General features: G+C 46.5%; 1 protein-coding gene across 4 annotated transcripts; it reads right to left on the bottom strand.

Annotated features, from left to right (window-relative positions):
• Positions 1–9,748: 9,748 nt before the first annotated feature.
• pdzrn3b (PDZ domain containing RING finger 3b) lies at positions 9,749–97,259 on the bottom strand. Of its 4 annotated transcripts, XM_068594984.1 has the most exons (10): positions 96,414–97,259; positions 90,900–90,986; positions 88,842–88,949; positions 17,005–17,258; positions 15,436–15,520; positions 13,272–13,370; positions 13,123–13,185; positions 12,794–12,895; positions 12,496–12,612; positions 9,749–12,086 (listed from the first exon to the last, which is right to left on the bottom strand). In XM_068594984.1, the coding sequence occupies exons 1-10, from the start codon at positions 97,125–97,127 to the stop codon at positions 10,608–10,610; spliced, it is 3,108 nt and encodes a 1,035-aa protein (XP_068451085.1). In that variant the 5' UTR covers positions 97,128–97,259; the 3' UTR covers positions 9,749–10,607. The 4 variants fall into 4 exon arrangements, with proteins under 4 accessions (XP_068451085.1, XP_068451086.1, XP_068451088.1 ...); XM_068594985.1 differs by lacking the exon at positions 90,900–90,986; XM_068594987.1 differs by lacking the exons at positions 88,842–88,949; positions 90,900–90,986; positions 96,414–97,259 and adding an exon at positions 52,836–52,849.
• Positions 97,260–119,528: the final 22,269 nt, after the last annotated feature.

Raw genomic sequence — 119,528 nt, 5'->3', positions numbered from 1 at the left:
CTAATGTTCTGAAATGGTCAGTGACAAAAAATGCAGAGGTAGAGACTCGGTCGTTCTAGCGTCGAGGCTCCTGCGGCTTGGAGGAGTGGATTCCTAATGTGGCTCAGCGTGGGGGCGGCACGCTCAGCGGGCACTAAATCTCAGGAGGCCGCCGTTTGAATTTCCACTTCTCTGTCAGAATGGCATCATCACACAGACAGAGAAACTGCGACGACTGCTTTGATTCAGACGGCCTATTTTCTTCTGTCGCCGCCTATTGGCGTCCTCTCTCAGTTCGACTTCGTGTCCCGTCAGAAATGCCAAGACGATATCACAGGATACACAAGGTGTACGATTGGTTTGCAGGAAGAAAAAAAAGAAGAAAAAAGCCTAGCTGTGAGCGTGGCTGGGGGCAATGATGGCAGTGTTAAAAGAACTGGCAAAGCAAAAGAGTGGGAGTTTGACTCCTCCAGAGGCACTTATACCTGTTTCAAAGACACGCAACTCGGTGTCGCAGACACATAAAAAAAATACAGTTCATGAAAAACACATCCAGGATAATCTTCAAGGCATTCTGGCAACCAGGAGCTTCACCAACGTTTGTTTTAACCCACAAGGCCCGAGTCAGGTGACCTGAGATGTCTCATTTTGGATAGTGGAGAGGGTACTGTGGAGCCAGGTCATGTGGGATTAGCGGGCATTACTTGGAAGCCCATGTAGATATCTGAGGAGGTGAAATCAGGTTACATAGGGCTTATTAGGATACTCACGCTGTGTTGAGGTGTTCTGAATGAAACTGTCGACGGCCCACAGCCAGTTTAAGTAGAAGAGTAAGAAAAGCCACAAACCTCATCAATTATCACACTGAGAAGCTTTGTAGAGAGATATTCGTAGTTCCTGGATGATGTCTCAGCAACTATTGGATCAGTTGTCATGGAATTTGTTTCGGACATTTCTGTCACCCCAGGGTGTACCTGTAATAATTCCTGTGAACCTTTTCTTTTTTTCCTTTCTTTGTTGTTTTTTTTGCGCCATTGTCAGGTCAAGATTAAAATGTTAACTTTAATGTTGAACTTCAAACCCGATGACGTTCATTGTCCTCAGCTCCTTTTGGAATTTCGTGCAAAGTAGCAAACCGCTAACACGCTAAACTGCGATGTCCACCCATCCATCCGTCAGCTTCAGTCCGCTTACCAGGAGGGATGCCGGAGCGAATCCTGACTGAGGTCTGAACACGGTTAGCATTTTAGCTGCTGCACATCAGGATGTTATGTTTGCCATTGTGAGGGTGTCAGCATCCTGACGAAAGCATTTAGCTTAAAGCACTGCAGGGCCTCAGTTTGGTGCTGATTAACATCACCTTGACGGCACAGCTCATGAGAATGAGGGCGCATTCAACCATAATTACCTGTGAGAGAGCGGCTAAATGAGAACATATTTCCTGTCACAGGAGAGGAGCACAATAACAACATTTTGCGTTTTGTCTTTGTTGAGATGCAGGAAAGTCTTTAGTACGTTCAGCTGGCTAAATGATGGTGCGTTTTTGCCGTAGTGTTTCATACTACCACATCTCAACCAACCCACCTCCAGCTCTTTGCGATGGTACAAGGTGTCCCACAGAATATACAAATTCTGATGCTCAAGTAGCGTAAAAAATGTAAATGTTGTCCATCGCATGCTTCAATATTCCCCTAAAATAAGGAACATTACCAGTATTCCTCCGGTTCTGGCCTGTCTTTTATTACACCCTAATGAAGTACACTAATTGATTTTACTCGACATGTTGGTAGCATAGGGCCTGTCTGCCCTCCTTACCCCCCCACCCCCCCAACCCCCCTGCCACTCTATCTAATGGCACTGAAGGGTCTTGTTCATAACAGCCCCATGCTTTTAGAGGCCATTTTCACAGATGCAAACTGCTCTTTGCGCCGGGTTGTAAAGAGTGTGAATGGGAGACTAATAAAGGTGCAATTACAGCAATTGAGTGTGTGTGTGTGTGTGTGTGTGTGTGTGTGTGTGTGTGTGTGTGTGTGTGTGTGTGTGTGTTAATACCGCTGTGGCAGGCTGTGGCAGGCTATATGTATGCCTCCATGAGCTGAGGAGGTGGGTTGTTTGGATGCTTTATGATGATGATAATGGCTTATTAGGCCACACCGAAGAGGCTCGGTCTGAGCCGCTATCTGTCCAAGCAAACACTGACTGACACGCGGGTTGGTCAGGCCGGTGGTTCAAGTGTGTCTGACAGTAAATAAATAGGAAAGTGACTGGACAGCAGACTTTTTTACACAACACGCAATTATTTATTTAAACTCCTCCAAATGCAGCGAAATGGAAATGGACTTTTCGGACCATGGACCGAGTAAAAAATTAAGTTAAAAATGTAGCTTGTGAGAACATGCCATGGACGTCTTAGAGGGAAAAAAAAACAAAAGAAACGTGTGTCACGAGCACAGTCCAGCCATAAAGCCAACCCGTTGGTCCCGTTTAGAGCTGCTTGTCGTACGCTAAATCGATAGGCAGGAAGTAAGATTTACTCACCGAGCCTGTCACACAGCTGAGGGTTCTAGGGACAGCAGCCTTTTATGTGCACAGCACTTGAATTGTGTGTGATACGTCATGGCACATACATTATAAATGAACTTGGGAAAGGGGGATAATAAATATTAAAAGGCTGACATTTAAATTGTAAGAATCAAGTGTTGCTAAATATGTGAACTTCCGCCTTACCTCATGCTCTCCAGGGATCATAATAAGTGCTAATGGTCAATAATAGCTCAACCGAACTACACACATACACAATAACTACAAATACGCTCTGTCCTGCTAATATACTGCAGCAATAATGTGCACTTAAAAAATCTGAATCTCTGATGGTTTTTGAAATAAACGAACTAGTGTGAGCACAGGTTTTTCTTTCAGCAACTGAAAAAATGATGTCTTTGAGAAGTCTCTCAATTACGGCCCGTATCACGCTGAGATTGTAATTTCTTACTCCAGTGGTTCTCAAAGTGGAGCCCTTGGCGGGGATGCTTTACAACCGAGGAGCAGTTTAATTTTACCATAGTTTAATTTAGCAATTACATCGTTAGCTTGTCGAGCTCTCGGAGGGGCGGACTAAAAGTCGAAAGCCAATATAATCCGTAGATTAACTGAAATGTTTGACACGGTCAGATTAAGCTTCTGGGGCTCCGAAAGGTTAACGGTTGTATTTCTGTGGGTTTTAAACCTAACCTTGGGCTCAGAAGTAGATACCCAACAGCCAAACATATTTTTGGCCGAAGTCAAATGATTACATCCAAGGCCTAACACTGTACCTAACACTCAATGACGTCGGCGGTATCAAGCGACGCACTCCCCTTTGAAGGCCAGCGCCGACCCCTCCGCACCGGGCGAGCTAAATCATTTGGATCCGCTGGGAAATGTGGCGGCACAGAGGAATGACAGCGCGTCCTTCCCTTTCTCTCTCTCCTTGTCTCCTTCCTTGTTCAGTTGCCGCCATCCTGCTGACTGAAGCCTATAATTTGGGATAATACATAAATTAGCTGTCAACCAATAAATCCGCAGAGCGGGAGACACAGAGGCTCATGCGATCTGACCCGGGGAACTGCGGCGTGAGAATAGTTGAGCGGGAGAGGGGACGAGCTGTGGGAGGACGGCCGGCGGTGAGTTACGAGTCCGCGAGGCCATAAAAAACACAAGCAGCGGGCCCTTTGAAGCTAACAAGACAATGCAAGGGTCAAATACGGAGTGAGAGACATGTATGTGTCGTTGGCATTCAAAGACTTGGCTTGCATTCCGCCGCTTGCACGTGTTGGAAAACATGTTAGGAGACAAAAAAACATTTTCAAAATGAGGCTGAAAAAACGTGGAGAGACAGAATGTGGACCGTGCGGTGCGCAGGTCCAGCACAATCTTCCCTTACGAAAACAATCCAAAGACAAATGTCTGGATTCGTTTGTAACCACTCGTGATTTGTCATTTTGAAAGCCCATTTCCTCCAGTAAAAGAAACGAATTATGAGAGAGAAAGTCATAATTCTGTGATAGAAAGTTGAAATTCTGAGATACTGAGTGCGCATGCACATTTCTTTCTCTTCCTGTTATCTGCTGGAGAAGGAAAAAGAGCATGCACACTTTCTATCTGATCATTTCGACTTTTTTTATCTTATGATTTCAACTTTTTAATCTCATAATTATTTTTCTTTTACTGGAGGAAATGGGCGTCCATACCTTCCTGTCCAATCTGAAAACTAACATAATGAAACAAGTCCACATCGGGCTGATGACCAGGACCTCGAAGAGCAACTTTCAAAATGTCCTGTTCACTAATGTGTCATATAATTCAAATCCATATCTGTCATTCAATTTCCATGTTTGTTTTACTTTGTATTTTCGGTAATGGAGGCTACATGTTGAACAGTCATTTTGAGGGCGGCTACGTCCAAGAGATTGTTGTAAAAGTCTTGAGTAAGATGATATTGGCTGTAAAGACTGAACAAGCTGCGGTTGTCAACACATTACCATTTATCAGTTTACTCTCACAAAAACCTTTGAATGTGGAGAGACCTGCTCTACCATAAATCAAATGAAATGGAGTCAGGTATTCACGCTCACAATAATCAGATTCAGTCTTCATCAGATAACATTTTATTTCAAGGTGCAGCAAATCTTAGAAAAGGTATTCGGTAGCTTCTGAATAAACAAAGAAATGAAAGCAAGCAGAACCTTCTTCCTGAAGTTCACATAACCACTAGATGGCAGCACACATAAGACAACCTTCTCTTTCTATTGTGGAGTTTGAAGAAGCAACACGTTGCCTGTTAACCCCAGCTAGCTCCAGGCTGCTTTTATTGTGAAACACTCGAAATAGGAAGCTGTTCCTGATTAAATCTACTGCTGATTTATTCTGTTCTTTCAGTTGTCTGTGCTGTTATCCTTGTATAAAACATATTTTGCAAACCCTTCAGATAAAAATGAACATAAATTACTAAAGAATACACCTTTGGATGTAAAGGCAACTACTTCACAGAGCAAAAGTAAAGAGGAGTGACACTGGAGCTGAATATGAGCAAGGAATCCAACTATTTACACTTTGAGATGTATAAGAAGTGCAATCCCATAAGCTAATATTTCAATGACATTACTCACTTGTAACTATTCTTTGTGGACAACGTTTCTTAATCAGTGTGATGGAACTGGCTGATGAAATGGCTTTAAAGAAGACGAAGACGAACAAAACCCCACAAAGACATTTCAAGGGTCAGAGAATTAAAGTCCCGCGACAGAAAACACGCACAAACTGAAACACTAAACACAAGTGAACAAGCATATATCTCAAACGTCACAGGTTTTGCAGCTCATATAAATGTCACCGCACATATACTGACTCTAGGAAATCTCATACTGGGAGTGGAGAAATTCAGCTTGACGACGATCCAGTGATTGACGATCATGTCAGCCTCAGATGAACTGGATTAGGATTTTTAATGTTATTAAAATGGCTTGACGTGCATCAACGAATCAACTCCGTTTTGTTTCAGCAGTCCAAATCATTAAAAACTGCGCATCCTGCACCCATATCCTGGCTCCAGATGTTTTAACATTGAGCAACCAAGAATCAATATCATCCAAATGATCACACGGTCAATGTTTTGACTCCGTCGTCCGGGCTCGTATCTCCCGCTCGGCCTCGTTTTCCTCTCCGCTTCATCAATCACCGTAATGTCTCAGTGTTGTTCCCTCTTGTACTTGTGATGAATCAGGGCGGCCCCTGGGTTTTATTATTCATTTTATGTCTGTAATATATTTCGTGACGCTTGGAGAGTTGCTCGTCCATCCCGGCTGTCACGAGCAACTTCACAGCGAACGTGTTGCTCTGGATTGAAACAGCAATGATAAAAATGCTGTAAAATACAATGAAGTTGTCACAAACAATCCCCGGCTGATCAAACGCTTGTATTTCACCGCCGCCATGTTTGACATCGCTGCAGGCAGCGTGAAAGATGAGGTCGGCCGAGACACAGATAAAGGCAATTTACGCTTCTTCAGAGTTGTGTATAAATACACAGCAACTGCATTTCCCCAGTCCGTAGCTCACTTAGAGCAGATTGTATTTCTATATGTCTTCTTTATAAAGTCTAATTGTGTCTTGGAAAAAAAAAAACATCTTAGGTAAATTTCTATTCTACATCTAATAGTCAAGTTTTTGTTGGATTTTTATTCACAGGTCAGAGGGAAAGCCACATTGTTTAAGGTGATCACAGTAGTTCTTCATACAATGGACTTCAAACCATCACTCAAGCATCTCTGCTATTTTATTGTAGATATTGAGTATTTTTCTTAATATTTGTATCCATCCATCCCAACAGAATGATTGCTCTCAACACACACATATCTATTAGTTAAAATATTGGGGGAATAAAACTATGAAATCACTGTTACGTTAAGTTTTGGGCATAATCTACATTAGGAATGCCGGGAACATAAGGCCTAAAGTTCAACTAACTATTCCCATTTTCCATGCAGAACTGCAGTTTTACTTCAGCAATATTCCTCCGTGAAGCGCTTTGAATCGCCTTGTTGCTGAAATGTGCTCTGCAAATAAACTTGCCTTGCCTTCCCTTGCTGCCGGCTTTACGTTTTATTGTGAATATCACACTTTTTGGAACAAAACTCTTTAAACATTTAGAGGTCAGAGCCCGTAAAGGTCCGAGGACACACATGTAAGTTCAATCTTTCTGGCTGACGTTCAGACAGGGCGGTGAGAGCGGGAACGTGGGGTTCAGCACTTCTTTCTGTTTATCCAGCAGCCTGCTCCCTTTAATCCACGATGTGCAAACACAGTCTCAATGCTTTTCTTTTTTTTTACTTGCTGGAGCGATGCTTTGCCTCAGGGGTTTCCTATAATTTAGGTCATGCAACAAAACATTAAAAAAAAAAAAAAATCACACACTACAAGTTGCCACAAACGTTCCCATGGATCGAGTTTGTCCGTCAAAGGGAACGTCTTGTAAATATGTCGAGGGATAATATCCGGCTTGTCGAGCAGCCCTCGAGCGCTCACGGCGAAGCGGCATCAGAATCAGCAGAGGGGCCGCCTCCTTATCAGTTAATGGATGAGTTCACTGGAGTGCTTCTTCTGGACCGACGAGTCCCACTCCCCGAACATGGGGCGAACACTTTCATGATTTATAGAAATAAAAGGTATCAAGATCAATCAAGATGATACAAATACATGGGGGTAGTGAAGCCAGGTATGTGAGCGGACTAGTGTAACAGCGTTCTGTGGGGGAGGGGATCCCAGAATGGATCGCCAGAGCTTTTTTGTTTGCCTTGCACGCCATATTGTTATCTCCCATTAAAAGAGCGTGTTCAGAGACCTGGACCCAGCCATAAATCACAAGGCTTGGATTTGGTCAGGCTTAAGGAGGAGTAATCAATTACATTCTACCAGGCAAAGGGGAGGAGACTGGGCGTGCACCCTGCGCTGCTTCATTATCATAACACACGCCCCCCTTTCAGTGATGCCAAACCAAAAATGCAGAGAATCAGGTCTGACAATAACTACAAACACCTTTTTTTTTAAAAAGCAAAATTACCGTCCTTTAAATTAATAATAATATGTTGTTTTACATAAGTCAATTGACTAATACGAGTTGCATTAGGAAAGGGACATTATGTGGTGAGGGTGGAGTTGGAAGATGTAACGTCAGTGACCGTGCAAGCGAGACGACAGATTTCTTTATTATACCAGTTAACCTGATGATAATAAATCAATCCCAATCAAACTTTAAAACAGCCACCCCGCTCCTGTTACATGTCAACATCACATTACCAGCTTTGGGCAAAATCATATCTGGCGGAAAGACCGACAAAGTAACACATTTTTCCTCTTCTACTTTAAACTAGCATTACATATTTGAGGCCAGCAGTTTAAAAGCTGTGGGCAATCGCAGTGCCAGGCAGGAAGGTCTCATGAAAGACGCCTTTATGAGAAGTGAACTGTTTTCAGAGACTAAGAGATTAGTTATTAGGGATATGTCCTTCAATCTTCTTGCAATTCGTCCAGTTTAATGACAGTGAAATACTACATTGCTGAAGTTCCCTTCTGAATAGCATACCCAGAAGCTCGAGACTAATGTGGTCCAACAATTTAAAGCAGTATTTATTGATTTTTCTTGGCGTCTGTAGAGGCAGCAGAACAAGCGCATAACATCGATGGATCATTGCGTTACTATAAGTACAGATCCAGCAGACAAGCATTCATTTGGTGGTTCTGCCGGTCCAATCTTGATTCTCTTTTTAGCTCTATTTTTTGGTCTCCACCGACCTGAGAAACATATCCTGCTTTTAGCATTAAAAAGCCTCAATACATTCACATTTGATGCTGGCCAGATGGCATTTGGTAGGTTTATCAGAGCCCACAGCTGCATGTATGCCGTGACACGCGAGCTTGATGAGAACAGTGAGAACCAAATCAATAAAGATGCGGTTTGCAAATCCAAAATAATGAACTGAAAGTCACTAAAATGCTCCATGGCGCTGAGAGAAACAGGTGGTAGTTCTATGCGGTTACACAGCACACAATCGATTAACATATTGTGGATATGAACATATTGAGTGGTGCAGCTGTAAGCTCAATCAAACCTTAATTAAAAAAGCATTACATTATAATCTGAGTGCCATACATTTGAAAAAGATTTGTAAACAACACAGATCAAAGTACTGAATTTGCAAATGCACTTGAGCATGTCTAAACACGCTATGGATCATGCCCTAATCTTTGTTGCCTCATCAAGAAAACCACACAAAAGGTGTGTTTGATGGAGGCGCGTTGACATCAGGAGTGTATCAGCAGAGTCTGAGCCGCCTTTGTCCTCAGTAATGAGGCACTGAGCTGCTAATTGCAGGCTCACATGGGACTGAGGGTACCAGGTCCCTCTAACAGATGGTGAAAGTCTCGAGTCAGATAAATAAATAAACCATTAGCCCGGCAGGGAGACATCCCCATGCGGGGGCGCTTCATGCCAGCGTCCCGGACAACTTGGTCCCAACACAAAACAAAAATGCTGCTTCAGAACCGATGAACACACTTGTGTGTAAGCAATAACAGCGGATGGAGGGCAGCCACCACAGAGGGAAGGGCCGTCACAACGACAAAAGAAAACCAAAAGTTGTTAGCCTGCAGCCATTTAGATCTGGACAGCGGGGATCTGTGCCGATTGGATCGTTTAATGTCGACGCCAGTCGGACATGCTGTTGCTTTACTTGGGCTCCGGCATGAAACGGAGACAGCCGATAGACTTGTCTTTGCCCTCCAGGAATCCTGGAATCAGTACCACAAGTTGGCGAACGTAATCCAGCGGAGCGTCTGATTGTGCGAGTCCAGGCATATCCGTTATTTAAAAATGTGTTAAATAAGAGCGCAATGGGAGCTTCTATTACCCAGCGTTAAACAGTAATGTTGAGCAAGTACCAGAAGGAAAGTTGGAACGGAAGCAAATCGAATCCTGTGTCAGCGTTTGTTCTCAAACCCGTGGGATTTCCTCGTGGGTATCCAGTCACATGGACCACCCTCTGACGGATTATTGGACCCTGCACACTCAATACAGCTCAATACAGCTCATACCTACTGGGAATTTGAAAATAATATATTCTTATTTCCCTCGTGTGGTCACATTCATGGCGGTCCAACAGCTCGCACAAACAACAAATTCCAACAAGATTTGAAAGCTCGTCATATATAAAACAATAATTTATTATTTCTCTCATTTTACAAGACATCAAATTGTGAGGCTAACTAAGGATTTGTTATGCTGTTATTCCGTCCAATACATGAAACCCTAAGAAAGCAAAAGCGACTACGACGTGTGCCTTAAACATGTCAATTCCAATGCGAGGACACATCTTTGTCTAAAAGTAGGTTACATGCACAATGATATCGCGTTATGACGTCCTCTACATGACGTAACAGATGGTACATCGCGGGTGGTATTAACTTTGGGAAATCAGCACCGTTAGAGAGAAATTTGAACTAAAAATGTGGATTTGTTAAAAAGATTTTTATTTTTTTGAATTTACAAAAGTCCTTTTGAAAAGGAGTACGTGTTCTACCTTGCAGGAAAATAGCATTGTTTCCATAAAAAGCATTAAGTATGCATAACAGTAAAATACTGATAAGAGATATATAGTACAAACAAAGTAATGTAAAATAGTGTAAATGCTGACTGTTTATGTATGGCACCTTTACACACCTTCAAAAAAAACAACAAAAAAAAAACTTCCAAAAAATCTCATATTGTGTTTCTGATTCCAAAAAAAAAAGTATTCAAAAGAGCAAGCACAAAAAGGTAGAAAATGTTATTGAAAGAATTTGAAAAACAAGAAAAAAGCTTTTCAAAATCATCCTCAAAGCTGCAACCCAAGTCGTGTCAAATCCAACCATCGTTATAAAGACCTTCTTTTTGTTCGTCCGGGGAAGGCTCTCCTTATTTCCTATTTACAAAATGTTGCCACATTGAACGAGGCAGGAATCTCTACCCCCAACTGGTAGCGTCCTATGTACAGTCCGTTACTCCCCAGTCCGACCCCCGTCTGCCTCGGCCCGCCCACCTGAACTCCGAACAGGACTCACACTGTGGTCACCGACAGGAGTGAGTTGTAAACCCTCGTGCCGTCTGGGGACTTGGTACCGTGGGTCAGCAGTTCCTGGATGGTCATCCAGTTGTCAAATATTTTCTTATTTCTCTTTTTATTCATCTTTTTGTGGCTGAGTTCGATGATGTTGGGCTCCTTCCTGTCCTCCGGGCCCGACTGCTCCTTCAGACAGTCCGCCCGGCTCTGCTTCATGAACTCGCGGCGCTGCCTCTGCTCTTTGGAGCGAACGGCGTGCTGCTTCCTCTCCTCCTTGCTCCAGTAGCGGCCCATCTTCAGCTCGCTGATGGCGTCGTCGTCGGTGGTCATGCCGCTGCGCTCCGCGTGGATGCGCAGGGCGCGCTCCCTCAGCAGCTTGTCCCGCACCGGCCGCTTGGTGATGTAGCGCGTGCCGTCGCTGCGGATCTTCACCTTCCACTCCATCTTGGGCTCCAGCTCGCCGCCGGGGTCTCGGCACATGCTGACCAGGCTCATCTGGCTCTGGGCGTACTCCACGGCGGACTTCTGCTGGATCAGCTGCATGTAGCTCTGGTAGTGCTGGGCGTGGGCGGGGATGTGGGCGTGCTTGTACGGCGAATGCGGCTTCCGCTCCTTGCCCTCTGGCTGCAGCGCTCCCTCCGCCTCCTTGGCGGAGCCTCGGCTCCGGCTGGGGACACGGGCTTCCTGGACGGGGGACAGGAGAGGTTTGAGGACCCTGCCGTTGGAGCCGTTGGCGCCCGCCGCTCCGGCCGGACCCTGGTGCTCCGCTCCCCGCCGGAGCGAGTTGTCCGGAGACAGCTCCAGCGTGAGCGGCGTGCTGCGGCAGCTCTCGCCCGTGTTGTACGCGCTGGAGCTGTCTTTGTCCGATTTCTCCGGCAGCTCCGTGATGTCGGAGAGCTCGTGGCGGCCCGCGTCGCTGCTGGTGTTGTAGTTGCGGAAGCCGCCGTCGTGGAGCATCCAGGACTCGCGGCACTGCTCCCTCAGCTGCTGCATCTTGTGCGCGCGCACGATGTTCAAGCACTCCAGCTCGATGGTGCGCAGCTCCTCGTTCAGCATCTCCAGCTCCTTGTCCACGCCCTCTTGGTCCTGACCCCCGGCCCCGCCGCCCTGGTAGTAGAGACCCTGGTTAGAGACGCTGTTCCGCATCTGGCACTTCAGCTCCAGGAGTTCCCGGAAGCGCTCGCACTCGTCGGCCGGGATGCCAAGGAAGTCGGCGTCCGCGTAGTCCACGGAGGTGAACGACTCGCCGCCAAAGGGCAGGTCGGCGCTGCCGAGGGTGTCCTGGCTGTAGGTGAGCTTTCGGCAGCTGCCCAGCGTGTTGGAGGCCGTGGTCTGGTCGTCGCCGAGGTTCTCCTGCTCCGAGCTCTCGTCGTTCCGCGTGCTCTCGTCCGTGCGACCGACGCCGCTGTCCTTCTCGTGGTGGTTGGACAGCAGCGTGGCCGTGTCCGTGGTGCCCCCGTCCTCCTCGTGCTTCTTCTGGTAAAAAAAAAGAAAGAAAAGAAGACAAAATGATTTAGAAACAGGGTTACACGTCGCGAATCATCAGCGCCATTGGATTTTGCGTGAAAGATACAGGTACACAACATGCATGACATAATTTGGGTCACGGATGATACTAATGTGAAGTCAATCTACTACGAGTAACTGCCAAGAAAAACGCTGCTTCATTGACACCAACTCAGAGAAACTTTCAAACTGTTTTTGTGGACGACCATGTGCTTTTCTGCGCGACAGCCTCCAGAAAAAGCGTTGCCAAAAGAGATGCCGACAACAGCAGCTGCTCGTCTCGGCAGAGACGGGCTCGGCCAAAAGAATCTATGGATGAACATATGCGCGCGCGCAGACTGGCGGTGCCCGTTTGCCTCTGCGCGCTGTGCGCGTGTACCTGCTGCAGCATGCTGGCGGTGAACTGCATGGCCTGATGGTGCTGCTGCTCCAGCATGTCCATGTGGAGGTCATCCAGGAAGTCGTTCCTGTCATCATCCATCCAGCCCTCGTCCAGCTGAGACGCAGTTGGGGGGGGGGGGAGAAGAGAGGCCTCATTAGATGCAAGTTCGGCGCAGAAGCTCGACAGACACTCTGCCGTTGAAAGTCTTTCTATATTTGGTTCCAAAAGTGACCAGATGAAGATTTAAAAGCCTTGTTGTCATCAACCGTTACTTTTTTTAGTACATTCCCAGTACCTGGATCTCTGGTCTGGCCACCAGCAGAGAGATGTTCTGGTTCCCCTCGCTGGTCAGCAGCGCTACAGCATCCTCCCGGTTCTGGATCTCAATGCCATTGATCTTTGGGGGCAGAGAAGGAAAAACATTCAAATAAAATGATAACAAGGGCTTTTATTTTAGTCTTTTTTACATTTATGCTCCCACTTGTTAAAGAAACCTAACATAGGTCAAATATTAGTTTTCCATATTTGTGAATAAATTACAAGCAAGCAGCGGGGTCCTAGAAATATACATACACTGCATATTGAGGACACAAGTACAACTGCTGAAACTGTCAGTGATCTTACCTGAATGATTTTGTCCCCTTCTCTGATTCTGCCGTCCTTCGCGGCAATGCTGTTGGGATCAATCTGAAGGAAAGAGAATGAAGAATGACTCACAGTCGCTGCTGACCGTCCTGGCCGGCACCATCTACCAGCTGAAGTTGGCCACGCACCTCACTAATGTAGATCCCAGCCTCGTCCTCATCATCAGTCCTGTAACAGATCGTCAGGCCGAGCTTGTCTTGGATGTTGGCTCGGTATAAATCCACTTCCTGGTACCAAACACACACACACACAAAATAATCTCATATCCATCTGAAATTATTAGCTTTTTAAGATGACTACAGATACATTTTCAGATTGAGTGGAAAACGTGTTTTCTCATGTTTGTTTTTTATTTTTTTTTCAGAAATCGACTGACTACGAAATGGGTTTGTGGGGCAACAGTGATCCATCAATCACTGTAATGAATCTTTCAGCTGGACGCTGGGCAGCCATTGGCGTTCTGAGAGAGCCCCGCTGACAGGATGAGAGACGAGGCGGCGGGCCGCAGACGGGCAGAGTGCCGTTACTCACTTGTCAGCGCCTGTAATCTCTCAGATACAGATAAAGATACGAGCGGTGAGTGTTCTTCGAGGGCAGAGGGCCGACTCCGAGAGGGTTAAGCTCCCCCACGCCCTCCAAAAAAAAAAACCCCAGCGTCTCCGCTGAATGTCGAAGCTGATCTTACAGGAATAGTTTGACATTGTGGGGAATACGTTTACTGCTTTCTGTCCCTCTCAACAAGGGATAGATGAGAACTGGTTTTTACGGCGAAACCCTGAGGTCACATGGTAGAAAAACTGTGCTGAACAGCATGAGCTCAGGGTGGCCATGTTGAGCCTGCAGGTGCTCTGCAGTGGGCTCAGACGTCCTGCCACAGTGTCTCTATAACATCTTTTATCATCACTTATCGTATGTTTATCGCACTCAGTAAATCTTATATGACCTCGTTGTACTTTTGGGCTTTTTTTTTATCTACTATGGTGTCAATTTAATACGGTACTGTAATATTCCTATCGGGAGTTATATCACATCATGCAGTATAGTGAGTTTACAGTTTATAGTCACCATAATATTCACATACAGACGAGTGCATTTTCTTTTCCCTACCATGTTTATTGATTGAGTAATCTCTATTGCTGTAATATTTATTGAATCAATCGTTTGTATGTTTATTATGTAGTTGAATAATATGGGTTGATGTCCTGGACAATGTTAGTACAATACTAATATACTATGTTTTGCTTTGAACGGAACGGTATGACGGTACCGTGATGAAACGCATTAAGGTGCCAGACAAGAACGCAAAAAAATGTAATTCTCACAATGTCAAACTATTCGTTTCACCTGCAACATTTTTTCCTACAAAAAAAAACAACACACACTGCGTTCACAACAACAGCTTTACTCACGTGGGTTTACTCGCTCGACTACATGTAGTTTATTCATGTTGTCCGCTTCATTTGCGGCGGAAAGGGGGCGCGGCTTATCTCTGTATCTCCATAAACGCAGAATTACGCTAACAAAGCCAAATTTTATAATATGACTAACTTACTGGTAGTCACAGCACAGACATCCTGTCATTTCTAATCTATTTCTACATCCATTCTCGTGCGAATTAGAAACCTTACAGTGTACACAAAGTGACAAAGCACGAAATAAAAACTGATCCGAGGCAAGCGGAGCATCACTGGATGGATGAGCCGTTCTTCTCCAGGGTGGAGAGGCGGTCTGCGAGGCCGCCGGGGTTACTTAATGTTAAGTCTGCCTTAAAGCCACCCGGAGCCTCACCTTCCTGGTCTCAGCCTTTGAGCTCCTCTTTGGACATTATTAATACCAAGCAGTGGGTGGCTGGGGTTCTTCATGGGAGTGGGAGTCAGGAGTCAGCGGAGGTCACCGAAGGAGCACAGCGGACGCCTGATCATGGCCTCATTCAGACGTTGTTAGCGTGCATCGTCAGATTCATCCCCGCAGACCTATTATCTGTGCCATCTAATTATCCTCCAGCCCAGGAAGACATATTAGGCCCTGTCACTAATAAGTAATGATGTCAGCGCTGCGCATCTGTTGGAGCAAACGGGCAACTCGATCCCCGTCTGGCCTACATCTCAGTGTCTGTACAGAGGGAGAGTGCCCCATCAATAACTGGGATATATCAGTACTCGTGACCGCCGGCGAGGCCGTTGGACTGGAGACACGGAGGCGACCTCGGCCTTGCTCGTGGTGCAAATGATGCGCGGCCGTCTGAGTGCAGGCCGCCGCCGAGACGGGAGCCGAGACGGATCTGGTGTTTACCTCATATTCCAGCTCCTCGCGCTCAATGTCCTGCTGCATGACCTCCAGGAAGTCGTTGGGGTCAAAGTATGCATGTGGAGGATGCCTGAGAAAAGGCAAAAGGAATGTAAGACAAACTGGAAAAGAGTAAATGCTAGTTTGGCCGAGACGCCTAAAACAAATTAACAGAAATAAAAGAACACCACATTTTAGCAATCTGGATTAAATGATTAGATGCCCCCGGATTTGAAAATGTAATGAGGGGAGAGGAAGTAAGACGAACTCAATGCAGGAATCACTCTTGAATCAGATATGTTGAAGCTTCACCCAGAGGCTAATCACAAATTAACATGCCTTGTTATTAATTTGACTCAGAAATCAATTAAAGGAATCACACTCATTCATTAAAAAGCAACTGCTGCTGCCATGGGGTTTGAAAGGCAGCCAAACTCTTTGAGCCCCGGGGGGGGGTAACGCACGCACACACACACACACACACACACACACACATACAATAGATGCAATTTGTGAATATGCAAATCCGGCTGAACTGAACCATCGCTTTAAAGTGGCTCTGTGCCCCGGAGAAGCTGTCACCTCCCGTAAGTGACGGGGACGTTTCCCTTTCAAACTTCAGACGCGTCCCGGGTGTTCACAGCTGTGTAGTCTGGAGCAGAAGATAAGGTGTCGCTCTCTTAATTAACTGTTAAAGTAAAAGGTCCGCCTGTCTCTCTCAGTGAGGTGACCTTTTTCTGAAACCAAAGCGTTCCCGTACCGTCAAAGTGCAAGCGAAGTGGGCTTTCCGGTAGTCTGTTTAATAATATTTCCGTTCGTGCGGCGGTACTGCAAATAAACGCTGCTTTTAAAAGTCAGTTTCAGCATGATTAGAATCCGGTATAAAAAACTTTATTCATTTTCTACTGAGCAGGCTTCATCCTGGCACTGGGGGACCACACACGACCCGGATTAGGTTGGAGTTTGTGGAGGCGTGTCGCTTCAGGTACGGGTCAGGTGATGGCAAACCAGACGCTGAACGACGAGGGGGGTTTCAACACTCGGGGCCACGTCGACAATCATGTCAGCGTTTGCTACAAAAGCTGAGCAGGATACAACTGTTCTGCATCAGCACCATTTTTTTCAGGCATCACCGATGTCCTTATGCTTCATCCATCCCTGGTCTGATCTCCAAGACATCTGTATTTCCCTTGGAAATCCTGTTTGATTGATTTGATTGTTTGGGTCAGATTCAGGCCGCTGAGGAGCCATTTTGGCAACCAGGTCAATCACGAATTTCTACACTGACAAAAGAATATTTCTGAATTCTTTATTAAATTATCCAGGAGGAGGGCCTGCTTTGGCAGGAGCTTTGTCCCTTCTGCCACGGAAAGAAAAGAAGAACCGGTTGATCTTAATGTATGTACATGGGTTTCTACAGGGGCATAGACAGCATGTAGGGGCAGGAATGTGTATATTATTGTATGTATTATGCAGACAATAAATAACTATGCTAGTGCTTCAAGTTTTTTAGCCGCCTACTCATCCTCGCGGGGCTTTCTCTCTTCTTCTTCTTCTTCTTCTTCATGTACTTACTCCTCCGGGAGCAGATACTCCTCCAGCTCCGTCATGGTGGGTGAGGAGGGGGACAGCTTCGTCAGGGCCATGATGTGCTGGAGGGTGATGTCGGTCTGCGTGCTGATGTCCGAGACATGGGCGTCCCCTGCCGGGCCGACCCCTTTGGGATGCGGGGCGCGGCGCAGAACCTGGACCACGATGGGCTCCTTGGCGGTGCGGAAGGCCTCCACCGCCTGGTCGTGGGTGGCCTTGGAGAGGTCCTTGCCATTGACCTGCAAGAAGATGAAGAAAAGGACAAATCAGCAAATTTTGTTTCGATTTTGTATGGGTTTTTTTTGTGGACACACACAATATGACAGGTTTGATTCCATTTGCTATTGCGGTCCGTGAGACTGAAGATGATGGTAATTGCGCCGCACCGATGTCATCATCACCCGAGACGATTAAGGCCTCACATGAAGCACTGCGCCCACACAAACGACTCAGCACGGCCTCGGCTTGTTTTACAGGGTCACTGTCGGGCCGAGCAGAATAAGACCGTAATTAGGATGAGTCTCTCTTTAATTAATCAAGCTCATTAGCCGGGGAGCCCTCATCAAGCCGAGTCATTTCGCAGAAGGAGATAAATGTGATCTGCCGGCGGCGGCGGCGGAGTGGGTGCCGCGAGATTAACTAGGGCGAAAAAAAAAAAAGAGTCGCGGCACGTCGCGGTGGAGAGGCTAATTCACACGGTTTTCACCAGAGATATGAAGAGTTTCAAAAAAATCAAGCTTCAATTTGTTTTTTTTTTACTTTAGGGCCATATTATCTCTTTACACTTGAGCCTGAGGACGATGGTGCCTCATTATACATAGAGCGCTGAGGTTGTTCTGAATATCTTGATATATACAACACATGAGTATGTACGAGTATGAGCTCTATCATATGCTCCTCCTTTTAAAAAATGAATGAATTTAGGAAATGATGTGAAATCGAGGAAATGACATTAGACTTCAGAGGGTTTTGAGGCCTCCGTGTGCTGGTGGAAGATGAGCACGGACCCGTTGGCGCTCTCAATGGAGTGTGTTTCCGGGATCCAATGAGACTTAGTGGTAAATAGAGAACACTCAAGTCTGCACACAGATCTGTCCAAACACGTCAGACGAACCATGCGGATTAAATCTAGATTCGGCCCAAGTGTCACAGTAAGATCCCTAAAACATCGACTGTGGGAGACGTAAAACCGCCCAAACAAGCTTTAACCCGGTGAACTTAAGATGCTAAAGAGCCCCGCAACCCCTGCATGCGCATAGCACATCCCACTGGCCCTCCGATTATCAGGGCTCCCCCAGAGTCACTGTCCTCGCTGTAAATCACCACATCACGCAGACTTTGTGGGTTTGCGAGTCCTGGATGTGCCGAAAGCGCCGATAGGATCTCAGGCCCGGGGGCTCATCTCATTTCCCCCGGCTCAATGCTCCCTTCCTCCTGCTTCTCATCACTCCCAGGCTCAAAGTACCCTTGGAGTCGAGTTACTTTCTGGCGTTTGGAGTTGCAGGTCATAGATCTTCGCCGTTCCTTTTCACTCCACCCGACATCTAACATACATGCAAGTCCGCGTTCAAGGATTCATTTTCTGATAAAACTCGAGGGCCCGGTTGGTGCGTCTGCCTTCCGGCCACGAGTGTCTCATTGGCATTCGCGGCACATTTTTGCAGACTTAGCTGCGGCGCTGCGCTTCAAATCGGCAGCAATATTAAATCTGCTCCGGGGAATGAATGCTTTGTGTATACACACAACCTGCCTTTGACCCGGACAATGTAAAAGCTGAGGACATATTTCTATAAAGGAGTACTTATAGAAACCACAGGCAGTGGGCTTGTGTGTGTGTGTGTGTGTGTGTGTGTGGACAAAGAAGGCAAGAAAAGGAAGGAAACTTAATGCAGAAGTCAGAGGAAGCTATGTGCCCACTAATAACCAGAGCTGATTAATGCTAATCCCGGGTCTGCGGGATAATTGGATCATTTCAGCGGACTTAAACTTCTACCTTTCCTCCATCAAAACTTAATAGCTCATCTATTCACGGTTTGCTGCGAATAAATCGGCTCGAGCGTGTTATCGTATCACAGAATGCAAATGTAAGAAAACCTTCAGAAAAGAAACAACAAAAACCACAAAGCGACCTTGAGATGTAAAACGCGCTCTTCTCAAAGCCCAAAAGACGCCAACAGAAAGACAAACCGGCCTTGGCGTGAAAAAAAAACAACCAAACCAAGTAACACCAGCACATGAAAGAAGAATCCTGTGTGCTGTTGCTGCTGGTATCAGAAATAAATAAATCCTTAAAAACCACACAGGACCTCACACCCGCGGCCATCTTTGTTTCCCACAGCGAGCCGTGATGTTGTACGTCAGCTGAGGAATACGAGCGCCTTTGTGTCCCCGCCTCTCCGCATGCGGTCTTCAACAATCAAACCTGGTTGCCAGGAATCCCGGGGGCTACTTGGAGGCAGTGAACCAGAGACAAAGCCTTTAGCCCCCCCTCCTCCCACGTCTTGTTGAGCCTGTAGTATTCTGCCTCAGTGCTCTCAATGTTGGGGAGAGGTGGAGGAGGGGGCGGGGGGGTCCCCACGACCTCCATTCACTACACTCACCTCTGACACGGAGCGGCCCTTCGCGGCACACTGTTGGGGTTTGTGGGGAGCGAGGACCCGGAGCTGATGAGCCAAAGAAACCAGCCTCTCGAGTGCCTCCCTGACTGCACCTGAAGGTCAGAGTTACCTTCGCGAGGACCGACCGCTCGAGCCGTTCTTCACTTTATCCCCCCCCCCCCAAAAAAAAAGAAGAAAAAAAAACGGTGGCTGACACTCGGCAGGAATGACGCCGGTGCATCCTCCAAGAAGGGGATCTGCCCTAAACCCGTTTTAATGACAGGAGGGCGGCCAGGCCCGACTTAAAGGAATACTGATGAGGTCTAAATCACATGTCTGCCGTGGCGCTGTTTGGTGAGGAATGTACACAGCTGTGGCTTTGTTACTCACGGCCTATTTTTTTCTGTCATTAAAATATCACATCAGTTGAGTTGAGATGCCGATGTGGGAAATATCAATGTGTGTGTGTGTGTGTTTTTGTTCAGCGATTGCTAACCTGCTGCCAAAGATGCTTATCTGCCAGGCGGCCAGCACCGTCTCTTTCATCATTGTCTTTGTCATTTTTTTTAATTCTTTTTTTAACAAGACAGGAAAAAAACTTCCTAGGACCAGTTTCCACACAGTGTGGCTGTGCTAATGTCAACTAGGCTCTTTCTTCTTCTTCTATGTAACCTGTAAACCATCAAAATAATGCCGGATGACATGCTCATTAGCCTCGGAGGAGAAGACAATGTTAGCAGTGAGCTCGTGGGCTAAGCTTGCTGACGTGCCATGTCTCTTTCTCTTTTTTTTTGTGGTTCGCGGCCGTAAAATAAAAGGGTCATGCGGGTCAGAGAATTAAAGTCCCCCTACATCTCAAGCATCACGGGTAAGCTGTATGATTGGGTTCAGAAAACAGGCATTTACATGGGCACAACAGTAATGAAATAAAATATTTGCATACACAAACTAAAAAATGTGTCAGTCTGCAAAAGAAGCAATCCCCCCCCGCCGCCCAATGGTCTTCTCTTTATCACATATTAAATCATGGGATATTTCATCCATTCACTGACTCATTGTGTCACATTTGGCTGCGGTCGTTTGAATCGCCGCCTGATCCTTTAGTAACAAAGAGGAGAGCGTCATTAAGGAGCCGGCGTTTCTGGTCCTCGGGATGATCAGAGAGGAACGTCTGGGGCCGGGCGAGCGGGCCGGCAGATCTATTCGAGGCCGAGGAGAACCCTGGGAGCTTTGCTCTGTACGCACGCTTTTTTTAATTTTTTTTTTTTTTTCCTATTTCTGCTCGGATACACTTCTGAGACGGATTCATCAAAGTCTGCGTTTTAGAACGGAGAGAAGCGTTGACGTGATGGAGAGCGTTGAGACTTGTAGGCTTTTTTTTTCGGGGAGGCGAGAGGGGAGGAGGGGGGCTATGTAGCGTTTGAGTGGCAGTTTGAATGTGGGTCGTTCGGAATGAAAAACACAGTTAATCCCTCTTTTATTTCACTTGTAACAATTTTCAAATAAAAGAAAGAAGATTTAAGGACCAGCCAGGGATTTTCTCAACGTGTGCGTGTGTGCGCGTGTGTGTGTGTGGTGTGCACACTTTCAAGTGTGTCTTGAAATCGGCAACATGTTTTCTTTAAACACAAAACCGAGTGGACAGAAAAACGCTCCGTGCTTTGAGGCTCGGAAACACAGCGGCCTTTATTTGCCACAGTGTGCGAGCTTATTGAGGATTACGGAACAAGCAGCCAAAAAAAAAAAAAAAAACAGAAATGCGGACTGAAAGAGACACCACTGTTTATTGCTAATCTCATTAAAGCAAGGGGGCATTGTGTTATCAGCCGTAGATCAATTAAGAACCCAAATCACTTGCAGTGAGCTTACTGCTGCCTCTTTCTCCCACACTCTCTCTCTCTCTCGTCTAATTGAAGCCAAATTGAAGTTTGCAACTAAATCTGCTGAAATTCACTTGAAATGAAATACATTTTATTTCACTTTAGAGCTCTTTAACAATCACCTGTTCCACCCATTTAGTCAGATCTCGATTAAAATGGACATTTTTTTCTCTCTCAAGAGGGATTTCTTCATGAAATACACCAGCAGAAACCTTCCATCATTCTGTGAACCATGAATTGTGAGCGGGCAATAATCTTCTCACCGAAAACTACTCCAGTGAAAGTGTTTCATTTTGGCAGAGAAAACTAACAACATCGTTCTGAGTCATTGGTCTTCCAACTTATGGCATCTCAAGGCTGGAGGACTTCTCTCTCTGCCCCTCAGCACGGACACGGTAACGCTGTATGGAGTCTAATGAAGCCGCAGTTCAGTTTACGGGGGAAATCAGCAAAACAGGACCCAGCCCTCGGGGCCCCAACTGTCGGCCCGTGTCGCCCTTCATCAGCGCTGTTATCTCACTCCGCTACACCGCCGGGGTTCCCCTCTCTGTCCAGCGTCTCTCACACACACAGACACACACACACGCTACTCAGTGAGGAATCCCATGGAGCTCTATATGCCAAAGCCAAGTTGGTTTGCTCAAGAAGGGCAGCAGAGCAAACAAAATCAGCTATTTGGGTCCGTATATCAGCCCCGATTACAGACGTCAGGGGGGTGTTGGTGCTGTAATGTTATCATCAGCCGCTCTTGCAAAACAACAGCCACTTAAACCTTAAACCTCCTGCGTCTGTACAAAGTGGAACTCATCCCACCTCAAGCCTCCTTGTAACATCCGACAGGGATTTTAAGTTGAGCGGACTTTGGACTTCACCAATGAGTCTGCCTTGGACACAGCACATGTAACAATCTCCGTCACTTAACCGGAGTCCTTTTGCCTGTTTGTGGAGGACCTGAGTCATGAAGAGCTTTAGTTCACCTGCATGGGACTCAAAACAGACACCTCTGGGTACAGTGACCTGGAGCCATCTGTCATAACTTTGTCCGCCACATCTACATGCATAGTGAGGGATAAGTGCCGGGCATTTCTAAATCTCTGTTTGGTTTTGATATGCTCCCTGAGAGCTTGGTTTGATCCCCATTGTCATTTGCTTTGGGCTGACTGGTAAGTACACACAGGCTCCCGCTACTGGTCCCCTGTGGCCGCCGGCCACCTGCTCCAGTGTTTAACAGATGTGGCGGCCAACGATCTGAGCCGTTATTAAAAAACACACAGTTCAGGCTCCGGTGGCGCTGGTCTCCGTACGCCGCCTGTGTCAGGCCTCATTATCGGGGGGCCGAACGGGGACAAGCTACATCTTTGCAAGGTCCTTCTGATGACCGGGGTCTCTGACAGTGGGGCGGGGGAGGGAGGGGCAGAGGATTGAAGGGAACGGCGGCCCTGTCTTGTACAAGTATTTTCATCTAATTTCTCTGTCGGTCTGGGCCGAGACATGTCACACTGAGACCATCTGGCGTTGTGACAACTTGGCTTCTCGAGCTGAGCGGGACATCTTGGACCAGGAATCGAGTTAATTAGGCCGCTGCTCTCGCTTCCAGAGGGCTCATTTGTAAACTCCTATTGCCCAGCAGATCAATTGAGGGTTGTTGTTTTTTTTCTCCGGTTGAGGATGCTGCTCCTCTGCTGGGGAACGGGGAGAGGCGTGGACGACGAGAGACTGAGACGCCTCAAAAAAAGGCAACAATAGTCTGGATCAGTTCAGCATGGACCCCCGCGACCCAGTAGCCGGCTTGTGCCGAGGCTCTCATTAAAGCTCGGGGTCCCGTAAGAGCCGCCGCACGGCGCCACAGCCATTACAGAGTGCTTCTGGAGAGATTAACAGCCCCGGGACTGTCAAACAGAGTTTCCAAGGCCTGCGCCTGAAAGTCCCTGACAAAAGCGGCGGAGCTTACGTCTCCACATGGCGCTTACCTTCAGCTTTGAAGAAAGGACCGAGGGGTCCGCCGCTGTCAGAGGGGTCAAGTTTGAAAGGGAGCGCTGAGCCCCGTCGCAGCTCGGGCCCTTAATGATCATAACAAGAAATGGGGAGGACGCTTATCTAGAACGCCACGTTGGCTGCCTTTAATAGAGCCGAACAACGTTTGATCTCCAGCGTGGCTCCGTTGACTCTCAGCAAATTGATAGGAGCAATTCCTTTCGAGGAAATAACGTACACCAAAGCTCTTAATTCGTTCTATCCAAGCAGACTGCTAAAGTTTTATGTAAAAAAATAAAATCAAGCGAGCATTTCTAATCCTGCCAGGATGGATAAGAATGCCTCCAGGTGCCGTCTGTTGACTTTCATAAAAAACCTGTGCAAAAAGCATATTTTTCCACGCTTCAGACACAGGAGCCGGAGCTGAGGTGTTTAATGAACTGGAAAGATTTCAAGTGTTGGCGGATTATTAAGTCCTCAGAGAGATGAAGGGGGGATGAGTGTGTGTGTGTGTGTGTGTGTGTGTGTGTGTGTGTGTGTGTGTGGTGGGGGGAGCGAGGCGTGGGCGCTGTGCCAGGCTCACCGAACAAGAGGATCCGCCTGTATTCCATCAAGAGGGAGAAACAAGACCTCCCAGAATCGAAGTTAAGGTTTGTCTAAGTCAAGTAACACAGCAGCCTTTTCCCTGCCGCTGACTACAAAATCGCAGCACTAGATAGAGGAGACGCTGAACCCTTCACCTGTCAAAGTGTCTCGTGCGCATACATCTGAGACCAATCGCTTGAATGCAGTTTGGAAAAACACAAACAAGAGGAAGAAAAAAAAACAGACAGAGAACGTACTGGTCGCGCTGTCGAAGGCTTGACGGTAACCTGCGCGGTGAAGGCGGGCGTGGCCAATGATTACACATTGTGTGTCAGACGGTCACTGGTTGAGTCTGCTCTGTAATGTAGATTGGTCATTGTGGTGTAATGGGTCAAAACCCATGGACAAACTTACTGTTTCTCATAGTTCTGGTGTGAACAGAACCACTATTAAGCTAAGCTGCCTAAACTATCAAGCAAATAGCGAGATGAGGTCGAAGAACCACACAAGGCCAAAACGGATTGAGATTTTGCTTTTGAAACTCAAGAGAGTCCCACAGCATGGAGTCCACGCTGTGCTGCTGCTCTCCTCCTGACTGGCAAGAGGACGAGCTTCCAGTTTCATGGTTAGTTACGCTTCAGGAAACGATGGCGTCACATGGTCGGCCGATTCCATCAGGAAAATGTTTAGACGGAAAAATGTGGAGCTGCAATGATTGGTCGATTAATCCATCACTAGAAGTCCCAACTATTTTGACAATCCACTCAAACTTTAAAATAAAAAAAAACATTTCACAGCCTAAATGATTACACGAGGACTCCAGCACACGATCCGCAGATCACTGGATGACGAAGAAAACAGCCGCGGCCCAAAATAAAAAAGCAAAAAAGGGTTCACAACATGGCCACCGTCAAAAACAACCGGGGGAAAAAAAAAGGAAAAACATGAAAAGAAACAGAGTCACTAACTCCTTCCTCGACTCTTCTGACAGCGTCGCCATTATTAACCGCTTCAGAACGAAGCAAGTGTCAGAAATCATCCGTTATCTCTGCTGTCACTAGTGGGCAGAGGAAGGAGGGGTGAGGGGGGAGGGGGGGGGCAACATGACAAATGACTTGTCGTGTTAAGACTCAGCACGCCGACTTTCCCTGCGGAGCTCCGGCGGCAGACGGAGCATCCTGACAGAAAGGAAGAGACCGCTGAGAGATAGACGGGAGGAGGAGGAACGGCCTGCCGGAGAACTGACAGGAGGAACAAAAGAAGTGACAGCCCTTTTCCATTAACCGTGTTTTTTCCGTTATTAGTGGTCTGATGGAGGGTGTGGGTGGGGGTTTTGTCTGTCTGACCCCAATATCAGCACCCATGATCCATTTATTACGCCGCCGCACAACATCCTTTCCTCGAGACACACGAACACCGTCTTTTTTTGTTGTTGTGAATCATGAACAGACCAGATAGATCAAAGCAGAACTATTTGCAGGCACACACACAATGTCAGCCCCCCCTCCTTCACCCGCATTATCTTCGCCGTGACGGAAGGGAGAATAATGAGCGAGATCCGCAGCAGAGAGCTCGATCATTACGTTCATTTAAACCAGCCACTGGCCACCCGGCGGCCCTGTGCGGCAAATGGAGATGTAATTCGGTGTGATTGGAGGATAACACTTGGCCGGCGCTCCATTATGGATGAAAAGAAGGAGAAAGAACATCTGAAAAGATGTGCAACACAGTGTGTCAGACTCTTCTGCTGTGAGATGTTCTCACTCATTAGACCGGACTGCCACTTGAATCCAAACGCTCTCTCGGGTGAAGAGGCCGGCGGTCGGAGAGAGGCAACATGCTGGAGGGTTGTTCTTTGTTTTTTGTTTGAGGCACCACGAACAAAAAAACCGTGACAGAAACGCAGCCACCAGTCTCGTTACGACTTTCTTACAGGACCAATCTACAACCCGACGCTTCTTTAAAGAGCAGGATTGGAAAAGGTGGTTCATGCCGGCGCGGAAGATCCAGACGTAAAGGCTTCAGATGGAAACGATGTCGGAGGGAAAAAAAGAACGAAACCGAGAGCGTTTGATCATTTTTAACACGAGTCCATCAACAAACATGAAAACACTACAGGGTGATCTTCTCCAAATACATGTATTTGACATTTTCAGGATTTGGGCAACTAAATCGTCCATTTATCCGATAACATTATAAAAGAAAAAGGTCCACGATGATGTCGTGAGGTTGTTTGTATTGGCGGACCAACAGTCCAAAGACACTACATTTCCAACAATATAAAACAACGGCGAGTAGTTAGTTGGAATCTCGGACTAGAAAGATGTTTGCCATCTTTGCTTTTACTGAACCGATCGAATCCAATAGTTTGCACCACAGTGCGGTTCCAGTGACCTGTCCCCTGGCTCTCTTAAAACATCCTCCCTCTCTGGTAACGCTGCGTCTACAACGACGGCTCTGCTTCGTTTTTCTTGGACGGAAAAAAAAAAGGAGAAAAAAAGTGCAACCCAAGCACGGCGCTGTTAAATATAAACTTTTCTTCTTTTTTTTTTTTTTTTGGAGTGTGTGAAAGTCAAACAGGGGTTAAAGCCGGAGAGCTCCGAGTCAGCATTCAGCCGACAATGAGGAGGTGGGCAGCGAATCGCCACACACACTAGCAAACACATTGAGAGAGCTGTCACCTCTTCATCACCCCCCTCTCAGCCGCCCTCCTCCTTTAAACGCAGCGCGCCACCTCTCGCTGACCCCGGCGGCCAGAGTTCAGGCTGCTCAGCTGCAGGAGCTCTCAGCCGGCAACAACTCCACTTCACTCCACTCTCCCACTCAGCCAGTTGACCCCACAGTCACAAGAAGAATCATAAAAAAAAAGCCGAAAAACTGACAGTCTTTTGCCGAAAAACAGGAATACAAAAAAAAAAAAATACAATAATACAAAGAGTTTCTGAGCCCCCCCCCCCACCCCTTTTGCTCCCCAGAGGCTCGGGTGACAGTACCTGGCAGACTTCATAGAGTAGTTTATAATGCTCCTGAGGCTTCTGCAGGGTACAGAGGCTGCATCCCATGGTGGAGGAGATCACACCATCCAGGCTCTCCCTCTGGCCACTCCAGACAGTGGAAGCTGATCTCTTCTCCTTCGCGGTCTCCACTGACTGCCTCCGTCCGCTCGCAGACACACGCCAACTCTGAGGGGACCCGGGATTGACTTGCCACCCCCGGCTTCGCTCCCTCTCTCTCTCGCTCTCGCTCTCCCTCTCTCTCTCTCTCTCTCTCTTTCTCTCTCTCTCTCTCTCTCACACTCTTCTTACTCCCCACCTCACCCTCCCTCTCTCTCCGACGTCCCTCCAGCTCTCTGCCTGAGCTTCACTGGGTCCCGGCGCCAGAGCTCGGCCTAGCACACGCCCCCCTCACCCTCTCATGTTTATTAAGTGGACGCTCATTGATTATTCATGAGAGGGAGGGCGCGCAACTCATGAACCAGACAACGTAGTCCCCCTTATGAGCAGCGGTTGTAGACTTTTAGTGTGACAAGAAGGCGTTCAGCCAAGGTTTGAGGATCAGGCGGCAAGACATTTGTGACTCGTGCGTTCTTATTGCGCCATACCTTTTTTGCCGAGCCCCAGTTATAAAGAGCGAGACACTGGGCATTCCTTCCAGTCTGTCCAAACACACAGGCCCAAAGCCAGGGGAAACAAATAAACCAGCTCCGTACGTATGCCGGCCCTCTCCGGCGCAGGCCAAAGGCCTCACCGGCGGAGACCCGCGTGCAGACTGCGGGTACGTCTCTGCAAGCCAGAGCTGGCATCCGCCCGCTGTTTGCTCCGGTGGACGACGCGCAGCCAACCAAAAGACAAAACGTCAATTTCCGGGCAGTGAATTCCATTGCCTCGGTTTTGCGAGGGTCAGAGACGGAAAACTTTACTTTTCTACGCAAGAACTTTCCCCCAAAGGCTGGAAACCTTTTAAAAGAAGTGCATTTTCCACCGCAAAGACCAGGGTCGGACTCAACCCCCTCCCCCCCACACACACTAAAAAAAGACTCTGTTAGGGGGACGGCACTTGCTGAAAGAACTTTCAGGGGTTAGTTTTGAAGTTACGATTGTCCCTGGTTGGTCAAACAAACAGCGTTGCTGCTTCAACTCGTGCACCGCTTCATTCATGAAACCAACCAGATGTTGGACCACTTTAAGACAACGAGGGAGCATTTCGTTCTCTCTTTTTTTTACATTTTTACAAAATAAACATTAGTTGGGCTTTGTTGTCGGCTGTAGGACGGCGTGGCGGTGGTTGTGACTCACAACTGAGGACACCTTGTAGTTCCTTATGAACTTAGTCTCGGGATTAAAATCTCTAGGAACCCCCTGGCGGGTTAGGATTCATGCAGGACAGATCTCATGGCAGGAGGGGGGTGGTCATGTGGGAGCAACGCCCGGCTGCTGGTGATTTCCTCCTGCCAGATGTGTCCACTGATCCCTATCTATCAGCACTTGCTGCGTCTCTCCAAGCCCGTCGCGTTAGTGAGGCTCAAAGCTCTCCAGTCAAATGTCAAGCAAATTGTATGTAAATCTTTTCAAATGCCACAGAAGACAAATCAGAGACGCCGGGCCAACGGAGTTCTCATATTGTACACTGGTGTGATGGTAAAGTATGTTCAGCATTTATTAAAAAGGCTTCGGCCACGAAACCCCTCCACGTTGTTTGGTTAAATGCATTGGCGCCCCAGGTTGTGAAGAAAAAAACACGTCTGCCTCAAGGCAAGTTCTATTTTTTGGGGGGTCATTTTCATTTCTCAGAATTCACCATTTCTATTGAAAATGAGATTTCACTTTCCCAATGGATCTTCATATTTGTATTCCATCCAACAGCTATTAACCAACAGCTGTCTCTAAAATAAATCCTCACCCTCCCCCCCCCCCCCCCCCCCGATCCACAACCGTGAACACACACTGTATGGAAATACAAAGAAAACAGAAAGATCTTAAAAGGATATCCTCCAGGCAGAAGGCGCGACGTGACAAGAAGTTGCCTCGGGGCAAACAGTGAAGGTATCTGTGTGAACGTAGCAATAATTCATAATTACCGCGGGCTGTGCTCATCTGGGCGCGAGGCCCGCGCACTCAAACTCATTCTACGCTCGCATTAGCCGCACCAGTTGTGCCCGGGGCTGGGATCGGCGGAGAGTTTTAGCCGCGGCTAATCTCGCTCCCACACTGAGATTATCGCATTCACGGCAAGTAAAAAAAAAAAAAAAAAAAAGAAATGCAGCCGGTGCTCTGATATGAACGGCAGCACTGACAAAAAGGTTGCGGCGGCTGTTGCAGAATGAAATAAAACAAATTCAAAAAAGATGGGGGTATTAATGAATGAATGTCTGCGGTGAAACATAGAAGTCAAATGAGGACCCGTGTGCACAATGGCCGCCATTGTGTTCGGAGATTTAATTCAGCAGGTGCCGATTACACGTCTTGCCCTCGCTGGTGACGGAACCGTTCTCCTCCATCCCCGGGGTTTGATCTGTGGGCTCAGCGGAGGGGAAACACGCACACCACAGCTTTCATTCATTACTGGTCCAGACGGTGACACCGTGTCGGAGGTTCCCGTCTCAGCGAGCGCGAGACCAAAACGATAATAATGTCGCGCGGTTTGTTACAACGAACGTCAACATTTTTTGTTCTCTTTTTTTAATAGAGACTGGAGGGTTAAAGGTCACCACATACCCGCCCAATTAGCAATGTGGGGCGTGTATCCCGAGCGCTTGATCTACGCTCGGCTGGATCATTGATATTCATAGAGAGGGCCTGGTGTTGTTTCAGCGTCCCGCCGGGCCCAGTTTAGGAGTCATGGCTTTAACTCGAGCACCACGGTGGGATCAGGTGGCGTCGGCCGCGGCTGCGTGGTTCAGAACTCTCTAACACCTCACATCTCACCACAAAGCCAGTGAATCACTGTCTGTCTGTCTGTCTGTCTGTCTGTCTGTCTGTCTGTCTGTCTGTCTGTGTCCTGCGCCTATCCTGCGTTATACCGCCAAGCAGCAGCAGAGCAACGGCCGTCTCGTGTTTCCCCGCGGCGGGGTCGTACAGCTCTGGATCAACTTTTCCACACAGCAGCCTTTAAATAAACTGAATGAAATGTTTGGCACCAGCCTGTGTTTCAAACCACAGCAAGTTTAGCATACAACTCACAAATGCTGATAAAGCGCATTTACCAAGATGGTGAACTCTTGACCTTTCATGATGACCTTACGTTTTACAGTGTGTGACTGAGGAGTAATTGCATATCCATGACCCTCAACATCTTTAGTCACTGAAATTAGCGTAACCTGACCTGAACATTTTAACCTGCCGTCGTGGCGAAAACGGCAATCCACGTATCTCGACATCGTGGGAAGTGAGATCCCGGTGATACAAACAGGATTTAACAGCGCGTGGAGCCAAAAGTCTGCAGAAGGTGACAACGTGGCAACATGTGAAGAAACAGGACACCGATGGCTGATTGTGATAACACAAGGAAAGAGCATGATGTCCAGACTCTCTCACTTGACTCTAATGCGCCGTCCAGACGGCAGGATGAGGGGGAGGAGGGAGGGAGGACGAGGACCGACAAAGTGAAAGAGGGGGGGGGGAACTAAATTGGCCACATATTGTGAATCCATGAAGAGAATGCCCGAGTGTGGCGTGCAGGCGTAGAGAAAGTCATTGCTTTGTGCATCAGCGGAGGCTGGATCAATGTCGCTCCACGTCATATTATTACTTAAGGTCAGGAGAAAGAAAAAAAAAAATCCGGACTTTCCACTGTCAACCGTTCCTTTTTGTGGGTTTAAACCACAAGTGCTGAGTAACACAAACAGACAGATGCTTATATTTTCCTTTTTTTCCCCGACATGACCGGAGGGAGAGACTTGTCTCAAGTGGGACGCCACTTCAAGCCAAGTGTACCACTTTCTACTGAGGTCCCCTTTATGAAGGCTTTACGAGTTACAGACAACGTTTCTGTTTACATGAAGTGTCCCTCACCACAATGCATTGTGTGTATCCTTGAGCTCCAACCAAGGGGTTCAATATATTTCCTTTTTTTTATTATAAATTATTATGCCAAGCCAAGATGTTCTTTTTCTTCGCCTTGGAAACTCCATTATTAGCACATCTGTGTTTTCTTGTCAGAAAACGTGACCCTGTGATTAAAAAGGGCCACTCCACCATTAGTTTACTCATCATGGACAGAGTTCAACTGGTGAAAACAGACGTTCAATGTCTTGTGCGTTAGATTATGAATTTAAAGACGTCGGCATTCGTCAAGACCTTACAAGTAGGTCGAGGTATTATAAAGGATGTGGAATCCATCTTGTTTTATACAAGCGATGACAAGTAAAACTATCTCGACTGCTGCTTCGAATGTTAACCGTCCATCTTTTAATCCGTCTTTCGCCAGTTCCTGAACGTATGGCACTTTAAAGCTAAACCCCAATAATCGTCCTTTAATTAAGTATTTCATGAGACTCAAAAGCAAGATCGGGTGTCATGCTGGAGGATAACGCCGGTCGACATTGGCAAACCAAAAGATATAATAGTGAACCTATAAGCACATAATTTTCCATCAAACTTTAATAAAGCTATCAGTTACAACTCGTGGAACCTTTCGAGGTTCACTGGTTAATGTTTCTGCGTTATTAGAGAGTGGAACCAAGCAAAGGTCGCTTGAGAGCAGAACACAAAAAGGACGTTACACTGAACTGCTAAATAAGACACCTTCTGTCTGGAGTATGACTTTTCTCTCGTGACCGGGATTACAATACATCGGCCACATATATAATATAGCTATATTTAAATGGTTTGGTTGACCCTCCTATCTGTCCTCTGATCTGCAGGGGAGCCGTGATGCCGCCGTGTTAATGGAGGTACCAGATGAGCAAACAGGAGCGCCAAGAGGGAGCGAGAACAAACGCACGGGACGGGATGTTAAAAGGAGGTGCTAAGAAGAAGACGACGACGATGGACACATGAGACAGAGAGAGATGTGCAGTAACCGAGACAAAAGCCAAATGCGTGGGGGGGTTTAATGAGTCTCCAGTCCCTCTCAACTGTACCACTGGGGCCTGAGCGGCATAAGGATCAGTGCATGCATGTGGGTGCCAGTGTGTGTGTGTGTGTGTGTATGTCCACCTCTGAAACACTGGGCTGTGCATAATTTATCAGACAGCTGTCAGCTTTGTACTCCTATTTGCACTGCCAGCCAGATCCTGTGCCAACAGGGAGCCCAGCCAGCAGGAATGACAGCCACCGAAACAGTTTAATTGGAGACTCAAACAACTAATAATGCCATCACTATCACTTCGGCGTAATTACTTAAGTACGAGGGGATGCTAACAAGACTGATGTGTTCAAATCCTAATGTATGACACTGGATATTTGAGGAGGATTTAAAATTCGGTTCACAGAAAATGTAAATCTGTAAACTTGTTTACTCCTTTTTGGAGCTCCTCGGGGCTGTTTCCCATTATCTAAAGCCTGACAGTCAAATTCAAAGAATTTCACTCTGTGCTGTAAAAATCATCTTTATTTTTTTGGGGGGGGGGTCTGAGAAAAAAAAACAAAAAAAAAACACAAAACAGCTTCAGGCATGTGTTGCCACTGAGGAGGCGGTTCACACAAACACAACAACGCAAAAGCAATTATCAGTTTTTTTGTGTGTGTTCGATCAGACTGGGACCTCTGTCCCGCTGCCACCTTGCGGGAACAATTCACAACTTTAACCCCCCCCCCCCCCCACCAAGAAAACTCTGTTAGCTTCTTCAAATAAAAAACAAACATCACTCGCGAAGGAGTGTATAGAGGAGAGCTTTCTGGCTTTTTAAATGAGCCAAGTACTGGTGCCAAGTGGATGCGGGCGGGAGGACTTGAAGTGTAAATTAATTGGGCTTGGTGCAGACAGACTCTTGCAGTGATTCTCTTGGTCGGGTCCCTTGTAACCCACCACATCCTATGAGAGACCTGTGTTTAGCTCCATAATAAGCAGAGCAAAATTACCACCTGAAATGACCGCCTTTTGCTACGACAAGAAATGTAACGTTGTGATGGTGAAGTGCAATACAATACTATTTACAGCTAATCGTCCAAATGCCATGACATTCCCGCAGAAGGTAACTCACGGCGCTTGTCAACACAGTTATTAGGCGGGATATTAAAAGGAGTTCATATTTCATCCCCTCTGCTGTAGCGAGAGCGCGGCTCGATGACGCCACTCCACTGCGAGGGTCCCCGCAGGCCTCTCCGTCAACTCCGGAGTCCGCGCAGAGTTCCTGTCACCAGCTAATTCCCCCAAGCCTTCATCGCTCCCGGCTGCTCCGGCATGTTGGCAGTTAGAGTCGCCAACGCAAAAACAAAAAAAGAAGCTTCCAGCCACGCTGGTTGCAGAGTGAGGAGGGCACACGCGCGCGCACACACACACACACACACACACACACACACAGCTGGTACGGTCAGCAGAGGTGGGCGCTCAGAGAGGAACGGCTCCGGACTGAGACTGCATGGAGCCACTCTGAGTGTTTGAGTATATATATATATATATATATATATATATATATATATATATATATCATTTACAGCTATGGTTCAGCAGATAAAGCGGGTCGGCCATTAAAAGAATCGATAGTATAAAAAGCAGTCAAAAAGTTATTTGTCTCTTGCCATCGACTACTGTACATATTTTTTCCCCAGATGCCCGGGTGTTGGGGAATTTGAACTATTGGGAACTTTTCCAATCCAACCTAAATCACCCATCCAATGCAACCAGTGCTGCCTTGATGACAATAACAACAGCAAGCTGGAGAAAGCCAGAAGAGACTATGAATTCACACAGCTACATCAACAGGAAACAGGTGCAACCGAGACCAGCCTAGTGGGTTAACGTGAGTTACTTGCAACATGAAGGCAATCTATGCGCTCACATTTTCCACAGCCATTGGCAGCTGCCGAAGGAACCTGCACCTTATTATCACCTCCCGAGGTTCTCGCTAAAGCAAGGCAATGACTGGAAATAGAAATAAAAGTAGACCCCTCGACAATGTCTACATGTTACGGTACATTTAGCTTCGTTCCTGTTGTTGAAGGAGGGAGGGGGGGCGGGGGGGGTAAACCTGTTTGAGCGAGAGCTTCCGAAGAGTGAATTATAGCAAAAAGGTCCATGTTCAGTCTTCACTCTCATTACATTACGGTGCTCTTCCAAATGAAAAGGCTCTGGGTGGGAGCGGAGGTCACTGAGAGGTAACTGGCTGACGTGTTGGCTGACATCACTCATACGTCTCAATAGCCAGACGGATAGCCGGGTTCAACTGCACAAAGTCAGCGGTGATGAATGGGGGGGACACAATGTTATTTTTTACACACAACGTCTTTGAGCGTTCCACGAGAATTTGATGAAATTGCTCGCGATGCTAACTGGATGTCTTGACCACTCAGTAAATCTCTTTTCTGCGTGACCCCCCGCGACCTATTAGGCGGGCCGAGGCAGTGACCTCAGAGGCCTCATGGGCAGCGGGGGCCGGTTCACAGCCTCCCTGTTGTTTTTCTGCTGAACTGGTCAGTAATTTGAAAGTGAAATGTTCAAATGTGTCAGACTCCACTGGATGGATGGATCATCACGAATGACGGCGAGCTTCATACGTTACTCTCCACACAGAGGCAACACACAGGCCAGATGGAAGAGCTTTTAGCCATTACGCTTTCATTTCTGGGCTTTTAACATCCAAATGTTAGCAGCCTCCAACGCCAATTATGGCTGGCTACATTGTGCTTTCGATGAACGCTGTATCTTTAGCTATTCTAGGACCTAAAAAAGGTGTGCAATGAGTTGTACACTGGAGATCATAATTAGCCAAGAAATCCCACAGGATACCCCGAGACAATCTGGTTTGAGGATGACAGCTGACCTTTAAGATTAGACCTAGCAGACAAATTCATTTTCTCCTGCCACCGGCACGTTGGAAGTTAAAATGTCTTTGGGCAACACATTTAGCCGTGATATGGTGACTTCAGCTTATCTGTCCTTGGTCTTGATGCTTTATCCTTCACATGTAGCCACAGGGTTGGTGTTTTAAAGATTACATCACGGAAGATTGCGTCGCTCTCATCGGAAAAGGTCAAGCTGCAACTGGTATGAACTCCATTTGGGTGATAAATTCTCTGATTATGTGATAACTAACTATTTCAGAGCTTGAATATCAGTCCAATATCCCTGTTCACCACCAATTTTGCCTTAAAAGCAAGTTTAGCAGTTTAAATGTGTCAGGATTTTACATGTCTGATTATGCTAACAGTCATGAGTAGTCTGTACTAAATTCGATTCCGTCAATATACTCCTCAAATGCTTCCCATGACACATGTGCTCAATACAATACAAACCAGATTTGTCCAAAGTAAATTGAATTACCAACTCCCAGGAAATCTAAGTGTGTGCAATGTCCGCATTCTCCACTCCTGATCCAATGATTGCCCTGACCAGTGGGCCTTTCAACGAACAAAATGCTAATGTCGTTATCCCGAATGGAAAATTAATTTGCGACATACGTCAATAGATGTACTGAAATGATTGTGCAAAGTGGTTCTTACAATGCAAATGCATTCAGTTCGCCACTGTGTCCTAATGCTTTGCAAAGCATTCAGGGAGTTATGAATTAAAGTGAAAACATGACCGCAACTGCAAAAAGATGTTATTTTCCTGTCTATTTTTGACAAAAGTTGTCGAGCTTTTAACAAAACTAAGTGGATCATAATGAAGCCTTCTTTTTTTTTAGCATACAGGGCTTGAATGAATGAGAGATATTATACGTTTCAGTCCCAAGGACACTCTTGGCTGCCAGGACAACAACATACTAATGTCAATATGGTTGAAAGCATTTCATTTCAGACCCAGTCAGTGGGCTCAGTGCATTTCACATCAACGTGGGGGATTGGAAAATGGCCCCAGAGTGCAGGTTTCTCCTTTGACGCTTTAAGCGTCATTAACCCAAATTTCCCGAGAACTGGTCCCACCAACACGCCTTCAGAAAGAGTGCATCTGATTGAAAATAACAACAACTTGCAGCTTCCCATCATCCCCCTCCACTATTGAAATGGAACGAGGGAGAAAGAAATTGAAGCTTTGCTTTCAAGCAACCCAAGCCCTTAATTTCCATCTCGTTCTGACTTCATTTGCGCTGAAGTACCCTGCAAAGGCTGCCTCCACAGAGCGCAATGCCGTGGTGATGCTGAGAGTGTACCCAGTCCATTAGGAGCGGGAGGGAGAACTATCTTCTCTTTGGAGAGGAGCAAGGAAGGACACACACACACACACACACACACAAACACACAAAAGCAGGGGTTGAGAGGGGGGTGGTAATGCAGAGAAAAGGAGGGAGAGAAGGGGAAGATGGCTGTGGTTTAATGAGGAGACAGTGGTTTTTAGGGAGCGAGCAGAGGGGGGTGGCTTGATCTTTGACCTCTCAGATCCCTCGGTGCATGTGACAGGCCTGGAGTTCAGATGGAGGATTAAGGTAATCAAGGGCAGTAATGAGAACAGAGCACACATTCATGAGCCCGGAGACAACAACTATGCACCTTACTCGCCGCTCTCCTGGGTGTGTTGCGTGCGTGTACCATCATTGTTGCCTGTGGTGGTTTTCTTCATGACAGAAGGGGGCCGCTGCAGACAGATATAGACGGGCCAAACAATGCCCATGAACCCCCGAGCCCTTCCAATAATGGGACACCTAGCCTTTGTCCCACTTTCCAAGAACACGTGTCTTTTAGCTGGCAGCCTGCAGATGACACTTCAATCCAACTCGACAGCAATGACTTGAAAAAAAAAAATCCACAGATTAATTTGCTCCAAAAATAACTATTAGTTGTCGCCATACTTTTCAGCTAATTTAGAGACGCGTCTAATGATTAATTACGTGAACGATTATTTTCTCCACCAATAATTCAGGACATTGTTTTTCTTGAGCCTGAGGTGAGGTCATCAAAGCGCTTGTTTTGTATGAGCCAAAGATAGTAAAGACGTGACCGTGATATGACAGGAAACATTTTGGTATGTTTGCCTTCATTCCAAAAGGTGGGTACATTTATGTTAAAACCCGTTGCAATTCCATGTCATTACACGAGGGTAAAGTCTGCGTTTAATGATTACTAAAGTTATTTATGGTCAATGTTTCTCCTGTTAAAGTGCATTACATTTCCATATTAATCCTGGCCAATCACAGGCTCGCAAACTGAATGTGCACCAACAGTTTGGCGACAGGTGAAGAGAAAAAGCTGAGTTACTGTAAAACATTTTTGTGAAAATTGTGTGGTAAGCTCCGTAGAAAGGAATGAACCAACTCAGTGTTGGGAAATCCTGAAACACATTATTTTGGCACTTAAAACCTGAACCAGTATCTGTAGTTTGGTTGAGTTTTGGATTAGGGATTTGCAAGTGAGGATTCAATGTAAAGAAATAAGAAATCCCCCCAAGAAATCAAATATAAATAAGGAGATTACAAAAAGAGGGTAACTGGACCTTGGACAGTCGGCAACTGGAGCTTTTTTTTCTGCCCTAAATCGTCAGTACAGGAGCAAGAAAACGCATAACGGCCCGTCTGTTTTCCCAGGAGACGCCCCGACAAGGGAGAGGAGGCACCTTAAAAGGCTACGCTCTGTCTGCGGCCGACCGGTGGAACATGACTTCATTTTGAGGTCAGCACAATCCTTTCAACAACTTCAAAAATCCTGGCTCCGGTCTTAACACCTACAAAAGGGGGACGTTTAAGTCCTCGTAATGAGGATGCCACATGCCGATATCATCTTTCACAGGCTCCATTTGACCGGTGCTCCTGTTGGATGGAGTCACGTTCAGCGGTGCACATCCCCTCCTTTTCTTCTTCTTCTTCTGCTTCTTCTTTTTTTAAAATCACATGTTTTCAATTACTCCCGGAGTGCACAGAACCGACTCGTGCTGCAGTTCAGCGAGAGCACAAAGGAGAGGAGAGAGGAGGGGTGACACTCGGACATTGTCCCGGGACATCTGAGTGACAGCGGCGAGTATTTTTGGACCTCGGAGCGTACAGCGGTTACTTTGTACTGGTCACTCAAGCTGTGACACAGACAGCCTGTCAGGGCACTGGGGGGGGGGGGGGGGGGGGGGGCCTCCAGAGGCGAGCGAGGTGAGAGGTCCTACGCCACGGGGCAGCCCCCCCCCCACCCCCTTCACCACCAGCAGCAGGTGACGGATTGGAAATAAAAACAATACGAAGGGCAGAACAGCTGGCTACTGCGACACGGCAGTCAAGCGAGTCGGCACGAATGTGCACTCTGGCTGCTTCAGTGACGCTTCAAGAGCAGCCCGGACGACGCTGAAAACAAAACAACAACAGCTATTAAAGACCGGCTTTCCACTTTATGTCATTACCAGGCATCAAGGAAAAAAAAGCACACGCTAATTTTGTTTTCACAAAAACGCTATTTACTTGCACACTGTTTTGTGCGCAGGAGCCTTTCCAAGGTGTTACGAGGAAATGCCGGCGCACTTTTCAAAGCCTTAATTGGCTGATTCAAATTCACTGTTTAAAAAACAAATTCCAGTAAAAGAAAGCAGAGAGAGACAGCTGGGGGAGCTCTGAGTCGGATATTGCTATTTTGCGCCGACAGTCATGGCAGCAGATGTGTAAGGCGGAACTTCGCGAACGTCGGTCATTAGTTTTGCAGGTATTTTTGGTCATGAACTAAACTCACCAAGTTGACATGAAGATATTTCCCTGAATAAGTGAAAACTTTGACATCCTGGTCCGGCCGTATGTAAAGACATGGGATCACCAACGACTATGACTATCTTTTACCAACCATCATGACAATACCACTCATACTTCTCAAGACCACGTGAAGCCATTAATAATGAATGAATGTGAATGTCCGTTCCTTTGAAAGGAGATTTTTCTCCAATCGTATGGGGATAAAAAGACCACATGTCCACGTACTTTTGCCCGTGTAGAGAATAGCTCACAGGTAACAGTCCAACTAAAAAATGCCAAATGGAGAACCCTGAAGCAACGAACGATCAATAATATTTCACTGTGCTGCTGGATGTAGCGCAGCTAAGACCATCTCTATTTTCCAAGAGCACCACTCTGCCAGAAGAAAGTCAGATTTCCTTTCCGCTGACGCTCCCACTCCGAGCTCCTTCGGCCCCATCTATCTCTGTCAAGGCTTCTCACTACAAAGTACTCCTTTCCCCCGGTCCACCGCTGACTACTTCCTTATCTACCGCTCTCAGCTAATACACCATTATTCAGACTGCTTCCGAGCCAGTGGACGTCCCTCAGCCGAGGGAGGGGGAAAAAAAAAAGAAGAAAAAGATTGATTTTTGCCGCTGAGTGGTAGAGGTAAGGAGGTATTATGTGCCAGTCACGGCTGGCTGGGCTGCCAGCTGGAGGGAACGGCTGCGGACAGCAGATCACGCGGGGAGAGGTCTCGGAATAACACTAACAACTCTGAAGATAAAAAGCTGAATACAAAAGCAAATTGTAAAGAAGAAGACTGGAAACGTTGGTGGATTTTCTGTCGGGAGAGTCCGGCAAAGCCGGTAGTAACTCAGCCGCAGAAAACACGAGAAGTGATGACGCCGGGGAGTGTTAATGCACTGATAATGGAGGCCTACAGAAAAAAAAACAAGCAACATGTGATCTTAAAAGTGCATTTGCCGTTAGTTTTAGACTGTGGCTGGTATATACACACACACACACACACACACACACACACACACACACACACACACACACACACACACACACACATTAAGTTCATAACAAAGGAATGTCTCAAAAAGCTCTCAAACTTGTGAAGACTAAAAAGGACGCTCGCGTTTTGATTTCAAAAGATGGGATTCTGCGCCAAAAGCTCAGACGACTGCTCAGTATTAGCAACCTGAGCAAAATGTTTGGAGTGGAGTGTTTCCAGAATAATTGTGCAATAGTAGGATGGTAGGACGATCTTCTGAAACAGCTTTTAAGAGCAAGGCCGCTTTGCACTGAAACAAACTTTAATTCGTTAAGTGTAAGCACTTTGAGGCGGAGAGTGCCGGTGCATTCAGTGGCAGAGGGACATCTGGGCACAGCTCTGACTTCATATTAAGTAAAAAAATAAATAAATAAGCAAATGGATGAATGTGCAACTTGAATAATAATTCATCACTTATTTTGCAGACTGACAAGCAACCATGTACGCGAGCTCAAATCACAGTAAGCTAGACAAAAAGAAACTTGCCAGTTCGCACTGCCTCCGAGCCAAAAGGGTGGAGGACGGCTGGTGGTCTGAGCTGGACAGGCCGATCAGATCTCAACGCGGGCACGGGAGAAGCGTATTCATGCCAGGTGTAGATGTAATGAGGTTAAATCATACATACGTGCACTAGATGCGATGCACATTTTAATGCAAAGTGGAAAACGGTGGAAAAGTGTCTCGCAAAAGAGATGGGAGGTAAAGGAAGACGGACACTTTTTCAGAAATTGAGAAATAAATGATGGAACAGCTGGACACGGGCGAAGGATTTTCTATTAGATTCAGCTATAACGACCTTGGTGAAAGTTGTTTTTTTTCTCTCTTCAAGAACACCTCTGTGTGTGTGTGTGTGTGTGTGTGTGTGTGTGTGCGCGTGCGTGTGTGTGTGTCGATGGGATGCCGAAACTGTCAGGCAGGCAGCGTCTGAGACGACAGCAACAACGAAGCAAATGCACATGCCGGGCAAAACCCCCGTCACCAAGGAAACGCAATCTGCCTCTGACCGTCGCCACGGAAACCTGCATCCCAAAAACAAGGAGGGCTCTCTTCAAGGGACGGTGTCACTCGCCGTCAGAACGGGCGTTCGCCAAATAATAATAATTGCAAATCCAAAACAATTCAAGATTACACAAACGCGGTGAACCCTCTGAGGTCACGTATGATAATCAGAGATAATCCTTTCCAATCGGCGGGAAAGGAATTTGTTTGCTGAAATATCACTAAATGTGCCAAGAAATGCTAATTCCGATGTTTTTTGTTGTTGTTTTTTTTGGTTATGAGAGCCCGCGCTGCTTGGGCACGCTCGGCCACGGCGGCCGCTCAGCGCCAGCTCAGCGACTCACAAAGTCTCGTTGCGCAACCCGGAGCCGGGCCGCGAATGCGTCCGGCGGGCTCTAATGCTGCGCTTGATGTGCGTAACAAGTACGCGGGTTCAGGTGAGCTGGCGCTTTTGTTCCCTTCGGTAATGAGATTATTGGTTCAGGGGGGAGTTGGGAGGGGCTGAAGGATGGCTGCGCTGCAGATATATATATATATATATATATATATATGAAAGGGAGGGTTGGGGGCGGAGATTAACTCCTGATTACATCACAAATATGCCCCAATCCGCCGTCCTCGGCCAATCCTGACATGTGGATTGTAGAATCCACCCCTTGTGACACACACACACCAACACCCACAACACACACACACATCCATCGCTTGCATTCCGACGGGCACCGACCGGGGGGGGGGGACAACAACAAACAAGCTTGCTCATGCAAAAACATACAAAATAAGTGAAAGCCTCACAAAGGAGAGAGGGGAGCGAGAGGCCACGGAGAGTTCAGCCGCCATCCAGACTAAACAACCCACAGAGAGCTGCGATCACTTGATCTGCACTCAGTCAGGGCGGTCGTGTCACTTGAGAGGGGATGGGAGGAGATGTCCAGCTCGAGGGGGGAGGGGGAGGGGGGGAGACGACCGGGGGAGGAAAGGGGGGGGGGGGGTGTTACATCAACAAGGTCAGACCTTTCACGGACAGCTAGAAGGAATGAGTGGAGGGTTGCAGTGAACCACTGGGGCTCTTTAAAGTGGCAGGGAGCTTGTTCAGAGTGAAGTCCGATGATGGTGTCTGGCAAGAGCAGTCCATAGCACTCTACCCGTCCGGAGCATCTCGCAGTGCATGCTGGGGGAAACAGACCGTACAATGCAGTGTGAGAGTAGGCTGTACATGGTTCGGAGTGAGAGATCTTCCCTGATGATGAGCAGCAAATCAGCTCTCATCCTCACAAACCACCAACTTTCCTGGAGCACGTTTGATGATCGTCAAACACTTTCGACTATCTTGTTGAGAGCAGCCACGGAAAATGAAAATAAAAAATATCAAGCAGTTGGGAAACTTTCTGAGACATCCGGGTTTTCTTTCTATAAAAAAAATAATAATTAAAAACCACACAAAGCAGTAACGAGACTGAAGGGTGGTGGGAACAAATAAGGGGCAAGGAAGGAAGGCTATTTTCCAACGAGCGCTCTGAGGGGAGCTTCTGAAGAGTCACATCGCCACCTACTGGTGATCGCTATACCGCCTCGGGGAGTGAACCCTGCTGATGCCGGAGCGGCAAAGGAGCATCGCACACGTTCAAAGCTTTCTTGCTTTGCCTTTTTAATGCCGCGCGCGTACATGTTCAACTGGGAGGACTGGGGGGATTTTTGCAGATGGTTGGGTGCCGGGGAAGCACAATCAGGAGGAAGAGGAAGGGGGAAGTGGAAGAGAAACATAAACAAGTGGATGGACACAAAGTGAGAGTATGAGGGGGCGTGTTAGCAAACATGGGAATTTCAGCTTCAACAAGTGGCCTAATCTGCGGGGGAGTGTGTGTGTGTGTGTGTGTGTGTGTGTGTCTTGGGGCGCGGAGGGGGGGGGGGCAATGGTGTTTACCTGCTAGATTCTACAGCAGGCCATCAATCTCAATGTGGGCCTCGCACCGCCCGCCCCCTACTCCTTCTGGCATTTCATCACTCCTTCTGTCCTCCCATCAAGTGCCTCTCCGACATGTCTGTGTGTGTGTGTGTGTGTGTGTGTGTGCGGGTGTGTGTGCGGATGTTTCAGGAGCCCAGCTGGTTATGTCGGCGGTGGGAGGAGAGGTGGGAAGGAAAAGAGGGAAAAGGAGCTCGGGGAGCCGGAGCCATGGCTCCAGTCTGGCATGACTCAGGCTGGGTGCATCCATGCCCCGAAGGGAGAACACACAAAAACATGTAGCAAAAAACACACACCTCTCACCCTCTGTAATCAGTGTGTTCAGACGCTCTCACCCCCTCCACCCCCTCCCTTTTCAAAATCCCCCTTTCAAACAACCATTTCCATGTCTCTCAGCCCAGCTGCTCGGAGGGGTAATAACGGCAATGACAGGAGGGCGACTGGAAAAGCATTAGTCTGTTTTTGCAAAGAGGAGAGAGAGAGAGAGAGAGAGAGAGAGAGAGAGAGAGAGAGAGAGAGAGAGAGGGGGGGGAGGGAATTGAAAAACAAGACTCCTGCTCCAGAAGGCTCTGCTGCGACCGAGGGCCAAAAAATGTGATGCCCGGGAGAGTGCACGCACTGGGCGACATAAGAGTGGGTGGGTGTGGGGGGCTGAGCATTTTACAGCCCTAGGGGTAGGGGGGGCGGGGGGGGGCGGGGGGCACCTGTTTAAACAGCCAGAGCTATCCTGAGGAAATGAAAAGGTCCATCTCTGCAGAGCGGCGCGGATCTCCGCGCGCCAAATCCCTTCCACTTCCTCGCTATCTTCTATTTCCACAGCTGGCTCCAGGACCGTCTCTTCCCCCGTCTAATCGGCACTATCTCGACCCGGCACAGAACCCTTCAAAATATATAAAATAAAATAAAAATATGCCTCGACCCATTCAGGTGGGAAATTAAAAGCCTTGGATGTCGACAAATTTTCCACGGGGCGCGCGCGCGCGAGCGAGCGCCACGCATGCCTCTGTAACCAAAAGTCGTGGGCCATAAGACGACTTAGAAGTGGGTCGCAGTAATTGTTTTACTCTCGCACGCAACGCTCCGGTGAAGCGGCGGAGGTCGAGGTCCTAAACGGAGAGCCCTGGGCGGGTGGGCGGCGGCGAGCACAGAGACCACGCGGCAACGTCCTCGCTGGGGCCGCCGCTCGCGCCGAGGCGCGAGATGTTACTCAGGGTTAAGCCGGGTTCCAACCCTTCACCTTCATGACCGTGAGGCTCTGTCGGCGTTGTTTCCAGACAGCAAAGAATGGCTGCGTTACGCAGCGCTAATATATCATTGTGTATTGTATTGTATTCATTTGTATTTGGGGCTCCCCGAACTGCCGGAAACTAGTTCAGTTTCTCTTGCACAACTTCGCCCCGAGGCGAAAGCAAACGTCTTCCAGGCCGCGTGTATTAACCTTGAGTCTCGGGCCTTATCAGCAGACGCAGACTCCTGGCGTCGGAGGGCGCAGACAGAGGTACCTGGAAGCAAACACCACCTTTAACTGCACCCAGCGCCATGGACGGAGACTCCGGCAGAAGGGGGAGGGGCCAATGAAATACCTGACAACGGAGGAACAGCCTGCCATCGCTTCTTTTTACGAGCAACTAATGTACTCCCATGCCTCTGTCCGTCAGTACCGGCGTCCATTTAGCCCCCTCAGACCGACTCATCTGATGACTCATGGAGAAGAGGAGGAGGAGGAGGAGAGATGCTGCTCATTCATTGTCATCTCATCGCAGGTATACAATCTTGAACCTTCGGGTGTCAGAGAGTGAGAGGATGCAAACGATCGCAGCTCCGGCTGGTCTCTGGCTTGACATGACAGCAAAGAGACACCCCACCTTTTTTTTTTTTCTTCTTCCATTCTTCCTTTCTCCCCCCCCTGCGCTCCCCCTGGAGCTTTCACCAGAAACCTCAAATTACACCTTTCAGACGAGTCATAAATCAGAGATTGTTGGTTAAATGCTTTTGTGTCAGACATAAAACAGGAGCATGACAGGTGGCAGAAAAGATAGTCAGCGAGTGACACGAAGGGGATGGAGTGGAACTGCACGAAAAAGGACTTCACACAGCGACCGAGGGGCAGCATGCTCCCTTTCCACCGAGGGACTCGTCCCTTCTGGCACGCCGCTGCCTGATGCAAGTGCGCACGGTGGCCACCAGGGGTCGCTCCGACCCTCCACTGTCATGTGAGGGCAAGGCCAGCTGGACGGGAGTCAAGAACGATGCTCACAGGACCGAGCCTCAGTCCAGATACAAAGAGCCGGGCCTGCGAGGAGCACAGTGCCAGCGGGTCGACGTGCGCTCCTTTTGACAGACACACACATTAAATGCATATTTTTAGGGCGCATATAAAAGCTTTATAGAACCGCCACAGCTGGCACAGACACTTGTAAATCCCTTCTCATTTGTGAAAACATCTGCTGGAAATATGCCTTTGTCTTGGGGATTATTACTGAAGTACAACTCCAGAGCTCCTTTGGGGAACAACGCGAGGGATAAAGCAAACGGAGAACAACACATTGTTGGAGTGGGGGGAGGAGGGGGGGGGGGGGCACGCTCGGGATGGGTTATGCAACGGGCCACACCTGAGAAGAGGGAGGGAGACAGAGACACACAGAAACGCACAGCTCCTTGCTTCACATTTAACTCTCTCAGCAGATGTCGGTGACAAATGTATCTCTTTTATTACGAGGGTCCAAGAGAACAGCAGAGAGCGTGGGAGGCGGGAAAAGTAGAGAAATGGAGCCAGAAAGAAATAGTAAAAGGAAATAATAAAAGAAAAAATGAAAACGGTCGGATGTTTAAAGCCCTTTTGCTGGTCCCACAGGGCATTGCAGGAGAAGCAACGGCACAGAGCTCACGGTTGACTCGGTCCATCGCGGGCGCATTCGTACTTTTCCAGCAGGCAGACAGGAAGCACCTGGGTCCAAGGGCCCGAGAGTGGAGGTGTGTGTGTGTGTGTGTGTGTGGGGATGGGGAGGGAGGAGGTCGGGTGGGACCCCCCCCCCCTCCCTCTGGCCCCACCCGATGCGACACATCATCAGCTCGACTTGAATGATCTTGCACCGGCTCCGGAGCACTAAAAAGCGCTCCCTGGCCGGCTGCGCGTAAACAAACAAGCCTCCTCTGCAGGCGGCTCAGGGGGAGAGCGTGCTTTCATTCGGCTTCCACCCTCAGGCGCAAGAAAGCGGCGCGTCGGCTCTGAGACCTGCCTCTTTACACTAAAACCTTCAACAAACTAAACGCTTCTCCCTCAGCAGGGGCTTGCTATCCAAATGGCAGAGAGCTGCCGCTGGAAAGAGGAGCGGAAAACAAACAAAAGGAAAAGGGTTGTGTGAAGACTGATGGAGGTCTGTTGGGTATTTCTTTTTTTTGGGTGGGGGGGAGGGGGCAGCGCACATGTAGGTCGCGTTTTTCTTTCGGTGACTGTGCGGCTGCTCCCGCTGGGCTCGATGGGGAGCGAGGGGCCGGCCACAGCAGCCAGAGGCGAGTGGCCCAGTGTAAACAGCTCATTGTGGCCGGCGAGCAGCGGAGGAGTAATTACCGCCGGTCACGAGAAGATGGATAGAGATTTAGAAAAAAAGGGAAGCGAAGAAGTAGATGAGGATGCGGGTAGGGGGTGGGGGGGATGTGGGGGCGTGGTTCCCGCCCTCGCGTCGATCGTTATCGAAGAAAGATTCCCAGGGAGAGCGTCACACGGAGATCCCCTAAAATCTGGGAAAAGGAAAACACTCCGTGCAGGAAATGGAAACGGCAGCAGCTCGACCTTAAAAGCGAGCCCTTCGACTTACGTCGTCGCTCCCGATGCCTTTTCTGCTCGTCCTCGTCTTCGCACAACAAAGGCCGTTATCAAACCCCACAGTGCGAGCCAATTAGCGGCTGTTTTTCTTTTTCCGTTGCAGCATGCGCACCTTGATCTGAAGTGAAAAACAAGTGAAAACCACTCAGGGGGATGTTATTCTTTGAAGGAGCTTCCAGAGCCGACGATAACGGGTTACTCTTTAACCCTGGGTAACAAGTTACAACTCCTGTGTTGAATGATAAAAGAGCCCCTTTGTCAAACATTCCTCCGAAACCGTGTTCGCTCGCCGGTTCACCGCGGGCCACGGGCTGATCCAGAGTGTTACTGCTCCGTTGCTGCATTCGCATCGGGGCACGGTTGGCTTCCTAATTGATCAACCGTTTGATCTATGAAGTTGTCAGACAACAGTGAACAATGCCCAAAACTATTCTTTGAGTCAAGGAGAGGTTTTGGCTTGTTTTGTCTCAAATCAGGCAGCCAACTACAGGATTAAGACCGTGTTTTACGACGTCTTTCTGTGTCATTAATCCACCGCTCGGTGCCACACATGCCCTCATGCATAGTTCAGAGGTTGGGACTCCCCCTCCGACTAACGACTCTTCCTCTGATCCCTGCTAGGCCTTTCCCCGAACCCGAGCTCTGATTAACAAATTAACGAGCTCTGGTATTTATCCGGGCCTCAGGTAGCGGCGCAGGAGTATGCGGAGGATTAGTGCTCTTTTATACCCGGATTACACAGCACTTAGCACCCCCTCCCCTTCCCCCTTCTCTCCCCCCCAACCTCCCTTGGCGGAAAAGCAAAATAGGCGGGATTGATGTGCGTTTTGTGGGAGTCGGGAAGAGAAGAGGAGAGGGGAGGGGCCTCAGGTGTGCCCCCTCGCGGATTAGCGTAAAGCTCCTGGTAATGAAAGAAGCGATGACCGCCGCTCACCCGCGTCGCCTTTGAAGTCTGATCAGACAGGGGAATAAAAGGCACCCACCTCCTCCCCCCCTCAAAAAAATAGAGCCCGAGAGGATCAGGATCCACGCACAGACTCCCAGAGGTCGGCGCTGTTAAGGTGGACCAGGATTAGACTCACCCGACCTCGAGATCTCTCCGTCTCTCCCTCGCCACTTAGCCCCCATACAGCCTGCCTGCCGTCGCCCCGGCTAATTGAATTAGATTTTCCCCATATTAGGAGCAAAAGAGCCAAAAGACAATGGTGACGAGGGGAAAGTCTTCTGGCTGCTGATTGAGTTTGCCAGTTCCAAAAAGGTCAGACTCTACAGCTGAGGTTTAGTGCTGCTACTGAAATTGCAGAGAGACACACAGAGAGAGAGAGGGAGAGAGAGAGAGACAGAGAGAGTGAGGAAGAGATAGACAGAGAGCGAGACTGAGAGAGAAGATGTGTGAGAGGGTGCGATACAAAGTCTGGGTTGATCTGCGTGTCCTTTTCTCTTCTTCTAGCAAAGCAGACCGAAGCAGACAGGAGGAGAAGGTCAGGATGAATTCTCCCATCGCCCACCTTGTACACATTAAATGAGGATTCTTGAAAAACCAGCGTGAAGACTCTGAAAGCCGGGGCTCGCCGGCGGGGCAGCGAGGGATGTCACTGATGGACGTGTCTGGTATTGTACTAACAAGCAGCCGGCGGTCCTGTGCAGCACACTGAAACACATACGCACGGGAACATATTGTACGCTGCACGGACACATTACGGTACTGCTATCCTGGCAAAAACCCTCCATTGACCACAATTATCTCCCCAACCCCTAACCTCACTTGGTACAGCACGCATATAAATCCATTTTATTTATAATCCCCAAGATTTTAATATTAAAATCGTTTTTTAATTTTATTTCAAAGAAATAGCCATTCAGTATTTTTGCATTTAGCCTGAGCTTCTCTATCGTACTTTTAGTTATGAACTGGTGTATTCTGCCACAGTTGCCATTCCTAACCAGTAACCACAAATAACTCCAGATCAACCGGACCTTCAATCTTAAAGAATTTATTATTAGCCTTCATTTGTTATTTCATCTACCTATTTTAAATCGGTACTACTCAAACTGTAAAAGCTGACTCTGAGGGAGGCTTCTGGACATTTGAGGTAAATACATTTTACAGATGACGGCATCAAGGTCATCTTGGTTTGGACTTGGAGATCTGATGTTGCTAACAGCAGGCCCTGCCTTTTGAACTCGGTCTGTGGAGCTGGAGGTTACCAGGCGTAACGGGTCTGTGGGAACATGCTATCAAGTTGCATTCTGGGAAACGTAGGATACAATGCTCTTGGAGCTTTGCCTACAGGGACAAGAAGTCAAGAAATCTTGGCATCCGCTGCATACATTTTGATTATTAACACATCTATTGCGACTCCCTGAAGCTTGAAGAACAATACTGAATCACTAGTATGCCTTAAACATAATAAACAGGACTTATTGCTAAATATTTACATATTTCAACCACATGCAACCATAAAGAAAACATAACTCTAACACGCCCACCACGACGGTATAACCTAAACATGACATCCAGCCATGAGGACAGGAAAGGTCCTCACTCCTCTCATATTTGTCCGACGACTTATGGTCCTCATAAAAAGGCAGAAAACAACATTTTTCTCTCGGAGCAACTCCCACCTGATCCAAAAGCTGGGCTCTGTTGCTACATCGAGGGTTTAAAACAGTGTGAAGGATCCTCTGACCAATCCCTGCCCAGAGGGAGAGGAATGCCCCCGTGTGTGTGAGCTGCCCTGGGGGGTTTTACACAATGCACTAGCGGAGGATTTGTATCCAGCGAAACAGGGCTCCCTCCAGCTGTGCTGCGGTCCAGCGGGGTTAAATTAAAAGGCAGTCTACATAGTGTTGGCCCTCTTTGTTAAACCCTGGAGGGATCCTTTACAATAGTCGGGCTCATTTTCAAATGATCTTCTCCGAGATAAATGTCAGTGACCCCGCGTTCGTTTTCCAAAAAAAGCTTTAACTAGCAACGCTCGGCTGACTCTCGAAGCTGGATTTGGCAGTTTCGAAGGGTGAAGCGGCATCTGAGCCAGATTCGTCAGTGCGCTGCCAGCCGGTTACGACTCGCTGTCATTCCACTATGCCAAGGCGCTGCCATCCTTCACCCTGATGAGCCGGAGCTGCTAGCTCAACACGAGCCGAGCAGTAATCCCCATTGCTCTGACCCTTCGTTAAAGTCATCAGCGAATGCGCGAAACCACCCCCCACCCTCCACCCCTATACTCCCCCTGAGCATCTTCACTTGACCTCTGGCTGATTGAGGGGATTTGGAAAGCGAGACAGAGAGCGTAATGGAGGAGAAACTGAGAGAGAATACGAGAAAGAGGTTTATGAAGAACACATGCTTCTTCACAACCCGAAGGAGAGGGCTGCCAGCCGGTTCGTCATTGGTCCTGTAGACGAAGCACAATCAGAGCGGCAGATGGCACTGGTAGCGTGGAAGTGTCTGGGAAGGAGAGGAGGGATGCGGAGGAGAGGTTGGGGGTAAAACAAGGTTCATTATCACCTCCCTCTGTGTCACATCCTCCCCTTTCCATCGTCATCCGCACCTCTCCCTCCTGGCCTGATAACGGTGCATCACTCTCCCAGCACGGACTCTCGGCTGCCGCAATTTCGCAGCGCTCCCTCCCCGTCGGCGTGTCACCGACACGTTTGGCCCGCGGCAAATTAACGCCCATCTCAAGTGAAACACGACGACAAGAAAAGTTCTCTCGACCCCCGTTTGCCACCCCGAGGGATTTATTTCAGATGTGTGGGCGCGTGTTCTTTTTTCTACATTTTCTGCGGGTAAATTAATTCAACCCATTTGTTTGTCTTCACGCGGGCCTTTTTGCGACGCCACTGCACTCCTCCCACGGTGCCAACTGCATTTGAAAACTCAAACACTTTGCCTGCCTTACTTGGCCAAACCCATTCTGGACACCCAACACCGGCCTGGATTTTATCAGTCCAAAAGAGGGCCGAGCTGCCGATGTGATGTTTTACCTCGGCGGCTGCATCCCTCTTTGTAACCTCCCGCTCAACCCATCACCCATGGTGCATCTCTACACCGTCAGCCCGGCCAACACCAAACCGCACCAACAGCCCGCCGGTAGATTGCGCGGCGCAAATATCTTTCGCCTTGACAGCCATGTTGCTTTTGACCTCCCGGAAAATTACAAATTTCAGATAATTTCATTGAGCAAATGCGATCATAACTGTTTATAAATACTGAGGGGCACCTCAAGCCCTGCTCGGTTGTAAACCCAAAATGCAATTGAGGGTTGTTAGCAGCCAAGCGAGGCTGAATGTGATCCCTATCTGAGGTCGTGACTGCGCGGTTGTGTGTAACGGAGAGCAAGTGCAAGCCAGCAGAACTATCGACGGTTAAGGATGTGTGGTCTGGCCAAAGTGGATGAAGGTTTGGAAGGGAAATGAGGTTGAATGCGAGACTGCACAACACGCTCTGTTCCTCGCTCCCAACGGCCGGGCTTGGCTGGCCCTCCGGGGAACCGAGTTCAAATGTTTCTCTGCAACCGAGGCACCGAAATACGCCCTCGACGCGGTTTTCGGGGGGGGGGGGGGGGGGTGACGCAGCTGTTTCTTCTCAAGAGACGCAAACCTAATGGGCTAAACAGCGATGATGTCAGTCATCGCAGGCAGCGCGCGGACGGAGCTTGGTCGCGGAGGAATGTCCCGGGGTTTGAAATGCGGTGAGATCAGAGGTCAAAAAGCAGGATATGAACAAGGGCTCGTTACAGCTCAAGTGCCGGGCTCTTGCGCTTGGCACCTGGATGGAAAGCCGCTGCGTCGCGGTCAGAGCAGCAATTTCCGCTTCTGTTCTTGAGGCTGCGCATGGACGGCACCGTCGGGATTTGCCGCCCGCGGCCGCGATACGCCGCTGCGTCATCCTTGCATCTCGACCAGCCACGCTACAGTGCAACAACGCCTTTACCTGCTGGTTAGAGGAGGAGAGTCTTCAGTTTGACTTCTGTCCCGTGGTCATAAACACTGCAAAACCGCAAGGAGTGAGCCAAGGCTTCTTTATTTGCTTCCCATTTTTCCTCCACGTCGATTTCTCCTTTGTACTGCTTGTCAGATTCCTTCAACCGTCTGCCAACACCACAGACTCAAACTCTTTCCATTGTTGACTCGGTTCGTTGTTAATGATAAGAACGTCTTTCAGCTTGCCCACAATGTCAGAGTAAACACGCTTATCTTGAACAGCGCCTTGTCATCCCCCACCTCCTCCGCTCCCTGTTGCTCCCAGGATGTGTCTGAGGTCGGGGAAAGGCAGGTGGGTTATGTAAGCAAGAGTCATGGGTTTACACCGGTGTGTGTGTGTGTGTAGGTGCTGATGGAGGCGTGTTTCAGTCGGAGATTCTGAGTGGTCTTTCTCCTACTACAAGACACGCGCACACACACACACACACACCCACCCCTTTAGATCTCGCCGTCCCGTCTGGACCGATACAGACAGTGTTCTTTTTCAAAATCTAGACACTTACAGCTGACACTTTCATCCGGAGAGCCATAAAAAGCATTACATTTTCACATAACCCAAAGAAGCTCTGGCAAAAGAGTGAAATAAGAGCTACAAAAAAAGACAAAAAGGAAGTCTGGAATCACTCCTAAAGACCAAGTTGTATTTCCTCTCTGAACCTCGCTCCCCTCCATCTTTGAGCCCCGGGGCCCTTAGGAAGGATTACAGCCAGTGTCACTCATCTGTTTACCTCTGCGCTATTAACTTGTAATGTAATCACACGCTCCCGACTGGAAGTTACTCTTTAGCACTGGCTTAAGGATTATGCAAAGGAGGCGAGTCAATACAGGTTAAGTCTCCATTATCGCACAGCCCATACTCGCCTCCTGGCGCCAAATTGCCGCCGGTAACAGCTCCATTTGTGGGCGTCTGCACAATAGGAAAAAAGAGCCGGGGGTGGAGGGTGGACGCGGCGTCGCCTTGTGCCTGCAATCAACGGCCGGGTTTGACTGACGCGCGGCATTATTAGCATGACACAGGCTAAGGAATAGAGCTCCCAGATTACAATTTACACGCTATCTTTTAACGCCGCTCAAGTCAAGAGCCTGTCACAACAACAGGTACCCTGGGGATCGCACTCTCCCTCTCACACACACACAGACACACACACACACACAGACAGGGAGGCGATGTCAGGGAAGGAGGGGGACAAGATAGAGAGCCTAAAATCGGGACACTTTACTTACAGGGTGGATCACAAAGGCTTTTGTAGTACAGGGAAATCTTTCTTACCTGCAGAGAAAGAGAAAGAGAGACAAGACAGAGACTGTTAAGTGTATTTCGTCAACGCAAGAGTGTTCCTGTCACTTGCCGGCCAGTTGCTTCGGGTTCACTCTCATGTCTCTCAGGGAGAGGGCGACTGGATGTCCATATATGGCCACGTGGGTGCTCCTCAGACGGTCTCTGTTTAATAACAAAGGGCCTGGTCTCAGCTGGTTGGGTATAATTCCTCCTCTTGCTCTCTAGTTTTATCTCTCATCTTCAACACACGCAAACACCACAGGCCAATGTACGGGCATCACATGAGTGAAGTTTGTGTGAAAACTCAAATGTAAGCTCGTAGTTATGAATATTGCTGAGTACAACTCATGCCATCACCAGAATCACTCATTTGCTACCACGCTGGTACAACTATTTCTTGTATTTATTCTAGTGCTACCAACATAAGTCGCTACTGCTGTTATTAAGTAGTAGTACTCTTATGATTAACACTACTTGTACGACTGAAACTGCACAAAAGGGTGCAGCTTCTTCCATTTCAAGTCTGCATTATTATCCAGTATTGCTGTCCATAGCTGTAAAGTTTTAAAGGTGATTTAGGTTGTAGCGTACAGTTTAAAGCTGCACTCATTGATATTTTCGTATCATGAATGGATGACATACGTGTGATGGGAAAAGAGGGTCACCTGACGCTGCAGTTTAGCATTTTTCCAGCTAATTTTTTTAGTTTTAAGGCCTTCAGCTTTACTGCATTGGTTCACTTTTGTGGTGAAAGAGACGGATATTTCCCTCAGTAGGGACCAAAAACAGAGCAAAAAGGAAAGAGAGAGAACGGAAGACCTGGCTTCATGAGGGGAACAGGATCCCAACTTCAAATGAAAGCCAGTGCTGCGTCTCGTCTGTCAGATGTGTAGATAAGCAACGACTTGGTAACATGTTTTCTACAGCTTTGTAAAGCAGACAGCATGTCAACGTTGTGTCGTCAGCTTGTTGCATTGCCACTAGTCCCCCAAAGAAATCGGCTTTGGGACATTGATTATTTTTTTCCTCGGAAAACAGTACGATCCTTTTTATTATGTTGCTGAAACACATGGAAAGTGCATTTCCGAATGTTACATGAAATAACTTTTTTGTTTGGAGGAATTTCTAAATGTACGTTCTCCCAGTACATAATCATGCTCATGTTGGTCGCTTCAACGTCACAATGCTACTGCACAGCAAACAGTGGACACACACAAACACACGTCTACACACACATATATAGAAGAGAAAGAGAGAGAGAGAGAGAGAGAGAGAGAGAGAGAGAGAGAGAGAGAGAGAGAGAGAGAGAGAGAGAGAGAGAGAGAGACTCCTCTTAATTCCCTGTCTAATTACTCGTCCCCGGCTCACCCCAGGTCAAAGACCCTGCAGGTCCCACTCTAATCTGGCTCCTCTGCCCACTTCAAAGGGCCCTGATTACAGGGAGGAGAAGAATGAGGTGAGAGAGAGAGACAGAGGGAGAGAGAGAGAGAGAGAGAGAGAGAGAGAGAGAGAGAGGGAGGATGGAAGGATAGAGGAAGAGAATGGAGCCACAGTGGAGAACACACATGTCTGTCTTTGAGCTGTCTGCCTTGTGAGGTGCGTCTAGCTCAGAGGTGTCAAACATACGGCCCGCGGGCCGGATCCGGCCCACCAGCCCATCCAGTCCAACAGAAGAATATATATATATATATATATATATATATATATATATATATATATATATATATATATATATATATATATATATATATATATATATATATATTAGACTAAAATTAGCAGAGCTGGGATTCAAACCTCTGATCTTCTGCTAATAGGACTGTCGTGCAAGCCATTGATCCACAGTCACAACTGATGTGAGCACTGACATTATTGTGTTAGAAGTCGTGAAACATGGCTCACGTCATGAAAGTGGCGTCACAAAGCGAGGGAATCTGCAGAGGAGAGCCGAGGCAGATAAACTGAGTCCTGATGTCTGAATGTTTGGTCTTTACGTTTGTAGTTAATTGTTGAAAGACCTCAAAATAGACTTTATCATCTAAAAACCGTCACCAATGATTTAAACACAGAGAAACATTGTCGTTAATTATGCGTTATTATGCTGCGATTTCACTGGTCTGGCCCACTTGAGATCAAAATGGGCAGCGTGTGTCCCCCTAAAATGAGTTTGACACCCCTGATGTAGCTGAAGCTCCTTCGCTGGCTTTAGCTCAGGAGGCCTGAAGCCATGTGGGACTCCGCTCGGATCTGTGCGAGGCACTTTCTTTTCTTCTTTTTTTTTTTATTCTTTCCATTGTCATATAAAACAAACTGGCAGACTAATAATTCTCAGTGCGGTAATAAAAAAAAGAAACAAGTAGACAAATGTAGCATAATAGCGGCTCTGTTCTGTGAACATCTGTGTGTGTTTTCCAATCTTCCACTGAGACGGTCTCCCATCTATTACATGACTCTGAGGAGCCAAAGCACCAAGAGGAGAGATAAGGAGAGGCTTTGTGAGTGCATTTCCCAGAAGAACAGACTATTATTATTATAACCCTTAGCATGAAGTACAGTACAACGTGTCCACCTTGTTCGAGGGCTTTCATTTGACTCATACGTAGAAACTAGCTGCCGCATATTTGCTAATTGCCACTTTCACATCTTCACATGGGTTTTATTTTTTTGGAGTGCATCCAATAATGTCTGGTTTTTTTTTTTTTTTGGATGGTCTCCTGGCACCTGCCTTTTCTTTCTCCAGGCGTGGCGACAATCGCCGCTCTTGCTTCATATTTTATTCACCGCAATTCCAAACGAACCAATTAAAATTTGTTTCCTCCTTCTTCTCTTTTTCGTCCGGGAAACATTCTCCCAGGTGTTCATAAAAGCAAATGAAAACCGATTTTGTACAAGTTAAATCACCACGTCAGATCCATCAGGAGGAAGAAGCCAAACGTCTCCGCTGAAAAACGGAGGATAATTGGTAAAAAGAAAAAAAAAGAAGAAGAACATTACGACTTTTCCAAAAGACGGTGCAGAAAAGACTGAATGAGAAGTGGATCCCACTGGCGCACTATATATTTCAGCTCAACAATGCTTCAAGTTCTCTAATGTGGACAGGTTTTTTCCTTCTTTTTTCGCCCTCTTCTGGAGCGTCTGGAGCGTCTGGAGGCCCGAGAACACAGCCAAAGTTATAAAGTATACTTTCAAAGCTGGAAGAAAAACAGATGAGGGAAGTGAGGGAGAGCAGAGGAGGGAGTGAGAGGAGTAGGAGGACAGACATAAAAGGCCCGAGGTCGACTCTCTCTCTTTCCCTCTCTCTCTCTCTCTCTCTCTCTTTCCCTCTCTCTCTCTCTCCCTCCCTCCCTCTCTCCATGCCGTGGATGATCAGCGGCTGGAATGAGGCCGGCCGCTGGCTAGACTCGTCTGTCCACAGGTTTAAATTTAGGCTGGATCAGACGGCCCTCGCCCTCGCGGCCAGCCAGGCGAGTCACTCGCGGAAGCCATCGCTGACCACATTATCATTTCTCCTCACCTCTCGGCGAAGGGAGGACGTCCATAACTGGACGTCACTCGAGGACTCTGTTTGCCCCGGTTTGTCCGCTTCACGCAACAACGCTGACCGCAGAAAGCGGATGAATATGCAAATGTGGGACATTAGAGTAACTCCACGTGTCACGTTTCGATCGACTACGGTGTGAAATTGGGAGCACATTTCCTCGCCTACAAATCAAAATCTCAACACTGCGTACACGTTATACTTTCTAAATTCTACCACATTTCCACTGCACGCCAAAAAAAACAAACAACACAGGGCGGCTTCTTTACCCGTTTTTTCTTCTTCAATGCAGAAAAATGTGAAGGAAACAAATATAACAATCGCCGGCGATAAACAACTGCCCAATATGATTCTGCAGCGTGCAAACTGTTGCATCGGAGGTGATGATGTTAGTGACGGCATCATCAGAGCCTCCGATGGGGAAAGTCTTCTGACCAGCGTTCAAATCAGCAAATAAAGTCTAATTGTTGACTCATTCAGGTACACATCTCTTTCCAAGAACACAAGTATCTGTTTACAAGCCCTCTCCCGCTCTCTTCCTCTCCCCTCTTGCAGGCTTGTTGTCCACATTATGCACTCTTCTCTGTAATTGCGACTTATTATGCCGGAGAGATAAGGGAGCGACCAAACGAGGACACCGTCGTTCCGTGTAAACATTTGGATGTGATTCTAGCTCGCGCTTTCTTTGCTGTTTTGTGTCAGTGTCTAATGTTTGTCTCTGTTTGTCTGCGTGTGTGTGCGTGTGTGTGTGTGTGTGCGTGTGCGTGTGTGCGTGTGCGTAAACCTCTGACGGGAGACGAGCCGCGACCTTCTCGACAGCAACTGAGGAGAACAGACAGCGTGGAGTCTCTGCAGCTGTTCCTCCACGGCCGCAGAGGGGGAGCTTTTAATTGAATGTGAATGCAAGTTGCAAAGGCTTTTCATTTGGCCTTGGCTGGAGAGACACACACACACACACACACACACACACACACACACAACACCATCTCACCTCACCCCGCCGAGTGTGTGTGTGTGTTTGAAGGGGGGTTGAGGGGAAGACAGCCCCCGTCTCATCCACACCCCCCACCCCCCCTTAGACTCACACACACACACACACCTTTAATTACTAGCCATGGGAAAGCTGGGAGAACAACAACATTTTACAGCAACAACAACGACGAGACATTGTGATGTGCAAAGATCAAGCTGCAACATCCGCTGAGCCCAGAATCAAATTAGGGAGTGCAGACCCAAAAAAAAGAAAGAAAAGAAATGCAGAGAGGGGGGGGAAGAGAAGACGACGGAGAAGAGAAGGAAAAAAAAAGAAAGGACGCTCAGCTGTATCCTTGCGTAATGAGCAGCGGGACGGACACGTGATTGGCTCCAACACAGCAGGCAGGGGGTGGAAGTGTGTGTGTGTGTGTGTGTGTGTGTGTGTGTGTGTGTCAGGATATTTGATCAGCGAATGTCAGCTATTACACGGCATGTCGATCCGTTTAAAGATGCAATTGTGTGATTTCGCTTCGACGGCTTGTGACATGGAGCACCCGAGGGAGGGTTCAGACCCCCCCCCCCCCCACATCCCTCAGTGCGGGACCTCAGTGAAGAAGAACGCTTTTTGGACGCGGCACCTCACGAGACCTGTGCGATCGGCCCACGGGCCTCCATTGCGCTCGGCTGTAGGCAAGGAGGGAGGAGAGGACGGGCGGTTACCGGCACGAGATAACTACGACTCCCATCAGCGCCTCGGACTCGGCTGACTTGCGTGCACTCGAAATACGTGCGGACGCTCGGCCAGCTCCGTTTGCTTTCCTCCCAGAAATATGGGACTGTTTAACATCCCTGATGAGCCCAGTTTGTTGTTGTTGTAGGGACCCCCTCCTCTCTTTCTCCAACTCCAACCCGCCTTCCCTACTACACATGTGAGTACACACACATAACCACACAAACACAAGCAGACAGGCGAGAGTTGGGGGGGGGGGGGGGGGGGGGGGTCGGGCCTTGTGTACCCATCCATGAAAAGCACACATACTCGGCGCTCCTCCACACCGCCGGGCCCCGGAGACAGAGCACCTTTTCAACCAGCAGCGCAGCACTAACTCATGGGTGCCGCAGTTAAACTGCCTCGGGTGGTGTGTGTGTGTGTGGTGGTGGTGGTGGTGGTGGTGGGGGCACGGCAGTGGTGTGAGGGCCAAAGGCGTGTAAACGCCAGACGACAATGAGCCGACTGACCGGAGTGCACGCTTCTGTCACTCAAGCGCTCTTTACGGCCCTGTTCCCACAAGCCGCAGAGCCGCGCTGGAAAACAATGCGCTGTACTCTGCGTCGCTCACATTCTGTCAAGTCGGGGCTCCGACGAGTGGAGGGATGTTGAACTGGAGCAAGTAAAGAAGGAGACGAAAAAAAGAGAAAAAGAACGAAGAAAAAAAAAAAAAAACCTGCGCATGAACTCGGTGGAATGCTGCCCCGCTCGACAAAGACGAGTCTTTGAGGAGTTTTGGGGGATTTTTTCCCCCGTCACTTTTCCTGCAAGAAAACTTTATCGCTAAAACAAGCTGTGGAGAGAAACATATCATCTTAAAATCCTTACGAGGCATTTTGTTTGGACCCTTTTTGCGTTTCTTTTTTTCTTCTTTCTTCTAAATTACATCTGGAGATGTTTAAATGTCATTAAAATATGTGCCGGCTGAACAGGGTCGGGCTCAAATTACAGCCCCAGACCGTGTGGGGGGGAACATGCGCGCTCGTCTACGGCGTCGATCCTCGGACGCGACTCCGTCCGCGCGACTTTTATCGGTCGAGCACTTAGGTGTGAAAACCCGTTGGAAGGGTGGAGGCGAGCGCAGATCCAAATCGTGTTTCTCTTTGTAAATTCACGAAGACGAGAGCAGGGGGGGAGCGAGAGGGCGGAGAAAGCAAAGAGAGGCGGCGGCGGCGGCGGCGGCGGGTGGAAATGGTTCTGTGTGAGTGTCTGTGTCCGGCCCTTGCCAAGAAAAACAAGGCCTGAGAGACGCTGGGATCTGATTTCAGCACGGAGGCATGGCAGGAAACTGGTTCCTCTGGGTGGAGGGGTTGAGGTATAAGGGGGAAGAGGAGGAGGGGGAGAGCGGTTTGCTACATTTCATGTCCTCCAAGAGGAAAAGAGACAGAGATTTAGAGGCAGAATAGCCGTCCCCGCCGCTCGCCGCCATACCCGGGTGATGCACGGTCACCGGTCCAACCCCTTAACCGGTAACGAGTATCACGGGGACGTGCCCAACGGCCGGGGCTCGCGAGGGTCCGCGCAGTGTCCCACCGAGAGGCCAGCCCGGTTAAGAACCCCCCTCGCATCTGCATCCGGGACGCGAGCACGCTGCCGGAGAGCCGGGAGGGACGGCGACGCAGCACATGTGCGGAGGATTAGCGGCGGCGACGCGGCCCCCTTTGGTGCGACCCGGGCTCCGTCCACATTAATGCGTCACGCGAGCGTTCACCTACACGGGGCACGTGCGTGACGGGGGTAAACAGGAAGAAGCAGATTTTCTACACACTGCAGTTGGTTTAGTTGCAGGCGAAACACTGCGAAGGGAGGAACAGCAATGGAGAAAAGAGCGAAGGGAGATTTCTCCCCTCGGACCGACGGCGAGGTCCAATCGTCCTCAGAGTCATGTGATCGGGGATCGGCGGGGGGGGGGGGGGGGGGCAGTTGAACTACAAGTGGAACAAGAGGCAGGAGGATGAGACAGAAATGGAGATGATGTAAGGTTCTGTGTCGGTAAGGTGCGCTGAGGCTTCTCCAGAAGTGAAGAAAAGTTTGTGTGACGGGGGGACGGGGTGTTTGTGTCAGAGGTATTTTCCACATAAACAAAGCAAGAGCTTTTGTTATTCTTGCGCCACATTTCATCGGAATTTTAACCAGAGACTTCAGAGTCCGAAAAGTTTGCAGGAGGAAAATTGAAGCTCCACCAATAAATCGCCTATAGGCTGAACATCTGAAATGTGTCTGTTACAAAGAACCCCGTAGTTGTCAGACTTGTTTTTTTCTTCCTTTTTCTTCCTTTAATTCACTCAGATATCAATATTGGAACCAGCTTTCAAAAACCCGGACTGTGAAGACAATAAATACTGTGTAAATAAAGAACAAAGACTACTTTAACAAGAATCTGACCGGGCGATCGATGCCCGCTCTCAGTGGCACGGTCCAGTGAGTTCACAGAGGTGGTACAAACTCTCATTATCAAAAATAAAATCACTTAACGCAAAACAAGTGTTAGCATGGAGCGCTGAAACCAACTGTGTTCTCAGCGCTCGACACGTTTTCTAACAAAGCCTTTTTTTTTTTTTCCTTCATTTTTCCACACACAAAAAAAAGGCAAAAAAAAAAAGCCAAACTCCTCAAACGTTAAACCCTGTCAAACACAAACAGCGAAACGAGAGCTCGGGCCGCGAGAGAACGCAGTTTAAATTCAATGTAACTGGGATTCAAGCAGTGGAGTTGCTTCAAATCCTCATTCCCTCCACTTGGAAGATAAATCACTCACCTCAACGAGCGCTAGCGCGGATCACTGGAAGCAAACGCAAAGTCAGATTTAGTTCTGGTGCTCTCGTTGCACAAACTTGAGCTGGAAACGGTTGGAAATCGATTGATACTGGGCAGACACAATACTAGTTTTGGGCAAGTACCAACGCAAAAACTTTCTTTTTTTTTTTTTTTAAAAAGGCAAACGCTAAATGGTCCACATTTACATCCTTAAACAGCAATAGATTGGTTTTGAACAAATGGATTTGGCAAAAAAAAAATTGCTCAAGGCAGCCTTCAAAGCATTTTTGGCACTCGTGTGTGAAACGCTTTGATACGTAACGAGCGTGGAGCACTAAATATGAGCCACAAATGTTTCCAACTAATATCCGGGGGGGGGCCCCCCCGTGTGCTGGAAAACCCCAAAACACAAACACTGGGGATGGGTTAGGAGGCAGCAGACACAAACAGAGCCCAGCATCAGGTCCCCCGCCCCCCTCCTCTATACACGGGGCAATGCCAGGGTGGAAGTAATGACACCCCATGTGACCAATCAGGGTGATAAAGAGCAGGGTCTGCTGTGGGCCGACGGAGCACAGCTGTGGGCGCAGCTGTGCTCCGTCGTCAGGGCGGAGAGAGAGAGAGAGAGAGAGAGTAGGAGAGAGCAAGAGCGAGAGAGAAAGACAGCCATGGTGTCCTAGAATAATCCCTCTTTAGATCAGAGCATCGACATCTCTGACAGATCCATCACTTTGAACCCGGACTTTGTCGCCGTGTTTCCAAAAATTCAACTCTCTCTGTTCCGCTCTCTTCTCCGCCCTCTCTCCGCCCTCCCTCCGCCCTCCCTCCCCCCTCCCTTGTGCCGGCACAAGGCCTGCTCAACACATTAGCAAGATATCCTGTTCTGACAGCAGCTTTAGCCCAAATCCAGCCATCATGAAGAGTTATGCCATGGTAGCGAGCTGCGGATTTGGGAGACATAATACGACTCTAACCCAGAGGGACCCGCGGGGAAGCAGAAGAAGGAGAAGAAGGAGGGGAAAAAAATAAAACGGCAACAATGACGGAAAACTGGAGGAGCCGCGTCGTGCTACTGGGTTTGAATGAATTTCTGTCATTTGATCTGGAATCGGATTAAAGACGGAGGCAGAATTTCTCGGAGTGATGCATACGCTTGTGGAAAATGCATGTGATATACACACACAGCGATTTTTTCTTCATGTTCAGTCCCTTCCAGCTGAAGTTCACTTGAAAATAAAAAATGTAATGTCTGCAAGAAGGGTCAGATTATTCCCCCCCCCGACACCTTAATGCGGTGCCACATAATTCAAGGAACCTAGAACCGAGGGGGAGCCCGAAAACGTCACTCCTTTTCATTTGTTTTATGAGAGAAATGCAACTCAGTACAAGCTGACATGATTGGTTTTGCTCCTGCTGGCCGCTCACACTGTCGTCCTTTTCGCCCTTTAAAAAAAAAAAAAAGGAAAAGGAGCACTGGCTTTGTTTATTTTTCTCTTGCCTTTGTCCCTCAGCCTCCCCTCTTGCCTTCCTCGGAGCGCCGCCATCTTGTGTACAATCTGACCAAATTAAGATAGAGCTGCAGCTGGCTGACAGGCTTTTCTTTTCTTTTTTTGTTTGTTGATAAAGTGATGTGATGTTTTCCTCCGTGAGTAAAACTTTTTAAAACACATAACGAAACAAATCGATAATGTCCCGCGTTACTTTATCTGAGGGGCGGCCGTGTTGCGTCCCGACTGGGACGTTGTAAATGGAATCTGCTTAGACGGATGAATCTGTTGACGCACACCGTGTCAACTTTAAAAATGACTTGCTTGCCTGCTGAATTTTTTTTTTTTTTTGTAAAAAAAAAAAGGTGCAAGATTTTCAATGTCCTGGTTTTCCCCCCTCAGAAAATGAGAGTAAACCTGGAGTGCATCTTCAGGGCAATTACTGTGATTGTGGTGTCGGTGCTTTATTCGAAGCGAGGTCATCGCCGGGGTAAACACGACCTGATTACAAAACACCTCTCTTCCTGCTGAATCTTCTGATTTGCCTTTTTGGACGTGGAACCGATTTTGCTTTATTTCAGATCATCATCATCATAAACAGTGCACCGCGGCCGCAATAACAAACGTCTCCTTTTTTTTTTCATTTTTTTTTTCAATCAAGCCGAGAGAGAAAGTGAATAAAATATGAACGCCGTGATTTTGCAGCCACTTCACGTGAGCGACACATCGGCCAAAAATCGAATGAATCGAGGTAATGAGAGGCGGCGGGTGGCCTCGTTGATTCAATCAGCGAAGACGCAGCGTCTTCGCCCGCAGGCTCGGGCGGTACGACAGGTTTACACAATAAAGGCCTCTTTCAGACCGTCCCGAAAAACAAGCAGCGCTCCTTCGGTGGGTGCGAACGTCATTCTGATACTCGCTCATGACCGACTCCGCACCGTCCAAATCAGAGTTTACGGAGGACCAACTGTTGCACACAGAAACGGGATTCTTGTCAGGGATTTTTTTTTCTTCTTCTCTCTTTCTCCCAAAGGAGCTGACACAGCTTCAGACCAATCACACAACAGGCGCTCTGTTGTACGCTTGGCGAGCTCCCGGCCGCCACGGGGCCTCACTGGATGAATGTAGACCTTTTAAAGAGTAAACCACACACACACACACACACACACACACACACACACACACACACACACACACACACACACACACACACACACACACACACACACACACACACACAGTTGGAAAAACAGTGTGTGCACGTATAAAAAAAGAAATCTAAACCCCATGTCACTCGCGGGGATGTTTGGATGTGAGCGACTGTCACGTAAATAAACAACACAAGCAGGACCTAAGCATCCGCACACATACCCACACACACACACACACACACACACACACACACACACACACCGACGGTGTCTTGCACTGCACAGCGATCTGGACGAGAGAATACTTCAAACGTTTAGACAGGGCCCTCTCTCACTCCCTAAAAGCAGGCCTCCGAGGTGTAAGGATACAAATGACCTAATCCAGGATAAACATATAGCCGGGGCGGTAGAAGAAGGTTTATATGTCTGTGCTGTATGCAGTGAACAGCGTGCCAGTGTTTTAGGAGTGCAAACTACCCAGCATACCTCCTCCTACTTGCGTCGCGTGCAAATGGAATACCGACATCTGAAAGAGTCGGCTATTAATAAAAAGGCCGTTTATGAGCCTCTTGGATATGTTGGGTCTTTATATATATATATATATATATATATATATATATATATATATATATATATATATATATATATATATTTTTAAACTCACTCAGCACTTTAGTTTATGCAGGTGTTTATCAACATGAATCCACATGAAGGCATGCGCAGGCCGGAGATGGAGTTTCACTGCGGTGCGTGAGCTCATCAGGGCGATCAGTTTCCTCGAACGTTAATTGCCCCGACGCTCCCGTGCCCTCTGAGCGTGGCGGCGGGGTGAGACGGATCGGGTTTTTTTTTCAATCGCACCAAATTAACGGCTGATGTAGAGCTCGCCTTTCGAAAGGCAGAGTATCGCTGCCAGGCCCTCATGTCCCTCCTGAGAGCATCAGCCAGAGACTTGTAAGTGCAGGATCGGTGGGGGGGGGGAAAAATGAAAAAAAACAACACACACCCGGGTGTAACAGGCATGGAGACAACTCGCTCATGACGGAGCGCTGTAGTGGCACCTGTTCCCGGACCAAAAACTGAACCGCACCTGGACGCAAACATGTCATAAATGTGCGTTTTAAAAGGTTTGAAAGGAAGACGACTTTAAGGACAGAAACCAGTGAAATTTAACACAAAACAACGTCCGATTGCAAAATTACAAAGTTGAGGTTATTGGCAATAAAACCCTTGCACAATTGAAAACATTCAAAACGTTTTGTTGCTACAGCCCGGTTCGACCTGTAGCTCCCGGTGGCTAATGTCGGCAAACGTTTGGGTGGATATTGCTATCTGCTTGTCATTTCTTCTTTGTTTTTGCAATCTTCAGTTGGGATTGTGTGGCCATGGTTCAGTTAAAAAGGTGCACAGACTCGCTTTCAAAAAGGGACGGTCTGTAGGATTTTGGGGGATTTATTGGCAGAAATTCAGAGCTAGGTATGTAGACGAAGTTGCCCCGCCATGTTCATGCAGTGTCCCCGAATGTACAAACCAAACTCTGGCTTTAACAACGGCTTTGTGTGTTTTAACGTTACCGGAAGACAACATAGTTCTACGACACGCTTGTTAACGGAGGGGTCAACGAAGGGGTCAATTTGCAAGCTCACTGGATATCGCTAAATTCCTACTTACTTCTGTCCTCGATTTCATGGATACTTACAACCAACTGGAGCAGAGAACACGCAACACGTGTGACAGACTTAGCACCAATCTCTACAGCTGTATGGGGCGCTCTTTTTTAAGTGCCTCTTTGGACGATTGTTCAGGTTTTTTTAACCAAGAAGCTCTGCTCTCTTAATGATAATATGTCTGGCTGCCCACAAGTGACCAAGGGTTTTTTTTTTTATTTATTTGTTGTATCGTTATCGCCAATCGACACAAACAAAAAGGCAAAAAAAGCCTCTAGATACTAACACTTATATTGCTAAGTTCCAATCGACGACATCCATTTTTTTAAATTCTTCTTCCAAAAGCACTGCTGAACCACAAAAGTACAGACATGACCAGCACTGTTTTGTTTTTTTACTTTGGCAGAACATTGTGTCTTAAAGTTTGATGATGATGAAAAAGGTTAGGAAGAGATAAAAAAAAAGAAAGATAAACGAGTAACTTGACAACAAAGTGAGCCACAGTTTAAGCACACGCAGCAGTGCGTTGACGTTTGATTCGTAGGTGTGAGCACAATTTAAAAGGGACAGTTTTAAAAACGCTTAGAGCAATTTAGGTCATGACAAGAGCCAGTAAACATCACTCTGCTCTCGCTGATGATGTCTAACTCCAACAATGTGACCACACAGGCCAAGGAGATATTAATGATGTCTGTAAATACACCTCTCCCAAGTCCAATCCCACACACACACACACACACAAACACACACACGTGTCATCTGCTTCTTCGCTCAGGGCCTGAGTCAGACCAGGGAGATGAGCTCAGCTCCAGCTGGATGCTGAGGCCAGCTTTAAGTCAGTCCGCCACATTTTCACATTCAACTGCGACCTAAATCAAAACTGCTCTAAATCAACTGCTCCTGAGCAGACGCAATATTTCATTAGCGTGTTGTCTTCAACCAGACTAGCCGTGGTGGGGGTGGGGAGAGGGGGAGAAACAGAGGCGGTATCCATATTCTGCTAATGAAATTAGAAACTGTGTGGACGTGAAGACAGTAGAGGAACCTCGGCGAGCTGCCCGCGCTCCGGCTGGGTTCGGCTTTAAGCTGATTTATGGTCTCCGGCGAGGGAACAGGGGGATTTTCGGTACAGACCTAAATCACGACGGAAACTACGAGGCGCTAATTAGGAGAGCGGCGATATGCAGGACAGTGCAGCGTGGATTTCAGCTGATTCATTACCAGTGAGCATTGGGCTCCACACAAAAAAGCCTCTCTCTAAGTTCCAAACAAAACCCAGCGCGGGTTTTTAAGCACTCTTGAGTGCCGAGTCACCTCCAAGTCAGATTTTCCTGGGGTTGCGAAGAAGCCGTCTGGGCAGCTTTCAGTCGGCAAAGCACTACCCAGAGAGCTTAGAGCATGGCATGTTCATGGTTTTGACAAATGGGTAACGCGCTCGGGACTCATCCCTGCATAATATTAAATGGCACCGGGCCTCGACTTATCTCAGCTCCTTCACTGAGAGGAGTAGAAGAAATGCTTTCATCTCCACTGCGGCAGATCTTGACAAATAACCCCCCCTCCCCCCAAAAAAATGAGATTAAAAAAAAAAAAAAAAAATCTTTCAAATCCACTGATTTCCCAGGGAGGAGAAACCGTCAATCAATCGCACTTCAGTCTGCCTCATTTCAACAACGAGCCTCGAGGGCCGACGATCAACAATAAAAAGATTCTGATCGCATCTCAGGCTGCTTCCCTCCTCCACCGGCCTCCTCGCGCACCGAGCTCCCGGAGGCCCACACCCTAACCTAACTAGGCGGCATGTGTTGGTAATTTGCGAGCAGTTGATGTTGATTAGCTGGGTTATGACACCCTGCGACCTCGGCCCTAGCCGAGCACATAGACACACATTCTCCAATTAGCCCCTTTGGCGCTCGGGCCATCGGGCTTTACGGGGCCATAAGAGGGACTTATGTGAGAAGTCTGCAGGGACTCAGCTGGGCCCTCTCACACACACACGGTGGCACACAAATGTACTTAGTAGCGGCGCACATGAATATGATGCGTGGAATCTTTTTTTTTTTACTGTGTTGTACTGTGTTATTTACATCGGCTCCGAGCAGCTGCTCGACTTTAACTTCCCAATGAACTTCCAGGCAGCTAATGATGTCTACGCCACACTGTGCTTCCCCCTCCCACCCCCCTTTTTTTTCATTACAAGTTTCACAACTCCCCGCTGAACTGCTGTTATACCCTATATAAACTCATAAACTCAATAACAGCAAAACTGTTCTTGGGGAACTTTGTTTTCGCCGGCACACTGTTGTGTCTGAGTGTGAAGTAATTCAATCTGTCGGTTGGCGTAGTGGTGTGAAACAACAGGAACACAAGGCTTAACACCACCTGATGCCGCTGATTCTTACTTTCTTTATTGTATACTAGTGGCAAGTACTCCGTAAAATGTAACAACATCTGTAAATAAAGTACATCTTGGTAGGCCCTTCAGACTGACGTTGCTACTGGTAGCACTGGAGCCACCAACTCTATCGGTTCATCACCAACTACATCATTGTATCACCAACTCTATCAGTTTATCACCAACGTTATCAGTTGGTGGCACGAGAACATGATTTGGCCGCACCCTTTTTCTGGCAACATGGGATTTTGTGAAGGACTCTGTCGGTCAGTTCGTGGTCGTCTCCGCTCTAAAACAACAACAATAACTGCAACCACGTGGAATAGGTTATATTCAATGTTTCTCTCGTATGCTTCTACTCTTTTGTTCTGGTGGGCTTAGATAACGCAACAGCAGTAAATGTCTTTACATTATCCGGTCAAGCACATTCGGGAAAAACAGACACCAGATCAGATAGGGAGAGGACCCGGCTCCTCCGACGTGATTCACTCCCTTTAAACTGACTCCATTACAGGTAATATTCCAGCAACAGAGCTCAATGCCGTCTTGGCCCTGTGCAGCATCCCGGTGACAGATTTAGTGCTGCTCTTGGATCCTACGAGGTTGAAATGACTTAATAAAGAGAAGCTGACATTTTGAGTACAGAAGTGGAAGCCATGAAGAGGTGTAGTGGGGACGACAGGACTGTTTCCTTTCCAGTAGATGGGTGTGCGAGTGCTCAGGTCCGCCGAAACCACGACCTGATTCACAGCACCACATACAGTAACCACCTCCTATATAAAAAGGGCGGCGGGGACCGCCCTGGCAACCACTACCAAGTATCAAGTCGGCTTCCTGTGTGGGGATTGCCTGAAAGCAACCAGACAGACCGAAATCAATGTCGAGACTGGAGCCAACTCGACCACGGCCGACATCATCGCGCCACGATGCGAGAGCTTGTCTGCCTGGGTTGATGATTAAAATAATTCCCTATTCTATTGGGGACCTAAATATTAAGCTTTAAAGTCCAACGCTAAGTCCTAACAAAAATGCCAAAATGACTTCACTTCGCAAGACTCCAAAAAAAAAGGTGCAAAGATATAATTCCCTACAGTTACGGACTCAAACGGAGAATAAATCCATAGTGGTGGTGGTGGTGGTGGTGGTGGTGGTGGTGGGGTAAGAGGGGCGGGGGTCTTGCTGGACCGGTTCTTTGAGTGTGTCTGTGTTATTCCGCCCCTCGCCCCGGCACCGCTCTCTTCTCCCACCACTCCTCTCCCTCCCAGACATGCACTGATGGAGAGATAAGTTGAAGGTCATCCTGGGAGAACAGAGGCTCTGCTCAGGAATGTGTGGAATAACACTCTCTTGTTCTGCGGACGAAAAGGCATATCAGAGGCTGGTATGGCGTCGTATGGAACCGCGTCATCACCGTCAGCGACTTTAATTGGGAGAGCGCGGCGACACGCACGCGCGCACGCTCGGCAGCAAGACACAAACCCTAATTTTCTCTGATTATTCTCCTTTACTACGTGAACCATTGTAAAAAAAAATTAAAAATAAACAAAAAAAATGATGTGAGAGGAGTTTGAGATTAAATTATACAACGGTTGGCAAACACATCAATCTGAAAACCGAAATAATTCCAACGCTGCGCATCACATGCGGCTTGATTATGCAAACCAAAGCACTTGCGTCGGTGCTAAAAATCGCTCCGAAAAGCAGCGAGGGGCGAACTGGTAAATAAGATTGGGGAGAAAAATGGGACTCAGTTCTGACAACCGATCTCTTAAAAGAATCTTGTTAAAATAAATAAAAAGATTCCTTTTTACTCGCTGCCAAAATGTGTCGTATCCCAATAAAAAGAAAAGAAGGAACACCAGATTGTGATATCCCACGAGAGAACACTGACATCAAACTGATGAAACATGGACACTTATCTGGTTTGAAATGTGATGTTTGGATAGGCAACAGAACAGGACGCTACCCCCCCCTCCACTCAACAACAGCCATTAGTCTCAGTCTCATTACTCAAAGCGATAAAGAGATCCAACTGACACATCAAAGATATGCACATCGTGGTAACGGAGCTCTCTATTGGCAGCGTTAGTCTTGCTCTGCACATAGACATTAATAATGTGTTTGCGACATGCGAGCCTCCCAGCTGCTCCCAACCAGAGCTGAGAAGGCCGGATGAGTCAGCATGTGAGCTGGAGGAAAAACGAATATGGCTGCAGATCTGTCATACAGCGCGAGCGTAACCATGCCAACATGTTAAGATCCAATAATCACCAATACGCACATGTGCGGGCATTATCGTGAAAATCAAGTATAGAAGGCTCCGGGCTCGTGATAAGTGTATCTGTGATGTTTCCATCAGCTTTTTCTCAGCAGACCCACTTTTGATTCAGGAGGATAAGAGAAAGTTTATGTTAATTATTTTTTTGTTCCGGTTGTATTGCAGCTTCAAAGGAACCCCTGTGCAGTTGGACCATGAGGGCGTGATACGTTTGCTTTCTGATGCTCAACGAGCTTGCACACGAGGGACAACCATGCACGCAAAGAAAAACAAGCGCATGTCCTTGTGCGATGCATAAATGCTTTAAAACTTTAAAAAAAAGATGAACAGGAAACAAACAATGCACTTAAAGCGAGGTTTGTAATGTCTTTCAAAAACTTTGAACGTTTTGGTGTATTTGTTGATTACATTCAGGCATCCATCCATCCATCCATCATCTTAACCGCTTATCCTCATTAGGGTCGCGGGGCTCTGGAGCCGATCCCGGCTGCCAAGCGGCGAAGGCCGGGTACACCCTGGACAAGTCGCCAGTTCATCACAGTATGTTCAGGCCGTAATCAATAATTGAAAAAGTAAAGAAAAGGATGAAGCCGTGTTCGTTGTTGATGTTCATAATGATCATTGTGAGGGAGTGGCTTTGGAGAGGAAAGGAGCGGAAGGGGCAAAAAATAAATGGGACGCCTTTCTGACAGATCTCTTCAAAGAATCTTGTAAAAAACTAGAATCTCCTTTTTACTGCCACAGGATTTTGTTTAGAAAAAAAAAGAAACGACATCTAACAGTGTCATCTAAATTATGAAAAATGGCGACTACTTTTGGAACTAGTGCTGCAAGCGACTTTCATTGGAAAACGGCACTGGGATGAATATAGCGTTCGCATGCTAGCTTCACATTACAAACCCTAGTTTGAAGCATTAGCTAATGTTTTTTTCAGATATCTGGAGCCACACTTAGGCCAAAAGACATCTGTCTGATCTCAGCCTGACCAGACAGACATGAGACCTCGCAAATGGGATCGGAGGCCCGTTTTATCCCATGCCAGTGAGTCACAGTGGAAGACGACTAATGCAGCTCCACGGATGCCCCACAATGTCCCACAGGGGCACCGAGCATCCTTACATGCACAGCTGCAAACATTGCGAAGATAAAGAAATACAATGCTGTTGCTACCGCAATAGAACATTGAAGTCAGTTCCTAGCGATTATTTACAATCACCTATATGACGCACAAGTCATGAACGATGCCTAGCAGTGATTAGTTGGATCCAACATGCAGTAAGCCCTATCTCTGGTGAAGACACAACAATAATTTATGGCTGTGTGATGACAGTATTTCTCTCGACAGGCAGATGTTATGTAGTCTGATTCCAGCGTTACCCCAGGTGGAAACATCTCATTAGCTACTAGCACGTCAAATCGCCATGTGATGGAAAAGAGCATTTACCTTAAAGATTAGTAGTGTCTATCGACTGAAAAGGAGACAGTGTGAAACTGAGGGATGTCTCGTCACTCGCTCTATGTGACTGATGTGACAGTTGGCTGCACTTACCCAAGCAACGTAGCAGCAACATGCAATTTTACAAATACATATATTTCCGTTAGCGAGATCGCTTATCTAATTGCATCCGTCTTAGATTTCCTGGGCTACAGGAAAGGGTAGACCCATGGGAGGTGGTTTGAGCAAAATTAGTCTAAATCTGATGCTTTGTGGTCGGATCCCAACTGCCCAAGAAAGTATAAATGGTTGAATATGTTATGCTGATTAAAGAAGTAGAAAACTCCAAAGATACTTTCAGATATATATTCAAGGCCAAACTGATAAAAAAAAAAGGAAATTGAGAGCATAAATGGATAAGTGGATGATAGATAGATAGATAGATAAGTGGATGCATAGATGGATGGATGGGTATGTGTATGGATGGAGTTTGGACTGCCCTGCTGACAGAGGCCATGAGGTCTTCCCTTCACCTTGCAAGTCTTTTACTACGCTCTCAATGGACCACACATCCAGCTCAAAAGGAAAAAACACTGGGCTGAAAGTGAGCAGTGGGTCAAAAACAGGACTGGATGTGCTTAGATAAGCAGAACCGGAGGGGATCTGCCCCTTAGAGCAATAAAGCAGACAGAGAGCCAGCAGACAGCCTCCAGGCACAGCAGCTTTTGAATTAACCAGCAGGAATAGTGAGGGTCCTGTTTTAATTCCCCTCCATGCTTTGGGTCGCTTATATTTTTCTTTTGCCAATATGGCTCTGTCAACTTTTTGTTTCCCCCTGTGGTCCTGATGGGAGCTGTACAGGAATGTTTTCTCAAACCTTCTCTATACTGTCCAGACGTACACCATTTCCTCTTTTGTGCTTTTGTGTTTTACAGTACACAAAGCTCCTTTCAGTACCTCAACACAACCTTTGTCTGGACTTGACAAGCTCATGATGTCACACTTGCTAATTAGCGTACAACTTGGCCATTTAGCATAGTCCTTCACAGCGGAAATGTTGAACCTAAAATTAAAATAAAATGTTGCTGTTCTTCCTGACCAACCGCTAACATCTTGAACCAGGATTGCAGCCCATTTTTGTCAGCTCTCACCTTTTGTTGCCTTTGTTCCCTCTTCCAAAACACAACCGCCAAAAGAAATGTTGGCATTGTGCGCGTCTGCAGACCACGGGATACATCGAATGCAGACGTTTCTGAGCCCAAAATACAGTTGATAAAAACGTCTCATAAATCGGATCACGCTTAGAAAAATGCGCGATGCCACATGGTTAAAGCTTTGAAACGCTCGGTATCTGTGGTCTGCGGAAACGTACAATGCAAACAGTTGATCCTGGGCGACTGGGCAGAAAAACATCAGCATCCTTTTAAGCACTTTCCAAGGAAGAACATGTTAACAACCAGCCTCTCAAGCGTTTGCAGAAAGCTCAGATTTATTTTGCAATTTCAGTTCATGAGCCCAAATCTTCCATTACGAGAATGTTGTTTTAATCTAAACTAACACACTCTACAAACCTAAACCACGCACACAGGCTTCCTTACACATTCACAAACCCAGGCATCTGAGTGTGCATTCCTCCGGCATGCATTGCCACAGTGTTTCCATATTGCACTACCGTAGGGTTAAGACTTGAACAAATGAGTGATTAAGCTTGACGTGCCTATATTTTGGCACCAAAGCGAGGACTTGATTACAGTTAAAGTATATGGTGCAGGATGTAAAAGGTACGTACAAGACAAAGGTTTGAGTTGTTAGTCTTTGACTCTTTGAGTTCACTTCTTTGGTTCTGAACTTTTTCTCCTGACATGTCCCCTCTCCTCATTCTTCTGCCAGGTTCCTGGGCCTCTCGTCCAAGACATGCTTGTTTTACGATTTACAGATCAAGCTCCGGAATGAACAGCACAAAGGCAAGATGTTTCCGAGGCAAAAAAAAAAGAAGCTTTTGTGGAAGGAACAAGCTAATTGACTAAAGTGAATCATGTGTTTGGTGGGCGAGCGTTCCTCCTCTGGTTCCAGCTGGATGGTTCCTGTTCTTGTGATGCTGAAGGGGAGTGCAGTTTAACTCTCTGTGTTGACTTTCCCTCTCGGTGTAGGAGCTGGATAAACAGCTCAGTCAGCTGTGAAAGCCCAATGCAACGGTTTCCTCAGGAGATGCGGGAGCCACTAGGGGAGCAGCTCGGGCAACGCTTCAACCAGGTGATGCGGGTTGAAGATAACCGCAAACCCTCCGTTGAAGCGGCGTAGATGAGGAGCGGCAGTTTGCCCTAAACAAGCCTTCTCTGTGGCACTTGAACCTTTTCTTACGCTAGTTGTTTTTTCTTCACTACAACATGTGAAACAGTGAGTGCTGAGGTGTGCTGGCCGACAAACAAATGCTGGGAAGAAAATAAATCACACGCTGCTACACTTCATGAAGGTGTACTTCTGTTGTTTTTTTTGACTTCCATGTAAAGTTGCGAGTTTAAAAAGTCGTTTACTGTGTAATTCGGGATGATTCATACAAACAGCTTGAATGTTAAGACCACAATTATGCAACTCCAAGATGGACGCTCCAACAGGATGACACACTCTTTTTCTCTTACCCCCTCCAAGTCCAGACTTAATATTTAGCTCCAAGCATTCCACATTTGGACACACCGTCGAGAAACCACGCATCAAAACCACCGAGTTGCATTTTTTCCTCGGAGAGTCATACTTGATTAATCAGAGCGGGGGGAAGAGAGAACAAATGTGTGCTCAAGATGAGGAGGGAACCGACAGAGGAAATGCAGAAAGAGACACCGAGGGCTGAGAGCAGGAGCGAGCGAGGCTTTCAAAGTCGTGAGCGGCTGTGCGGTGGCACAGAAGCCTCTTGGAAAAAGGCAAACCAGGAGAGTTATTTCACCGCCCCTCACCGCTGAGTGAATGGAGTCTCCAGTCTGGCCCCCTAGAGTTTCTGCATCATGTAATTTAATTCATGGGCCACGAAACACAGCCAAGCGATGCTCAAACGGTACGAAGAGACAGAACCGCAGCAGCCATTTATGAATGACGGAGATTTTGTGCTTTTTACTGCCAGACAAATGAGTGCAAAAACATCTGAGAAAACATTTCCAGTGATTCCAACAGCAAAGTCGATCCGCTTTTTCTTGTCTGCAAAACACGGGGGGTGCCAGAATACAAGCCGATTGTGGGATCGTGCAGTTCGCTCATACCATACTGGCACAAGTGGTGGTTGTTTTACAGCCATTGACCTCATAGTGTTGGCGTGCTCTAAACACACACCACAAGTAAGACAGAAAGAAAAAGGTAAAGATTTGTTTTTCTAATCCTGCAGAGCCATGGTTTTAGCTATTCTTAGATACCTTATAGTTACATGAGTAGATGCTCCAATTACAGGAGTACAGGAAAAGAACTGCGCCAACTGCCAAGACGTACTACTCCAGCCATTGTACATGAGGTAAGCGTGGGATCCAGCTGAATAATTGATTTCGAAGCATTGGCATCATGGTAGTGCCGTGTTCTCCCAATGGATTTGAACGCGTCAAGCCTGCCCACATCCTCCCATCCTTCATTACCTCTTCGGGTGCAGCCCGCTGAAAGGAATTCAACGTCTGTCACTGCAATGTGTCGGAGTGAAGTGAGAAGTCGAGGGCAGTCGGCTAGTAAGGCCACGGGGGAGGACGGGCGGGGGCTCGCAAGAGCATTCACTCCCATGTACGAAGCTGTGCTCAAGTCCCTCGCGAGCACCCGGCCTGACATCTGATTACCCCCAGCCTGGTTGGAGGCTTCTTTGAGTAGAGTCGGAGGAAGGTCGCGGATGAAAGAACCGTTTGATCAGCGCTACATCAGCCTGCCCCTAATGTACACGCTTACATAAATATTGACCAGATTTGCGGGGTCATGTAAATTGTTCAGTGGTAGAAAAGCCTGGTAGATAGCTGCAGCACGCTTGAAGGAGTCCTTCGGGCTTTGAACATGTTTGAAAGTGTTGACTTTCTCCACTTGATAGATCGCTCACACTTCAAAGAAAACCCCGCGAATATGAACTGCGTTCGCTCCCTTGAATGGATGTGCAACATACAGTACGCACTCACGTCCCTGAGCTTTAATGCGGCTGGCGGCGACGTGGAAACCAAGTCCACTCATTGAACACAAGTGATGGATGAGAAAGACATTTGTCTAGACACATTTTGACGGAGGCTTCAAAAGCGTTGGACTCAAGCAAGGATTTGTGTATTTGTCTAAAAACCTGCCGGATGACACCTTGACAAACGAGGTTGCGTAAACAAGCCGAGCAGATGAAGTCGGGCCTGCGAGCGGCCCCGTTCGCAGCTGGAGTGTTGTGCCCAAGAAGAGCTTAGGCGGAAAGCGAAAGTGGTGGGAGAAGGGGGGGGGGGGCAAAGAAAAAAAAAACATCCATTGTCGCTCACATTTAGCCAATCTGCACGGTGAGTCTCTCAACAAAGGACGCAAAGCGCAGCACATTTGGTTCAGATCAGTGAGGTCGCGACCCCGCACAGGGTTTATTTGGACCTTTGCACCAAAATAATCACAGGCCTCTGCCTCTGCTGTGACAGACATTAACAGTCTGGAACCACTTCTCCGTCTCACCCCCTACCTGAAACGCCAACTTAGGGGCCAGTCGGTTGCCACGAACATTTCCTAATTATTGTTTGAATTATGTGACTTCTGCAAGTGGAAATGTTTCTTGCAGGAGGCAAAAGTGCTTTTTCTTGGTCGCGGGGAGAGTACGTGAGTGTTATGTGCTGCGGCTGTGGTTTGTCTGCAGAAGAGCGTCGGCTTCTTGGAGGTAAGGGACTGGGAGGAGGTCCAGATGAGAAAGAGACGCTTTCTTCTTCCTGAATTATACCTGCGATGCACAAGGAGACGGCCAGACATGTGGTTCATATTTTCACGGCAGGTTTTTTTGTCACGCTGGGTTTTAGTATTTGAAAATATTATTTGCAACCATCAAATCTAGTGGCTTTAAAAAAGTGAAAACAAGTTGTGGCACACAGAAAAAAAGAAGACAAGATCAAAATGTTGATCTGGTCTAACTCATGAAGAGAAGTCTTTTTCTGGGCTAACCACCCTAACCCTACGTTATCATTGTCAATGAGAGGGAATCGTTCACCCACTGCAGTTACCATGACCTGAAGCGAACATTTGGGCTTTTTTTTTTTTTTACAATTTGTGCAAAGCTAACATGAGAACTAATTTGCTGATTACCCAGCAGAAACAACAAAAAGTCAGTTGCTAACTGCAAAAAACAAAAAAAAACCGCTGTGACAGATCGGGCAACTAAAAGTGAGTGCACCGCTCTGTCTGATGAGGGCCTGAGGCGGTTGCCTGAATAGACGGAGCAGCACTGTTCAAACAACACCAACTCAAATTCTCCCCCAAAAAAAACAAAAAACAAAATCAGATAAAGGTCTCGTCTCGATGTGCAACCAAGGGACAGCTGCGAGAGGGCTTACATTTCTTTGGCTCCGAGTCAAGGAATTTGAGTGGCGGAGCATAACGCACACCCTTTACCTGCGATGCCTTGTGTAAATCTCCGACTGCTGGGTAAGACAGCAGCTGGGCAGCACACACTATATCTTATCCATACACTCAAGGTTTCCTGTCAGACGGGAATAAATGTTTTTATTTTACCTAATAAAAATCAAGATATAAAGCTGGGGTTGTGTTTTGTGCATGTTCAAAGTCATACGCCCAAAAATAAAGGGCCTTGTGTAGGATCCAGTATGTGTGTGTGTGTGTGTGTGTGTGTGTGTGTGTGTGTGTGTGTGTGTGTGTGTGTGTGTGTGTGTGTGTGTGTGTGTGTGTGCGTGTGTATGTGTGGAAGCCAAGCCCCGGTAGTCAGCATGCCTTTGCTGAGAGACAGCTGCTGGCCTGATATAGCATGGCTAGAGAGCAGAGAGGGCACAGTGTTAAAACCAGCCCAGTTAGTTTGCAGCCCCTTCGTCCATAAGCAGGACGAGAGAAATTTCGGGATAAAAACTAAGGTTTCAAGCAAAGCCGACACAATCTCATAGCCAAACGGAGCAATGTTGTTTTCCCCCCTTTACTGTTTTATCTACATCGGTCCTATTCAGGTGGCTGGATTCTTGAGCTCTCATACCTTCCATGCTGTGCTCTTGTTCTGTTATCGCCAAGGGTGCGTGTCCTGGCCTGGCAGAATAAGACGAGATGAAGCAATACGATACGGAAACAAAAGAGACATGGATATATCTGGTGTAAATCATCCAGGGAGATTGACCTTGTCTTTGGCAAAGCCAGACTGAGCACAAGTCAAGAATTCAAGAAGGGTTAGGTGGGTGAACTCCATCCCTGACCCTGACATCCAGAGACAAAAGGCCCTCTGCAGAATACATCATATCATATATATAGTGAGACATCGTGGACACAAAACATTTCCAGGCTCATTTTGAAACACAGCCAGAGCATCCCAGCACTTCAGCCTGCGCAAATTAACCGAAACACGTCAGCACAAGGCTCCTTGCTTTACTTTGCAATCATTTTCCATCTTTACTCTTGGCAGCCTCCTTCCATTTGATTTTCAAAGGTAACACTGTTGCAGAAGAGGAAAATGTGGGAACAACAGTAACAAAAGGCTAAATTTCCTTGCATTTTAAAGTAAGCCCAAGGCACATGGGCTTATGGTATTAAAAAAAAGAGTCTACAATGGACTCACAAAGGCCTATTGTCTAGCCGAAATGGGCATGACATGAGAGACATTAGACGTTAAATGACACTCTTTCTTTCTTTCTTCCTTTCTTCCTTTCTTTCTTTCTTTCCTGGCCTGCTCCAACCCTCTGCTGTTTGCCTGAGATGGTAAGGAGGGAAGCTATTCCCTTTTAAGTTAGCTGAGGGCTCTTACTCTTTTACCACCTGCGCACATCAATCACACATTTGGCCAAGCGCTCCGCTGCAATTGCAAAGGGAAGACGGAGGGAATCTCTTTGGATCTCCCTCCCAAGACGCCGACAAAATGGCCGCCACAGCGAGCGTCAGCTGGCATACTTCACTGATTAAATGCTCCACACTGTTGCTGGAGGTCTAATCAAAGCGCCCCTCTGTTCGCGGCGAGTAAAGGGTATCTTTATTAACACCTTGGCGTTGACCTTGGCACGGGGCGCCGTGCTCTCTGCCGGTGGTCCCTGGGCTTCTCCTGAGCCTGTCAGTTATTTTCTCTGCCTGAGCACTATCATATGTCACAAGCTACACAAATGTGTGGACACAACCTATTCAACCCCAGGTAGAAGGCATGCCAGTGAGTGAATGGGGGAGACAAGTTATGAAACATATGCTTTTGATAAATAATGGAAAAACAGTTCGGCAAACTCATACTGAAACAGAAAAAAAAAGGGTATTCACAGGTGACCTCCGAACAGCGAGATTCAAATTCTTAGTAGCTCCTTTTCAAACTACAGTATGTCCCTGAATATTCAATGATGAGGGGGGAAAAAAAAGCTACGAATTTTTATTCAAATAGGAAACACGTGGCATACTGTAAGTCGCTGCAGGTGGATTTACAAGACAGAGAAGTGGGCCCTTGCGCCGAGAGCACCTGTATCTACACTGGGAGGAAGAGGAGCAGACTTTACATCCCACTGTAGAATAAGTCATCCTCCGACATATCTCTCACTCCTCTTTTCCCTTTGGATGAGAACTGAAAAGCTCGCTCAATGAGCCGGCGCCGGCCATTCCTCCAGGCTGCGTGTCAAAAAGGGGGAAGAGGAAGTCTTGAATGAGACGGAGAGGTGACACTTGAAAGGGAACATCTCTCCCGGGGCGAACGAGAGAAAGGCTCGACTAAAGCGGCGTAACAAGAGACGGAGGACAGCGCTGATGAACAATGTTTTTTTTGGGGGGGGGTGTGTGCTATTTGCACACATTTGCATGAGAAAAAGGCGGCGCAGCGGCCGCCAGTTCCGCTTGCTGAGTACTGAATGGAGGGGAGCTCCAGACCTCCTCCGGAGAGGCTGTGGAGAATGGGAAGCCCGTCTAAAGTGCGGTGTGTAGTTGGGATTAGAGCAAAGAAAACCGTGGGTGCGCTTCTTCACTATGCCCATTCACGTTTTACAGTGTTGTTAGCAACAACGCTGTACGCATGCAAGTGCCCGGCGGAGCTTGTCAAGTTGTGCAGGGGCATGAACCATCAAAGATTGGGATTGCACCCGAAAACAAATTGACTTTCTCCCCTTGTGCTCTTTGAGAGTGGGTAGACTGCGTCAGCAAGTGACCCAATATTTCGTGGTCGGATGTATACTATACATATGTATTTGGTGGAGAAACCAGCCAGACGTCAGTCGTTCAACAGAAACAGCTGAAACGATTTCCGTGGAATTTGAGTCCACTGGTGGATTATCTATTCTGTCAACCGAACACGCGCCCACCACACACTTCCTTGACTCATTGTTTCAAGCTCGCTTACAAAGAATCTGAAGGCCGAACAGAACCCAAACACGCTGAAAGCAGCAGGTGTGCAAGTTAAGGCACATGTGCTGAAGTTCTCTCAAGAAAACGTGTTGATGTATCCCAATTAGCTCATATTATTGGTGAACATCTGTCGCGTACAGGAGGGACAATTATCTACGGTGATGTCACCCTGTGTGTTTTGCACCTGTTAAGTCCTAACAAAGCCTTACAACAAATAAAAACCAACATCTGTCGACAGCATTGTCGGGACGTGGCCTGTGGTACTGCAGTGAGCACAGGCTGAGTGGATCTGCTTCAGACTCGTTCTGAAGGTCAAACTGGCAATTTAACAGGAAGGAGTGACGCTTTTGCTGAAAAAAGCCATGCTGTTGAGACGACGTTTCTTCTTAGCTCTCGATCAGGAAAATTGTTGCACCCTTTAAGATAAAAAGACACATTGCAAGAACGCATACGATGCAGCTAATATGGGATTGGTCGGACATTTTCACCCTGCTTACACAACTACACCTACAAAGCCACTTTGAATATGCATCAGACAACATTTGCAGTGATAAATAGGTAATAAAATGGCTGAATGAAAAAAAAGCAGACAAAGCTGGCTCCAAAACCCTGAGCTGAGGTCCTCAACCCAAACTGTCGTCGGTGTCTTTGAGCGAAAAGTTGGTGGAGGGGCCAATTTTGATTGTTGCGTTTAGTGACCCCAATTCTAATCATTGTTTCCTTAAGTTTGAATTCATTTACGTTTGGATCAGACGATTGGGATGGAAAGAGAATCAGTTGAGTCCCAGATGGAGCCAGGGAAGCATAACAACTCTTCTCTGACACGTAGTCAAAACTGCTGCTCACGAATCCACTTCATCATCTCACTGAAGCAACAGATGCGGTGACTCCACATGCGAAGAAGACCAGCTCACTGACTGATGAGGGAAATCTAAACGCCTATAATCTGACGAGGGACCGATGTTGGATCATTCAATGCCCTCACGAACCGTGTCTAAATCACTGTCAGCCTGCAGCCATCTCCGCACAAGCACCGTCACAGTGGCTAACCGACAACCAGTGAGCCATGGGACCTGTGCAATGGAAAACAGCAAAGTCCCTTTGAGCATCGTGTAAATGTGGACGCCGATCGTCGAACAGACTCACGAGAATCCAGTGGGGCGAAAAGATCCATCCAAAAAAACAAAAAGGTCAACATCTTGTGCTGTATTCTTAAGTCTACTGGGTTTCTCTGCTTAATTGATGCCTCTTCATTCCCTCAATCACCACCGCCCAATTAGTTTTTATGTGCGCCACAATGCTGCTATCTCTCAGCTCGAGGATTGACGAACAGCCTTTATATAGACCTAAAGTTAAGCACTTGGAGTTTATTTGACCAAACCACGGCGGTGAAGGATTACTTTTACCACGCGGAGTCGTTTCTGCTGACTGCCTCGAAAGCTCCGGCAGAGACGAGCGAGGGACGCCTGGCTCCTCTGCGGCGTCAGAGATTTACGACTTCTTACACGCACGGAGTTTTAAACTGTGGTCCACACAATGGAAGACACGTCGAGGGGAGGGAGAAAGATACTGTCAACGCTTTCATTATGTCGGCAGTTTGGGGACTGTGAGCCCGTTTTCTACTTCACCGCTTGGTTCCCTTGAGAGATTCCCACTGCGATCCTCTCAGACAGTGAAGACGCAGCATTGCTCTTTTCGGTGTGGTCGGGCAGAAGACTGGCGTGAGGCTGGAGTGTTAAACTGTGGAGTATCTCTCGGTCTGCGGGCGGATTAGTGTCAATTTGGCCGAAAGATAATGGTATTTATTTGAATAATGCACAGCGGAAAAGGATACTTTCTTTAGTAGGCTGAAAAGCAGCTTTTTAAAAATTGTCTCGTGAAAAGCACCATTGACATGTTCACAAAGTAGACGACAGTGTGCAACGACGGGGAGGCTCCGTAGCACGAACCAAGAGGGAGCAACCTTTTCACAATAAAAGCCCTGTACACGCTACGTAACTGTTCGAGAGAGGAAAGTCAGATTCCTTCAGAGCCTTTCGCCAAAAGGAAATGAATTAAAAAAAACTGACACTCACTTAGCTTACACAACAGTTGACCTCAGACAGACGCTGCTCCGGGTCAACGGGGTCCCGGTGGTCGGCCCTGTGCCTGCGCAAATCTATTCAAAGCTTTGATTGAAAAAAAGGGTCGCAAATTTGCTGCTGGCATGAATAGTTTGACTGCAAAATATTCCTGGCGGGTATGTGAACGTCTCCAAGGGGGAACACTAACTAAATGAACAATACCAACATGTTGTTTTCATGGCCGAGGATTTGGAAGAGAGATGTTCCTGTTTGCTAATGTTTTTCTGAGGCCATAAGAGCAACGGATATGAATTTTGAAACTGGGCGTAGTTCCCCTTAAACTCACCTGTAGGTCCATTTAGTAGCCGCTCTGGAGCTTTCTTATGTTTTTAGTATTGACGACGACAAGTCCTAAAAAGTAGTCAGTGGAAATTTCTATTTTCAAATTAAATTAATATTTTGTTTTTACACTAACTCTATCTTCTGTGGAAGCAATCATCATGGAAAATATAATCAAAAGATCCAGAACAGCAACTTAATGGACCTTGAGGTCTATCTTAATGTTCAGCAACAACAACCTGTGGCTTCACCAGGATACTGGGAACATGTTTTGGCATATTTCCTTGTAACTACCGGGACTTTGAGACTGCTTGTACCGAAGCAATTTTTACTGTTTACCCGACTGCTTTTTTTCAGATTCCGAGGCACTTATCACGATTTAGTCGGGAAATGTTACGTAAATCCTGAATTGATCATACAGGAGGAAACGGCAAACGGCTCGCTTTACTCTGATTATCCGTCTATTTATCTAAAAATTGCTTCAAACTTTCTGTCTCCGGTATTCAACCAGATGGAAACACACTTGTGCTCAAGTGCACTAAGCCAATGTCTGGAGGGAGGGAGAGAGAGAGAGAGAGAGAGGGAGAGAGAGAGAGAGAGAGAGAGAGAGAGAGGGCGGCGATTAACATGCTGCAGTCGGGATGCATTTCAGAGGGGCACTGGGAGGAAACGACGGGCCATTACAGCACAACTAAGGGTCTGTTAATCAGCTTATTAGGGTTTAATTGAGGGTAGTTAATTAGGAGTCGGTGGGCAGTCCGTGCTCGGGGGTCTGACATGAGAAGCAGCTGGCAGAGCAACCTGAGACGATTGTTGCTGATCCATTTACTCAAGACCAGTGATTGACTGGCAGGAAAATTAGCCTTAATTACACCTGTCTATTTCAGGACCCTTCAGGAGCCATACATTAACCCGCCAGCTCCAGTGAACACGGAGCTGCTCGGCGAGACCGTGTTGGAGCAGAGCAAACACATTTACAGTAGGCCCAGACTGTGTGTCTCCACACACAAAAAAAAAAAAAAAGAAGAAGAAGAAAAAAAAACATCAAGAGCGCCGGTCTGCCTTTGAGGACGCAAGCTGTTCAAAACCGAGTGGAAAATACAATATTCTCTGTGTGAGTTGAGGGACGGAGACAAAAGCGGCCTTCTGGCTGCAGCCAGGCATAAGCTCACCTCACACCATCTCTAGACTGAGACCCCCCCCCCCCTCCCCCTCCTCATATAGAGCAGCGGAAAACAAAGGTGTGCTTGTCCTCACTTGTTAAAACCCGGCTCTGCATAGGGCAGCGGCTACCACCAGAAGCTGATTATGGACCCTTTAAAGTTAGATTTGATTTAATGTCCTGCTCTTGCCTCAGCTGGACCACGGGGCACAGGAATGCGGCCGGCTGCTCTGATTGGCCCGCTCAGCCCACGGGGCCGGATTCATCCTGTCTGGGGGCCGGACAGGAGAAACAGAGCGCCGCCACATTCGGCTCGCCCGTCTGGGGAATAAACACGCTGGCTGCACAGGGGCCCGAATCCAATAAAGAGCCTGACAAAGGCCTGCTTCTTGCCGAAGAATGCCAAACAACATGTGATCCCCCGCAGGGAAATAACTGCTGTGTCTGTTCCGCGCAGCCCTCCGGGGTCAGAAATAACGCCTGGGGAACATTTTTTGGCACATGTCCTGCCAAGGACGCCATGTGCTGCGACAACGCATTAGTGACGGTGGGGTCGAGCCAACCACGCTCTTCCGCTGTAATCTGACGTGTTTGTCGGTCGTCGCATGGAAATCGCTGTCAGACTCAATGACGATGCAAGTGCTGCGGAGCAAATGACAAATAGTTGGAGTCATCAAGCGGACAGCTTCATTCAGAGCCTCTGAACACTCGATTGAGATCACACGCCAAATGTACACAGACAATGTTACTCGCTGAATCAGCTGTCATGATACTAAGCTTTATGCCATCACGGCCTTCATTCGAGGTATAAAATTGATAACCGTCATACGAGACTTGATGTGGTTTTAGATGGCGGATATCATAACAGTCTCTTCCTGTTTTTAAAAGGCTCAAAGTGATGCAACTTTTTAAAAATGACACTTTTACCATTATTTGTCTTTCATCATTAAATCAACATTGCTGATGATTATTATTCAAACATTAAAAATAACTTGAAAAATTGTGAAACCTTACAGTTTCTTGGCACAAAAGACAATAAAAATGGATGTTCTCTAGTTCCACGGATCAGCTAAAAGCGGTGTGGCTACTTTTGCAGCAAAAGCCAGCGGTCTCGCTTCCCATTTCCTTCTCAAATATCTCCCTTTGCCTCGGATGACACCGGAGGCGGAATAAAGGCTCATTGACGATGCGCGCTATCGGTCCCACCTCCGACGCGGCTCACTTCACATTTCTGTCAGTCACTGCTAAGTGCTATCTGGCTGTCTCTGGCTCTGGTGACTTGACACTTAAACGTAACGGTGGTAAGGCTCGAGGTGTTTAGTGGCTCACCGTGGGTAACCTCGCAACTCACACAGCCAAGCGACAAGTAAGAAAATGCAGATGTGCTGCCTTGAGGAGTTTATATTAAGACATGATATTACTGTGAATAAAATGCATTTCAAATATGTTTTTTGCCGTACTCGCTAAACTAGATAAACAAAGCTTTATGCAACTTCAAAAGAGTTAACTTCAGCAACAAGGCCAAAAGCCCACTGATTCTTTGCCAATTAACATAAGCCGTAGCAAAATGGTCATGGGAACAGGTTGTGTCAAACACAATGAAGCTGATCCGAGTCCCAGGATGGAGGTTCGATTTTAAACCCTTCGCCAAAAATGCAATGCAGTGTTTAAAGCGGTCTGTTTTGCATCTCAGACACGCTTGATAGTGACCCCTGGTATTTCCTTCCAAGACTTCGGGGAAAAATATATTAAAACACATCATGTATCTAAATGAAGAGGCAAACGCCAACGTACCTGCATACTCTAAACTGTGCCGGCACATACATACCCGCAATTTATTTGTGCTCCGTGTTTCACAGGTGACTCTCGATGAAGCTGTTGTGCTGCCGACATTTAGCCTTCAACTCTCCCGTGTTTGAATTCAAATGACGTCAGGTGGACATGTATGCATCCCCACACATTGTCTAAGTAGGAACACATTCCTGCCCCCTACCTTGTCCTCCATATTAAAATCACCCCCCCGCCACCCTCCCCAAATGTCAGTTTATTTTAAAGTAGTTGTTGCTGTCCGCCCCCTGCGACCTTAGAATGTTTGCTAGGGAGATTTACAAGGCGACATTTACACAGCAGCCCGGGCGTCTCCATTCTCGTCCTATTTTCACACTTGGGGCGGCGAGGGACACACACACACACACACACACACACAGAGAAAACATCCCCTCCACACGGAGAGCTCAGGCACGATCACTCTGGGATTGTGACATTGGCTTAGTCGTGTTGTGCAAGCAAAGAGGCTTGAAGAAAACGGAAGGCCATTTATGTGGGCGGGGACAGAAAGAAGAAAGTGTCCCAGCCACTTGATGTGAAGTGACATTGAAAAAAACTGAAGGATCAACTTTTGTACACGGCAAATATGTATAACGCTCCTGGACGTGGCACGCAAGCCCGAGACTGATGATTTGAGAAGGAGCCAGGGCACCTTGGCACCAGATCGTCACGCCAAATCGGAACGCATTCATGAAAATCCCAGGTGGCAAACACGGGCAGATCCTGACCAGAGTGCTGAAGCTTTTCAGCTTGCGGTGGGGGCTTCGGCGAAAGCAAACACAGCAACTCCGGGTTTTTATGAGTAAAAAAAAAAAAAAAAAGGGAAGAAAAAAAACGGCCGAACAAGAAGGCATTCATGTGCTGATTCGTACCAGCCTGTAGCTCAGTTAGGAGGACAGCCATCTGCTATCACACTCCCCCGCTAAGAGCCTGTCATAGACGGACAAGCCGTGGATCGCCATGTACATGCGACGTCCATATAGACTGACTGGAACTGACACCTCTGCGACAGGAAGAGAAAACAGCTCCGCGGAGGTGCGTTTCTGTCTCCTCAGGTGAACGCGCTTTTCGGCGCTCTGTGTCATCCGCCGGTTCGCTCGCGGTGACCCCCCCCCCCCGCCCAACCCCCGTAGTGGTGAGAGGCTGTGCCTTGTAAATGGCTGTCAACACTTGCTTTCCACTGCAATGGCACAGTAAGGGTGGCCATGCCAGTGGTGAAACATTAGCAGGTTCCTGAAGTGCATCGCGACGGCAAAGCAGATCAAAAATGACTGGGAAAGTCTGCTTCGTTCAGGTGTGTGCCTCACCGGGAGGTTCAAGTGACCTTTGACCACCAAATTCTTATGAGTTTAACCTTGAGTCCTAAGTGGACATTTGTGCCAAAGTTGAAAAATTCCTGAGATGTCACTGCGTTAACGTCTCATAAAACCCGCTGTTAGCTAGTTGCTCAGCACCAACCAACAGACAAAGTCCATAGCTAGCGATAGCCAGCTATGACCAAAAGAGAGCAAGGAGGAGAGTGAATCACACACTTTAGTTCATCACATGGCCAGAAATATGTCCGTAAAGGCTGCTTGGAGATAAGGAAATCTATAAGGATGGCAAGAAGGTGGTTGATGAGCATGTTAAGAAATGTTGGAGCCAAGACCTTAAAAAGGAGACAGTAAATCTCAAAAGGTTAAACTGACTAATTGCTGCCGATTCAAGCTTAACCTTTTACATTGGGCATGAAAGTCTTGGATTTTGACGACATCTCCTTTCTTTTGATTGTAAAAGTGAAATGCCATCTTCCCTGTCAGCATCATCGAAAGTGTACAAAAACTATTTCTGTAGATTTGTGTCAAAGCCACTCAATGTCGTACAGTATCTGCCTGAAAAAAAAAAAAAAAATCCTGAGAGGTGTGATGAGAAATCAGATTTAAAAAGGCATCAGCTTATCTAACGCGCGTCCCACACAGGATGCTAAATAGATGAGAGTTACGAGCTGGATATGAGGCTGCCTTTGGGCGCTCCGGGTTTTGAATTCCTTTGATTCACCGCTGAGTTCACAGACCCAAAGATGCAACCCACACACTTGCCAAACATGTCGTATTGACGTTGCGTTCCTATTGTGATGTCTGAAAAACCCTGACACGGAACTTTCTGCTTGAACCGCCAAACAAAGAGGGAGCCTTCGAAATCTGAGCCACCTTCAGTGTCAAGTTTCTCCATCAGGTGAAAAAGAGACCGGCAACACTGAACTGCTTCTACTTTTGCTCTTTCAATGGCCAGAATGATTTATTTTGCTTTTTTACTTTTTGTCTCCTAAGCCCGCACCTCTTCAAAAGAAAAGGTCACTTAATCGGGTGCTTTGCTGCCTCCTCGGGCTCTTTGCGTCCTCTCTGCTCATGCGTTCTCCTCATCGGAGAGATTCTGTGACTTTACCCACAATGGCTCATAATAAACAAGACACACACAAGGGCAGCGTTATCCTAAAGCAAAATCTGAACCTTCTCCTTTGTCCTTTTAAAGCTAGAAAAGGGTGAACGACTATCTCAACACAAAAACCCTCCACGACACCAGTTCAAGTCACCAAATACAGCAAACATTTGCCCGTCGACATGATTCCAAATCCTCCAGGCAGAAAAACTCACACTTTAGCTTCACTTTGGAGGGTCTCGTTGGCCTCAACTCACCACTACGCAAGCGAATCGCTGGCTCAACCTGCCCCTTTGTCGGGAGATCTCCAGCTGCAGAGAGCTTGGAGACCGTCACTGGGATGAGAGGCGAAGGCGAGCACGTCGCACGTCGGTTATGGTGCCTCCGTAATTACAGCCACAACATCTAGCCCCGTAGCCGCCGCCAGAGGACTCCTTGCGTCGACTGCGCGAATGACCGGCGAGAGTGATCCACGGGGCCCAGATGCTGCACTCTCCTTCTCTTGCAAACACTTTCCACACAAACATCTCTGTGGGCAATGTTCTGGGCAAACTGTTCCGCGGAGGGTAATTTCACTGAGGTCGGACAATAAAAAAGCCTGCGACGGACCAGATTTGTCATTGTGGGGCGCGCGGTAACACACACTTGCAATCCACACAAACCTCGCCGTTCAATGCAGCCATTGTGCGGCATTCTGCTTGACAGCTGTTTTGTAAAGGCCACCTTTGTGATGTCGAGTTTGTCAACGCTTCCTTAGAGCCGGCCTTCCCGCACACGAGAATCTGTGTAACGGCGAGGAGGAGGATGCTGTACGGCGGCTCTGTCATGGAGGGATTTGTCATTTCGGGAGCGAACACTGGGCCCTTTTTTTTTTACTCCCCTCAGGTTTAGAACCGGCCTATCTGCAGCGGTGCCCCACTTAACAAAGCCTTCTCCTGAACACTGGCACAAAATGTGTTGAAACGTTTACCAACTGCAGGATTTACTGCCTCGAGCGGAAAAAAAAAGCCCCTAGCGCAATTCGACATGTCACATTTGCTGCTCTTAGCCGAAATCACTTTTTTTTTTTCTTCAAAAAGTCAGAGGAACATTAATATTGAGTTGTGGGTTCGTGCTTCCTCGCTGTCGTCATCTTTATGGGGCGGACGGCAGCTGTCGCGTATTCAGACTTCCCCGTCAGTGCACAGTGTGGTGGCAGCCACATACCTCCATTATTCTGTCATGGATTTGAAGGCCCTCTTCCTTGTCCGCCGGACCTTCCTCGATGACCTTGGATACAAAGATCCCCTCATTCGAAGTGCTGTCGCTGTCGTCCTGTGGAATAAATTGCAGTTATTGCCTGTCAATAATAAAATCCACCAAGCTCTGATGTTGAGGAGAATCGTGCTGTGCACATTTCTGACACAATCTTTCAAAATCTAGTGCCGGCAAAAATCAAATATCACACTTTAAATGTTTTACTACTTTTAAAAACCCTAGAACTAACAGTTTTGCTGCAAACAAACACACAAAAAAACATCTTCGATCATCCTCACTTAGCAGTGCAGACAGTTCCCGTTTGATGTGCCGAGGTTTTAAAAAGGTACCCTTCTGAAACCTCTGCTGTCGCACCAATAAAGTGGAGGTTGAACTAAATCTAGTGTGTGCCGCTCAAACCACTTCATAAAAATGTGCCTGTCTCTGCAGAAGTAGTTCCTGAGTTACTCGGATTAATCCACAGCTTTCACGTCAGCTGCTTACACAAAGGAAACAGCAACTTCAGACGCCACCGTCTCAACATCCAGGCACAACCAAAAATATCCGGACGACTCGATACCAGGCGAGTCTATTTGTAATTTGGGTAAAGCGACCCTCTGACCCTGCCCTTGAGTGTGGACTTAAGGGTTCGCTTTACACACAGATGCTTCCCAGGCCTGAAGCAGCAGTCCTGGACTGTAGGCAAGGGGCCAGGTGGACATGCCGGGTGGACGTGGGGTACAGGATCAATCCAACACCGTGGCCACGAACCCCGAAGCGAGCGCTCTCATCTCTATCAGCGCTCTCCTTGAAAACCCACAGGAGATGCGTTGTGCTGCAACACAACTACAATTTAATGAGATACTTAAAGAAACCTCAGAAGTCACCGCGCGCTAACTGTAATTTATTTCTGGTGTCATGCACAGTGTTAACGCAGCAACGCTTCGCTACTAATTTTTTTTTTTTTTTAACAAGCTCAATGCTTTGCCTTTTCAACTTGCCCAAATCTTCAATTTAAAAAAAAAGAACAACACAAAAAAAAACAGTCCTCTTAGAGGCCACAAAATCTGGCGGACTGATTGCTTTTACCAAGCCATGCCAGAATAACAGCCACATGAAACACATGTGTCAAAGGCTACGGGGATATTAGCTATTTCTATTTTAATGAATAGCTTCTTACACAGACTGCTGATTTGAGGTTGGCGGGGGGAAAGTGAAAGCCAAGTATTATCTCCGCTGTCTCTCATGGTCGGGTTTGATGCATGGCTCTGTCACGAGAGAGAGAAAGGTCGCAAATCTACGAGGTCGTGAAGGGAAAAAAATATAGGGGTTGTTTTGGTTTTTTTTAAAACACGCTCTTTATGTGTGGATCTTTTTATAGCTTCCTACTATACACAGTTTTGCTATGATAATCTAGAGAAGTGCGTCATATCGGCAGTGGAAAAACAGCCCTGTAACAGTTGAGCGCAGTCGCGATGAGACAGAGACGGGGAGCAGCGTTTGAATGGGACAAGCGTGAAAGAAACGCTGTGTATAGAAGACACAGCCGGAACCAAGTGTTGAGACGTTTTCAAACTTTCACTCAGCGGAGCGTGTGGCATCATTAATGCTTCTTCCCTCAGAGCCCCCGAGGTAGAAAACGTAGTGGCTGTTAAAAAGGTCGGGATGAAAGACCCTTTCCTTTCCTCTGTGTTTACCTCACCACCAAAATCCCCTCGATTAGAGACAAAACAACTGCGGTCAAAGCCACAATCCCAGATTTAACTCCCATAAAAGTAATTATAGTTTTTTTGTAATCTGTAATACCAAATCTGCCAAACCAGACCAACATATAAACACAATAAAAGTTAATAGATGCGGTCCATCTATCCACAGACTGGAGAACACATGCATGACCGTGTCAGTCAGCACAGAGAGAGCCGGTGGTGCTTTCCAATGTACATGCTATTCATTCCTGGGTTGCCATACGACACTCGGCCGATCACCGGGGGGAGATGAAACCTCCGAGGCGCTCGGCTTTCAACCTACCGCGCATGGCCTTCCTCCTACGATGTTAAAACCCAGAGATCCGCCCTCACGAAGAAGGAGGACCGTCGCGCTTTGAGTCTGGCCTTCCTACAGACACACAGAGGAGAGACACGGGCAGCAAAGTGAAGGCAGGGGGTTATAACATGATTATCTATTATTAACTCCAGGTGAGCGACAGGGTGATTGGACCGGGTGCTTCAGGAGGAAGAGCGGGGCACGAAAAACGTGGCCGGCAAATGATCAAACTTATTAGAAGATAACAAAGGCGCTCAAACGCATCAAACTGCAAACGGAGCGAGGGGCGCAGGGTGAGAGAAAGTTAATAATAACCTTGTCTACACATTAAGGGGTGCTGTGAAAGTGGACCAGTGAACACCTTGACCCTATCTTCACTACGGGGCGGAACAATTTGTTCATTCTCTGTCAAAATCACAGTTTGAGACCAAACTCTCAAAACGGCTGTCAACAGGATGATTGGGGGTCGTTAGTTGGATTTCTAAACACTGTTAAAGTGAGCTTGTCCTTATTATTCATATGTATACTAGTTCACTAATCTAGACTAATATCTTAACAAATGGCTATGAGTATATATAGATTTTGAAGAAATAATTCTGGCAGGACCTCGACAACAAGTGTTACTTTTTCTGATTAAATTTCTCTAGAAACTAGATGTTTCAGCTCATGCTTAGTACAAATGATCTTGTTATAAACTGTAAGCCTAGAGTTTAAATTTACAATATATATATATATATATATATATTTATTTCAATTTCAGTAGCAATCTCTTTTATTCACAAAACCCAATTGAATATTTCCCCTCAAATCGCTCGACCCTAACTCTCCCCCTTCTCCGAGGCCCAAATACCGGAGTGACCAGTCCGAGGAGCCAGCAGCCCATCCCTCTCTCAAACTGTTGTCCGATGTAAATCAATACACCCTAGGACCTCTGACTCAGTGGCAACATGACATGAAAACCTGTGGGAAACTCGCAGAGTCAGCTCTTATTGTTGTTTTTTTTCCCCTCTAAGCAGGATTTAGAGGGGAGTTATGGGGGTAATGTCATTTCAGCTGCCACTCCAGGACACAGAGAGACTAAATATAAAGCTTGGCACGTACAGTGTTCTGGCTGCTGTGTCTTCGAAAAAAAAGCCCATCATGTGCATGTCAGGCCATCTGGGGAATGCTCGCCCCCATGCTGCGCGTCACGGCAGCATTAGCGACACATGCTTCCACATTAAACCGACTGCAACCGTTACTGTCAACGCGTAGACAGTCGGGCATCAAGTGAAAGCCGAGCTGAGAAGTAAAAGTAATTTCAGACACTTGTAGATATATACCGACTCTGCCACAAGCCTCAAAATGGATGGATTTTAAAGGATGTGTTAACATTTTGTCCGAGAGAGCCATTAAAAATGAACTCAGAGTAATTAGGGAGTCTTTTCCCGCACATCTGTGAACACTCTAGCAAAGCTCTAATCCCGAAGACATGAAGTGAATCTCTTCAGGAGGTTGTGTATTTACTTAAACAAAAAGGCATGCCTAGGGTGATAAAAAAAATAATAATAATAATTACATGTCCTTAACCGCCGAAAAGGTAAAACATTATCACGCTGACATCACTCTGGAGAGTGGAACACATGGAAGCTCTGTCAAGTAAACAAACGCTCGCCATTAACTTTAATGGGGAAAAGAAGAACGGGGCAGTTTGTTAGAGGGAAAGAGAGACGGCTGGCAGCGAAGCGACGCGCGCTGGTGACTTTGGCGCGCTCCCGGCGAGCATTCAGCTCGGCACCGGTCACACTTTCCGAGGCCGCCCAGCATCCAACCCGCCTCCCCACCGTCAGCCTCTTGACTAATAACAAAGCAGGAACTATGATGCGGAATGAAATGTGTGGCGGCATACGAATCTATTTGCCCTCTTTGAAGCTTAAAAAAGGTACGATGCTGCGAAATCTATTTCCTTTTCAAAAAAAAACAGCCGAAACTTACATCTTCTGTGACTTTTGGGTCGCTTTTATAAAAGGCGGATCTGTCATAATTCAATTTGGTCCTCAATGTGTTCGAAGAGAACTAAAGCTACATTATTCTGTCAAACGACCTCATAGACTCCGGCTTTAAAATTAGACCACAATTAGCCTCGTCACATCCAGCCCCTGATTACCTAAATCAAATTCATCGGAGGCCTAATCCGTTTCATGCCTTTGCCCCTTTCGAGAGGCGCTCTTTGTGACGCTCGCGTTGCGGCAAACCGCCGCCGTCCGCGAGCAGCCGTTAGAGGAGCTCAGCTCGAAAGCAGAGATCTGAGGCTGAATGGAAAGTGTGACAGCCCACGACGAGAACCAGAAGGAGAGATCTGAGCTTCACACACACACACACTTTCCTGTGTGTGTGTGTGTGTGTGAGTGTGTGTTTTATTGCTCTGGCCGCGACGTTTAAAAAGTGTTGGGCCTATTTTTGGAAACTCAAGTCAGTTATTCCACAGCGAGGTCATCCCTGAGCTCCCTCAGAGTCGAGGCCGGGATGTTAAAAGAAGACACTGAAAATCCTCCATCTGGCTCAGGAGGCCTCAGGCCAGAGGAGCGGCGGAAACCGGAGAAAAACAAACGGCAGCAGGTTCCCCGTCACAGGCGGGACTGTGCACTCTTTGACGCTGATTCGAGGGAGAAATATGCCACAACAAATCTGCATTAGACACCTCTCGCTACGAGAATTCGGGGGATTTGTAAGCTTGTTACTGGATGTTCCCCATTCGGTCGTTCCAGGTTCCCGGCGTTGTGAACGCCGGCTCACTAGAATCAAAAGAACAGGGCCGTGATGAATATCATTAAAAAAAAGGCCTTCTATCCCCACTTTGTTCAATTTCCCCCACAGAGTATGTTCTGACTCGTCGTCAGTCACCAAATCACATGACATTTTTGATCAGTGACATCGGGAAGCTGGGCTCCAAGGGGAGTTTTGGTGGCAGTCTGCGAGTCGCCCGTCTCCCGCGGCTAATCCCACTGGTGACGCTCCGTTTCAAACTGCCATGTTTGAGGCTCTCCCACCGAACAATCCTGCTCTCTGCTCGACTGAACCCAGTGAATGAGCCTCTCTTGCAAAAAAAAAAAAAAAAAGAGAGAAGCTTTCCCAAAAACATCTACAAAAAATATAGATTCCCCTCCTCTAGACCTGCTCCGTCTCTCACGGGAACGATTTCCTGGGAACAAATCGCTGTGTCTTTTATGCGTGTTTAAGGCGTTTCCAGAACAAGGGACTCCTGTTAACATAAGCAGAGCCAATACACTGAACGTATATATCTCAGCGGTGTAGGCCCAGAATGCCGCTGTCAAATGAACTATGATAACCAGCTGTGCTACAGGCCCAGGGAGCTTCTGTATACCAGCACGAGCCATTTCCCCATTTCCCCCCGCGTCGGTGCTTTTGATGCGCAATTTAACCAGTCTACCGGAACGCCTTTTTGCTGGGATCTGAGACCATGACGGAGAAATGAAACCACCAAGCGAGAAAAAGAAGAAAAAAAGGAGAGTGAGAGAGACGAGTGAAGTCTTTGAAAGATGTCACTTAAACAAGATGTGCAGTGGTGCGGGAAACGAAGCGAGACGCCTCGGCGACAGAAATAGGGAGTTAAGAGGTGTAAAATTAAAAAGGAGGGACAAAACACATGGAGGTTTCCCCGTTCAGCCACATCACTGCCGGCGGTGTGCGTCCAATCAGAAGCTCCTCCTCCTGCTCCTCCTCCTCCACCACGGGACCACTCCCACCCAGCAGTGCGACCAGCGCACACTAATTTAATTCATTAAGTGACTGGTGAACTCCTGCGTCCTTTATGGTGTCGGTAATTGGTCATTATAGGAGGCATTAAGTTTTTAAATTTGAGCCATAAAACACACCCTTACACCGGGGGTGTTCCCGGGTTTTTCCCTCAAGAGTGCTGCGGTAATGAGTGCTAACAAACATGACATGAGCACGGACTGTGTAGAAGAAATGGACGTGGTCCTTGTGTGTCACGTTGCTTCGTGGGCCGCCGCTTTGAAGCCTCGAGTTCACCATATTTAGAACGTGGAGGAGTGACGTAGTGAATCACGGTAAGCCCGCCCTAAATCATACCCTGCTTTATGGTCTATTTGACTCTAAATGGATCATAATTTACTACATGTACATCCTGCTGTATGGAAGAAGACATAAAGCCTGCGATGGAGACCATAAACTCATGTTTACAATGAGAGAATAAATCAAGAGACAAGTCATCGTTTTCTCATAGACTTTGATACAATTTGACTTATTTTTGCTTCTGGAAGAGTCGCCCCCTGATGGCCAGGAGAGGAAATGCAGGTTTTAGGACACTTGGAAATGAGTTAGTTCTTTGCACTTCCTGTTCGCTTGTCCTGAAGTCAATTGGTTTGTGGATAGTTTTTTTGTGTTTTTACAGATGCCTGAAATAAGGCCTGGGGTGAAGCTTGTTTTACGACATAAAATACATAAGTATTCAAAGCGGCATTACGCTAGACACTAGTCCGCCTTCAGCTTAGTGGAAGTGACGTAAAGTCATGTGACCCTAATTGTGTTTGTTTGTAACAATAGTTTGTCCTCCCGCTAACTGCATTAACGCTTCAAAAATCAGAAAACGTTTTGTCCATTGGTGAAGATTATCTTGTAGAACAAAACGGTATCATAAACGTTTGCTTTTATTATTATTTTCAGCAGTAATAATAAATCCAGGGGTTTCCGGGGTTGCTGCAAAGCTCCCATATGCAGTCTATGGTTAGCCCACAGGTTTAGATACATTATCAACCAGCGTGACCAGCAGACAATTCAACATCAGTCAACAGTTTCCAGTATCCACAAAAACAATGAGATGCCAAAGAACTCTCAGAAGTGTTGATAATATCCACAGTCTTCCACAACACCCATCCAGCTCTGGTGCAGGAAACACTGCTACACCCATGATCCTAATTTGTTATGAATGTCTGGTGGTGGTGGGGAGGGGGCGAGCATCCGATGACAGAGAGCCTCAAACAAGCGTGCTGCGAGGAGGCAATATAACCGGGGCCTGGCTCTTGTTGTGTACAGAACTGCAGTAAATATTTGGCCCTCCCCCCATTGACTGCCAGCTGGCCAGAGGCACAGCTGACATCCATGTCTCAAAGCAGATAGAGAAGAAACAATCTCCTGGGCACTGTGGGACTCCCGAAAGCTCCCCCAGGACAATCCAGACCACAGATACATCCTCGAATAAAAAAAGTTCAATTTATATCTGTGGTGGAGTAAAAAAAAAACAACCCTGGATGTAGTGAGTCCCAGAGAGCAAGCAAAGCTGTTGTAAAGTTTATGAAGTTGGGCCTGAAAACAGTACAGCAGTATGCTAGGGGGTCAGATTATATGGACATAATGTATATTTAAGGAGAAGATGCACACTATCTGCACCTGTTTTATCGTTATTTCCCACTGCTAGAATGCCTCCGTGACTGAAGAGAAAGTGGCTGTGGATAAAAGTGGAGGCTAAGCGGCGCTTACCTTGCAGGAAAACGCCACGGTTTTAGTGAGGGAGTCGATCCTCTCGCTGTACTCGGTGAATTTCTTCTGGTATTTCAGAGCTGTCATCTGCAGCTCGCCGTGCACGGCGGAAAGTTGCGCCAGGAGAGACTTCTCCCGCTTGTTGGCTTTAATGGTCTGCTTCTTGAACTCCCGGTCCAGGCTGATGACTCTGCACTGCAGCGCGCCGTTGTGCGCCTTCAGGGCTCGCAGGCAGCAGTGGCCGTTGGACCTCTGCTCCCGGTGGGTGAGCGTCAAGCCGCAGCCGCTCTCACAGGTCCCCACCGGGCGGCAGTCGCACGTCTCCCGCATGTGCGCGTCCACGTCCCCGAGGTTGAGCACGTCTCCGCAGCCTCGGTTCCTGCACTTGGCCGGCGCGTAGTCGCACATCTCGGCGTGCTCGGCCAGATGCTGCAGCCTCACCACGGCATCGCAGCCCCGCGCGTGGTTGTCACATTTGATCTCCAGCTTCAGGATGAGGTTCTTCAGGGGCAGGACGTGGTTCAGCTCCTTGGCGGAGACCCGCTGACATTTGACGGGGCAGCTGCTTTGCTGGACGACCCAGGGCAGCACGCAGCCGGAGCAGAAGACGTGGCCGCACGGAGTCGTCAGCGGGTCCTCCAGGACTTTATTGCACAAGTTGCATTTGAAGTCCGGGTCCACGGTGCCCTTGAAGCGGTCCAGCTCGAATCCCATGGTTTTTTTTTTTTTTTCCCGAAGTCCCGAATCCAAACTTGTTGACTCCCCACCCCCGCGGATCTGAGTCGGAGCAGTGGGGCGTTTTTTTTTTAGCTGGTCATTGGTGGAGCGCTCACAGACCGACTACAAGCTCTCCTCGCTGTCTAAACTCTACTAATTGACCGAGACTTTTGGTGCGTTCAGGGGCGCCTCGGACGCTTACGCTTTAAAGTTAGAAAAGTTTCTACGGCCCAACATAAAACTACTTTTTGTTCACTTTTCAAGGAGAAGCCACATTGTTGCGAAACGGATACAATCTGGATAGCGTTGAATGTTCTTATAGACTTTGACACAAAGTTAGAACTTGTATATATATATATATATATTTGATATCACTACATACGTGGGTTTTGCAGTGAAAATAAAGAGTTTTCAAACTCTCATACGCTGTTCCCCTGACCTAAATAGGTAAACTGTAATAATGTTAACGGTCAGTGAAGGCAGCATTTCTCGGGGCTAAAGTGTGGCGAGATTCTCTACCGTAACTGCTCTATTAACTGCGCATATGAGACAGACATATTGCCATTAAAAACTTTTTTTTTCTGTCCAAATGTTAATGTTTTACAGATAATATAAATAGTTTGTCCATTGTTTAAAATGCAGGCAGATTAAAAGTGTTTTACAGGTGAATGTGATATGATACTTGACCCACTGTGAAAGGCCCTTATTTGTTTTCATACACAGTCCTTTTTTTTTTGTATCGGACAATATAATTAGGCAATGCAGTATAGTCTAAGATGGGGTGTCTTAATGGATATATCCCTCAACATACCAAATTCCACTACATAAATGTTAGAAAAGGTGACATGACACATATTTACAACACAGTGAGTGAACGTTCGGGCATGCACAACACTTGTGAAAACAAGCAACGTTGGAAGGACACTAGCAATACAACCACAAGCGAGACTTTCAAGTTAAAACACACTGTGAACGAGAAAGAGTTTTTATCACTTGGGCATGCTGAATTTATTTTAATTGTGATATGAAGTGGATGTGCTCCGCCCGGCCTTTGATTAGATGCCCTACCGGGTGCCCCCTCTTTCGGAAATCCAGTTTTATGCAATGCCATGCTCAATAAAACCTTTCCATATGTGAATTATCCAGAACTAAAAACAAGGGCTTATCAAAGACTTCATGAACAGAGTGTGACAGAGAGAGTCTGAGCTTCCAGGTAATCCTACACTGATGTTATGGGTTGTCTTAGATGGAGTGGAGGAAAAACTCCCTTTGCAGTCACGCCAAAGGTCCTTTTACTGTGTGTAAACAGCCTGCTTTTTTATACTCGCTGTGCGATTACATACTTTTCTTAGCGGAGAGATAAGAAATGCTTAAACACGGGTGAAAAATGAAAGAGAGGGTCGTTGTTTTACTTTAACACATGTTTCTTCGGCCAGTGTTTCATAAAGTAATTGGAGTTATTTTATGTTGATGCACATTGGCCGTAAAGGGGCATATATTATTTCACAGTTCACAGCGTGAGGCTGATATCAAATCTAGCACTTTTGTTCGGAGTACCTTGGAAGTATCGTTCCTGGAATATTGTGTTCGGTGCCGCGGAATCAAACCAGCAGCCCACCAGCTACAACCAGCCTCTGGACCTCTGGGCCCACCTGCCGCCTGCGATTTATCATTGCAGAGCGGGAACAAACAACCTGTCTGTGGACGGCTGTTGACTGCAAGGGTGCCTCAGTCGGGAGAAATGTTTGCTGTCGAAATGGAGTGAGAATAAATAAGCAATTGTTTTTATAGACCCCGTCGGAGTCAGAGCGAGTGTGAGGCTAAGAGAGGCTGCAGCTTTTGGACTTTCACGGTAAAGTGTGTTGAGGGATGTGATACGATATCTACCGGACCGGTCCGTTTGGGAATGTTTTCCGTGAGGCCGGGCGAAGTGGCAACAGCGGGGGCTTAGACGAGTCCATGTTGGGTACAGGCCAAAAGACAGACGGCGTCCCAGTGGAGATAAGAGTTAATCCCAGTCCTCCAACGTAAACTGTGAGTGAAGGATCGGGACAGACCGGACTGAAATGCTCCCACCAGACATGCGGGTTGAACTAGCATTTGAAGATCATTTACATGCTTCCAATTCTTTTGGCTACAGCAGATTTCGATTCAAAGGAACAGTTGAAACATTTTTGGAAACATTTTTATTGCTTTTTTTTTTCCATAAAAAGTTATGTGCTGGTCTATCTCTTTATTTTTTGTACAGATTAAACAACATCTCGTGTTAATTAGTCAACTCATTTGACCATAGTGTTGGAGAAAATCATTATATAATATACTTTGGACACCTTACATTTGGAATTATAAGAGAAACGTGATATGTGACTTGTTAAGTTGAACACATCCGGTCTTAAAAGAAATAGTTCCTAGAAATTCGAAAGTTGACAATGACACTCTTTGTCATGAAACTTGGGTTGAGTAAACACATTTCTCATACATGAATTGTGTGACTTGTAAAAGGTTATTTTGACCCTGACCATAGGTCACACTAAAAGAACATACCATACTTGGAAAGCCTGATGAGCTTTGTTTGTGTTTCAACCAATCTGACCGCTGGAAAGTGAGGAGGGCTGAATTACACTATAAAGCGTCTGCTGAAAGTTTAAACTGTGGTCTTGTTGTATGTGCCTGTTGAGGTCATTAAACATTTCCCGCTGTGTTGCACCTCCAAATCAACGTCTTTCCTCGTGATTTTCGCCACAACAATAGTTATGTAACTTTAATAACGCCCAGTGATTTTTTTGTTGTTGTCAAAAACAAGCTTGTACAATATTTTACCTATTCCCCCAAAAAATACTTTTGTTATTTAAAACAAAGCTTTGTTGCGTAAGTGAATCTGAGTAAAACTACGTTGGAAGTATATTTTGACGGCATGCATGTAACAAGCTTTTACTTTTCCTGCAGGTAAAGCTATAGTAATGCTCTAAGGGCGCTATCGGGCGCCACTTAGCTTGCATAACTTGAAGCACAGGGCCACTAACCTAATGAGTTGGGAGTGAGAACTTGCTGCAGCAACCAGTATTAATGCCTCGCTCGGCAAATTTAGCACACAAACACTGAGAGTCATCAATCTTGTCATCTAACTCTCGACAAGAAAGCAAGAAAGCCGATTTTCCAGACCTATTCCTTCAAGGACAAATAGTCAAATGCCTCGTTTTCCTTTGAAACTAACTACCCATCCGATAATACATGCACACCAAAAGTGCGCAGATGAGGCACGCTTTGAGTGGCGTGAACAGAGCAGTCGCGGGTTTCATTGTTGATCCCTCTTACTTGAAGCCTTTGTGGCAAGGCAACAGAGAGATCGAGTTTTGAGCATGTGCGATGAGGGCGTTTATGTGCATGGTTTTGGAGCCGGGCCATTTAGTAATCATCGCCACTCTTCTTCAGATATGTCAAAGGACATGAGGGCCATGTGGGAAACTGCAAAGATGAGTTATTGCTCCTCGGAATGAATTTTTTTAATGTCGCGCTGAAACACGATGTACCCACAAAAGGAATACACCATCCGTCCCCGCTGTGGTTTCCCATGCGCCTGCAACCCCCTCGGGAGTCGGCAATATTGTCAAAACCGAGTCTAGCCCCCGAATGATTTATACGCCGATGGTATGGTTTGTTTTTCTTGCAAACATCAGTGACTTATTGGGCCTTTCACGAGGGGGAATTGGAGTTTTGTGGCTCCATCGCCTCGAGTGAATGAGTAACTTTAAAGGCTGTTAAGATCTCAGGGTGACCTTATAGACGGGCCGGGCTTGTGTCTGGGAACCGGCAAGGCTTCATGGCACACTCCGGCCCTGTCGGTCTGTTGTGACAGAGACCAGCAGCTCAACCGTCACAACATCTTCACAGACGCGCCGTTTTGGTAATGATTGCACAACCCAGGTGTCAGAGACGTTGGTGAAACACACTCGACACGGTAAACAGGCATGACACCCCTGATTGATTGTTAACATGTTGTCCCACACAAGCGGACTCTCACTATGCGCAACTGTTAATCAAACGCAGAAGAAGAAGAAGAAAAAAACAACCAGAGATAGCGATGTGCGTGTGTGTTAAGCAAAAAGAAAGCAAGAAAAGAAAGATCTTCATCATAAACTGCTGTGTGTACATGAAGAAAAGCTAATAAACGTTTAGCTTTGTTTCTTACAGCGTGTTATGAGTTCTCTCAGGGAGGTTAGAAACAGGATGTGGGTCAGTGGAGCCCGGATTTACCCAACAGCGAAACTGCACAAATAGAGAAAATCCCCATTTCATACAAACTAAGTCAACGTCTCAGAACAAAATCGGACCTAAATCTGCAGTCACACACAGTAGCTAATTAAATCTTCATGGCAGAGACGTGCAGATAGTATAGTGTACACAGACACTTTGCCTTTGCCCTCTTTGGCTGAACTGCCCTTATGGACCAAAGAGAAATAATAATTATCATTATTACAAGTTTTATTGGTGTTGCCACAACTGCTGCTGCTGCTGCTGCTCCTGCTGCTGCTATTATTAAAATAATTATTGTGACAAGGCCTGCCCTCTAAACCTTTCCTTCTTGGTCTGTGCATGAATGAACATGTACGTCCGTTATTACGATGTCATGCTGTTCAGTTGTGGTTTGCTGGGGTTGCTTTGCATGTCTGCCTGAGAATAATTCATGACTGTTCAATACTTTGTGTTTGTAAAGTGATGTGACAATGTACAAAAAAGACTTTCCCAGAACGGGAAAAGAGAACAACCAATCAAAAAGACGGATAAGTGGTAAGTTCTGAGGAGCTACTGTAACAATATACATGCAATTATGATTGATGTTTTTATGGTTTTTGTCACGGGCATAAAGAATTGGGTGGAATTTCCAATCTATAGAAACTTCATGCATTAGCATTAGTGATCTTGTAGCGCAAAGTTGCTTTAACAACTTTTTCAACATTGTGTGTAAGGAGACAACTATTTAAGAAATTGGTCCAGTATTGAAGGAGAAGGCTGCAGCCAGCAGCTGCTTAATGGACTGCAATGTAATTGATTACACAGTCAATGGATGTCCACTAAAAAGCTTGTTTTTTTGCCACTGACAGGCTTATATTGTTATCATAAAGGACTCAACAGAGAAATAAAACCCTTTTTCCTTACCCTTCTATTGCTATTGTTACTGTTATTTCGTCATATGATTTATTGCTGGAAGACAACAGTGGAAACGTGATTGTGTGCTTTATGTTGTCAAAGTTTGTTGAGTTGGAGGACAGAGAGCGTAGCTTGCGTTCATCTAAAACATCTTCATGGCTGAAAATTTGGCTGATTTTGACAATGTGGTATGAGACTTTTCAGACGGAACAGACAGTCGGGATTACGCAATAAAATAATATTTCTCTGTAGGGGCCTTTCCATAATGATATCAGACACTTATAATGACAATTTGTGCTCGTCAGTGGCAAAAAAAACAACACTTTTAGTGGCCGTAGATTGAAAATGAAGAGTTTCCCGCAGCCGTTACATTGCGGCCTGTTTAGCCAGCTACCATGCAGCGCTCTCCTTCAATACTGGACCAGTTTCAAGGGTTGAAAAACACTGATGTTACTCTGTAACCCTGTTCTAAAAGAGACTAGAGCTACAGAGAGGCTAAAATATCCATCTTAACCACACTTTCTTACACATTTGATCTCCATAATTATGTTTGTCTCTTCAAACGTTATTGAAGACGGTCATAAAACTAACATTCAGTTAGATACGGCCGACATTATAGCCTAAATTAGGTGCATAGGAAATTAAACGGAATGTGGTGATAATATTTATACATTCATTGATTTAAAAAAAGGAGTACATGTGCATCGGGACATGCATGTGTATTGTGTGTGTGTGAGCGGCAATTATGAGTTATGTGACCCAAATGGGTGTACTGTTTATTAGCATAGCCTATAAATAGCAAAGATCTGCCTGCAACAAAAGTATTTGGAGTCCTCCCCACCCCCCTCACCCCATTAGTTTTTCATTTTGTAGTTTATAACAAAAAGTTCACATTCCTTCTCACAAGTAGATAACAATGTGTATACAAGGATCACGTAAATCCCCATAAATATGACCTCGTAACATCATAACACTGCCTCCACATGAGGAGATCTCTGGTCTCATACTCCAATGCCGAACATACATTTCTGTATATTAGTCTTTCTATTTGCCAAAATAAACTGCTGTTCACCCAAACTTGCTAATAGGGAAAATGGCATCTGCTCTCGGATACAATTTCCAAACAAACAGTTTTCTCAATCCATTTCATTCTTTAGAGAATTAAAAGAAACAAACAACAGAAATCGTAGTAGGGAAGCTCCACCGTGCCTGTGAAATGTTTGCTCACCAGTAAACAGTGCTGGAAACAATTGGCCCACGGCTGAACACACCCGCTAACCTTGATATAACGCGTCCCATATCATATTCTGAAGTAACGACAGAGTGTAATCTGGGTGAATATCTCCCTGAAACTGTCGGCAAAGCGTGATCTGCTGTAGCGCTCGTATAAAGCCTCCAGCATTTTTTTCAGATGGACGAGTGAAATGAATTAGTTACAGAGGTTTCCACAGCACAAGTGAGTAATATTAGGAACAGATGAGTCCCCTCTGCAGGGGGGAGGAAGGGAGGAGAGTACTTGAGAAGCCACGAGGAGAAAAAAAAGTTGAAGCCTGTGAAGCGCTGCTGGTTTTCTAGAAGCTCTGTTCCCTCCGGATCCATAAATAATATCCAGTATAGATGGCATATCTTATCTTGGCTTCATTAAAGCAACAAAAAAAACAGCTTAAAGAAATAAGTTAAAAGTTAAACCACATAGAATTAAATGGATAGGATTTAATATCCATCAAAAGAACATTTCACGTTTATTATATTTGACGAATTAAAGATTAAAAACTTAATCCATTAATGCTCCCCAGAAGATGACACCTTTCCACAATGGACACCCAATGAGCTTTTCATATTACATACATGTTTGTAATGACATAACTTATAACGTCAGCATCTGCTTGGCTGCGATGGTCCCAGAGGGTTCAGCGTGGCCGCTTAACCTTTCTGACAATCCTCCTATTGGCCACTTGTGGTACTGCAATACGAACTAATCCCCTGCGGTTGTAATAGCGTTTCCCCGTCGACTGCCGCTATCGAAGGGGCATCGACAGGACACTTAAAACGGAAAACAGTTAGTTAGTCAGTTATTACTCTTTGAATTTTAAAGTTTTGTACTGTGAAGGTTGCAAGACGTCGTTAATGCAATGTCGTTTATTGTCTTAGAGACTTTTGGCCTGTATTGCTCAATCAAGCATGATGTCATTAAAGCGTCTGTCATTAATATTTTTTTTTACCAGAGAATCATCACGTGCCCCCACTGACCCGAGTGGCCAAACTCTCAGTTTACTATGGCAGGTTTAAACGAATGACAGCATGCGTGTATGTTCTGACGCCGTATTGTTTTCACTGTTCAGTGAATAATCTATGCTTTTGGAGGAGCTGTTCTCACACCTGAAGCCGGGTGACAGCACGACTGGCGCTGCAGATAAAAGCTGTTATGTTGACAGCTCGCTGATAATGAGAACAGCGGCCATGAGCCGGAAAGCTGTGACTACAGTGTTGACAGGTCATCCAACCGGCATAGTTCGCACTTTCCCACGCATGGCTGATGAGCGTGATACGAGCACGATTCCCTTTGCATTTGAGAACCGAGCCACTGTTGATTGATTTAACGCTTTCGCGGCGAGCCCAAATTATGAGCGTTAAACCAAAGAGAAGTTTGGATTGACCTAATCACAGAGGCTTCTCGTCGCGTTCTCTGTTACGAGACGTCTCCTTCAACTTCCCGAAAGCCGGCGAAAGTGTCAAAACCGAGAGTGGAATTCAACTCGGTCACTTCGGCTGACCCAGCGGAGGGTTTTTACGAGTCCCAGCAGGAAGCGAAGCCAGATTTCAACTCAACCGAAACAGAGGATCTGACGGCCCAAGAGAAAGTCCCATTTCTGTGCCACTCGCTCACTGCAGAGTCTCTAGGCTAGCTGCTCCGCGGCACACTCTGCCTCCATTTGTGTCACATCGAATGTAGCCGATAGCCGATGAACATGGCAGTATATCCCCTCGGTATCGCAGTCGGAGTCGACGGGATGGGACACACGCAGATGCTTTTCTGTTTCAGCGCTGGCATGCAATTTTAATGCTTCTTCAGCAAACACAAGACTGTTCAGAATATAGTTACCCAGCACTGTCAACATCGCTCTGCTTTTATTATACAAATCTGCAAGCAGCTCATTAGATTACTTTTATTTGAATATGGTAATGGTGATATATACAAATGTAATAAGACCAATGCTGAATATAAACACTGACTGCTGCAAGCTTCTGTTATTATATCTTAAATATGAAAACTCTCTCTCAGCTGCAAATATCACATATATTTCTCACTTTTCATTAAAGGGCTGTTTTGGCTTGAGTTCACTTCACATTTGTCCCATCTCCCAGGTGTGCTGTGCAATAATGTTCAAAATAGGTCAGCTCAAGATTGATATTTATACTCATGAATCTTGTGTGGAGTGGTTCCTCCCAGAGCTAAAAAGGAAAATAGTGAGATGCAAGAAGTGTTCAGTCTGCTGGTGCCTTTTGCGCTGTGAATCTTTCATTTTAAGGCAATCTTTTGGCATGAATGCAATAGTATATGTTAAATATGTTTGATCACCTGAAATGTTGAATTGTTGCTTTTTCACTCACCTAGAATGGGCTGTTTATATTTATTACACTGGGTCCTCTTCATAGAGCCGGTGACCATGTTTCTACAGTATCCCAGAATGGACAAACCAAACACTGGCATTTTTGCTATAGACTGTGTATAAAAAGAGGGCCTTGTCACCAGGATATCTTCCGTTGGTTTGTGGACCGCTGTCTTGAAGCGTTGAGCTTTGGCTGTCGCCGTTGTTGTTTTTTTGCAGCCAGAAGTGGTGCGAAGAGGGTGAAGCCAAGTAGGTGCTGAATTCTTCAGGCAACCAAAAGGGTTACAATTAACTTTTATGAACTGAAAACAACCTGTGAAAGGATTAAAGTTAAAGTTACAAGAAGAAAACACAGACAACTCCCAAACCCAACGCCATGGCAGCCACCTGTCAATTGCAAGGTAGCCCCGCCCTAAAGCGTACCCTGGTTTATGGTCTATTTCACTTCCAATTGGACCATAATTTACTCAATGAACATCATGCTGTGTTGAAGAATACTTGAAACTAGCCATTTAAACCATAAACACATGTTTACAATGTTTACTGAGGTAATAAATCAAGTGAGAAGTCATTTTCTCATAGACTTCTATACAAACAGACTTAATTTAGCAACCATAGACAACGCTCTGCTAGCCATTCGAAAGAATGCAAGTATTTTTGGAAACTGAGGTATCAAGGAAGAAGTCAAGTTCAGTGTTTTTTTTCCACAGAGGCCAGTCAGTTTGATTGCTAACATGACAATGTGTATTTGTACCATGCGGTGGAAATGAGGCAATAAAGTTCAGCACTGTCTAGTGCTGATGCTATCAGTCCACAGCACAAACACACAAAGAAACAACAAAGTTGAAGTAGACGTGACCAGGAAAAACAGACAAAGTCCAAACCAGAACTGGAGTTCCCAGTGAGTTCAGAGAACAGTGAGCTTGGAGAGCTGCCGCTGATGGGCGGACGAGACGTATCGCTGAGTGGAAACAAGCTTCCACTCAAAAGTCAACTCTGGCGACTGTTTCTTAAGTAGAGTTGAACTCAGCTAAACCCGATAGCCATGAAGTCTGCAGATCAGAAGACAAAACGCTCAATTAGGTCGTTTTGAAAGACAAGACTAATTCCATGTTTTTGTTAGGTAGAGTGGCTTATTGCTGGACAAGTTATCATAAATTAATACGACGATATCATTCCTTTTCATTATTAATTAAGTGTACAGAAGAAAGGCGAGGGATTACATTGTCCATGGACAGGCAAGCGTGAGCGCAGTTCACTTCTTCGCAGAGTAATTAAAGCCATTCATCCGAATACCAGTCCTCTCTCCTGGGAGTTTCTCAGGACCATTTCAGCAGAGGGATTAACCGAAATGTGAAACATAAATTAGGTGATGGTTTACAAAGCAAGAATAATGGACGGACATTGTGTCATTCTTGTGTATAGTGATCAAGGACAAAAACAAACAGCCTGATTGGAACAGTCAGACTAGTTGTTGCGGCAGCGCAGCATGGCGGGAGGGGTTCACTGAGGGATAACTCGATATACACGGAAACAAGGCAATGGCCTGTGTAAGAGACATTAGGAGCTAATCGGAAACAAGCCCCCTCTAATTAGCCATTACCAAAATAACAGACTGAGGTCATAGTTATTGCTCTCCCTTATGGGGAACGCTGGTCTGGGTTTTACTCAATTTGAATGATTGCAGAAACTAAGGTCTTTTTGGACTCTGGGTTTTACATGCAGCCTTGATGTGAACAGACGCCCTCATAATCAAGCGATTGTTGTCTCCAGTGAGTGAATTGACGTTAATGGATGTATTTTGATTCATCGCTCTTCTCTCCGGACTTGGATGTGAGACATCACTGAGTTATGTGAGGAATTGAAAGAAAGTTAGCCTCAGTTGGGAAAAAAGTTGGTACTTCAATGCACCAAGCCGTGGCAATGTTGGAATCAAAATATCTTGACAGGGTTTTCCAGCGCTGTCAATCAAATCTGACGGGTGAATTCACAAAGTATAGATTCCTGACAGTAAATGTTGCCTTTGCCCTCAGCACAAAAACTACTGTCAGCGGTGTTGGTGCTATTAAACGCACATCTTCAGACTGTAAAAGTGCTTCCGTTAGCACCAATTCTCTGTGGACTCTAATAATTTCTGTGTAATTCTGTGTGGCCAATCCTGCACCAAATGTGTGCATGCAACCTTATTTAAATAATTGCAAATAGCGCAGGAGCACCGAGGCGTTATTTAATTTGCAGCTTAATCAGGAGTGCATTTCCCTTATTGCAAATGATTTGAGAATAACACCTTTTTTTTTCCGTCTCATTTGTTGCAGGGTTAGCGGCCGTAAAATCTATCCAATCTCCCAGTCGACTGTGGCACATGTGAGATAATATATACATTTGATAAATTCAAATGAATCATTACCTTAAATAATTGCATTGGTTAATTTTGCAAAAAAAAAAACAAAAAAAAAAGGACTCAGAGGCACAAGATTGCACGGCTGATTGTACTCCTCTCCCTCGTCCTACTTCGGATGCCTGAGAGGCAAATACCTCGACTCCATTCGGTCCAAAGGAGTCTTTGCCTGCCAGTGCTGCTGCTGCGCTACCTGGCCAGATCAGATGGGAATGGAGATAACGTCTCTGCTTGTATTCTTTGGAGCAATGTGAAAACAAACACACCTCCACTCAGTAGCTGAAGACAACCTTCTTGTAAAAGCTGTCCAAAGAAATGTAAAAAATCCCACTCTTTTATTTGTCTATTTTCAATGCCGGTTGTTCTGCCGTGGATCACGGTGCAAGATAACTCTCACAAAGGGAACAGTGTGTGGGCTGGGCCCGAAATAACATGCTGAAGCTTTTGGTTTTAAAAACATTGTGTGCAAAAATATGTTAATTCTGTTTTGTACAAAACAACAAGTATCCTATTTAGAATTCCAGATTCTGACCTACTTGTTACAAATGAGCAGGGCTGGAACAACTTGTGTATTTTGGATAAGAATGTGAAATTATTAACCTTGAGGCTGTCCCGGTTTGTGTCTCTGAACACATTGTGCGTCTCTTTTTGGCTGCTGTAATGACATAAAGTGGAGTAAATGTGTGGTGTGGTGTAAATGCTGTAGAGCTAAGTGCTTTACAAACAGTGACAGGACAAATCTAGAAAAATAAAAATGTCTACACATGAATGGGAAAGCAGAGTTGGGCAAATATATAAACTGGGACACATTAAATGTAAGAAAAGGAGGATGAAATGGGTCAAGCTGATAACAGTAAAACCAAGATATGGCTTTGGCTTATTCAGAGTACGCTCTCCAGTAGACAAACTCACGGTCACTTCAGTCTTCTTGTGAAGTCTCGGCCTAATCTGGGTAAAAGTTTACTAGTGGAGAGCACAGTCCGAAAACTCAACAGAACAAGTTGGTCAAGGAGAGAGTAAGTCCAAAGGACAATACCTAACGCTGTGTGTGTTTAGCCCATCCTAAAAGTCCCACCAACACATTCTCACTCCTAACGCAATACTAACATGTGTCAGGGACCAGTTCATACTTGATACACGCACAGTTTCCTTTCAAAATTGACTTCTGTGTTTACATGAAATTTTGCAGTTTACTCTCATGCGAACCCCTATTTTTTTTTTTACAACAAAGCTACTTGGTTAGTTTTCGAAAAAAAGGTTGTGGTTCATGTAAAAATAAGGACAATCGTCAGGTATGTAACAAAGCTAAGGTAAACAATGACCTGCTTTCACACAGAACACAAACAGTGGTCTTCTCAGTGAAGGTCCTGTGTTCATTGCCTTCTGCAATACATGAACTTTATGCCAGTTGCCTTGACCGTCTATTACTGACGCAGACGGAAAGCCTGGTGGGTCTCATCAGGATGCTGAACGGTGCCTTGGTGTAGAACTATGATGGACACTGACCAAGCTCTGGTAATTCATGAGCTGGGTGTAAAAATGTGTTGGGGTACAACAACACAGTTCATCATTTTGCGAGAAATATAAGAAATGTAATAGTGTTCTTTCTACTGCTCTCTACAGTCAATTCCCATTCCCATTTCCAATCATTTCTGCATGACATAAAAAAAAAATCTATGGTAAAGCAATGTAAGAGCAAGTTGATTTGAAAAAAAGTTTGTATTGCGTTGCCTCAAAGCTACAATGTAACTTTCTGAACTCCATGTTTACTGCCATGGATTATTTTGACCCTAAATCTACATGTGTATAGCGCACAACCAAAATGTACGTTATGGCCCTCAGAGGGTTAACTGAGTACAACATATATCAAATACATAAAACCCCAAACTGTCTGCATGGCCATGACACCCCTCGACGTGAGCATCGGAAATGTTTATTTCTTTCTTATTCGGGTGAACTGACCGTGGCATCATTATTACTGATATATATATTTGGTGGAAAAGAACAAATTGCAGGGGGGAGGGGGTCCACCCAATCTATCAGAATCCCGTTGAATGCTGAACTCGCGTTGAACCAACACCGCTGACAGAATCACAAGCCCATCGGGACATCATTATGGCAGCTCGAGTACTGGGACGCTTCTTTTTTCCTTTCTTTTTTTAAACGACTTGTGCGGCACTGAATCAATAACACACTATTCATCATACTTTACTACATGACACCTTTTAGTCACGCGTCAGCGGTTTTGTTTTCCAAATGAAAATGATGAGCATCTAATGAGCAAGATAATGATCGTTCAGGAAGCATACACTGTAAAAGTCTCAGTACAATTTATTTATTTTTTTGCCTTTTGTGCGCTTGGAATGAAAGTTCCAAATGACTTCCTTTCGTTTTAATCGAAGTTGCGTTATCGACACATTCATATTCATGATCGTGGGGTGTTAGTTTATCCACGCTACAAGATGACATGCAAAATCTTCGATGTTTAGTATCTCAGAGGCACTGACTGCGGTTTCATACAAAGCCGCGCTCTGCCCTGGTGCCCTCCAGGTCAAACATGGACTCTGCAGCAGGTCCGAATGAGTGATCTTCAAGGAGGACTAAATAAACTGTTGTGCTGTAATGCTTTCATGCCACATATAATAAAGCTCTGAGGCTGCGTACACGGTCCTCACGCCAGATGGGGCTTAAATGGCTTGCATATCCTGCCACTTTTATCTGGACGCTCTCCAGCGCAGCGCGAGCCCATGATGTCATGCCTCTCAGTGCTGAGGCCAGACAAGCGCTTTTGTTGTAGAGAACTGTGTCAATATCTTTTGCTCATGAGAACGCAGGGGAACGACAAGAAAGTTATGACTTTGACATGAAACAAGTTTTTACAAAGTAGAACAGGCCGCCCAATTCCTACTTACAAATATGCCTCAGTTGAATGGCTTTGTTCTTTTGAATTTTGGAGCAGAGAGTCACTTGCTGTGCTCCAAAATCAGAGCATCTGTGGTGAATTTGTGGCCGATATATATTATGGAGCAAATTCCCAAGATTCCGTCATCGTGATCGAGAAGCGTAATGGCTGATGAGGACATGTGTATTGAGGAAACGCAGCCGAAATGAATACATGTAGGTCATGCAAAATCATACAGATAACGTACGATTCAAGCTGAGGATTAAAGGCACAGTCTATTGATTTCAATATGATAATCAGTCAACTTACCGTCAAAAGCACTACTCTCCTGTTGTATTATGGCGCGCTACAAAGTCTACAAAGACAACCGTGATGACGTCATAGTCGTGGTAATAGGATTATCTCAGTTTGGAGACTACCAACACATCGCAGAATGTTTGGAGGACATGGGCATTTTCCAGACAGCAGGAGCCAAATGATGACATTAAGGGAATTGTAGGATCCAGATTTTTGGAGTTTGGGGACGATATGTCAGGATAAGGTTTCTTTTCTCTTCTTTTTACAGTTTATGGATGACACGCCTGTCAGTCAGTCGGCCCTTGTTCAATTGTCCAAAACATCCTAAGTCCTAATAGGTAGGTAGGTTGTGTTAACAAGTAGGTGTTGTGTTAACAAGTAGGTAATTTGTTAACTTAACGTAACGTTTAAAGTAGTTAAAAGCCATGCGTACGTAAGCAGCATAATTAAATCGGCTCTGATACAAAATCTCCTGCCAGAACTGGTTTGGGAGTGACAAAAGGCAGTAATATGTCAACAAGTCTGAAATAATCAATACATCTAACCCCCTCACCATGTCACAATTCCGGTTTTGAGTGAAATGTCTCAGCAGTAAATATGGTTCAGAAATGGTACCCTCAAGATGAATTGTCATGTCTTTGTTAATCCCACAAGTTTTCATTTGGCTTCATCCAATCAATACTTTACTTTAGGATTTAGTAAATGATAAGTGTTTCAACATTTCATACTGTGTCATATGAAAAAAGAGGCAGCATCAAAACCAACACTCGGTTAAAACAAACTGTACTCTGCAAGGCCAGAAAATGTTCTTGTGTGTATGACGGTGGAGCGATGTCAGTACACTGTCAAGGCAGAACGTGTGAAAAAACAGCTTTGAGTCTGCTACTTTGTGCCTGTTAGTTTGATTAAAACTGTCTCTCACAAACACAACTGTTTGGAAGAGCAACACTAAATCTCTTTTAGCACCTACCGTGGCTGTCACTTGAAACAAATAAAAACACGCTAATAAAAAACAACAACATAATAAACAAATAAATAAGTTGCACAAATAATAGCCTTGTGGGTTGTAAAAGTTTCATATTTTTGGAGGTTTTTGCAGCGCTGCTTGCTGAAACTGTCCACCAGCTAGCGAGGCTAAAAATCCTCAGGTTACAAAGTCAAGCGTACACACTCTCAAAAATGTCTCTCTAAAGGGAATCTAACATTGCCCGTCCCACACTGCGTGTATTATTATTTCAGCACAATGCCTGCACTGTTGATGTTACTCAGATAAACATTCATGGCACTTGGATACTGGAAACATCCTCATGGAGTGGTTTACGTCACCGCTTTGCTCGATTGTGTCAATAGCAATAGTAACGCGCCGACCAAAAACACAGTGAAGACACACATCTGTGTATGATAGAGTCACATTTTGTGAGCGAACAAACAGAGATATCGGATGGTGTTCGAGTCGTCGACGCCAGAACCAAAAGATTTTTCCAGCGGTTTGCAGGACTTGGGGAGGGTTGAGCTCGGCTCTGGGACGCCCACATGGAGCTCGCGTTCACGAGCTCATTACCTGATACTAGTGGATGTAAGCCTGACTGGAAGTCATCCATCTCCCTGCAGGATGTGCAGCACGTGTAATTTACCTGCTGGATGCAAATAAGTGTTTTCTCACTCACACAGGGGACCGACTTTGTGGAATCCTAATTAGGCCGTTAAGAATATTTACACGTATCCAGGGACGCGTGGGATTTTATTAATAGTAAATTAGCGTCTGTTGAACCTGCCTCCAAAAAAATAGATGCAAATTAGAAGAAAAGAAGAAAAAAAGCTGGCACTGTAACGATACTGGAGGGAAACTGTCGGTCTCCCTCTGATCAATAACTCCAATCAATTTCAATATCAGCATTTAACGGTTGTCAATAAAACAATACCGCAGTAACGCTTTGATTCTTACGCCGAAAAACGTGTACTTTTCTTCAACATACTGTAGACGCTGCCCTGAAATTAGTGTTTGGGATTCAGCAGCTGCATGGTTCAATGCAGCTGAACGCCCCCTCCCTCAAAAGCCCCTTCCTCTCAGTTCCTGCTTTAATCTGCTGCGCGAGCTAAAACCGCTTCGGCGTCGCACCGCGGTCACGGCCGTTAACCTTCTGGAACGGCACCGGCGGCCGCTGAGCGCCGCCGCGACTGTCCGCCTGTCGCTTAGCGATGGTCAATCAACTCCGCAAAGCAGACTCGCGGATCAATAGTAGCCGCTGCCACTTTCGAGATGGATCCGCGCTGCGTTTGAGACCGAGAAAGCCTTTTTTTTTTTTTTTTTTTTGCCTTCGTCCATCAGTGACAGAAACGAATGGATGAATAACAGCGTGACATTGAGTGCAGGAGTTGAAAAGGGCGTTTTAGAGCTGCCGCCGACCCAGATGGAGACGCCGCGCGGAACGCTGTTAGGACTTTCCAAAAAGTGATTTGTCAACGATCTTCACAAATAGCGTGTTTGTGTGTATGCTTAGCTTCGGCAGCGGTGTCTCTCGGATGTATCCAGGGGGTTAACCAGACTGGTGAAAGCACCAAAACCTCCGGGCCCCAAGAGTTTGTAAACTATCGAGACCACATGTGTGGAGCGGGCATCTGCTGCTGAAATGTTCGGCCCCTGCCAGGTGCTGAGGCCCCCGGGGCGTAATTAAAAGGGCCCTGATGAGCACATGACGTTGGTTCAAAATATGGGCGGCAAATCGGCTAGAAAAACACGCGAAACGGATGAAGCCTTTTTGCAGCTTGCTGAAGGAGTGGAGCGCGGCTCCCAGGGACCTCGGCTGCATGACATATGTCTTCCATTACGGTTCATTTTCATGCATTTCTTCAGGACTTGCGGCTTCGCAGTCGGCTTGAGAAGGAGGATTAGGCCTTCCTGAAATTGATTTATTTCTGCGCCTTAACTGTTTATTAAATATAATTGACCATCAAAGTTGTCACAGAGAGGAGGAGGGAAGGGGTCAACAAAAAAGGAGCTGCTATAAAGTACATGTACCGCAAAAAAAAGGGGGTAGTTTTCGTTGAAAAGCTATTTATCTAAAGAATGTCTTCGTTGGAAACTGGACTGGGAGGCAGAAAATAGGTCATATTTCAACTACTAATACCACCACACTTGGTGGCTGCAGGATTAATTAGAGCCAAAGTCATAATAAATGTGATAAGTTGTCCCGAGTGAAGTAGTAGGCTTAGGCAGCACTCGAAAAATGGACTCACTAAAATAACTCTCCCTAAATATACTCTGAGAAAATCATGTTAAAAATCAATTCATTCCACCAGAATTACCCTCTCATGAGCATCTTGTTTGTTATGAGGTCAATAAACCTCGTCTGTCATACTTTCTTTGCATTATATGAGTTTCTCTGCATTATATACATTGTCATAATGTAAATATGTGCTTATTGCATTCTATAGTGATAGTTACGAGCACTCGTATATATCCATAACGCTTTATAATAATAATCATAGCACAAGTACAGTTATTTACGTGTCAAGTATCATAATACTTATTGACATTTTGTTGTTGTTGCAAGGATCATAGCATATTAGTCTCACAGTTGTACGTTATAATGATGTTTTAATCAGTGGCGTAAGTTAGTTACCACAACAAGTCAGTGACTGACCAGCTTTTATTCAAGCTTTTCAATGAAGTATTCCGATACTTGACCTTACAAGTCAATATACATGCTCTATAATGTGTTATGGTTGTTTTGAATGCATCGTTACGAGTGGTTATAACTACAATTCTACCTTGCTATAATCAGTTATACACAGTGTGTCTGTGAATGTGAGAGAGAGCCTGTTTTACAGATTCGGACTGACCGACATAAACCCCATCAGCTCTTTCTGCAGCCATGGCGGTCTGATCGGCTTTATCTGTGTCTTAAACAGACACGCGTCTGGTGTCTTTTAAATGCCACTCAGATACCAGACACACTACAAAAGGCCAAATTGCCTATTTCTTCTTTTTCTTTCTTGTTGTAAGCTGACAGCTTAAAGAAAATCCGTCTTTCATCTCTCAAAGACAAAACGATAAAAGCCATAAAACAATTAATGCTTATTATGCTCCTATCATATCACAGTTTGATATATTTTTCCCCACTTCATCAATGTGTGAATGACAAAGCACTTAATTACTATTATTAACTAAATAGAGCTTTTGGAGGAGCGTTCAATGGAGAATGAGTGCAGAACACGGACGAAAACATGTAATTTAACAATAACAGCAATATCAAACCGCGAGTGTTTTCAGCATTAAAACCAAACAAGCTTTGTCTTGCGTTGTCACATCTTGTTTTTGCTATTTGCCAGTCAGAAATAAACGCTGTTTAATATCCACTTCCAGCTGCATTATATTGACGCAAATACATGCATATATTTTGCGATGGCAGTTTGAAGAGTTCTGTTCGTATTTGAAGTGTGGAGAACTGGATGGATTTTCATAAGTATCTGCGTAACGCAATCCAGATTAACGAGGCAAAAGCGTTCGCTTGTTAGCCGCGCGCTTGACACTGAAAAATCCACTCCCCGCCCGATTTCTGATACAACCATGTCCCACCAATACAGAGAGATACCGTTAATAACAACGCATGTATTCTGTTAAACCCGCAGAGGATAAAAAGTAAACTTCTATTTCATTACTTGCCCCTGCCTCCTCCTCAGTGTCTCCCTATCTATTAAGTGAAGCGTGCACTGCAGCTGAGAAATGAAGGTACAAAGCGAGACTATCTATAAACGGCTGTGGTCTATTAGCAATGCCTCCCCAACTCACAAGGTAAGGTCGCTTAGATGTTGTGCCTTTTCCTTTTTTTTCTTTTCTTCCATCCTTGTGTCTGATTGATGAAAGCTAATGTGCCTTTGGGTCACATTAAGAGGAAATAAGGGAAGGGCGAGAGGAAAGAAGCACTGTTTAACTAACACAGGTACCGTGAGCTAGAAATAGCTAACAATGAAAGTGATGAATTGGGGTTTTGATGTCGTTTCGGTGCCCACTTAGCTGCAGCTCCTTTTATATTTTTTTTAAAGTATTGATTCCGGTAAGTAGAGGAGTCCCGATCAGAGGTACTGTGCACATCAGAGTATCTTTGTGCCATTGTGGCTGGTCCGACTGCAACTTAAACAAGCTGAAGAATCGGGCCCGGTATTGTATTTGATTGGTAATGTGTCTCGGATTGCCAGTGTCGAGCCGTAATCCTGCAGTCTCCTGGTTATTTTTTGCCTTTAAAAAAACGTATAATTTGAGTTAAGGTAAAGCCAGGCAGCTCTTTGAATGACCTCTCCCTTCATTTTTTTCAGTCTTACATTTGAGTTGACCCATGTTGAGCTTCCCCTGGCCTCTTCAGTAACAAGAGAATAGATCTGTGTCATCGACGCCTTTGAGCAACGCGGCCATCTCTTTGGTCTCCATTATCCGCCTGAAGGACACATGACCGGGGTGACAGCGTATCCCTCAGATCATCGCTCTGCTTCGCGGATGTGGTCCGAATGAGCTGTTACCCCCTTCAAAGGATTACTCGAGAAAGTCACATTCGCCTTCTCAGAATGATGAATGCCATTAGGGCTCTGACATTTGCTGACAACAGGGAGGAATCAGCGTGATAGATCCTTATCCATCATCATTATCTACTTTGCCGTTTTCATTTTTTCTTGCCTTTTTAGTCGGCGGCCTCCGCTCCTGCCGTCGACACAGTAGCACACAGAATCTGTAATGATCTGTGTCATTGATGAAAGCTCCCCACATAACGGAGCTGCGAGTGATTTCTCAGAACACTGACTCTCAATCATTTCCAACATCTGGAACAACTATGGAATACATAAACAAAGGGCTGGGGGCGGGGTGGGCTTGGGGGGTGGTTGAGGTCGAGTGCCATCATCGCAAGGGATTCAAAGGAGAGCGGGGTAGTTGGAGGCAGAGTTTAGTCGAGAGTTTACAAGAACGGAATGTAAACAGAGCTGACGGATGGGTCAGTAAAGCTCTCTGTTGTCCCGAGGAAGTCTGGTCAAGAGCTGCAGGATCCCCGCTAACGGGCCAGCGCATGAGGAAATGGGATCTCTGCTCCAGGGAGAGCATTCTTCTGCTCGTGCTGCGCCCGTACAGCGTATCAAAGTCACATCTGAGGCTTCCCATGTATGTTTTGGTCCCCGGCGTTCTGACCTATTGCCTTGCGTGCTGCTGGGTTTGTAGACAACGTTCAAACAGAGAATTTTCTCCGTACAAAAGCCCATTTCAAAGCAGGCCTCGCTTAGCCATGCTGAGGTTAACTGCCATGGGGACTGAAGTCAAACAGCGGTGGGAAGAGACATTTTTGAGTCCGTTGCCAAGTGAGACGTGATGGATAGGTACGGGTAATGACAAGCGGGTGATTAATAAAAATGTTATTGAGGTGCCATAAAATATCAGACAATAGGTTAAAAGCAAGAAAATTCAAATACATTCACAGCCGTCAATCGCTTGGAGATGTTCAAGGATATTTTGAAGGAAGTGAAAAGCAGAACAAAGGACACCTGCACATGAATCTGCATGTGAGTGGATCAAACGTCTCATGGCAACGTCTGAAATACATCAACAGATATTGATAGATTGCTTTACAATTTGGTTCTTCTCATCTCGACCTGCCGAACTGAGGAGGTCATCGTTCGTTTTCTGTACCAATACCCAACACTCCATAGCCATGCATACATGTTTATTATTGTAACCAACCAACTCCATATGAAGCATGCTCCTTCTCTAAACTCAATTGAAGCATAGTTAAGAATAGCCGATCTTCTCGCTAACGGTCATGTTTGCTTTTGTCGCTCATACAAAGACATCAGTATTACATTGAGACTGTTTCATAACCAGTTAAAATGTCCCCACATTTTTTGGTTGACTTTGCGCTAAATGTTAATTAGCAAATGTTACAACGCTAACAACCTAAACTAAGACCAAGAACATGGTCAACATTATGCCTGCTAAACGTTAGCATGTTAGTATTGTCATTATAATCGCTCAAAGCATCTCTGTGACTAAGTACACCCTCAGAGAGTCGCTAACATGGCTATCTGCTCTTCGTCTTGGCCTATTCAGTTACTTTTCAGAGATACAGCATTCTGCTTTCAAATATCCCTAATTTTAAAAAAAAAAAAACATCCTTTTCCAGACACAGTTGTAACTTCCTCTGGAGCCGAGCCTCCCAGTATTGAACCTGAATGGAAGGAGATACATATTTATCCATAGACTCAGCGGTGCTATTTACATACCCAGGAGAAGGAGCTTTCATGTCAAAGGCTAATTTCCCTCCCAGATGTAAATCAGTTCACAAAGCTTGTGTAAAATTCAACCCTCTATGACACATTAAACATCAAGCTTGGGAAAAAAAAGACATGTTGAAGAGGACTCTATTGCAGTTTTTCTTTTTATGTGGCTGCTTCTTATTATCATGGCTCCTTATCACAGCTAGCTTTTTGAGAAACATCAACACTCGCTTGTTCCCAGGCCAGAAAATCAAATGGCTTATCTGTGTGTTGACTGTACGTTATCCACACACACACACATGCGGGGATGAATGCGGAACAACTGGGGCACGTATGCTCCTGCAGCCTGAAAGCTGCTTGTCAGGTAAGAGAGATCAGCGGAACAAGAAGCCATCAGTCAGGTCCTGACCTGTCTAATGAGACAGTTCTGCTCCCGGAGAAGTGTCACGGACATGAATGATGAACAATGTTCAGTGTCACTGCCCTATTTGGTTGGCCTTGTCATGAAATATAAAATGTGAGCCAGAGGATCAAATTTACATTTGAAGGGCCATGCTGTCAACTTCACTGTAACACGAGATTGTCTTCTGAATGTAATGAACATTTATGACGAGGCCATCGATGTAAATCACTGCAGAAACGTGTTACCTGCTGATTACGTGTCTTTTATCAAGTAATAGCATTTTACCACGCGCATGTCAAATCCTGGCATTTGTTCTTGGTGCTTTTCGGAAACACAACTCAAATTTGCAGTTGGCTGTCCAAATTTGAAGTCCAACGCTTCCTGA

The sequence above is a fragment of the Clinocottus analis genome, unplaced genomic scaffold, assembly GCF_023055335.1.
Source record: "Clinocottus analis isolate CAN_PGR_092001 unplaced genomic scaffold, fCliAna1.0.p SCAF_3, whole genome shotgun sequence".
NCBI classification, from domain to species: Eukaryota; Metazoa; Chordata; class Actinopteri; order Perciformes; family Cottidae; genus Clinocottus; species Clinocottus analis.
This window is presented reverse-complemented; position numbering and strand designations above follow the sequence as displayed.

Bases quoted from the DNA above. Each gene is read 5' to 3' on its own strand.
- pdzrn3b (XM_068594984.1), bottom strand. From the start codon at position 97,127: ATGGGATTCGAGCTGGACCGCTTCAAGGGCACCGTGGACCCGGACTTC. The intron at 90,987-96,413 runs GTAAGCGCCGCT...GTGTGTCTGTAG, and splicing joins CCGTGGCGTTTTCCTGCAAG to GAAGGCCAGACTCAAAGCGC. The intron at 13,371-15,435 runs GTAAACACCAGA...GTTTGGTACCAG, and splicing joins GCGAGGAGCTGGAATATGAG to GAAGTGGATTTATACCGAGC.